The sequence below is a fragment of the Esox lucius genome, chromosome 7 (genome assembly GCF_011004845.1).
Source record: "Esox lucius isolate fEsoLuc1 chromosome 7, fEsoLuc1.pri, whole genome shotgun sequence".
Taxonomy (NCBI): domain Eukaryota; kingdom Metazoa; phylum Chordata; class Actinopteri; order Esociformes; family Esocidae; genus Esox; species Esox lucius.
In genome coordinates, this window is record NC_047575.1 from 44256738 (window position 1) to 44399413 (window position 142676).

The window sequence follows — 142676 nt, forward strand, 5'->3', positions numbered from 1 at the left end:
ATTCCACTTATAGCACAGCTGAGTCACTGCAGCTAGTGATTTAAAACCTAAATACAAAAAAATCAAAGCCCTGTTGACTCCGATTATTATAACAATCAACTAAAAAGTGGTAGTGGACTAATTGAATAAGCTTTTGGAGTTACGGCAGCTGTTAAAAGCCTCCGCAAATATTTAAAGCGCGAGTTACACCCGCGCTGGCTGGGTTAGCATCTGGCTGGGCTTAAAAGGCAGATGAGACGACTGCTTCACTCAGACGAATAAAGGGATCGTTTGGTGTTTCACATTCGCATCGGTCATGATATCGTTATATAATATGCTGTTTGCTGAGAGATGTCTTGAGTGGCGATAATGAGGTATACCATTATAGTAGCCTGTTTCTGTGCATCGACACTACCACCTATTAAAGGAGAGATGTACTGCACTCACACTCAGAATAACCCATTCCACACTGCATCCATTTTACAGCCGCGGTGGAACAGCGAAGTGTGAGAGATCAAATAGAGTTCGTAGTTTGAAATGAAATGACAAAATAATTATATTGAATTGTATTACAGATTGTGCATAATCAACACATAATACATCAGTTGAAGTAACTGATTGCATATCCATTCCCTGAAAGTATTCCAGAATCTTGAATCTGTGTGTCGAAATAACCTATGGTCTCTATTGTCCAAAGTAGAGCATTAAGCCTCTAGCTATTCAAAGCCAACATCCAGACTGAAGTTTATCAGAAATTGACATTCAGCTTAACAAGTGATATATAGTAGGACCATGGCTGTCTATTCAAATGGTATAGGACCATAGCTGTCTATTCAAATGGTATAGGACCATAGCTGTCTATTCAAATGGTATAGGACCATAGCTGTCTATTCAAATGGTATAGGACCATAGCTGTCTGTTAAACTGGTATAGGACAATGACTGTCTGTTAAATTGGTATAGGACAATGACTGTCTGTTAAATTGGTATAGGATCATGGCTGTCTATTCAAATGATATTGGACCACAGCTTTCTGTTAAATTGGTATAGGACCATGGCTGTTGTTCCAACACTCTCTATTAGATATATATAGGACCATGGTTGTCTGTTAAATTGGTATAGGACCATGGTTTTCTGTTAAATTGGTATAGGACCATGGTTGTCTGTTAAATTGGTATAGGACCATGGTTGTCTGTTAAATTGGTATGGGACCATGGCTGTTGTTCCAACACTCTTTATTAGATTGGTATAGGACCATGGTTGTCTGTTAGATTGGTATAAGATCATAGCTGTCTGTGATGGCTAATGGACCATAACCATGTACAGTAGGAATGCCCCTAGAGAGTCAAATGTTTTTCATGACATTTTGGGGGAAAACAAGTTGAGATTTATGAAAAGTTACAGCCTACATTGTCTGGTTTATGTCTACCTCCAGTGGTTGGTTGGAAATAATACATTATTCATTAAAGACCCATTCAGTCTACAAGACAGTAAGTACTAAATCAAAGATGCTTACAATGTGAAAAAAATATTTTTTGGACCCCCCTAAGAAAACGTTTCTGACATGCAAGCTAGATCCTACGGAGGTCTGTTTTATCTTCAGGCCGCTACACGCCCGGTTTTAGGTTTTTCTGTCTTACATTTCATGCTCCGTTCCATATCTGACATGGCAGTGAGCGTTTATGGAGCCACTTTAAGAACAACCAGTCTGCATGTGCAGTAGACTCAACAAGTGAGCAGCTCTTGTCAACTGCTTAGGTGAAAACAGCTCCCAATTTGTCCAAACACACTGGACAGTGTTTTATAGACTGCAAATAGAAAGAAATTGCATATGAAGAATACTCAGGTGACAAGGAGACATCCGCTATTCTAGAAAGTATTACACCCAGTGAAATATTACACACAGTATGACACATCGTAGAAAGTAAAATCTGCCCCAATGCTTGTGTTGTATTATTAGCTAAATGAACGTGGTTTGAAGTCACTCCATGATGACCTACTAATGAGAGACTGTATATATACATGCTAATATGGGGTACATTGTACATAATTCTTGAAAGATTTGTTTTCATCGAGGGATCAAGCTTCTTGCGTAAACAGACATTTTACACTACACTAGCTGACTACAGGTTTAAGGCTGAAACTCCTTCCATTGCAGTTGTTTTAAAAAAAACAATAAGGGGTGTAATGCTAAAGAATGTCAGCTCTAACCAATCACAACATAGGAGACAAATAAACATACAAAATCTTACCAAATCTTGCTTTACCAACGTGGGCTCTGGTTCCTTCCCAACCCACTGACTTCTGGACCAATCAGATGGTTCTGTGTTTTTTTGCAACCAGGGACTCCATTCAGATCCAGACTCCTTGTAGAGAAGAAACTAATGCCTAAGGTGGTAGCATATAGTTTGGATGGGGTTTGGGTGGCCAGGTAAGATATTTTAGTTGGATGGATTCTAAATCGAGCCTGCATCAGAGCTTAGTCTTCTATCAATATCTGTAAACTAAAAAGAACATACTGCAAGTTATGTAATATTGAGACTGTGACAAACGTTAAAAAAATGGATTAGTAAATACCCTGGAGTCCTTCAATCATTGTATTTGACAAGTTTACCAAAAAGCACAATGTCTCCAGTGAGTGAAACAGTTGTGACTGTGAATGAGGCCAGCCTGTCCATCTGGCCCAAGGTTCACTGCAATAATAGATAAACAACAGCTAAATTAATTTAGAGACATTTGGCAGAGAAAGTGGCCAGTTTCAGATTTAAAATTCCCACGAGGTTGGCAGTCAAGCCAAGTACAGTATGTTTCAGAATGTGATACAATATCTTCTGTTCTGTCTGTGGTTGCTGGTACACTGTGTGAACTCAGGCAGATATAAAAATTTTCTTATCACATTCAAAGCTGACCTCAACTTCAGCAGGGCATTCTTTATTAGTGTCTGCAGTATGTTGTGTGAGGGAAAATCCAAAGATTTGACTTAGGGGAGGTAGACCCATTCACTGAATACACTGACTACAATGTATAGCCATGCTCTATTAGGTAAATATGCCTTTTCAATATTTCTGAAACATTGGTCAACAAGCTGAAACCGCTCTAACGTGGGCCTTTTCTGAATTCACAATCCACCATGCTTTCCTTCAATCCTTTTCAAAACCCATTGGATGAGAAAGCCAGAGGTCCCTCCCATCTAACCCCTTTCTTTGAAAGGGTTTTCAGAGAGATGTGTGGAGAAGACAGAGGACTTCATATATATTGTGCCCTAACAATTCTATGAAGAAATCATCAACTAATGTCCACTTCTTTTTCTGACAGGGAGATTTTAATTTGGCAGCTTCAATATTCGGAAATAGATTTGTGCTTATTTTACAAAATCTGTAAGTTAGAAGAGTTATTCTGAGAAGGTGACAGCTACGTTTGTAGGAGATTGGATCCTGGCAAGTACTGATAGCAAACTGTTGCTGTTAACTTCTGTCTTTCTGTCTCCATTTCAGGTTTTAATCAACTGTCATTACTGTAATGTTATGATGTTAGTAAGCCAATCAATACTGTTACTCTGCTACTAAATCAAAAAGCTAGATGTCACTGTCAAAATACCTTAGGCGTTCATTGTACCTGTCTGTTGTCTCCAACCAATTTGGAGTAGGACTGCTGGTGTGTATAGTTAGAACATCCTAACCTAGGTTATTCCCTGTTATTCCTAACATAAACTGTCTATCTGGGTTCTGTGTTTGGCGGCCCTGCCAGTTGTTGGACTTCAATGGTGAAGACATCACTTGGTTCTCTGTATGGACATGACTTAATTGTAACTAGTACGAGAACACATTTTTAAACCTCTAATGCCTAAACCCAGATTAGCTCACTCCCACTCCCACTTCACTCCCACAAATAAAACCCTACTATACCAAAAACATGACCAATACATGTTCAATGCATTTCACTTTTCTAGAACGTTACAATATGATACAGCAGTAACTAGAGCCTTGGAAACTACCAAATACTTTATTTATCCATACATTACCCATATAACCCCATGTTTTTCCCATTCTTAACAACCCATATAAACCCATGTTTTTCCCATTCTTATCAACCCATATAACCCCATGTTTTTCCCATTCTTATCAACCCATATAACCCCATGTTTTTCCCATTCTTATCAACCCATATAACCCCATGTTTTTCCCATTCTTATCAACCCATATAAACCCATGTTTTTCCCATTCTTATCAACCCATATAACCCCATGTTTTTCCCATTCTTAACAACCCATATAACCCCATGTTTTTCCCATTCTTAACAACCCATATAACCCCATGTTTTTCCCCATTCTTAACAACCCATTCAAATCTCCTCTTGAGTGCTAACCTGAGTGATATACTAATAGTTTTGATGAATCTGCTATAAAAATAAATGGTGTCCAAAATATGACACAAGGTCACCAGTTCATCCATAATGTTTGCTGGCCTGTGCCTAGCTTCACTTATTATATTATTTTACAAAATGGCAAAAACCTCTTTGGTGTTGTTGAAAGTGAAGACCTATCAGAAAGGAGGAGAGAAGTTAGCATATGCTAAAGTAAATACAACTCTCTTGCCTTATGGTTGTGCCTTTCAGTTGGATCTCATTAAAACATATCTATAAACTGACATTAAAAAGTAGCTAATGGAAGGTCAAATAGACCCTTTATGTCCAGTCTCTCAGCTTTAGGACACTTTCACAAATGTCGGTGACTTGGGATTCAGTCCTACTGCAGAACGAGTGGGTGAAACAATCACTGCTGAAGTGATTCGACGGCTCTGAATGCCAAAACAATCAAAGCAGCATTGACTAAAAATAACTTATAACAAAATTAGAAATATATATAACTGATAGGCCTATGCTATGAAGCTAAGAAAAAACAATCAACCTCTTTTTTTACCTTGGTGGTAAATTGCTACTGTGGTGCATTATACTCACAGTAGCTTTTAAACAGGGGAGGTTGAATCCTGAATGCTGATTGGTTGATAGCCGTGGCAGATGAGGGGCACTGAGGGGTCACTTTTTTCCGCTGTAAATGTCTAGTTTATAGAGCAGTAATGCATCTTGGGGGTTTGTGCTAGTGGACAGGGGTCAGCAGTGGACAGGGGTCAGCAGTGGACAGGGGTCAGCATGGACAGGGGTCAGCATGGACACCCTGACTGGTCTGTGGCTACGCAGCCCCATACGCAACAAACTGCGATGCATCATGTATTCTGACACCTTTCTATCAGTACCAGCATTCACTTTTTCAGCAATTTGAGCTACAGTAGCTCATCTGTTGGATCCGACCACACGGGCCAGCCTTCGCTCCCCACATGCATCAAAGAGCCTTGGCCTCCCATGACCCTGTAGCCGAATCACAGCTTTTCCTTCCTTCGACCACTTTTGATAGGTACTGACCACTGCAGACCAGGAACACCCCACAAGGGCTTGCCCCTTTTTCCTGCTTCTAACACATCAACTTTGTGGACAGAATGTTCACTTGCTGCCTAATATATCCCACCCACTGACAGGTGCCATGGTAACTATATTATCAGTGTTAATCACTTCACCTGTCAGTGGCCATAATGTTATGGCTGATCTGTGTGTACCATGGTCTACAATGCTTATGCTACAATGCGTAGTATTCTGTAGTCACATTAATATAGCGAGGTTTACATGGGTATTGTTGTACATTTCATAGGCCCACTTTTGGTTGAGGCTCGACCATTTTGTATCACGTATCCCGTATGTTTGACCCACTAACAACTGTTTTTTTTTTTACCGACATGACGAAAAGGTGGGAGGAGTCAGGGGCGTTGAAAACAGTCTTCCATTATAGCTGCTGGGTTAGATTTAGTTTTTCTTTCTTTGTGCTCGCTTTCGTTTTTCTTTAAACTTTTTATGATTTAATTGCCTGTATAAAGCTGCATTAAATTATGTGGCCTTTCCTTTGTTATGTACTACAGTGCGACGAGATATACTGCAATATATTACTCACACTCCCTTTTGTTTGATGAATAATCTTGCTTTGGTAAACATGGAAGATTGAAACCTGAATATAGATGCGCCTGTCGTCGAAAACATTACCTGCAATTCGAAAGGAAGAGGTAAGAGCACTTGAGAAAAATAAGGGAAGAAAGATTACTGCAGCATCTGAGATGCAATAATTGACTTCAGCTGCAGCTGTTCGCTATCCCGCCCAGATTCTTTTTTTTTCTCCAAACAAATGCAGGTTTCAACGGCATATTCATTTATTTATAACTTTAATGTGCGGTAATGTTGCACAGAACGCAAAATCTTTAGAAGCAAAAAATGGCGTTTGTTGTTTACCAAAATGTAACGATGATTTCCTGTACACTAACCATCAATGGAGCGCTTTATGCGCTTGTCCAGTATTCAAAAATACTGAGCATGGACATATATTCTGGCTAGAGAATAGTTGTTTAGAATAGTGCATTCACTCTATCCGTATTAGAAATTTCGAAGTAAGCGCAAATGACTATGGTTAACTATTTGCGAGAAAAAGTGGTTTTGAGGCTATTTTGATTGTACACTTAAGTAATTCTCTGGTTTATAATGTTTTTATTTATTTTTATCAAATTGTGATCAGCTCCTATTAGTCTATTAACTGTAGGGGTTGAAGTTATTTCATACACAATCTGAAGGTCAAAGTTGTGTAGTCATGAACATTCCAAGAACGTGTGATGGATATGATATCAAATGTTTTCAAATAATACTGATTATATATTTGGAAAGTGTTAGCCATGCATTTTTGTATACTGATGGTGGTTGTAGTAGGTTCAAGTCCTTTTAAGAAAAATGTCCCCACATAGAGGCATACATGGCTGTTCATAAGAAGAAAATCACCGAAATTGATTTCTAGCTGATGAACTTTGTGATCCACGGGTTGGTCCCTCAGTTGGTGGAGAAGGCTGGCCAGCACCAACGTCGTCATGAAGAACCCGGGGCCTGCGGAGAACGAACGCTTGGTGGCTTTATTGGAGGATGCACTGGTCCGGGAGCTACGCCTCTGGAAAGTGCCAGTGTTCAAGGATGGACACATACAGGTATATAGCCTCATATTATGACTGGGCCTAATGTTTGGAACAAAGTCGGACACGTCCGCCAGACGCCTCCGCAAAGCTGCTGACATTGTCACCGTTCCGCAGGGTACTGACATTACCCCGTTCCAAGTCCACGATGTGATCCTATGGCTGGGAGACATGGGCAAGCTCTTCAACTTCTGCCAGGAAACATTCGCCCTTGGAGTCTGTGTTTTGAATAGACTGCTAGCAACAGTGAAGGTGTGCTTCTCCTCCCAGTTCTTGCCAAAGAATCACAGTTTCCTTTGTGATTATCAGTGGAAGTGCTAAGTCACATTCTGTTTCAGGCCCAGCCCAAATACCTGAAGTGTATCGCCTTCACCTCTCTGATCCTTTCGGCAAAAATCAACGAGGAGGATGAGGTAAGGAATTGAACTCCCGGAGGTTTATCGTAAACATCCAACATGCCTGAAAGCGGTGAACATAGAACAAGGGTGTATTGTTTCTTATGATCAAAATATAACACAATGTCATTTCAATACAACACGTTTATTGGCTTCTTGCTGATCTCAGGTGATCGGGTCAGTCAAGGACCTCGTCGTACAGAGTGGATGCAACTTTTCCACAGCCGAGATTCTCCGCATGGAGAGGATCATGCTAGATAAGCTGCACTGGGACCTGTACACCGCAACACCAATCGACTTTGTTTACATCGTAAGTAGGCAACCAGTTGACATGTCTTTATAGCTTTGACGTGCTAAAACACTGCAGTTCAAAAGCACCAGGGAACACATGCTTCACCTTGTTCACCGATGGCTGTTGTTAAACCTCTCCCCAGTGCAGTATTGGTCTCAGAAATAGTGCATTGATTTGACTTGTGCTCACCCCTGTAGTATGTCTCTGACCTGACACCATTGGCAAGCTGTCATTTAAAACACAGGGATTAAGTGCCATGTATATAATGGATCAGGCCAAGGCACTTTTCTAACTATAACTGTACCTTCAGCGGTAAAGAAGAATTAAAAACCTGTTAGCAAGGGCAGAGGCATTTCATAGAATTTGTGTAAACCACACCCTTAACAAAAAGGATATCCTAGATGAATTGGAATCTGACCATGCTGCTGTCAGGTATGTACATTTAGTCATATTCCATTCCTTTCTGTTTCATATTATGGCACACTGGAGTTTGATATTGGAATCAATAGTTTGTTCTACACACCACAAAGTAAAAGTTAAATAAGCATTAAATATAAATGGCAATACTTTTGTCCATTGCTCTAGTTGTATTAATTGTAATGTTAAATCATGCTTAATTTGAATAAAAGAAACCACAAACCTTGGATGGTTTACTTTGGAACCGAATTCTGTGTGTGAATTGCAGTGTTTAGCATTATTTAACACCAGGGTGAATTATGGAATTTCCTCACTAAATAAGAACCAGATTGTGCTGAAGAAACCTTTGATCTCTGCATTTACTTTTGTTGATTTATACTGTAGTAATGTAATCCAAAATATCTATTCCATAGCTCACAATAGTTGATTTTTTTTTTTAAATACAAGTAGAATTAGAAAAACTACTTCTAATGAAATAAAAATACATTTCCTCTCAATTTTCAAATAAATACTTTCTGATAATAAGTACATCTCACAATTACATTCCCCTGTAAATGTAACTTGCACTAAACAACTTAGTGTGGTCATATCAAGTCAACAACAGTTACTATCTATAGAAATATTGTCACATGCTTTCCACCCTAACGCATTTGTATGATTTGAGCGGTGGAGTCATCGATTAGCTCTGTCATTTCCTCTAGATAATGTTAAATCGCAACCTGAAATTAACTTTTTTAACGTTTGCTCAGACAACATGGCTTAATAGTTTGCTAAAGAGCAGAGACGTACAAAAGCAGACGTATACACTATATATTTTTTTTGGGCTACTGAAAGACATGAGTAGCCCCTGAAGTAGATTTTACAGTAACAGTCTCAAAACGGGGAGACAGACAAGCACTGCACACAGCAAAGAGGTCATCACACCCCAGGTAAGTGGGGGGCGGGCAGGGGAGGGGTTTACTATGAGAACACTCTTGTGGTAACGTCTGGCAAAGAGAAGTTGTCCGCTGTGAATTGGTGATGAATGACTAAACAGTGGATGTGTATTCATTTTGGTCTCCATGTTCTTGTATCGTCATGGTGATTTGCAGTTTCACGGCCTGTTGATCTCGGGCCATCCCCACCTTCCGTCCTTGGGCGCCCAGACTCAGAAGAGGCCCTGCCTCCAGGTGGCGCTGTGGACCAGGCAGGTGCAGCACTGCATGGCCTGCCACCAGCTGTCACAGTTCAAAGGCTCCACGCTGGCCTTGGCCATCATCACCTTGGAGTTGGAGAGACTCACACCGGACTGGTTCTCCGTCTTCACTGACCTGTTGAAGAGGGCACAGGTAAGACACAGTGCCTCCCGTCGGGGCTGATGCCCCTCCCACTTAAAAAAAAAACAAAAAAAACTAATCAATCAATTAATCACATTTATTTATAAAGCCCTTTTTACAACAACAGTTGTCACAAAAACACCCAGCCTTAAACCCCAAGGAGCAAACAACAGTAGTGTTGGATTTCAGTGGCTAGGAAAAACTCCCTAAGAAGGCCGACGTTTAGGAAGAAACCTAGAGAGGAACCAGGCTCAGAGGGGTGACCAGTCCTCTTCTGGCTGTGCTGGGTGAAATATTAAGAGTCCAATTGGAATATTTAATAAATGCATGTGAACTAAATCCAGAGTCTATTTAAACTTAGACCCGGTCAGAAGCATGACCAGATGGACAAGGACAGGGACAACATGGGGGAGGGAGGAGGTGTCAGCACAGTGGCAGCTGAAATTGTCAGGCATCGTCTTGATCTGCAACACAACCAGGAGGACTTTGGACAGGGACAGCAATGGGCCCCCAAAACCAGGAACTCCACAGGTGTGGACCAGGACCTCATGTCCTCCTAAAGTTTAAAACGGGAGGAGACTGGGAAAATTCAGAAAATGCATTCCTCATATCAACAACGATGTATAGTGGGGAAGGAGAACTGACCCTACTCCCCCAGCACAATAATATAGCAGCGTAACACCTTGGGACTGAGACGGGGGGGGGGGGGTCCGGCGACACTGTGGCCCTACCGGGGGAGGCCCCGGATAGGGCCCAACAGGCAGGAAATCAATCCACCCACATTGCCAAGCATCAACCAAAGGGACACCCACCAACCGCGTGTGTCTACTCTGTGACCGAGCCGGTGCTTTAAGTTGTGTTGTGCTCTGCATGGCACCGCAGTGAAGCCACAGAGATCATTGTGGACCCAAGACACATGGCCTGTTAGCGTCCTAACAGACAGAGAACATGTATCCCAGGTTATCAGGCTAATGGCTTCCTTTCCCAGGCGCTCAGATTATTAAAATGTCGGCTGTACATTGAACACTGGTTGTTTTCCCAGTTACTTGATTTTTGGACTATAATTTGTACTCGTAGACATTCTCATCTTAGTTTTATATGAATTACTTAAATAGGGTGCATTATTTAATGGCCGAGGTGCATGCAATTCACTGCACCCAAATCTGCTGCAATGCATATTTCACCATTAAGTCTTTAAACCTGTAGAGGTTGGTCAGAGGTGCATTATGTGTTTGGTTCCTTGTTGTTAATATACTCAATGTTTAGTTTTTAACATGGAGCCCACAAAATAATTGTTTTATTAAACACGTGAGGAAATCATAGTTTGTTTTTCTGTTCCAGATTCCGAGCACGGAGTTCATCCACTGCAAAGAAGTGGTGGACGAATACCTTTCCAGCCTTGAATTCTCCGTTCCACCCAACGCAGTATACATCTTTGACAGCACCAACATGGGCAAGCTTCAGGAGGAGATGTCCTGGGGCCTCACAGGCAGACTGGGACCCAGGCAGACCAGGAGTGGCAAGGGGAGTCGAGGGGAGGGAGACGCAGACGAGTTCTATGATGGTTTCAGGTGCCTGTACAATGAGGGGTTGGCTCTAGAAGTTAGTGGAGACGGCGATACAGTTTCAGGCTTCCACGAGGCCCACCAGAAGAATGTCTCCCCCTGCCCGCCTCTCCACCCAGCAGTGAGCTAATATCCTGTTGGACTGAACATGTCTGTCTGGGGGGGGGGGGGTTATTTTGTTTAGAGTGAGGACCAAGAATACCTTGTCAGGAACTTGGTGCTGCCTCTTCCATGACCTATACAGCACTTTGAAATTTAGAGGAGCTTTTTATATGCATAATTTTATAATTATATTTTTTTTGGACAAATGTATTTGTTTTTACTTTGTACTAAAATGTGTTTGTTAAAACTAATGTTCTGTTGACTTCCAAACAATTTCACTAGCTATAGCTATTTTTACAAAATGCTTTAATTACAAATGACAGTGCTGCAAAGACATTTTCATTTAAAAGTAGGTGAATGTCATAAGCAATGTGTAGAACAGTTCTAATGTGCCTCTTTACCACTTCCATTGAACTGAAGTGTTATAGTCCTTCACAACTTGTTTTTGGGTTACAGTGAAGTATTGTAATGCTTTCAACTGTGAATTAACTTTTGTTGTGAACCATTTTCTGTTGTTGATGTTACGCTGTTTTCCAAAGTAAAACGTGTAAAGATTTCTCTGGTTGTTTCAGAAAAGGCAGCTGTTACTTTGTTGTACCCAGAATAAAGCTACTGTGTAACAGAAAAACCTTCCATTCTATGACCACTTCCTCTTTGTAACATAAATGTATTTAAAACCTTCAGGATGTTTTCAAACCAGTTCACTTTCCACATTGTGTTGTAGATAAAATTAATATTTTTTGCCAACCTACCCACAATACCCCAAAATGTCAAAGCAAAATTGTTTTTCAATGTGTTCTGAGTAAATACAAAAGTGGAAGTCTCCTCTACATAAGTATTTAGACTCCGATGCATCCTGTTCTTTAATCTCAATTGAACCTTTCCTCTAGAACTTGATTGGAATCCACCTTTGGCAAATTCAATTGATTTAGAAAAGCGTGCACACACAAGGTCCCACACAGTGCATGTCAAAGCAAAGTGTCCAGTGAACTCATACTTCCCAGATGGCAGATATCTTATGTTATGTAATAAAATAAAATACATAGTATTAAAAGTTCAGGAGCACAATGTTCTCCATCATTGTAAAGTTTGCAACCCTCCTAGTCTTCCTGGAGCAGGCCACCTGCCTTAACTAAGTAACCGGTGATACAGGCATTGGTCAGGAAGGTGATGAACCCAGTGGCCACTGATTGTTTCTGCAAAGATGGGGGAAACTGACAGGACAACCAAATATGCGCCAATCCAGGCCTTTATGTAGGAGTTTGAGAGCATGGTGTGACCAAAATCTGACAGACAAGGTACCTCTCGTCACAAGACAAATACCACTCCTATGGTGACGGATGGAGGAGCGTCATGCTGTGGGGAGGCTTTTCAGCCGCAGGGACTTGGGGACTGGTCAGGTTTGGTCTGGCTTTTCAGCCGCAGGGACTTGGGGACTGGTCAGGTTTGGTCAGGCTTTTCAGCCGCAGGGACTTGGGGACTGGTCAGGTTTGGCCAGGCTTTTCAGCCGCAGGGACTTGGGGACTGGTCAGGTTTGGCCAGGCTTTTCAGCCACAGGGACTTGGGGACTGGTCAGGTTTGGTCTGGCTTTTCAGCCACAGGGACTTGGGGACTGGTCAGGTTTGGTCTGGCTTTTCAGCCACGGGGACTTGGGGACTGGTCAGGTTTGGTCTGGCTTTTCAGCCGCAGGGACTTGGGGACTGGTCAGGTTTGGTCAGGCTTTTCAGCCACAGGGACTTGGGGACTGGTCAGGTTTGGTCAGGCTTTTCAGCCGCAGGGACTTGGGGACTGGTCAGGTTTGGCCAGGCTTTTCAGCCGCAGGGACTTGGGGACTGGTCAGGTTTGGTCTGGCTTTTCAGCCGCAGGGACTTGGGGACTGGTCAGGTTTGGTCTGGCTTTTCAGCCGCAGGGACTTGGGGACTGGTCAGGTTTGGTCTGGCTTTTCTGCTGCAGGGACTTGGGGACTGGTCAGGTTTGAGTGAAGGATGAATAGAGCAAAATACAGAGGTCCTTAAAGCAAACCTGATCCATAGCACAAACTGGGGCAAAGTTTCAGCTGTCAGCTCCACGACCCAAAGCACACAAGACGTCACCAGAGTAGCTTCAGGACAAGTATGCAAAGTTCCTTGAGTGGCCCAGCCACATCCCATTAAACATCTGTGGGGAGACCTGAAGATCACAATTCACCGTTGCTCCCCATCCAATCTGAGCTCGGCTTCAGAAACTCTACAAAAAGGAATGTCAGAAACTGACCAAATCCAGGTGAGCAACGCTGGTGGAGGCATACCCAAGAACACTTGAAGCAGTAATAGCTGCCAAGGTTACGTCTTCAACACTTAACAAACGGTGTGAATACTTAAGTACAGTTCATTTTCAACAGACACAAATGACAAAAAGTGTATTTTCATGTTATTAAGGGGTATTGTGTTTAAATGAATGGCAGAAAAATATTATTCTAATTTCTGACTATAAAAATGTGAAATGGTCTAAATACTTTCCAAAGCCACTGTAAATTCAGCCTCTAGGAAATGATTGATGTTAAAATCTTTGAAAACTGCCCTGATCTGTACATTGGAACCTGGCCATTTCAATGGGATGAATTTCCCCATAACGTCACTTCATAGTTAGTAGACTGAAGCCAATTGAATGATGCAGCAAACATAAACACTTCTCTTAGTAAAAGGCCTCATAAATAATCTCTCATAAGGAAGTGATTAAGGGACAGTCTTTTTTGAGGACAGCACTTTCTAATAGCTTTCACCATCTACATTTAAACCAAATTCAGAACTGGGACACCAAGTGAAGGTAAGGAATTAGCAGGTAAAAATACCTTTCTGCCCACTAGTACCGGAGCTGAACTACTGTGTAGAACGGTCCTTGGCAAGAGGACTCTGTTCTTCCGTCCCATACAATTGTAGAACCGCACAACGTCACCAGACTGCTGACTACGATATCACACTGCTGATTTCACAGCAACTTCCTTTTCATTGCTTTATACTTGCAGAGGGCCCATTTCATAACAGGAAACATTCATGTTAGAAACATGGGCCTACTCAAATGTAGGGCTGCCAGGTGCCCTCAGTTAAGCTATAAACTTAAGTTGTTGCAGTGGTTCCCAGTGGGCACCCATAGTATTTCTAGTTTTCTAGTCTGCCTGGTAGTTAATTGCGTTCACCTGCTGTCCCAGGTCTGAATCTGTCCCTATTCAGGGGGCTTGAGTGAAAAGCAGTAGACCTCTAGGTCACAAGCCCTGGGTTCAGAACTAATGAACTGCTGTACACGCTGCCCGACACTGGTGTATCAAGGGAAAGGATCAAAGGGAGCATTGAGGTTTATGCAAAGCAACCAACAGCTACCGTGTGGCTTGTCCACTGACCTACACACTAGAGGTGAATAAATAATGTGATGGGGAGACGTTCAAGGTGAGCTTTTGCATTTATTTCGAAACGAAAGGGAGTACATCTTCTGTCCTGGTTTTTGATGTAAACATTTCTATTGTGAGTCCAGGCCACTTAGTTTCTGCTGTGTATATGGGGCCACGTAAACTTTAACACCACTCACGTCAATGGCTTACGGTACACGGTTAATGGTACATCACAATTTAACAACAAACAGCATTGTGTTCTTTATCATACACTTAAAACTAGTACACTTTGCATATCTGCATTTTTAATAAAGCCAAGGAAGCTCCGAAAATATTCACATACAGGTTTCTGGATTAATATAAAACAGCACCAGAATGCATTGCATATTTGTATGACTTAAGACTAGTTTACTAAATGCCTAGACATACGCGTTGGCAAAAATATAAATATTACAGCTACTGTACTGAAATCAGCTACATTAATACTAAGCATTAATTAAGGTCTGGCCTAGTTTGGCTCAGCATTCAGACCAGTTATGAGGTGTGTGGCCATTGTCTTATTTAATCTGCCCGTTATGTAGAGGGAGTAGCATGGCGTAGGCATGACATCACCTGATGTACGACAATGAACTATGTGGCTGGTGAGTCCAATCCTCCTGCACTACAAGTGAATACTGACCCATTAACATCACATTACCTGACAACATGGGAGAACAAGGTGATATGTTAGTACCAGAAATCATTGATTATCGAAAGTCCACCATTTGCTGTGCCTCCGGTCTTAAAATCAGCAATGGTGTGGAAAACACATCGGTAAGTCTCAAAACTAGAAAAACACAAAACCAAAACAAAATGTATAAAAATGTGTCCCAAATCATAACATGAATGATCCTAGAAGAAGGGAATGGCCACTGTCAGCATGTCAGCCCTCTGACTCTGTCCATCAGTGTCTTTGGTCCGTGTACGCACGTCATGAAGGAATGTCAAAACAGAAACGTTGATGTCGCTATGGAGATGGAAGACAAGTCCACGGTTGGCTTCACAGACTGGCCCCATAAATTAACTGGAAAAAAAAAAAAGACAAACAAAATGACAAAACAGTGACAAAAGAAAATTAATGGAAACACACTGAGGTCTGAAATGATGATATTCATATACATACCATGTTCAGATTCTTTCAGAAAAATGTATGACTTCATGAAGATAAAGTATAATGAAAGTGAAGGAAAAAGACAGACAGAAAAAAATTGAAGAAGATAAAAATGTCAGAGAAAATGTACGGATTGTGCCTCAGACAATCACAAATTCATTACAGCAGAATAAATGAAGGGGTGGTCATTCTCAGAAACATCAGAGGAGGGAGCTGTTCTGTAGATTACTCATAGAAAATGCTACTTTAAATGTAGAGTTGCAACACAAAAATGTGTCACGATTAAAGTGCTCAACTACAAAGTCCCCTGGACTTCACAAATAAGGTAAAACCTCAAGAATTCTCTGGAACAATTGCATTTTTAACAGTAACCAAAACCGCAACTAACATAACTGCCAATGCAAAATGTGTCCACTAGATGGAGTCAGTTGAATTTAAAAAAGGTTATCTGACTGGCTCACAAAGAACTGGCCTGCTAGCCACTATGAGGAATTTTCTATGCGTTTGCTCATATTCATATTCAGAGTCTACATCGGTGTACAATCAACACTCCACCCTGGTATGGAGTTTGTGGGGAGACGTCCATTATAAGTGCATAGACTCATTTCAGCATAGCTTTAAATCACTCCTATTTAGGGACAAAACGACATCAGCGCTAAATCTAGGGTAAGAGAAGCTACGTTTCGGAAAGAACAAAAGAAAAGACGGAGGGCGATATGAAAGGGAAGTGCTTACTTTTTCTTGTCCTTGTCCTTCTTGACTGGCTGGGCTAAGGACAACGTCTCAGCTGCCACCTTCCTGCGGTTGAAAGCATTCATTTCCTCCTCCAAGTCCCGCCTCTTCTCCTCCACCTTCCGCTTCTCTTCCTGGTGCATGTGCTTCAGCTGCTCAAACTTGCTGTGCAGCTGATAGAGGGGGAGGGATGAGACGTTGATAGAGGGGGAGTGATGAGACGACCAGGCCAACAGAGAAAAACGTAAGGATCCACAATCACTTTGCACAGGTATACATGTTGCATTTGACTGTGAGCTGGAGTCGCCGTAAACACTCTCCATACCACGACAACATCAGGCTCAACACGTTCACACGTTCACACGATCAGGTTCTACAGAAGATAAATCACTTCCTGAAACACTTCACACCCCCACCTCTCTCTCCTTCTCCTTCAGCTCTGCCTCAGTCTCCTTCACTTTGTTGACAAACATCTGTCTCATCTCCTCCTCCTTCTTCTGCAAGTCTCCCATGAACTCCTTCCTCTTGGCCTCGTAGGTCTCCTGGAGGCTGTGGACGGAAAGGAGAAGTGAGATACTGCATCACAGACTAGCTAAACCACAGGAATTACCGCATTTAATGGCTTGCAGAAAATGTGTCTTTAAATAATGAACAGGTCTGCTTCCCACTAACACACACTATGGCCGACTGTATCGTACATTTCTGCATTAGTATGTTATGAGCCTCGTGGGCGGACCTGAATGGCTGACAGTCCGGGTCTGTGTCTTTGAAGCCCATCTCCTCCAGTTTGCAGCGTCGGTACAGTTCGTAGTGCCGGCTGTGGGTCTGTTCTCTCAGGTCCTCCATGTTGACCCGGATCAGCATCTCACGCAGCTTCACAAAGTCACAGTGGCTCTCATTCTCCACTGGAGCAAGGGGACAACATGGAGAGGATGCAACATCAGACCGACGTCAATGAGGTCCATGATGACCGACTGGGAGTGACCACATGAAACTGGAACCCTTTTTCTACATTTATTCGTTTACTTCCAAATAAGAATACTTAAACAATGCACCGATATGCTCTCAATGAGAGTCAATTAACGAAATCAAATGTTTTCCGAGTTCATTGGGTCCACATTCTGGAGATCCTACAATCTCTTACAGTTTTTCTGAATTGCTAAAACACTAAACCCCATTATCTGAACCAAATTATCAGTGGCCTAAACACATTTGTCGAATCAGTCACACTTTTGGTAAAAAATTAATTCTGGCAGTTAGACACCATTTGCAAATTGCATTCACTCGGTTTGCAACACTCTAAACAGATTCTTGCTCACTAAATCACATTTCACACTTGTGATGCACTGGTGTCGCAAAATGGTAAACACAGGCATCAAAAGTTAGACAACTACAACGCTGTCATCGTTTACACACAATGGCTCAAAATAGTTCACACTTGTTTCTAAGGATGTGATCAAACCAATTGTTCAGAATATAACTCAGTTCAGAGTACACAGTTGGCACAGGTCTGAGGCAGAGGAGAAGAGTACGTGTCAGAGGTGGTGGACGAGGAGGAAGAGTCCTCTGGCCGGACCCAGCACACAGACATGATGCTGAGGCAGAATTAATCCCTCACTGACTTAGATTTTGCACAACATTTCTGAGTTTATTTTAATGTGCTTTTCATTTAGTTTTCTTTGGTCATTGGGCTTTTGCAGTGGACTACTGTATTTTATGCCACTGCTGAATATACAGACATTCAAAACTGTATTACTTGTATTATTGTGATTATCATACTTTTTATTATTGCAAAATACATTTAATATTAAAATGTTGTATTTTTTGTAGTGTCTAATGAATGCTGTGTAGTGTTCATATATTGACTGGCTGTGTGTTTAATCTGAAAGCATTGTTTGATTTTGAGAACAGATTAAATGGTTTTGAGGCGAGTGTTCGATTTCGACAGAAGAATCAGGGGTTTTGTGAATGTAGATTCACAAGATTTGGTTCTGTTTAAAGTTTTGAGAAAATGGGTGAAGGTTTCAAGAAATATGTCTTAGCAATTGTGAAAAACTGTAATGATGCTGTACTAGTAGCATACATTACATTTCTAATTCCAGGAAGAAGTACATTGGAGGGCAAATGTCCCGATCTTTGACTCTCCTGAGCCTGCAGAGACTTGCTGAAACCAGACAAGGCTCTTGAGTACCATATTTTCATTAGCTTTCACGCTCTACTAAATCCTGAGAGAAAAACAGTTCTCATGCATTGCATCTTGTGGACTGGAGCAGGAAGCATTTCCTGCTTTTCAGACCTGTGTAAGTGGTGAGCACAAAGTTGCTAGAGCGTTGAGCCAGTAACAAATAGGTCACTGGTTCGAATCCACAGGCCAACAAGATAAAAATAAATAGAAAATATATATATATAAGTCAGTATGGATAAAATAATGTGCCAATTGACTAAAATGTAAAAGACGACAAAACGCTTGGCCGCCACTGCTACAGTTTTATACTCTGGGATATAGTGGAATTAAAGATCAACACCAGCTGTGAGCGCTTTTCCTGATGTAAGGACGCTGGTAAAAATAGTGCCAATTAGCACAGCATTTAGCATGAAACAAGGCCGCCTTCCACATCAGTCACTACACAGCGTGAGGTTAAAACATTCGTCAGTGCACAGAGAATGGGAAAATACTAAGAGAAAACACACACACACACAAAAAAAAAAAAGGGTAATGGAGAGGAAAAATGGCTGACGACATCTGGCATCTAGATACCTCTGTGGTGAACTCTCCCCTGAGACCAGGGGCGTGATTACCTGACCCCTGCACAAAGCCCCTGGGAAGCCCAAAGCATCCAGGGGCAGTGAGTCACATGACACACGTTCTGCACAGAAATACTTAGAAGGTAAGAAATACCAGCAGCCTGCTTTCCGTCATAACGGACCACTGTGTTCACCGATAACAGCAGCGAGATCCCAGGACCAGATTAGAAAAAGCCTTCAAATATAATTTAGTTTTAATCACGAGGCTTTTCCGCGCATCAGGGTTTACATTCCACACAGGAAAGCGTTTGTGATTAAGACTGTTGCTACCATGAGGGGTGTGAATCTTAAGATTTAAGACCGTTTTATCTCTAAGCGACAGAGATACGATCAAGTTAACACAATATGATTAACTTTGTTTTCCGCCCAGCCTGGTGTTTATCGCCAGACTGATGGGAATGCTCTCATACGAGGGAGGCTCTACAAATATCCCCTGCCCTGGGAGGTTTGGGGAATGGACACAACGCATGGGGGATAATGGACAGGCCATTCAGCATCAAACTCCCAGCTGGGTTTAACCATTCCCACAGCAGAGCTCTGCGAGATGGTCACGTCACAACGGTTAGCCTCCCTGTCGACTGTGAACACAAAGCAAACCATGTAGCAGAGTCCCGGTGGTAAAACTCCATGGCTCGGTCCACGCCAGGTCTCTGTCCGAGGCGAGAGGTACCCACCTTGCACTACTCCCCAGGGGTACTGCCTGGCCCTCACCGTTTTGTTCCCAACTTTGACCTCCTCGATGCTCCCCACCACAGCAAACGGGAGGTGCGCCTGGAAAAATAGATAGGTCAAAAAGGTCACAGGTTTGACCAGATGCTGCCTTCAAACAATGCCAGTCTGTCACACAGGCTCCACTTCCTTCCTTACAGGATAGCCAACATTTTTACTGAGCAGGTCTAACTACTTAGAGAGACGAAAATGAAAGAGAAAAACACAGACAGGAGAAACGATACTGGAATTTCAAAGGGGCAATCAGCAGTTGCTTCATCCATTTTGGGATGTATGAATTATGTACCAACACCAGTGATTCATTATGAACATATTTAACAAATACCTCATGACCTCCAACTGTTGCACCCCATCACAACCTCAAATAATAATCTCTGACTACAATAAGTGTGAATAGTGTAAATGTAAGGATAGTTCTACCCCTTGTCCTTCACTTTCTTTGAAGAACAATTTGTTAAGGTTTGAACGGCTAATCGGCACATTTAGAATAAAGGTTTGGTTAAACAACACTGTACACAGACCACACAAGAGTAACTCAAGCAGTGCTGACATAGGTTACCTCCGTGTTTAACATCTGGACAGCCATATCGAGCAGGCGTTCTGGCCCTGATTAAACATACGCTCCCTCATTGCTCACAGAATTATCCTAGCCAATGAGATCCTACATCATGATGTAAACATGTTTACCAAAGCAACCTCAAGAATTAAGTGGCAAACCGAAACTGGCAAAGGTCCCAGGGGTGAATGTCATCCTCCCAAAACCCAGAGCTCTAGCTCCCAAATGGTAGTCTGCTCCCGTTTTAGTGCACTTCTTTTAACCAGTATACTATGCGCATCCCAAATGCTGCTTTATTCCTTAATTATCACACTACTTCCATCCACAGACACTAGACAGCAGACGGGCCAGACCAGTGCTCCAGGTCTGACCAACCGATTGGCTCACCTCACCAAGGCAAAAACCAATGCCTAGCGGCCAATTCAGGTACATGATGGGATCTATAACAGTAGTGCCAATGTCTCAGTTCCTCACAGCTGGAGAAATGTTCAGATGGAGGACATTTCAACGGGAGGGAACTATGTGCAACTATTTAAACCCTGCATTCCTACACAGTGAGGGAAACACTCTGCATGTGGACGTGAGTGAGTGCACAGTGAGAGTGAGTGAGTGAGAGAGAGAGACAGAGAAAGAGAGACAGAGAGAGAGACTCACGTTCATGGAGGAGTTGATTTCGGTGACCGCGTCATCATCGGTGGGGAACTGGTAGATCTGCACACCGTTGCTCACCAGCTCGCTCATGATCTTGATCTTGAATTTATGGAGCTCACTCTTGGAGATCGTATCAGCTTTGGCTATGATGGGGATTATATTGACCTGAAGTAGAGAAAGAGCATTGTTCGGACCATTAACCATCTATTAGCTCGGGGTTAGTAGAACTTTAGACCAGCCACTATGGTTGAAACATCTTCACCACTGGTCTCGTAATTTGCAGTTAGTTCAAAAATCAATGTGTGATTAGTGAGCCTACCACATCAGGAAAAATACTGGGAATATTGCAAACAAGGCCTTGTGCAACCACAGAGTCGGGCTCAGTCAGACGCACACAGGAAAAAACAAACAAGAAACAAGACCAACTGAACAGAGACCAATCACATCTCGAAATAGACGGGAAAAATAAACAGAACGCGACAGCACAGCCCTGGCTCTTCAGATGCCTGGGACAATGTCAAGACGTCACACAGATTTAGTAACTGATGTCTCACATCAGCCTCAGGCTCTTTAGGGGGCAGTTTGTTGGGGGGCAGAGGAAGGATTTCTCCATAGAACCAGTCATCAGCAGACGTCAATGGTTGTTGGGCATAGTTGCCTCAGTCCATTGAGGTAAAACAGCTGAAGCGCTTCTTTTCCTGCCTCTAAACCAAACCACTTCACCATACTCTATTTCTGTCTCAGTTCACTCTGTGCTATGAGAATGTCACTGTTGCAGCTCGATGGCCTTTGGGTAAACATTGTAAGTCAAACACTATTGTCTGTCTGTGTAGAGAAATAAGAGGATTTATAGCTGGCTCTGTGTCTCCAGGAAAAAGGCTGATTTCTGACAGCCCAGTGAGAGTGTGGGCCATGCTGAAGGGGAGTTTTGGCTGCTGTACAATACCATCTGCTTGATGTGTCAGAGTCACCGAAAACCAACAAGCCTCTTCACCACTCCTAGAACAGGTTTATAGACTACAGGCTGGATAGAGCATTTCTATATCGTTGTATTGACTAGGCCTGATGTTTGTACTGCGGTGGTAGGTCTGTCTCATACTGAGCTTTTCACACATTTCACGCCCTCCACTTTGGGTCAATACAATTCAACTGCACTAGTAGATAGCTGTGGAATTCACCCTCGCTTCCTCTCATTCAGACTGCAAAGGTGGCAAGATAGCAGCCAATGGAAAGTGAAGCAGTAATCATTCATGTGTTTGTAATAAGCTGCGGCAAAAAATATAAATATATATTCTGCAGATGTTTACTGAACAAAGATCTTCACAGACGTAAGAAGTTACAACAACCAAACATTCACATAGTCTGCCGCATACACCGGGAATATCCTCCTGAAATCCAATTTAATTAAGGCTGATCCGGGAATGTTCCCTTTCAAATGCATTCTGGAGCCCCATCAAAAAAAACAAAGACCAGGCTACTCAACTGTGTGAAATCCACACCAATGTTAATGCTAAAGTGATGGCATTTCAGTAAAGGTCAAACAATGGGATGGTGTCAGTTCTGCGCCCACAAGGCTCTGGTGGTAGTGAACCTTTACCTTGCTGTCTAGTTTCTTCATGGTAACCAAATCCAGGGACTTCAGCGAGTGCCCCGTGGGAGCTATGAAGTACAGGCAGATGTGGATCCTCCCATCGTGATAGTTAAAGAGGGAGCGCTTGATTTTCAGCTCCTCCTGGAGGTAGTTTTCAAATTGCGTGTCAATATAGTCCACTATTGGTTTATAGCTGCAAAAAGAAAAGAAATGCAAATTTACTACGTGTTTGTGGTTTTAATTTAGACAAACTTAATTTGCGTCATCGCGTGTTCGTTACATTTTTGTGGATAAAGTTACCAGGAGGGATATCAAATCTCTGTGTACATGATTCAAGCGCCCAGCACTCACACATGGGATTTTGATAGTGTTATCATAAACACTAAAGTATTCAGAGGGAAATGTTCAATGTCACTGTTCAGTCTAGCATTTTTTCGATGACACAAGGCCATAAATCCCAAAGAAACAGTGAACCCCTGGCTATCTTGTGATGACACAGACCGTATGAGCCATCCTTGTGTCCATCATTCTAACTTGGGAGGGAAAATAAGTGATGCACAGGATTGCCAAGGACTTTTACGATCTTCAACCTTTCCCTCTAACATCTCTGTGCCATTTTCCCAGAATGCATCACTGACATTTAAAAGTCTGCTTGGGAAGCTTTGTTCCAGCAGCCTTTTCCCCCAAACGAGGAGCTATAGCCTGCCCCTCCCACTGAATCATCCAGAGGGCGTATGAGCCCTCACTGTGGAGGTCAGACAAACACTCCCACAGCTGAAGTTCAAACCAAGAATGTCCTCTTCATTATTCCCACCACCCCAACTCTGGGTTGTGGGGGTCCGAATAATGACATTAGTTTGACCTGTCAATGACCTGACCTAGGCAACATAGGCAATATTATTTTTAAAAGGACAACAGAATTCCAAAGTCTCATGTTCTTATAATCAGGCTCTTCATGGTCATGGGTAGCTTGTAGCAGTAGTAAGGACGGAGTAGAGGCAGTGGAAATGCACAGGGGTAGCTTGTAGCAGTAGTAAGGACGGAGTAGAGGCAGTGTAAATGCACAGGGCTCTGGCTGGGCAGGGACACGGAAGCAGATGGTTTCAGAGGACAGAGTGTCAACCACTCGACCAGTCCATATTATTTGGCCTAATCAACCACGTCTCCCCTCCCGAATTTCCTGAACCAATCTGCAATGTCCTCGACGGGACTCGGGGCCCTCCCTGTGGGTGTGCCGCCACCGAGATTCAAACTCCGGGTTTGGTGTCTGACTGGACACCAAAATGAACCCGCTGTGAGAAGCATAACGAGGCACACTGCCAACGCGTCAACTGATGACCACCTGAAGAAAAAAGGGATTTTGTCCGCAGCTTACCTCTCCTCTTTGTTGATCTGATCGCCAAACCCCACCGTGTCAACGATGGTCAGCTTTAGGTGGACACTGCTCTCCTGGAGGTCGTATGTTCTCGGCCGCATGCACACCCCATTCTGGTAGTGGCTGGCCTCTTCGTTCTCAAACATTGTGTTAAAAAGCGTGTTCATTAAGGTTGACTTCCCAATACCCGTTTCCCCTAGGAGACGAGGGAGGGAGAACGCTGTTAGATCTCAGAAACTCTGCACAGCAATCTGTATACGTTCATGTCCAGGTTAAAAAAATAACTGTGTCAGCAACCACATGGTACTGCACCCTACACAGTACACTCCATCTGGTGAAAACAACACTGTATAGGGAGTAAGGGGCCATTTGTAGGGGCCCAAGTAAATCTGTGATGTGGACAGAAACATAAAACCCAGTGGCCATTTTGAGCATGAACACTACAAAAATACCACCACCTGACACGCAGTTGACCATTTACACAAAGGGTTAATGTCATTTATTAAATGTTGTTGACTTGAAAGATCCAATGTTGTATTTCTTGAAAAAAACTCTACAGAAAAACAGGACGACTTGGATAGGGAACTCTACAAAAAGGCAAAACAACAATGAAACCTGGAAAAACTAAAATAATAAAAAACAATTACTTTGGAGGAAAATGCAAATAAGGCAAAAATAAATAAAGAGAATAAATAGAAACAGTAGCACTTTAAGTTGACTAGCATGTGGTTGGATACCCACCTACACAGAGGATGTTGAAGCAGAATCCCTGTGTCACTGATTTACTGACCAGCTGATCGGGAAGGCTGTCAAAACCAACATGACCGCCCAAGCTGAGGTTACGCTTTTCTTCATTCTGTGAGAATAAATGATTAAACAAATCAACTACGATGGCAATCTACATACAGGGAAATGCCCGGAGTGGAAATGTAGTACCACTGTAAATCCAGTTATATGAAATGCTAAGGCAACATTCAGTGTTTTCCCTGTTCATCGACAACGTCCTTATCATTCAGTCTTCTCACATGTAGCTAATCAAAAGCCTTAAATTACTCTGAAAAGGAGCTTTCATGAGCTTAAATTGGTGGACTAATCCTACAAACAGGAGGTGGTATCTCTGCATTGGGAAGGGACTAGATTCAGTAAGTAGACTACAACAAAACGATCATCCATGAAGGAAATTAGCCAATGCACACAACCCCATGTAAACAGCCCTTCTCTAACGATGGGGAGGGGGCGACCAAGATGGACCTCATTTCTTATCTGGCTCATATCCGTTGCACAGGGGCAGCAGAAAGGGGCCTTGAGATCAACGGGCAGCCAATCCATGCCTTGCTGGCTTTAGCCTTTTCCACTAAGGCTGCATATTTGGGGGCTGATGTCACCAGACAGCCTGAGACCTGAGATGAGCGGAACAGTCAAGCGTGGCGGAACCAATGTGCAATGGAGGGCCAAACGGGGAAGGCACGCACCAACCTGACCCAGTGCGTTGTCCCAAGGAAACTCCCACACTGTAGGCATGAGGCTGTGACAGTCGTGGAGTTTTGGATCACGGTTATTGCTCACCCAAATGGCTGTGGGCGCAGTAACCTTTTGACTAACAAAAACTCAGCATACACACACAAAACGTAAATATCGGTAAATATGTGGTCGGAGGTCCTTTCTAATTCCGTATTCTATGGTTTCAGCAATGAGCAACAAAGTTTTCTTAGATTGCAGATTCCAGGTTTCAGTGGAAAACACTTCCCATGCAAATCACTGAATCAAGAGGAAATAGCTGAGCATTTAGCAATGCACAGAAATATGTAGTCCAGTGAAGGTTGCCAAAGACTTCAGTGATCCTTTATGGGAATGTTTCCACAGCGCCTTGCTTCCTCTGTGACAATACATTACAGGAATTATTTTATGAAAAACTCAAACCCAACGAGTGACAAAGGAAACCTTCAGTACAATGAGTTGATTCCCATGCCCAGCTCAGTGAACTAACACAGCCCACTAATGACCCATTCCTTGTATCACAGAGACTCCCTCTCTACAGACACATGTAGATGGTAAAGGCTGTTGTCATCATATCACACCAGGCCTTCGTGGAGAGTAGAAGTCCATCTTTCCTTTTGATCAAACCCATGCATGGAGCTGTCTGTCTGGCAGCTGCTCTCCCTTCTGTCACACGCCTCTCTGCCCACCAGGAAAGACAAAGGCAGGACAGAGGAGACCGGAGGGGAGACAGTAGAGGCCATTTTACCAGATACACAGAAGCCTGCCAATCTGTAGGTCAGAAAATGTTTTGTTCCTGCCAAGTGAGACACAAAGCAGCACAGTTTCATACGGCGGGGCAGTATGAGGATATACGCACTAACTAGAAATCGCTCTGGATGGGAGCATCTGCTCAATGACTTAAATGTATGACACATCAGGTAGGAAGTGACAGGCCCTTAACTTCCTCCAGTGAATGTGAGGCACATACCGGGGGATAACGCTATCAACGTTCAGGGGGGCTTAGAGAAGTATGCCCTGTCCAGCTAGCGTTGTACTCTGTGGTAAATAAGTGTGATAAAGCTGTATGACGCATTCCTCCAGAGACTGGGTTTGAAACATCATGAGTATGCACAGCCAGACACTATTGAAACAATAACAGTATGAGTTTAACAAAGTACAGATTTCTTTATTTCTTAAAATGAATAAACAAAGTCATTATGAAAAATTTAAGACTGACTATAAAAATTAAGTTCCAATTCATTTTGTGGCAATAGAATTCATAAGCTTGGCTTCTGCCTCTGTTTTTATGCATGTTATGTAGTGCCAACGACCTGGCCAGTGTTCTCAGGGGCCAGAAAGCATCAAACCTGCTCCTACAGCTGTGAGGAATTCATTATATAATACAGGCTAAAACAGATCTCTGTATTAGAATACAATCAAATCGATTTACCCCTTGCAACTGCTGTTTCTCTGTTTTGACACATTGATTGTTTCGCATAGCTCTGTACACCACTGTGTGGTCAACCTATCCATGCAATGAGTGATACATCCCCCATATCAATAACAAGTTCAAATGAAAAGAGTGCCCTTTCAATAAATAGTCCCTTGGATTATTTTTAGATATTTTTTAAACATACATAGCTAACTAACTATTTGTGTTGCCATATTGCATCCCTACACTAACTTCTGCACAGATCAAACTCGGCTTGACCATTCTAAAATCGCAGTGGAACATTTCTAGTGTACCGTATCTACATGCAATTTGGGTGTTTTCTCAATAGACTTATCTATCTATAAATGTGAATTACCTTCTGTAGATTAAATGTTGTGACAAGTTGAGAAGGATTGGCTCCTCTGTTAATCTACTTATCCCAACAACTTGGTGCTTACTGTCCAATTCAACAACTCAAGAACAATCAACATGGATTGGACAAAAGTTAATCAAAACTGGGGATCTTTCGTTTTACTTAATGAAAAAAAAGGTTTCAAATCACCTTTGACATTATTTTGTGGCTGTTATATATGCGACCATAAGCTTGGGTTCCGAATGCCTTGTAACAGAAAGAACAGCCAAAAAATGTAAAGTGTTATAGAACAATGAATAACTAAGAAGAGAAATGAAAACAAAAGAAAAGGCATGTTCTGACTGAGTATACGGAATTACAAAACAGTAAAATGACACTTAAACATTATTTATTTTCCTTGAAATTATTACACCCAGACTGCATTGAGTAAATGGATCTTTCACAACGCAAATAAAAGTATGTCGATAAGCATAAGCACAATTTTAGACAACTTAAAGCACATGTCAAAGCTTTCTCAAAGCGCGCACAATATAATATAAAAACAATCAATGTCCAGAAAACACAATGTTGTTATTACATTGTAACAGATGTCGGTAGGCTAAACGTTTGACTTTTGGGAATTAGGAAAACTAAAATGTCCTGTATCAAACGGTAGTGGGCACGAATAAACAGCTGCATGGCGTAATAAGGAATTACACTAATGCACATTGCTATACAACGGCTGTGTAGCATAGTACCGGTACAGAAATAGCAATATGCCTCTACATGTAGTCAGATGCCATTCATTCAGAAATGTGTGAATAATAAATTAGCCATGTCCTGAACAGAACCCCATCAGGACCAACCAACCTAAACCCCTATTGAGAGAAATCACTTCCACCATCTCAGCTCACTACCGTAGTCCACATAACCCGCACGGACAATTGAAAAGTACCTTACATAGCTGCATAATACGTTGGGTTCATAGGCGGAGCATTTTATTGCTGTATACTTACAGAAAATATGTCTACGTCCGTAGCAGCCATGGTTAGGAATGTATGTTTTAATGCCGAGCTGGGCGAAAGGGAACTGCCCTCGTCTCACTCTCTCCGTAAGCTGACAGTGGAACAAGCTTGGTAGTGCTTCCAATATGGCCACTTCCTGGAAACTCCCATTTGGTTAATAGGAATGTCGTTTGAGCTACTCAAGCCAGGATTGCGCGCGGTAAATAATTAACGTTCATGAGGCTGTAATTAAATTATATTTGTCAATAAAAGAATAGTAGTAACATTGAATCATTTACGTTCACGCGTGCATCGACGTGAGAAGCCCATCTATAAGCTATCACTTCACAGGTTGCTGATGGGATTTGTAGTTTGCACTTTGCAGAGCTGTAGCATTTAAAGTCAACGTTTTATTTTGGTTTTGGCAAGAAATAATATATCTTTCATTGCTCAATGTTACTTTTTGATGAATAGTTTATTGGGACAAGAACTTAAAAGATATGGCTGAATGTCTTGTATTCCACTACATTTCAAAGAAAGTTTTGATGTGAGCCGGGTCAGCGTCTGGAGACATTATAGGCCAAATCGGAAACATCCAGTATGTTTTACATTATGTAAGGCGTGGCCTGCATCTGACTATTATGCTACATTTTCGTATAATCTTCCGTGAAATAATGCGAAATTACGGTAGTATTTCTCAGAATGTCCAAATGTTTTAGTAAGTTGTTGTTAAGTATGGCCTACTACAACAGTTGAATAATGTGGGTGTAAGCTGCTGTAAACAGTTGAATATGGTACACCTTCGTGCAGTCAACAGGTAGGCAAGTATCCCCGGACATTTCAGACCTTCCTAACAGAAGCATGCATATATTATTCTAATTATTTCCACGTGTTCATTCTCCCCGGAAACTCCAGGTAGAACGAAGGGAGGTATCGTTACGCCTTGATAGGTTTTTCCACCAACTCCGTCGTTAGTCCTGAATTATTATTAATATATTGTTTGTTAATAGAGCTAAATATGGATCTGACTGAAGAAACGATTATCTCATTGTTAATGGAAAGTGGCGGAAAGATGAGGAATTCCGAGTTGCTGAGTAAATTCAAAGATTTCCTGAACAGCACTGATCCCGCTGAGAAGAAACTAAACAGGGATGTATTCAAAAGGTTTGTGAACAATGTCGCTGTCGTGAAAGAAATTGATGATGTCAAGTGTATTGTACTAAAGAAGAAATATATCCATTTGTTACAAGAAACAAATGATTGTCATGTTGAAAATAATGAAAGCCAAGACGTTTCAGAGCCAGGTAAACCCTCACCTGGATTGTGCTGCGAGCACTCTGCGATTTCTCAAGATGGAGGAAGTTACACTGAAAGTCATGAAAACCTTAAAAAAATTGTTACTCCAAGTATAACAGTATGTCTCCCAGATGATGGTGTACAATCTCCTATAGAGCTGGCATTACAAAGAACTGTGTGTTTCAAACCTAAAAGGTCCTTCAATTTTGACATAAACCATACTTTCTCAGGAGGGGCTGTATATCCAGGGAAGACAGAAAAGAGCCCTAGTGTACAGAAGCCATTTGCGCTGCCTTTACGAATGCCCCCGAGCACGAACAGAGTAGAAATCCACATACCCAAGTCTGAGGATGATGATGATGAACCTCCAAGAAAAGGATCCCACGGCCAAGATGCACGCAGCTCCTCTAAGACCAAGAGAAGGCCTTCAACCGACAGCGTGGGTTTGCGCTCTCCGTCACCCAGGAGGGCCGTCAAGACCATTAAACCCTCCGAGGAGGCGAAGTACACCTCCGCGGTCCCCCTGGAGGAGGCGGAGCACAGGTTGCTGGTGAGGTCTGCAACGGGCCAGTGGACACAAGTGTATGGCCTCCTGCTGGACGACATACAGCTGGCAGAGAAGAGGGACTTCATATCCGGCTTCACTGCCCTCCACTGGGCGGCCAAGTGTGGCAACGTTGACATGGTGAGGAAGATCATGGACACGTCCAGACATGGTGGACTGGACCTGGACGTGAATGCCAGGGCCCACGGAGGCTACACGCCTTTGCACATCGCTGCTTTGCACCGCCAGGAGTTTGCGTTGACTGCGCTGGTGCGTGAATACGGAGCGGACGCAAGCATCCGGGACAATTGTGGGAAGAAGCCATTTCACTACCTGCGCCATGAGGTCTCTGTTGAGGTGAGGGAGTTGTTAGGGCAACCCAAGGCCCAGGCCCAGGACATCATCCTACAGGGGAAGGAGGAGCCGGACATCCTCCCAGGCTTGCATTCGATAAGTCGCCTCTTCCAACCCCATGTGGAGAAAAGGAAAAGGCACAAGCAAAGGCCTGGTTTCCTCTCGCTGAGCGAGGATCCGAGGGAAGAGAGGGATGTGAGTCCAAGCAAGCACAGACCCATCTCCCAACTGTTCCAGTCACATCAGTAAGCTGCAGACCGGAATGACGAACCTTCATTTTGCATGAAATCTTAGAGATAAACAAGGGCGAGTTTTTAAAGGAAAATCTCCAGTATTTTATTCAACACAGTTATTTAAAAAAAAAAAAATGTAATCAACAGATCATCCATTATAAAATGTCAGCATTTGCCTTTTCATCAATCAGACCTGAAGAAAACTCAACTCTAGCACCTATTACCAGGATGGTAGATTCCTTCTGTTCTCATGTTCTCTATTGAAATCATGGTGTATGATGATTTGACATAGATCTATGCATTTTATTCTTTTTGTTTTTAAAGCACTCCGGCATTAATTACCAACATACATTACGTCTAACTAACTGTCAAACACGGTCTCAGGGATGGTTAACTCTAGAGATACCTGCAATATCAACGGAGTTAGGTAGACAAGCTTCTAGTTTTTCTGCACCTCGCATTTGGAATTTGGAAGAATTTGTTTGTATGTTATGAATTGTGTCACATGATCACCCCATTTAAAATGACCAAGATTCTCCAGAAACACTGTTCTTAAGAGATCTCACCATGAAAGTGACCAAACTCTTAAGTGAGGTTCAGGTTTGTTGCATCTCACTCTTTTTTTTTTCCCAAAGCAGTGGATGGTCATGTGACTATTCCCCTTTAACAACAGTATGTGGTCTTACTGTTTAGGATTTCTGTATTGTAAATGTGTTATGATGTGTGTATTGATGCATTCTTTAAGAGTTATGTATAACATGCTCACTGGTTGTTAAATCGCATGCCTTTTGTGTGTACTGCTGATGTTGTACAGTACTTCATTGAAAATATATTGTAAATGTATATTTAATTTACTCTAGATAAAACCATGTTTTAACCCAGGAATCCTAAACATGGGTATGTAGAATGTCTCCCAGCTGGTCGGCCATTTTGTCATTCAGCTGAACGGTTACGTGCTAATGTCAGCTTTGGTGCCTGAGGCTGAAGAGATGACAAGTGAACTAACCCGAGCTGCGTCACTGACCTTCTCGTGAAGTCACGTCTCTCGCAGCGAAATGTCTCTGCGTCGCGGCCGTCCTCGCCCCTGGGCCGGTGCAGACGTTCCAACCGCGGCACGGCCAGGAACAGCAACGGCTAAGTCACGTGCTGGGCTGAGCGCTCAGGACCACTGCCCAGAGTTTCACACTTCTGGGGTGAATGGGGGACGGGTTTCCATGTGGTACTGTATCTCACTGTGTAACACGCCTGCTGTATTGCACAGGTCTTTCCATCCCTCCTTATGTCCCACAATCAGTAGCTTGTGAGTAGCTTGACCTTCTGCGGCGGCCTTGGGAGTCAGACGAATAGGGCTTAGTTGTGGGGAATGGAGTTAGTGCTGTAATCTGGCATCTCTTGCCCTGGGTTTCTGGAGTGACACGACAAAAGAATAGTCCTCCCCCAAGATATCCGGTACTTCATAATAGTTAATAGTTGTTGTTCAGAAACCAAATGGGCAGCATTCCATCAGAGCTGTTAATGAATCCGTGGGAGATGCCACACAACACATAGACCTGATCCCACTGAATTAGAGCAGCACAGCCTCTCCGTATTGAATGGAACATACTAGGGGATGATATATAGTAAAAAAAGAAATCTGAATGTCGGATGTATTTCAGAATATTTTTATTCAGAGATAGCAAACTCCTAGTTTGGTGGGTGGACCAGACAATTTAATTTATTCACAATATATCAAACATCATGGAATTCAAAATTCCAAGCAAGAAATGCAAACTCTCCATAAGATAAACTTAAGATAAAAAAGCTTAGGGTAGTGACTGTCAGCCACGAAGAAGACAGGAAATTAGAGCACAAAGGCCCATGTTGTTTTCCCAAGACTGGGATTGATTGAAAACCAGTGAACAATTCATTGTGATCATCTCCCTCTTCATGTGTCAGTGGTCTCAGTTACACAATCCTAACTCCACTAAAGAGACACAACCTTTTGTCATAACATTGAAATAGCCTTTTTCTGGGACACTGACAGGACACTTTTTGACAAAGTTACAAACAATACATGTTTACATGCATAACAGGAAATGGCATAGGGCTGTTAAAAGCGAGAATGTGTACTTATGTTGGTGATACACTGCCTTTCTGTTCCCTGCTGTTAGTCTTTCACATGCCTCAGGAATTCCTTCAGGCCATATAAACATGAAGGCTCTGAGGCAGTACCACTTGAGTCTGTCCTCTATACTACAGCCAAAACAAACACACGTGTTTACCAAACTAAAATTGGACATTGCTGCAAATCTCCGGATAAATTTATAGGGTGAGAGAGTTGAGCACTGTATATTTGTATATTTTTTTGAACATTCATATTGTTGGTTGGCTCTTCAGTTGTTGGAAATTTCACAAAAGAATAAACACAGTCATGTTTTAACAGCACATTCATTGCATTTTGTTTATTTTTGCTAAATTTCTTTTCCTCAGTTCTGCTCCTATCAATGCATCCATTGAGCCAACCATTAATTACCATTTTGACAGTACATGACCTCATGAACACAGTAGTCATTTTTGTGGTACGCAATCTTATGAATGAGGAGCGCAATAACACAATAGTCATTGTGAATAAATGGGTTTGGGAAAACAAACAGGGACACTAATCAAGAACTTAGTAGTGTTACTCAACAGCATGCATGGCAATCAGAATGATGTAGGTTAACCCTGCTAGATTGTCTCTGAGCAGTCACCACATCTCTGCTTTCACCTTCAAACATGAAATAGCAAAACAGAAATATTGATTGTGGCGGAACAGAAATTATCATCACACAAGACATCCATTATTATGAAAATAATAAGTTTTAAAATGAAGATTTATTGTTGTACAATTCCACATAAGTCAAAACAAATACTAGAGCAAATACACATTCACTTAGAGTGCTGTGAAAAAGCCTAACAAACTGTCTGATGTAAGAAGGTAGAGGACAGCCCAGGAGAGTTAAGAAGGTAGAGGACAGTGCAGGAGAGTTAAGAAGGTAGAGGACAGTCCAGGAGAGTTAAGAAGGTAGAGGACAGCCCAGGAGAGTTAAGAAGGTAGAGGACAGCGCAGGAGAGTTAAGAAGGTAGAGGACAGTCCAGGAGAGTTAAGAAGGTAGAGGACAGCCCAGGAGAGTTAAGAAGGTAGAGGACAGTCCAGGAGAGTTAAGAAGGTAGAGGACAGCCCAGGAGAGTTAAGAAGGTAGAGGACAGCCCAGGAGAGTTAAGAAGGTAGAGGACAGCCCAGGAGAGTTAAGAAGGTAGAGGACAGCCCAGGAGAGTTAAGACACATGCAGTGAAGGTCTTGGACTTTTCTACAACAATTTCAAGTAAGTGTAGTTAGATCCAAAGGACATTTCAAGCAAATTATCTGGTATGGAAATTCCTAATGACATTTTAAGAGGTTTACCTCTTTAGTGGAACTTAGTCAGCGTGAATCCATAATACATTTCACCTGTAGCCTAAATAGCAGTGGTTAACACTGTACATAATCTGCATCATTAAATATGCTTATACACCACATAAAACCTTTTAATTTAGTGTCTATACAAATCAGTTGAGAAAAATAACATTGGATAGAGTAAGGCTAAGAAAATCAAAATGTGCAGTTATGTCAAAGTGCTTATTTTCATTCACCTTTTTGGTTTTGTCAATAGTGCCATCTTTTCAAATGCGAGAAAAAAGTATAACACAAGGAGATTTAATCTACCAGCTATTTTTACTAACATACATAGTATTTAGCACCCTCTTTCAGGTTAGTCTCAAATACCAGTCTTCAGATACAGTCTACATTTTGACTGGTAACCAAGGCTACGTCCAGGCCAGAGTACAATCTTAAAGCTTATCATTTTTTCCAAGTTGCAGGCAAAGGGGAAAAGGGAGGACATGAAATAAAAGTGATAATAGGTGATGTACAGGATAGTTCACAAAGAAATCCCCTCAACAGGTAAAGGGACTGATAGAGTCTGAGGGATTTTGTTTCTGAAGGCATCTGTGTGATTGTTCTGGCTGGACGGTATAAGCAAAGGGGAATTCAGGGCTCCATAAGCCCAGAGAGATGATGGACGGCTAGGGGACACAATGGTAGGTTAGGTGCCTGGTGTTGGTCATCATGAAGGGAGGGTGTTGAGCAGAGATTCCAGCTGCTCTTCCCCGAGCCGCTGCCTCTCGTCCAGGTCCTTCATCCTGATGAGGAGCGAGGCCTTGGTCTGGATGAAACGTCGGTATTCCTGGAGCTGCTCAGCTGTCAGGCAGCGGGAGAGGAAGTTGGACACCATCCGCTCCCGGCGGTCCAGGTTGTCCTTCAGGTCCTTGGCGTCCTCTCTCTGTTTACACAGCAAACTGTGACGGTTGTCCAGAGAATCCTGCCAAGGGATTGTGGAAGGTTAGACGAAATTGAGCACAACAATCCCAAAATCTTTAAGGATCATCCAAGTTGTTTTATTGTAATGTATTTTGCAGTCAGCTGTTAGACAGAAACTATCAGGTAATTAGGCTCATGCTGCATTATCACAGAGGTGCAATACGGATTTAAGTCAGTAGAGGGCGAGGCAGGCAGGAATAAGCACCGAAACTGGTCTGGAGTTTCGGTGAGTCACAGTAAATACCAGCACAGCAGAAAACACCAGCCACATGCTTAACACACAGGACAGCCAATTTGAAATTCAAACCCATGAAAATATCAGACAAAACCCCAGGATTCATAGGAACCATGAAACAGCAGGGGGATCTGTGAGGAAAGCAAGTCCTATTCATGGAAATAAATAAGTAAATGGTATATCCAGCTGAGAAACACCAAAAAAAAATTTACATTTCAGATCCGAATAATGGCAACAAAGAAACAATAACACAGAAACTTAAAATAACATCAACACACTTGCTCAGATAGGGTGCTATCATAACCTTCTGAAACGGCATGTTTGCACGCTGCACGCTTGACCCGGAGTGAACGGCGGGCCTTTAACCTTTAACCTGAACACTAAAGCCTCACACCTTCTCTTCTGCGTCCGTGTGCTGGTCCACGGTGCTCAGGGCGTTCTGCACGCGGGCCAGCCGGGCAGACAGGCACAGCAGCAGGCTGACCACGCGCTCCAGGTCTCCCACGAACAAGCCGTAGCGCTCCAGCTCCGCCGGCGTACAGAGCTCCCTGACCAGGGCCTCCACGGCCTCGCCGCGCTTCCCGTTCTCCTGCAACTCCGTCCGCAGGGCGCCCCGGGGCTCCTCCAGGGCCCGCAGGCGCTCCTCAATGCACGCTACGAGCAGCTTCTGTTGGCAGGAGAGGAGACAGGTGTTTACAGGCAGTAGGCGTGTATCTCCTGAACACCACGGCCAAGAGTTGTTGTTCTTAGGCACGACACATCAACAGAGTATATCACAAACTCCAGACATGCCGTACTGCTCCGGGTAACTACGTGATCAGAGCAGTAGAAAGTGATCCTGTCATACCCGTTTCATATACCATAGCTATCAGCCAATAAGCACACAGGATTCAAACCACCCGGTTTATAAATGCCATGACAGAATGCGACATTAGAGACAGGGAGGAGATCTACGGTCCATCCTGGCCAGCTCGAACAAACAAGTGAAGGTAACAGTCTGACAGTTCGTGTGGTGTGTATCTCAGTGGTCTGGTCAAACATTATTAGATAACGCCTAACCTAATTCTATTACAAAAAAAAGTAATAATTAACCTTCTTCTCTGTGACCTCCATCTTGTTCAGTGGCCCTGGTTGGAGTTGCGCTATTGCATCATCAGGAGATGTGGGAGAAGCTTCAGCGTCTTCGACTGTTTCAGAGCTTCAGGTAAAGACACACACACACACAAACGTGATTAAACTTGGAACATTTTTGCAGGTTACCATGGTTCCACTTTTAGCAGCGGTTACCATGGTACCAGGGTGGATCCAGCTTGTGACAGAACCCAGAACCGGTACAGAACTACAGGTCTCTTACCTGTCGGCGGTGTGTAGCATCCCGCTGCCTCCTCTGGTCTCCTGCTTCTTCTTATAGTGTTCCTCCATCAGCAGAGTGTCCTCTGACAGTAGCTGCTCCATCAGCATCAGCGCTGTCTTTCGATTGGTCAACGGGTACAGCACCCGAGCAAGAGATTGGTCGGCTGTGACCACCTCCATCACAAGATCCTCCCACCCCGGTTCCTTGGCGCCGAGTGTCTTTTCTGCACTCACCTCTTCCGTCTCACCCGCCGGCATCTCTCCCCCCATCTTAGTGTCTTTGTCCTCCCCTGGGGGCCCGCTCTCTTCACTCAGGCGGGCGTCAGTACCAAGGACCGGTGTGGTGCCGGACGTTGGCGGGGGATCCGCCGGAACAGGGTCTGGGGGCGGAGCCTCCCCCTCAGCCAGATCATCCGACAGCGCCGGGCTTTTGGCCCCGTCTTCGCGCCCCGAGACAGTTGGCAGGGCCCACATTGCGGGGTCTGTAGTGACTCCACAGCTCAGGGAGACTTCTTGAGAGGACTCGGCCTGAAGGGACTCACTGGGCTCATCCACGGACTCCTCCCTCTCCATGGGGTGCTGCAAGGGAGGCACGGTCTTCCCTCTGCTGGAACTGGAACGAGGGAGACATTAGAAGGGGTAGCGTGTAGCCCACTTGGAAAGGCCATTACGCTTCCAGGGCCGTGGTTTCGATTCTTACAGGGAGGCCACCATAAAAATGCATGCACTCACTGGCGCAAGTTGTTATGGACAGGACGATCTGCTAAATTACGGGAATGCAGGTTATACAAGCAACACTAATGTAAATAAATAGCAATGTATTGCCATTTCTACAGTAACACTGATTTAACAGTAAGAATGTTATTGTTTTTTATACAGTCACTCACCCCGAGCCAGCACCCCTGAGATGCACGGGTGTAGACGGAGATGTTGAGGAAGACCTAACCTCTCTCTCACTGGACTCCTGAGAGGTAGGGGGCTGTGGCGGTATGACAACACAGGGGAGCGCGTTCACCTCGTCTTTAACAAGAGGGCCAAAGTCATATGATCCAGAGGAGCCAACTGAGAGAGCCCTGCCCCAGGACGAGGTGCTTGTTTCTGGGTGGACTGACGCACCGGACCCGGTGGTGCTTTCAGTCGTCCTCCCACTGTCCTCCCTGCTGCCCAGCTGTGGTGCAGAGTCACGTTTAAGCAGGGGCTTCTTGGAGTTCCTAGAGAGCACAGGGGGCTGGCTGTCCTGGGACACACCCAGCTCCTCCAGGGACTTTCCCCGCTGGGCTGCCACCCGGAGCCCCTGATCCTCAGGCTCTGACACCGCCTGGCCTCCCTGTACCACCACGCTCTCATCAACTGGCCTCGGAGTCTGACAGCTGATAAACAACACAGAAATTGGGATGAAAATGAGTGGCTTTGGAGACCTAAGTATATGCCTGGTTCCTCTCGTCCTTTCCTTAACCACATCTGAGGTATATACACATATATACAACATAGTTGTAGTGTAGGCTTAATGTCTCTGTTGTGTCTACATATGTCCCTAAAATAAACTGTATATCAGAGTCGCTTTCAGTGTCGTGGAAAGTCATTGGTAAATCAGAGCTGATGACCAGGGGTCCAAAACTAAATTATAAAACAAAATATCCATTAAGCAAATTCTTGGTAGAATACCAATTTTTTGTAGAATAACCAAAATACATACAGAACTAGTCAAACTAGTTTAGACACACCTACTCATTAAAGGTTATTTCTTTATTTTTACTATTTTCCACATTGTAGAATAATAGTGATCATATCAAAACTATGAAATAACATGAATAGAAGCATGTAGTAACCAAAAAAGTGTTCAACAGATGAAAATACATTTAATATCGCAGATTCTTCAAAGTAACCACCCTTCGTCTTGATGACAGTTTGCATACTTTTTTCATTCTCTCGACCAGATTCATGAGGTAGTTACCTGTAATTCATTTCAATATGTAATTTGCGTAAATTCTTTAATTCTTACTCCGTTTGAGACAAAAGTTTAGTTGACAATGCAGGGTTGGCATTCAGAAGACCATCTTTATGGTCTGTATTGTAGTAGTCCATATAAATGTATTTTGAATGTATTTATATTTTTTTAATACATTTTTGGTTACTACATGATTACATAAGTGTTATTTCATAGTTTTGATGTCTTCACTATTGTTCTACAAAACAAAATACCCTTGAATGTGTCGGTGTGTCCAAGCCGACTTGTACTGTATATTGCTTGCGTGCTGGTTTTGGCTCTCAGACCACCTCTTGCTGACCTCTGGTTTACAGTAAATCTTAAAGGTGCAGGTACTCCCGCTTTAACAAGGAAAAAATGAGGGCAGCATACCTGGAACTGTCCACAGTATTGACTGGAGACGGATCATTTATGTGGTTATGACCCTGTTGCCAAACAAAAGAATAAACATTCATAGTCTTAGTCTAATTCAATTGAATACATTGTAAAAGTGATAATATAAAGAGTTCTGGCGAAGAGGCTGACCTGAAATGCGTAGGGTGTGGAAGTGGAGCGGTTTCTGAAAAACTCTGTCTGGTCCAGAAGACTCTCTACAGAGGCCGACTTCCCCTGAGAGGGGCTGGGTGAATCCCCGCAAGCAGCCTGTTTTGAATGATCTCCAGCCTGAGTGAAGCTAGAGCTGAACTGAGCGTACCTGATGGAGCTGGAGGTAGAGTCCAGGATGCGGCCAGCAGAATGGGGCCTGTGCAGCTTCTTCTTGGGGCCTTTATTCCTAGACTGAGGCCTGGGACTCGAGTCAGAGGTCCTCACTGATGCTGAGTGCCTCAGGCTGGGAGACTGAGTGGCAGGAGGTGCCGGAGGGGCTTGAGGGACGGGCTGCCAGGGCTCAGCCACCTTGTGGCCCATCTTGCGCTCCATATAGGCCACCAGGGCCTTGTGCTGGAGGTGCTTCAGGGAGGTCTTTGAGAGGCTCGAGGTGGACAGAGCCCTGCCTCTAGTCTCAAACATCTTCCTCCTAGCTGCCACCAGGCCCTGCTCTCCCAAATCCCCCTCCTCACTTGAGAGCTCCAGCCGGCCCTGTTCCCTTTCGGTGTCCAGAGAATGGCAGGCTGCGTGCTTGTAGGGTGTGTCACCCAGCTGGTTCAGCTTCTCTGGTTCTGAGTAGCACAGCTTCTTCTGCTCCGGTGTGAGGCGTCTCCTGGCCCCGACACGAGCCACCTGAGGCTGGGCAACATTCAGTGGCCTCCCGCTCTCCGTCTGACTTTCCCTCACCAGTTCACTCTCAATCTCCATCCCAGTCGCCTCCACCATTTGTGGAACGTTCTCCCTGCGTGTGCCCTCAGAGTGCGTAGGGGATGGGGCGAGTGTGCCTGCTGGGTTCTCCGAGTCTTGTGAAGAGGAGACAGTGTGAAGTACAGTGGGCCTGGGCCCAGGCCTCGGCTTCACTCTGTGGGGCCAGGACAGCTGCAGGTCCTTCCTCTTAAAGGAGGTCTCCCTAAGGACCTTGGATTGGGCGTCCTTTAGTTTCTCCTTGTAGTACTTCTTGAAGGAGTTGTCCAGTGTGTTGCAGGGGTGGGAAACATCCTCTCTCTCCTCCTTTGACGTCCCAGCCAGAGGTGTCTCGCCCCCACAGCTCTCTGAGGTGTCCTTTTGAGCTGCCCTGAAGCCATCTTTACTTATTCCACCGACCTCGTTTTCTTTCCTAGGCTTGTACAAACCTAGCGCTTCTCTGTTAGCTCCAGTGAGGTGGTACAAAAGTGGAGTGGTTTCCTTGTTGATCTTCTCTCTGGCAAGATCTCCAAACAGCGGCTTCCTCCCTCCCTCGGCCGATTCGTCTCTCTGGCAGTGGGCGGCCTGCTCCGGGCTGCCTGGTGGAGAGGCTGGGGGGACAGACTCCGTGCCCAGCTGGGGTGCAGAGTCCTGCTTGAAGAGAGGTTTTCTCTTGGTCTGCCCCTGGGCCTTCTCCATACCCTGGCCCCCGGCGGAGAACGCCACATTCCTCATCTCCTGGTCTGCTCCTGGTCCCGCCTGCCTGTTGCATAGCTGGTCAAGCTGGTCAAAGCTTTTACTGAGGATCGGAAAGTGGCTTACCTGGGACAAATCCTGGTTGTGGGAGTTTGATGATGGTATACAGTTCTCTGGGCCGCAGTAGAAGATGTGGTGGTTGGAGCTGTGTTGCCGGCCGATCTCTCTGCTCTGGACATTGTGACTTTGTTCTAAATCATCGAAACTATGGGGTGCATGGTTTGAAATGTGAGAAGTGGCGTATGAAATCCTACGCTGAGCCGGTTTCTCCTCATCAAGGTTTCTCGACTTTACATCCTGGCTCTTGGTGTAAAACTCCCTGTCGTCGGTTGTCATGGTGTTAGGGGTGTTGTGGTTCCTCTGCTGGGTGTTCCTGAACAGTGTGTCTACAGTGCAGTGGGACCCCTCAACTGGCACGGGGCTCTCTCTGCCCACCTCCGACACGCACACGGAACCATGCTTCGGGACGGACTCGGACGACTTACAAACGCCTGTCACGAAGTAGAACTGACCCTTGTGCTGGATGCTGCTGTTGACCATGTTCTGTGCCACATGCCAAGGGCTGGCGGAGCGCGGCGGTTCCGGCATCAGGGACCGGTGGGCCGAGTGAACTCTCTTGTGCTGGCCCCCCGAGTGGCCGCCCCCAACACTGTGCTGTTTGGGGCGCTGCTCATGATGACCCGTGCGAGGGGTTGACGGGCTTAATAAGTCAGCTGACTGTTGCTGCGCGGTGTTCTCCTCAGGATGAAACGTGTCCCTGCGATAGGGCTGCGAGGCCCTGCGGCCATAGGCCAGGTCAGACCTGAGACACGCAGCACTGGGATTCGCCCGGGGACTGTGCTGCGCCCTGCAGTTCTCCAGGTTCCTGGTGGCTATGAAGCTGTCCATGCGGGCCGGGGGCGGGGGCGGTGGAGGAGGGGGCGGTGGCATCTTTGGATTCTGATTGGGGAACTGCCCAGCGCCCAGCGAGCCTACGCTGTGGCGGTTTTGGCGATACTGGTTTGAGATTGCCTCCACAGAGCGGTAGAGCTGATCCATGCTCTTAGAGTCAGAGTCGAGGGCGCTGGGGTGGTAGATGGCCTTCACATACTTCAGGTCGGCATAGTGCAGGCTGTGGTGCTGGAGGTCATCGGGAAAGAAGGTAGAGGGGTAGTCTGGGGCGCTGGAGCCCCCAGAAAAGGAGCTGTAGGCCGAGTCACCCTTGCCGTGATGGTGGGTGAATTGGTCAATGCTGCTGGTGGACTTGGCTGGAGAGAGCCGACTCACAGGCAGGCTCAGAGGATGCAGGTCCAGGTTGCTCATTCTCTCAAAATGGAAATGGTAGGAATCCATCTGGCTTTGGAAACGATCCCGGTGAAATGGGAATGACACATTCACCTGGAGTCTTTCACTTCTGAGGAATCAGGTCATCTTCTGCCTGATCTTCTTTAGCTTCTTTAGTAGTCTTCTTCTTCAACAGCCCCTGAAAAACAAAACAAAAACAGATTATGGTTTTCTTTTTACTCACAAAAGCACTCCCAACACCCTGTCTTTGCTCAGCCATCTAATATTGCTGTGCAGCGCTAGGTCATTGGCATTTGCCTCAACTTCTTTCAGGAGTTCTCTCAGAATGCGACGTGGATGGGATGAGGATGCTAAGTTTTATCAGTGTACTCATGACCTCTGCGTGGTCGTCTGACCGACCTGACGGATGGATGATGCAGTGGTAAGATGTCAGATCTGGGTCGTCCTCTTTCATCCGTGTCACACCTCCTCTCTCTCCTCCAATCACGGACCGGGGGCCCCATCTGTGGTGATTGACACCACTGATTTCAGATCTATCCCCCTCTTTGTCAACATCTCCTTGGTGGCGAGATATATGTATGTGTTTCAAGTGGTGTTACACCTAACAGGTCCTCATTGAATTCCTGCTTCTCTGAGTGGTAAAACTTAAAACACACCAAAAGCCAGGCCTTATCACTTGCATCTGTTGAAACATCAACAGCTTAGGCGACGTGTGGTCGACTCTGAACAGCTGAAGCAAGCTGTAATTCTACGTCCTGTACTGTTATTTCTGTCCTTCTAGTTGCTGTTATAGCTGACGCTGGGAGTCGCTTCATTTTTTCGCAGAGTTCGTCTTGTGTACCATCCAGTAATGTTTCAGGAAAAGCATTCATGCATTCCGTCACCATCCCCACGTCAGTAAATGGCTTTTTATGTTGACCCAACATCCATGATATCTACAGTGAACACTCGTTTGCACGTTGTTGGTTAGTGCATGACTGGGAAAGGACCCTGACGGACTCTGATGGACCGCCCATACGGAGCACTGACTTTAGGGGCATGTTTGCTAATATGTGAAAAAATAAGACCAGAGCGTGTATTACACCTGTACTTTCCTGTTTGAGAAAAGATTCATTATGAACAGCTCAGAGGTCAAACTATGCAATTAACATTTTTGCGGTGTGTGAAAAATTCCATTTCAAATATACACTCACCTAAAGGATTATTAGGAACACATACTAATACTGTGTTTGACCCCCTTTCGCCTTCAGAACTGCCTTAATTCTACGTGGCATTGATTCAACAAGGTGCTGAAAGCATTCTTTAGAAATGTTGGCCCATATTGATAGGATTGCATCTTGCAGTTGATGGAGATTTGTGGGATGCACATCCAGGGCCCGAAATTCCCGTTCCACCACATCCCAAAGATGCTCTATTGGTTTGAGATCTGGAGACTGTGGGGGCCATTTCAGTACAGTGAACTCATTGTCATGTTCAAGAAACCAATTTGAAATGATTCAAGCTTTGTGACATGGTGCATTATCCTGCTGGAAGTAGCCATCAGAGGATGGGTACATGGTGGTCATAAAGGGATGGACATGGTCAAAAACAATGCTCAGGTAGGCTGTGGCATTTAAACGATGCCCAATTGGCACTAAGGGGCCTAAAGTGTGCCAAGAAAACATCCCCCACACCATTACACCACCACCACCAGCCTGCACAGTGGTAACAAGGCATGATGGATCCATGTTCTCATTCTGTTTATGCCAAATTCTGACTCTACCATCTGAATGTCTCAACAGAAATCGAGACTCATCAGACCAGGCAACATTCTTCCAGTATTCAACTGTCCAATTTTGGTGAGCTCATGCAAATTGTAGCCTCTTTTTCCTCTTTGTAGTGGAGATGAGTGGTACCCGGTGGGGTCTTCTGCTGTTGTAGCCCATCCGCCTCAAGGTTGTGTGTGTTGTGGCTTCACAAATGCTTTGCTGCATACCTCGGTTGTAACGAGTGTCAAAGTTGCTCTTCAGCTTGAATCAGTCGGCCCATTCTCCTCTGACCTTTAGCATCAACAAGGCATTTTCGCCCACAGGACTGCCGCATACTGGATGTTTTTCCCTTTTCACACCATTCTTTGTAAACCCTAGAAATGGTTGTGCGTGAAAATCCCAGTAACTGAGCAGATTGTGAAATACTCAGACCGGCCCGTCTGGCACCAACTACCATGCCACGCTCACAATTGCTTAAATCACCTTTCTTTCCCATTCTGACATTCAGTTTGGAGTTCAGGAGATTGTCTTGACCAGGACCACACCCCTAAATGCATTGAAGCAACTGCCATGTGATTGGTTGATTAGATAATTGCATTAATGAGAAATTGAACAGGTGTTCCTAATAATCCTTTAGGTGAGTGTATAATATTTCCAACTTCACATGAACAGTCACATGTGGCCTTTCCAGAAGACTATTCTGTACTTAGAACATGTTATTCACCTTGCTTACCAATCAAGGCCTTATTACCATCCTTCAAGGAAACTAGGTAGGGGTTCAACACAACTGTGAAATATCTCATGTTCCCCAAGAAGACGTTTGAAAACCAATGCTACTACCAGGGGTTATTTTAAACATGCAGTACATACTTGATTGTATCAATCATTTAGAGTATTGGCATGTGGATGTTAGGATTAGGGCATGGGGAATTGGGTTTAGGTGTGTGGGTTACAGGACAGACGTTTATAGATATTGGAGCTGAGCAATATGGGTTAATATCTGTTCATTGTTTTCTATGCAGAGCACACTCCCTTATTGTTCACTTTACTGTGTTTCTGTACATTATTTGTTTATAAAAGTTTCTTAATGAACTCCCTGTTCAAATACAAATTTCCAAATAGGTTCAATAACATCTCCCTGTGATTCGATATATTATAATCTAAATCTACGTATACAGCATTTATTTATCTACTGATCATATTTAATTATCAGGTAGCTCTATGCTCAACACCTAAATGTATATGATGTATGTAAACTTGTATAAACCCTCTGTATTTTGTCTCTAAATGTTGATTAACACTAGCTAGGTTGAATTCTAATTATGTGTAAATGTACAAAGCAATTACAGATGATTCTGGTTATAAAGTGTTGATCTTAAAATGATCTTCAGTAAGGACTCTCAAAGTAAAAACCAGTCAAAAGACCAGACAACTAATACTTTGTAAAGGATTTTCAACATGGCTTGTGGATTTTCAACAAGGCTTGTAGATTTTCAACATGGCTTGTGGATTTTCAACCTGGCTTGTGGATTTTCAACCTGGCTTGTGGATTTTCAACATGTTCTGCCTTGTGGAAATATTGAATAGCTTTGCAAAAACGCATAATAATCATCTCTAATAATTAACCCAGTCTCATTTTATCATTCCCTCAACTGATCTGGAATTTCTCAGTGAGAAAGTCTTGTGCCCACGGTTCTTCTGTCAGGATGACTTAAATTATTAAGTTCTCTAATGGCACTGAGGCCTGAGTTAGGAGGATCAGCCTGAGAAGGGAGAATAGGTCTTTTCTTGGCTAATCACGGAAATGGAGAGCCAACAATTCTAAAAGTCAGCAGTTAGGCACAAAGGGCTCAAATGAACACGTGTAATACTTTTCTCTTGCAATGCAAAGAAACTGACTGCATGTTTTACATGGAAATGTCACAGACAAAATTCTGCACAAACATAACAGGAAATAAATATGTTGGAAAAGTACCAAAAACACAATTTGGCACAACGTGTGAGAGTGAAATAGAACGTTTCTGTAGCCTCCCTAGAACACTCGTTTAGTTGTGCCTGTGGAAGCAGATCCTAATTAGACCATTGAGGGGAACACTGCAATGCTCAGTAAATGCTTGGAATTCCATAGCAACTTGACAGACATTTTTTAGGCTTAGTCATGTGATAACTAACACCAGTGGGGCACTGCATGTGGCACTCTGTTTTGGCTTAACTCCTCAGGAAACCAACCAAGCACACGCACTGTGCTCAAGGAATGTGTTTGAATGACTCGACAGATAGCCTACACGGAATTATAGCGAATTAAACAAACAAAGGTTTACGTGAGTCTCTTCCTGACAAGGTCTGTGTTTATAACAGAGTTATCACCCAACATAAAACGGTCTACACAACAAGTCCGTCAACAAGAAGTCTTAAAGGTGGATGATGGTAGACTGCAGATTACAGGGCATTGTCCCGGTCAATGACAAATGTACCAAGTAATCAAGCAAATACTTAAAGCGACTCACAACAGTGAATGCATACATGAAATAATTTCCTTACTAGTGAGAGTTGAACCCACAGCCCTGGCATTAGAAGTGAGCTACACGGGATCTTTAACTATTGCTATGGTACAGGGGTACGGGAGCCTAAACTGCTAAACCACACTCCAGAATCCATGAAACATGTATTTGAACAATTACTTGTTAGTCCTGCATTAAAGCACAAAATGCCTCTACAAACACATTAAGCATTACGATTTGGCCCCGACTATAAAAAGACAAGTCTATTTTGAGTGACCGTTGTGGCACTGGTTTAAGTGATGAGGCATTGTCCATCATGGAGAGGCAGTGCTTTGCCTGTCAGATTGAATGGTCACAAGACAGTGAGGGAATATTTATATATATACACAAAGAGCTCCAAAGAACAACCATGCTGCTGTGATTGTCTGTGTTCCCTTCAAGCTTGATCTGAGTGATCTTAATTATCTTCTGTTATGTTCACAAGCCTGCCTGATTTAAAAGCATTTGCTGAAACCTAAAATATTTTGAGAAAATATCTATGGATGCTTTATAAACAAAGCCTCTGAAAAGTATTCAAACCTCAGACCAATTCTCAAATTTTACCAAATGAGAAATAGTACATTTACATTTTGTTCTGACTGAAATTGTATTTTAAAACTCTGAAAATCAAAACAATTTATTACATTGGCTTCCAATTGTGAATCACAAGTTGCTGTCACATTTTCTGGATAAAAAACACTGTTGAAGCATCATTGATCAGGCTATAAATCTGAAAGAATGGTAAACCATATCAAGTGCTCTGCATAAAACTGGCCTGTACTTGAATGTGGCAAGAAAGAAAAAACTATCAGAAAGCATTGGCATGACCCAATTGTGACATGGGAACGGTTCTGTGGTTATAGGAGTCTTATATAAGGCTTCTTGGCCTTAGTATTGTCCAACAAACCTGAACAACCTAAAGGAAATTTGAATGAGCCAAAAACAAGCCAACTGTTTGCACATCTGGACCATACATACCAAAAGACTTTGGGGCCCCCCACCTCTCCACAGCTAGAATCTTACTCATGCTGCCTGATTTCCCAACTAAAGGATAAAGTTAATGTTTAATACAGTTCCCACAAAAAAGATTTACGTTTCATGTACCAAAATGTACCAGCAGTTACAAAACTTTGCTGCTAGCTGCTGTTGGACCTGGTTCATAACTGTCTTCCTAACTTCGCTTGAAGCTGTGATGCTGCTCTGGTCATTATAATGTCAAATCTATCCATCTTCTCATGCTTCTGCTGCTCCACAACTTTACTAAAGAAATTTCTCAAGGGTTTATATCATTATATACATTTTTTATAGTGTATTGCATTTTTTTCTTCTGAGTGGCAGACATATCTACGTTCCATCTACGTTATTTAAGCCAGCTATCTTCCACAGTTCAAATCCTTACCAAATGAGCCGATAAGAACCAACGTCACACCCAGGGTTGCCATATTTCACTGACAATATACTGGACAATCAACCTGCTGCCTCCACATAAAAACCACACACACAATTTCTTCTATACTATCCTATCTGGAAACCTCCACATCTGGCAACACTGGTCACAGCCCCACGGTCACATATTCGTTGATCATACAAATGTATTATGGAGTAACAAAACAAATACAGATGTTAATCATTATCAAGTCTAGTAGTCATGTTGCGCCAAAATATTGAAAGTGGAGGCTTCAACATGAAGTCTTTTTTTGACAAAAATGTAAAATATGTCACTTCGATGTGGTTGTAGTATTGACAGTTAGGCAGTGTCTTAAATTAAGTTTGTGCACTAAGAATTTGAGAAAACTCCTATCTACTTGTTAAACCACAAATCCACATCTGGTCTGTTGAGTCTGCTTGATGTTCCCAATCATGAGATTTCGCACCTCTGGTTTTGAAACCAATTTAGTGCAATGGACAAACAAGAAAACCAACCAGGAAAGCCTAGTTCGGCCGACCCCCGATTAGAAGGGATGAATGTTGTTAACCTCAACTGGATTCAAACCTGGGTCTCCCATGCGATAGTCGTCAACTACTATGCCACGAAGCTATACGAATGCTGCATGTCGGTCAAGTTTGACTATTTCGCTACACACCATTGTGATAAACTGAATAACGTTTCTTATTAAGTTTACTTCCTCCACAAATAGCATCTTTGAACTGTATGGCTTTTGCCACTGGACGTTTTAACAGCTTATTAGCCAGTAATAGGCTTACTAGTTTCTACTAACTACTTGGAATAGTCATAAGAACTAAGCAATTGTTTGCGAGACTGAAGATGAACTTTACACTGCCAAAACTGTTTAATTTCATGGCACAACAGCGTTAGTTTTTCCTTTCATTCATGAATGACATTGATACAATAACTATCAATGTAGGTGACGATAACTGATTTATTCATCAAGTGAAAAGATGAGAATGAAGGAAACCCCTCTTCTTACTGAGCAAGGGATTGTGAGCTACTGTATATTAGGCTACCCCAAAAAGCATGCATGGACGCATACTTCAGAAATCCCCCAGAAATAGTCTGAATATAACAGTACACAATTTTTGTTTTGGCTTAATATAACATAGCTTCAAAAGGCTGTGGCCAGTTTTTGTTTATCCTGAACAAATCCTAGTGCATATTTTGCTTTAACTGCGAAGAGGCTCGGACACTGGTCCTCTGCGTGAGAGTCTGTGTCTCTAACCACTACGCTATTTAACAAGGGGTAGTCAGTCACTCACTCACTCACTCAGTAAGAGACATTCGCTCTTCTTGGCCGGCTCCCCTTACGTGGTCCGGCAAAAACTCAAATCAAAAGGCTAGTTTTTTTGTAGAGATTAACCATGACCTTCACCTACAGTAGGTCCCCTTAGGTGGTGCATATCTGTCATAAATACAAACACATCCATGTAGCCAACACAAAGAAAAGCCAATGAGCTCCACAGTCCTCCGTGGACATCAGGGACCACTCCCTCATGAGCCAACACACGTACACATTGCTCAAATAACCAGCACTTATTTCTGTTCTAAATCACATTGTACTTGAACTAGGTGGTTCTTGTAGTAGTGGCATTTGGACATTTGGGAGAAAACTAAACACATGTTCTCTCTGTTCTATAAAGAAAAGTATACTTGGGTACATTGACCAATTCTAAGTAACAACAATAATACATGATGTTTTTCTAAAATGGAGGCCACAAATGCTAAAGTCCTTCAAAACTCATTGTTGCCAAAGATGAGGGACTGTGGATGGAGCTCCCTCTGACTGTTCTTATATGCGTGGGGTAGGCTGTGTTAGTAGGCACCCATGTTTGTACGTCCCGTTCATTATCTCAGACGGTGACAAAACCTTGGTGAATTAGAAGTTTTGGCATAGATATTCCGCATTCACAAAAATTTAAATGATTGCCCCAGAAAAATCTCTTGAAGTGATTTACACATAATATGGCACTACCCCGATCACTGGCTCGATTTTTATTTTCATTGTGTTAAGTGTTTTGGCATTTACAAAAGTATAATGACTGACCCAAAGGGGTGGGTTTTAATAATCAACCTTAATTATTTAGTTACATGAGGCCTCTCTCACACTTGTTGCTCCGTTTTGAAAAACCTTTGGTATTCATGCATCCTGCCCTATAGGTTTACAGAATTCCACTTCTCTTGGCCCTGATTAAGCACAGTTGTTACATTTTCTACTTGATTAACCTTAATAATATCAACTAACACCAACTGACACAATGAATTTAAAAGCATAAAATTATCAATGTCATCCTCAAATGTCTCACATAAAAAACTTTATTAGAAGATAACTTCTTAAAAATAAACACTGGTGATACCAGTTTGTTACAGGTGAGTGAGCTGAGGGTCCTTGAATACATTTGTAATCAGTCGTTGTCAATGTGGTACTGCCAATGAACAAAAACTATAGGACACGGTTTTATTTTAATTGTAATAGCTTTTTAAAAATAATCTAGATTATTTTTTTTTTTTTTATAACAGATGAATAAAAATCAGAACATGTATTTTATTTCATTTCAAAAACCTTTTTTACTAGTGCTCTACAGTACAGGTCCTATTAGTTCCTTGGATTGCGTCTAATGAAAATAATACTTTTAAATGTGGTGGATTAATGTGTTATTTGTTGTTTTTATTCAATTTGGTAATGGTAGGGCTGCAAGATGAATTGCATTTCTTGGCCACTGTGCATCAACTCTGTTGCTTGCTTTTGGGGGTTTCAGGCTGGGTATCTGTAGATGCACTTAGTGACAACGGTGGATGTTGAAAGGACATTATGAAACACACTTGATTGATTGATTCTACTAAATATCCTGTTAAGTCATGTTAAAAATAAACCACAGAGAGAAAGAGATCAGCACACAGATAGCAGAAACATAGGCTGTGCAAAACGCATATTAGGCTTTGAGATTATTTGATTGACAGTTGCCACAGATGCAGCATTTCTTAACAGACTATGGAAATGCCAGTACGTTGGTGGTTGACGAGAAGGCATCGTGTCAGCATTTGAAAAGCCATAATGTGCCCTTTCAGATATACAACTTCATGCCATAAATGAAGCGCTCCCAAGGCATCACAGTCTGTCTGTAAAGGGTATAAGAAAGAAGTGCAAGAAACCCTCCAACCGTGACATGCATTAACATGCATACTGACTGTCAGGAGCAGTGATTGTTGTCCTGAACTGTTAGCCAGAAAATACTAACGGGCACTAACAGGAGACTGACCATGTGGAATTGATGGAGGACGGCAAGTGACCAAATGGAGAACACAGGGTGAACGTCCCAGGCGCATCGCATTACATGCACAAACACATGCACACACACCCACACACACACACACACCTATGCATAGCACAAATACCACACATGCACACCAGCAAGCTATACCAGAAAACGGACCTAGTTTGCTAGGTAAACCATTACAGAGGGACTTAATTCCCCTTTGAACCAAATGGAAACAACTTACCAAATCCACTGACAAAGTTGGTGCTCAAGCTTTTGATTCCACATGAGAGAAAACACACAGCACATCTACACACTTGAGTGAAGAAGGACCAAGACCAAACTGGTTTCCAGGAGGAATGAAGTAGAGTCCCTCTCACCCCTGTACCCAACAGAGAAGCAGCAACGGCACGCCAGTGACGTGTGCGTCTGCCCTGCTGGTTCACAATGACTGCAGTGGCCGAGGGAATATTTCACTGCAGATAGCTAGTGCCGTCTGAACAAAAAAAAAAGGGCCTCGCATTCCAGGCTGGCTTCAAAGAAAGACAGGGCCCGGGCGCCATTCATTCCCAGGGTCCTCCACTCATGGAGGAAAGCCAAGCAGCAGGGGTGGGTGCTGTTCTCACCCAAATACTCACAAAGAAGGACAGCCGGGAACCCCGCCCCTCCCCTCTACTACAGTCCTCAAGCACCAAAACATTAGTCTTCATTTCCAAACCTTGAGCCTAGAACTTGTTTGTGGCTAATGAAACGTTGTTGCATCATGGAGATGTTATGACATTTCACAACAGAAAGCTTTGTCGGCGGCTGAAGACAAGACATTTCCTGAATTATTGCTACCCTTAGATTAAAAGAGACAAGAATTTTAAATGGGGCTGCAGGGTAGCCTAGCGGTCAAGACTGTTGGACCAGTTAACAAAAGGTCACTTGGTCTAATCCCTGACCTGACAAAGTGAGAAATCCTGTGGTTCTGTCACTGAGCAAGACAGTAAAAAAAACTTTTCACAGGTGAACTTTCCTGTTTTTATCTAAAAGTGTAGGCATGTTTCACCTGTTTGCATCACAGTCAACCAACTACAAACTTTTGGTTAGCCTATAGATAGGAGCTTTTTTGTTGTTGCTTTTTACCCCATTTTTCTCTCCTCCCTAATTATATGATCCAATTGTATATGAAATTAAAGCAACTTCAAATGGGCTCCGGAGGGTTAAAGATTGTGGCATGCCTTCTTTCTATATATTCGCCACCTAGCCATTTTGGTTTTCCCCCCACTGCAATTTGAAATAGGGTGTCATTCAGATCATCTCATGCCAGAACACAATCATTCAACTGATGACATCAGTTAGCTTTGAAATGAGGTAGTAGCTGAAGTACAATGAGAGAACAAACAACCGCCTTGGCAAAGTCGCGTCCGCCCAGCCCTGACTACGCCTAGCCAGCATGAACAGCCCCATGGAACTGCCAGCGACATGTCAGTCACAGGCACAGTTGGAACTCAAACCTTGACTGTGGTAAACAGTTTGACATCTCAGTAGAGCATGCTTCTTTATGTGAGATATTGTGCTATATTTCCCTCATGCTCACTCGGTCAAGGTGCTTGATGTTTTGTTTCATAGTACGGTCACAGAAGAATCTGGTCTAAAGAGGTGCTGTTTTGGTGATCTGTTGTTATTTCCAAATCTTTCTGCCATTCCCACCTGTCAACTCACTGAATAAGTGATGAAGGCTTTGGAAGAGGCGCTGAAGTCCTGTTCGTAACACCCAGTGCACTGACCCACCAATTAAAACCACAGGGCTGACTCCAATGTGTTCACATTACTATTGAATTGTTTTGACAGTTGACAGCCAAGCAAAATGTCATGGATATCTGAGCACTGAAGGGCAAGTTCCAGTGAAGCTGAAATACTGACTGATACTGTATGATACTGACTGATACTGTATGATACTGTAGGTCAGCTATGCTGTATGTGGCACTATGTAGTTAAAACTTAGTGTATTAAAATGCTTAGCATCAGGGTTTCAGATCTCAGTAAGAAGATTTGATTGCTACGCCAGGCAAGGCAGGTTTCTGTAAGTGCATTTCAGACTTTCATAGGTAATTATTTTTCCAATCTGACCTCTGTTTCAGTGCCATGAGACCAGACCACTTGGGAACCTGCATGCACTCTACCAGGCTGATGTCATTGCAGCCAGCTAACATGAGTGATGTAGAGCTGGAGAACTGCTGGACAGGTATGACATCACATCACTTTTTACTGCCCTGATTGCATTGGCAACTGGTTTACAATAGGAATTAGGCATTTTTAGGGTTTGTGGTTTATTGCCAATATACCACGGCTAAGTGCTGTGTCCAGGTGCTCCGCAATGCATCGTGCCTAAGAAACCTGTGGTATATTGGTATATTACCTGTGGTATATTGGTCTATTACCTGTGGTATATTGGTATATTACCTGTGGTATATTGGCCATACACCACACCTCTTGCTCCTTATTGCTTGAACATAAGAAGGTCCTTGGGAGTTTGAGGGACCTAGAGGATATCCAAGAATTGATATGGAATGCAAGCTGCACTAGTCTGAAGACGGAACACTGAGACTGGAATGTTTATAGGCTCTACATTTGCTCATACCCTCTCCAACCCAGGAGCATTGGAATATATAATTAATAGTTAAATAATGACAGTGGAAACCTTCGCGATTTACCAGTAAACTACCAGAATTTGGTATTTTATGGATTCTATCAAGGATATCATTTTTGGAATCTAATCCCAAAACATAGAGGCTACTTCAGTTTATCTGTCTGTGGTTCTCTCTGGCCCTCTTTGTGGCCTTATCACTTACATAATTCAGCTATAACATTATGACCACCTCCCTAATATTGTGTAGGTCACCTGCTGTGGTATCTGGAACCAAGACGTTAGCAGCAGATCCTTTAAGTCCTTTAAATTATGAGGTGGGGCCTCCATAGATCGGACCTGTTTGTCCAGCACATCCCACAGATGCTCAACTGGATTGAGATCTGGGGAATTTGGAGGCCAAGTCAACACCTTGAACTCATTGTTGTTTTCCACAAACCATTCCTTAACCATTTTTGGTTCTACTGAAAGAGGCCAATTCCATCAGGGAATACTGTTGCCATGAAAGGGTGCACATGGTCTGCAACAATGCTCAGGTAGGTGGTACGTGTCAAAGTAACATCCACATGAATGGCAGGACCCAAGGTTTCCCAGCAGAACATTGCCCAAGGCATCACACTGCCTCCACTGGCTTGCCTTCTTCCCATAACGCATCCTGGTGCCATGTGTTCTCCAGGTAAGCAACGCACACACACCTGGCCATCCACGTGATGTTTAAGGAAACGTGATTCATCAGACCAGGCCACCTTCTTCCATTGCTCTGTGATCCAATTCTGATGCCCATTGTAGGCACATTTCGGCAGTGGACAGGGGTCAGCATGGTCACCCTGACTGGTCTGCGGCTACGCAGTCCCATACACAACAAACTGTGATGCACTGTGTGTACTGACACCTTTTTTCAGTACCAGAATTTACTTTTTCAGCAATTTCTTTTGGATCGGACCACACAGGCCAGCCTTCGCTCCCCATGAGCATCAAGGAGCCTTGGCCACCCATGACCCTGTCGCCAGTTCACTGCTTTTCCTTCCTTGGACCACTATCGATAGGTACTGACCACTGCAGACCGAGAACACCCTACAAGGGCTGCAGTTTTGGAGATGCTCTGACCCAGTCGTCTAGCCATTACAATTATCCTGCTTCTAACACATACATTTTGAGGACAGAATGTTCATTTGCGGCCTAATATATCCCACCCACTGACAGGTGCCATGATAACGACATTATCAGTGTTATTAACTTCACCTGTCATTGATCATAATGTTAGGGCTGATCGGTGTATATTAGATAAATCAAATATACAACGAGTGTCTGTAGCACCTCTTGATGGGAGCTTGTATAAGTTGTATAAGTATTATGCATTTTAAATTAAATGTACGTTTTTGGCATATTACTAAAAGTCTGTGATTTTTAAGCACAATATGAACTGCCATTTCAAAGAAAATTCATAATTCTATTTGAAGATTTTTTTCACTTTGTCAATAAGCTATATTTTTCATATATTTATTATTTCAGATGCATTCAGAATGAGAAAAATAAATGTAGCAAATTAAAGCCATATTGTGGTTCTCTGTTGATAACACTGATATTTAGGAAATGTCTACAAAGTTTATGTAGAAAAATTTAAAATAAAATCTATAATCATTTTTTTCTTAGGTTTCCGTTTCATGTATGGTGGGGAAAACCTATATTTATTGAAATTGAAGTATTTGAAAATGTATAATATAAATTTCTGTATGCAATACTACCACACAAGGTTTTAAAGAGGGACTCTGGGTTAAACAAAAAAGTGGATCTAATCATCCATTTGATACAAATGATCATGTTTGTACCAATCCCAGATTGCCCTTTGAAAACTGTTGAAGTCATTGGTAGTCAGATCTTTGGCTGGTACTTGCTATGAATTATTAGTAAAGTGAGATTTCTATAGATTTTTGTATGTTAAATGGACTTTAGTTTACCTCATATGAAGACCAATTTGAAATTAGCCTTGAGATATATTTGATTTAAAAATCTTCATTTAATGCAGGTAAATGAATAATCATATTACCCTTCACTATTTATTAACACAACATGTAAGAGCTTGGAGTGTCAACAAACAGTTACTGCCGTTACTGTCCAGAGATAAAAGCTATCGCATGCATTTTTACATTTGTCTGTAGGACCAAGAAAATAAGAGATAGGAGTCCTTTATTTTCACCCATGACGACAGCTAGAAAGAATACCATTTAGAAACCATCTAGAAAAGATTAGATAAGCAAGCAGTTAAGCCTGTAATCTATTTCTAATGATCTAGTTAGGCTATAGCAAATATGCTTAATAGTACTAATCTAGCTACTTAAAGGCATGTATTTTTATTCACATTGCCTTGTATTGCCAATCATCCCAGCAATCAAAATGTATAATTTGTACATTACATTTTTATAAATTGCCTCCCAGAAAGTCTGTCACTGTAAGTGTCTGTTTACCAGAGCATGCACACCTGTCTAGTAATCTGATTCCCAGACTATTTCACCCAAATGTACTGAAGACCTGATGGAACAGCTTGTTAAACTTGGCCTTCATTAGCCGATAAGACATACCTGACAAGTTCCTGACATGATAGACACAGGCCAATCATCTTCAACATCTTCCCTCACGTCTTGTGTAACTAAGCATCAATCGACAGCTGAGCTACAGCGTAATCTGATACGGACTCTCGGCAGAGCAAGGCAGGCACTACCTAATTAAAACTCATTAACTGTGATAAAATAGTTGCTACAGTAGCTAAACAGGAAATTAAAGGATCATTATGGATTTATTATGAATCACACCAATTCACTTCAATGCTGTTGTTCAACATCAACCTCTAAAGTTTTTTTTTTTAAAGGACTAAATGACATTTTCACTTTTTGACAAAACTCAAAGAATGGATGATTCTTCATGATCGTTAGGTTGTTCCAAACATGGGAGAACATATAGAAACATGCAGGAAGAAGATTTACCCGTGTACCTAAATGTAACACCATAACCTTTGCTAGTCGAATGCATTACATTTATTTCTACTGCAATTCTATTCTGAAGATACATACATTCCGGAAGCAGCGATAAGACATTTAATAATTATAGATAATAATTAATAAAAATAAGACCTGTTTAATAATAATTAGTAACCTAAATAACTAATGGGGGGGGGGGGGGGGGGACAAACAGATTTGTTCTCCTAATCGGCCATTAGAAAGGGAGATGAGCAAATATCCCTAGGCGATTGATCCGTGCTTCGCTATCAGCTTTGACATAGCAAGGAAGAGGGCGACATTATCTTATGACCTTCTTTGCACATTGTGGCACCTGGCGAACAAGTAAGACACGACATACATTTCTTCGGTATGTAATATAACTAAAGGAAAAGTATCATTTGAGGCATGGCCAGAAGTGCTTCGGCTATTATACCTATATGGTCCAACTACTAGAAACCCAGGGACAATATGGACACAGTACCAAAGTGAATGTCTTTCAAATTACAGTAGAAAATACATTTCCAGTGCCTTTAAATCACTGGTAGCTTTACCATACTAGATACAGCTGGGTTTGTTACTTTCTACATACATTTTGGAGTTATAAATCAATTATATATACTTGATTCTTGAAGAATATAACTCACTGCATAAATTCTTCATGAACCTATTTCAACAGTCGTACTCCATCAGATCCCGAAGAATCAGCTTGTTTTACTTCCTCCTCTGTAAACGATGCCTGCAAACAAACCCCTCCCGTCTCAAAACCTGGTTAATGCTATCACGTTTACATAGCTCTATCTATGAATACAAAAGGAGATCACGTTTTTCCAGACTCAGCATTAACAAAGAAAGAAAAAGATAGAAAACTACACAGTGTAATGTATATTTGTTTGTTCTGAGTTCCAAGACTTTTGTTTCCATCCCAAGGTAAGAGAGAATGCCACCATTCAAAAAAGGTTGAGAGGAAGAGCTTTGTGAAAAGGCAGCGAGGTTGAATTATTGAAGGGCAGTCAGTGTGAAATGTTACTAGGCAGTCTACTAACGTCACCAGGCCCTGAGCAACAGTGACAGGCTAACAGGCACTAGTAAGCACCACATTCTCACAGATTAATATTGGAATGTGTCCACCAAGCATGAAGTGGACATCAGCTTGACACTGTTAGACAGATTCTGCCCGATAGCCTGTACCAGTTGATATTTAACCTTTTCAGCAGACAGGGAGCAAGTTGGAACATTCTGCACTATAAAAATACCACAGTTAAGCATTCTGAATTCTCCCAAAGCTGAACCTGATTAAACATTAACCTGTAAAGCATCATCTACCAGAGTGTATGGCTGACAAAAGAGCAGGGTTATTACATGTAACACCTTATTACTTTAAAGTGGGCACTGAAAAATACAATTACTTCTGTTTTAAGAGCCACCTGAGGCCGAAAGCTAGTAATATTAAACAATTAGGGGGACAATCTATGTACAGTACACTCAATGTCTACAATCAAGTACAATCAACATAAAACATAATTGAAGGCCATGTTCAGTGTGTTTAACAGCTATCCTTCAGCCAACCCCATATGCCTTTTGTCAGAGAGCCACAACAAATTAGGCCATCTTGGGTTAAACAACACAGAAAGGACAACGACGTCTTGACTTACTTTGGTGAAACTTGAAAAACACGCAACCCTGGGCTACAATATAATCATTCTGTGTTACGTACTGAATAAAAAAAAAACATACAACATAACTTACAGGTGATACAACAGCAGTGAAATAAACAGGCTACTGAATGTGTGAAAGGACAGAAAATTAGTCAGGATGTGGAATACAAACTGCAAACAATTGACACACTTCCCGAAAGGAGGCTGACGTAGGTCTACGAATGTTCCTCAGGTGGCTTGTTTTCTTAATACCTCACAGTAGTCCACAGTAGTAACCAAACACTTCTGGTGATAATATTAGTTGTGCTTCATGCTTTATGAATGGCATGAAGCATCTACAAATTTCAGAACAGACAACCACCCCAATTAGGAGCTATAGCTGTCAATGCATGCGCATCACAGGATTAAATGGCCGTATGTTACAATATTGGTTTAAGCTGGTTGTATATTGTTCTTGATACCTGATCTTGTTTTTAGGCGTTTTAACTTGAAGCATATCTTTTATTATATGGCAAAAAAAAAGCTAAATAAATGATTCTTTAAAATCAGCAAACAATTGCTGATTTTCTGTTTAATGTTTTCAATAAATATTTGGAGACAAAATGTACTTCACATGTTGTCAGTTGTCCCATGTAATTTTGATGTACTATCCCTTTAAGTACAATTATGAAAAGGACTTCAACTGGAAATGACTCTTAGAGGTTGCCCTTTCCAAGAAAATGCACACACAAATGATTCTACGCCTACCCTGTGTGTTTTGCCCTTAAGATATGCATAAATTGATTTTGTTGCAAAACAACACACCTGTCTATGAGTCTTTCTGAGCGGTTACATAAGTCACTTCTGGCCACAACTGTCCCAGACCACTTTTCCCAGAACTTTTTGCCTGTTGCAGTTACAGGATCTTTCTAGGTAGTACCAATAGCATACATTTTTATATTGGACCCCATTTTTTTTAGAAATCTCTGCTGACACATTCGGTTTTACAATACTGGGCTGTAGTCTGTTTCGGCTTTCATGTTTTCCTTAGTCATCAGATGTGGGTGCCCTTATTACCAGGCATTTCTTGCCTACACCGAGTTCTTGGGGGATCAAGGTCAGATATCTTCCACCCTCCAGCAACCTGTATTCAGACCGTCATTTTACCACAAACATATGTGCCTATTCAAACGACAATCTCTCCTTAAATCTCAGTGGGAGTTAGTAGAGATAAATGAAACAATAATTTTGAATGGTGAAATAACACAACAGCCATAGTGAGTAGAACACCGAGCTACGGACGCTGTATGTTATATTGTGAGGAGCAACACGCCCTGACAGGGGTCATCAATAGAGATTAGAGGATATCCTCATTAGTCACTGGATCCCAGAGTTCAGTGGAAATCTAAAGAAAAGAGGCGACATGTTTCCGTAGGGTGGCTGTCAGGCATGGTGTAATTTGTTAGCGTGGCAGTGAGATTGACTTGCTGCATTACTGGACAGATTCCAGCATAGCACTCCTACCCATGCCCTATCGTGGACATCAGTCAGGAGCACTGATAATGACTGTTTCTTTACACAAGGGAAGGAATGTGCTTGATAAGGCTGAAGCAGGCAAACCAAATAGGTTCTTCTGTCAAAGGTAGTATTAAGTCATATGTCCATATCTAGACTGGGAGATGGGAAGAAAAATACTGACGTGGCTTCCACACATTCATCTCTCAAACTTATAGACAGGAGGATCTGTTCTCCACATCAAGACTGGGGCTGGATTGACAATAAGCACAGCAGCTTTCTGTTACTATCAAAGTCTTATTTCAAAACTATGCATAAGAAGAAGGGGCAAATTGTTAAAGGGACAATACTTCAAATCATATTTGAGTGAAATTCCCATTACCTGGTGTTGCGTCTGAGGGGGGGGATGGGGGGGGGCGCTCGAAAACAAACTTTCAATCATTTGACAACATCACAGTCAAAGACTACATCGGTCACGGAATATGATTTCCCTGCTTTGGGTCAGAAAATACATGCAGATTGATAAGGTTTGTGGGAAAAAACATATCGGTAAATATAGACGGTATAAGGGTAGTTGAAAATAATACGTGTATTTTAAAAATGACCAACTTTGTTTCAGGGATGACAATATCGACAGGCTCCTTCAGGCAAATGATGGCAAGATTCTTATTTTGAAGTACTTTTGAATCAGTTCCCATGTGAAATGCAGCTTAAGAATGAATTTGGACAAAGCTAATGATTCTAACTCAAGGCTGGGCAAAAAAAAAAGGCAAATCATGAAATATGACACCTTGGGCCTTCAGACACAACCCCAGGTAAGGGGAATTTCACCCAACTATGTTAGTTCAAACTATCCCTTTAAATGCCAAAGACAACATTCTGACATTATTATTTGGAATTATCTCTAAATCTGAGCTATTATCTGTCTAATGTAAAACCCAATAAGGCAAAATCTCAGAGGGTCACATGACATGAATGTGTCCAATCAATCAGGTTACCAAATGGTTGGTATCAATTCAGGTGATATCCCAGCTATCATTCACACAATCCCTCTCCAAACATCTTTCTCCCTCAACCATCCCATTGAATTCACCTCAAGTCTCCCTAACCAAGTGAGTTAATCTCTGTGTCATTCAGATATCCTTAACGGGGCCTCCATCTCAATCGATCAGAATACCTCCGACACATGACTCTTCTAACCTAACCTTTCGTGAGAAATCACTGTGGAACTGCACCAAACGTGAGCAAGTACAATGCGGCATACTTTCTTACAGTCCAAAGTTCTTCTGAAGGCTGTGAATCATATTTGCTCTGTTATCATAGTCGTCTGCTGACATACAGACCTTGTACCCAACAACTAAGGACAGAAAACATTTCAAATAGATTTCAAAGTGAAAGACGAGTCTCAGGATGACTCTGTTCCTGTGGAATTCCCAGTATGACCTCATGTACTCAAGTATCTAGGGGTGAATGCTGAGGTATCATGTTTACTTGGGATGAACCAATATATCGGCCAATTGCTTTAGCGTGTCAGACAATGTTTTCAACTGATTGTGCTTTGGTCTGAACAGGCATCCAATCAAAATAATTTTCATTACAATAACATTTTTGCTTTATTTTGTTATACAGGCAATGTATAACGCACAATTACATAAAGAGAATGTGTATTTATTTTCTATCATACCGTATTATTTATAAATGTAATATTCATTGTGCCTATTTTTTGATAGTCTTTTGTTAAAATATATATAGAATTATATCTATATGATTTAATTTGCATTAAAACCCACAACCCTGGAGTAGCTATCTGTGAAACGAGCTATATGTTCAAAGCCAATGACCCGCCTTCGGGGAGAAAACAGGATGCATATTATACATCATGTCTGGTCAAAGCAGGACAAGGACATTCCGATTACCAGAGTTGCTTCCCAATATCCGAAGATTCCATTACATTGAATATCAGTCTGCTTTCCTAAACTCTCCTTCAATGTAAGAATAATGTTTTGGAACATAAATGCATAACAACAAAGTTTTTACATTACAATCTTATTTAGATGAACAAGACTACCAGATTTGAATCAGAGACTTCCAAGTCAAGGGGTAGGCCGAAGCACTGCCTTATGGCGTACCTCAGGCACAGTGAGTTTTTAATTGTTAGTGTGAATATATCATATCATGTAAATGCTAATTAAATGTCATTGTTGCCAAAACTGTAATTGTAGTCAAAATACTGTGAACAGGCCAGTGTCAGGCCTGTTCACAGCTACAGGGCAGCATGATTTGCCTAATGTTGCATCAGGTTTGAATAGCAAAACATAAAAGGAACCATGCGGACCCTTCAAAAGAAAATCAAGTCAAACATGCCTGAAATTGACCTCTCAACATTTAACTAATGGATGGAACAGGTTGGACTAAATATTCGCAAAACAATTTTTACATTGTTAGTCTGCTTCCTGGTGACAAGCAGAATTCCCGCAAATGTTGGCACCCTCATTATAAGGCAGTGACCAGGCCTTTGAACAGGGATTCCGGTGCTCACAGACAGCCATTTATTCAATAGTAAGTATACCTTAGTGATAAGGCAGTGCCTAGTAACACCCTTTAATTACAGTTCCACCTCCACAGTCCTGAATCGACCATAATCCTGATTCAATTCATTTCCATTCTACTCTGCCAACTCCTTGTATCCCAGCCGAAGGGGACCGTTTGCAGTTCTGTTTGTCTTTAAACACTGTCTTTGTGGATGCGCTTGTAAGCATTTAGTCGTTACCTCTGTGTGAGGATTGCTGTAGCTGGTATTTACTACTGTACGTTCCTGTAAGGAAAGATCCTGTACTTGAACTCCAGTCCTGCCTGCCTTTCCCACACTATATAACATGTGACACTCTTCAAAATCGTTATATAATGAAATTACAATAAAAAAAAATGAATGCTAATAACTACCATTCTGAGTAGTCAAGTGATTTGTAATCTCCATTGGGTGCAGTCAGAAACGTGACTAATTTTGGCTGACCACAAAGGCCACCTATAAGAGAAGGTGCCTTCATACTGAGCACAGGCTATGAGAAGGAGGAGGCTGTGAAACAAAACACATAAGTTAAACTTCACCCGGCAGCACTGCCACAGCGCAACACAGCTTGAACTTTGTAACATGTGCGTACGGGTGTTTGAGATGAGGTTACGGGGGGAATGGGAAATGTACAGGAAAGGTAACAAAAGTAACTAAAGCCTGGGTCCTCTCTAGGTTTCTTCCAATGTTTTGGCATTCTTAGGGAGTGTTTCCTAGCCACTGAAATTCAACACTACTGTTATTTTCTCCTTGGGGTTTAAGGCCGGGTGTTTCTGTAAAAGCACTTTGTGACATCTGCTGACGTAAAAAGGGCTTTATAAATACATTTGATTTATTGTCATGAATACAATTTGATATAAATAAAATGTCCATAATATGCAAATAACAGTTTCTATTTATACTTGCAAAGAGAAAGTGTTGTGCTCACAAAACTCGAAAGTGGGCTGAAAACATGCCTTGCCTTGCCTTGTCTCGCTTTGCTATACCACGGGCAACAGCACAAGGTCTTGGAAAAATGCTAGCTTTTCTCGTACATTCGCAATGGAGAAAAACATGTTCCGGGAGAACCCAACTCTCACAACAAATCCCAAGTTTGTGTAGGCAGGGCTGAAACTGGGCAGGAATTGTGCTCATGTAAAGTCAATAGATTTCTTAAGCACGAGCGGAAAAGGCAACAACATCACAGCTTTTGGGTTTAAACCAAATGAGGCATCATTTTACCCTGAACTTCACCCCCAACGTGTCTCAAATCCAGATTGGCGCTATATTTGTGTATTTACACTTCAGAATGCAGTCCCTGCGTGTGCAGAAGGTGCTCCCAGTCTCCTCTGTGGGTGACTATTGACCGTTTTCACCCTTTTACACTACATGAAAATGTCTTTTTTCTATCAAAATAAAATGATCATAGCGTAAAAAGGAGAGTGGCGGGCCACAGTGCTGCCAATACAAACTTAACTGGTGGAAGAGATGCAAAGTCACTCCTCAGCAAAAGGCACTTGAGAGCCCCCTTGGAGTTTGCCAAAAGGTACCTATCATGTGCTTTTTACTGAGGGGTGGCTTCCGTCTGACCACCCTACCATCAAGGCCTGATTGGTGTGGTCCAGCAAAGACGACTGTCCTCCTGGAAGGTTCTCCCATCACCACACAGGAACTCTGGAGCTCTGTCACCTCCCTGGCCCACGCCATTCTCCCCCAATGCCTCGGTTTAGCAGGGCAGCCAGCTCTAGGAAGTGCTGCTGATTCCAAACTTCTTCCATTTAAGAATTATAGAGGCAACTGTGTTCTTGGGGACCTTCAACGCAGCAGATTTCTTTTTGGTATGCCTCCCCGTATCTGTGACTCAACATAATCCAGTCTTGGAGTTCTGAGAATTCCTTCAACCTCATGGCTTGGTTTTTGCTCTAACATGCTGTAGGACCTTATATACACAGGCGTTTTCCTTTTCAAATCATGTCCAGTGAAATGGATTTTCCACAGGTGGACTGGATTTACCACAGGTGGAATCAAGTTGTAAAAACAGCTCAGTGATGATCAATGGAACGTGGATGCATCTGAGCACAATATCCTTTTTTATAGCATAGAGTCTGAATACTTATGTAAATGTAATATTTCGGTTTACATTTTTTTATTAATTTGCAAACATATATATAAAAAAGTTTTTGCTTTGTCATTATTGTGAGTAGATTAATGAGGGAAAATGTCGTTTCAAATCAATTTAATCCATTTCAGAATAACAGGCTGTAACATAACAAAATGTGGAGAAAGTGAAGGGGTCTGAATTCTTTCCAAATGCATTGTACAACCCTCCTCATCTCTGCATACTGTAAATGCCTCTTTTATGAGGTAATATAACAAGCATATTGCTTCAGCCTCAGTTATCTTAAGTCTTGGTGACAGCCTCCACAGACCCCTTTTCATCACAGCCCATGAAACCCTACCGCTCCCCCTGGCAGCCCCACTGCCAGCGTGTAGGGAAGTACAGTGGCTCACACCCCACAGCCTCTTCAATGCATGAAACATAAGCTTTACCATCAAACAATCCGGGGAAAACGCACCAGGTTTTGTCCCTTTCCCACTGATCTACCTACTGGGGCGGTTTAAAGGCCGTTGGCAATGTCTTTAGAGGGCTGCGTAGCAGTGAGAATGAGGGCGTAGAACGGACGACTCTTGACCCTGCAGATCACAGCCAGGGTCCTCTGGGTACAGGGCTAAGTGGGCCCACTGCCGTCATCCCATGTCTCATACTAATGACCGATGACCTCTCTGGAAGGATCTCTTCTCAATTCACATTGTTTCCACGGGACCTCAGAACCCTTTTTAATTCATCCAGAAGAGAGATTCAACAAGTCTCTCTGGCAGGGACTGACTGCCAACTCTAGATACAATGGCCGTTCTTCCAGCTATTGTATCTAGGGCTTTAGCTCTACTGAAAGTGGAACAAAGATTAAAGGAGGGGAGGGGAAATGGTAAGGTGGGGGGGGGGCCTTCTTCAATGAGACACTGACCGTTCAGAGCTGCACCATGCTTCCTGCGATATATCCAGGTGGTGGGGGACTTTCTGCTACCTCCCAGGGGTCGGCACATTGCCAAGCATGTATGGAATGTCAGACATCTTGGTTTCCTCCAGTAGCCCAGCGGACCAACGTTAGCACAAATCTCTCTTAGGGAGATGCACTCAATACTCCGCTATGGAGGAGTCCACTCATAACCCACAGAGCCAGGCATCGACGACAAGCTTCGGGATCTGTCATATTCCTGCAATGCTGGGCCATGGGAGTCATTGCTATATCAGGCCACAAGATTATGTTGGACAGTTAACAGTTAAATATTGCCCCCTGCCATTTTAAGAGTTTATCACTAATTAGCACAAGGCATACGACTTCAGATCAATTCTGCCAATCACCTATTGAAAGAACATCCTGGTGTTACCTCACTGGGTGATGTGTAAACACACAAATGTCGTGTCTATAATGTAGCACTTTGGTCTATTGTTGACAGTGTAACTTGTCCTGAGAAATGTAGAAAATGTGTTTCCATGCATCCATTAATGGTTTCACTGGGGGTGGGGGGAGGGTACAGTATTAAACAGAGTAGTGCTCTGGGCAGTGAAAGTAAACTGATGCCGGATGATGAAATATGAACTGTCGCCCCACTGACATGAGCAGGCCTCCACTGTGACCCACAGATTAAAAGCGGGTGTGAGGTGTGTGGATGTGGGATCTGCATTATTTGAAATGAAGGCAGGTCCCTGTTCAACAGTGGAGAGGTTCTCCAGGTGACTCTCCAGTGTTTGTGCATGTAATTGTGTTGGTTTAGTGACTTTCACTGTGGTCTTTACCATGACTTACTGGTTTGGCTGAAAATTATGTATTGGATTCGGGAGCATGAGCGTGGTTTAAGAAAGCAGCCACGCTCATTAGGCATCACACGTGCTACAGCTAGAGCTTTTGTGTTGGTTGTTTACCGAAACCCAATGCAAAACGTAGGATCTCATAAAGGAATCCGGGATGAAGTCCACTTCTGTATAAATGAAATAAACCATAAGTGAATCTGTCAAAACACGTATGGCCCCTTCAAATGGAGGTGATTGGAGTCATTCAGTGAATTCCTTTCCAAATGCAACACATATTTGTATGAAAACACCATTAACTAAAAGGTGCCACTTGGCGTGGTCAAAAGATTCTGATCTGAAATCCAAAATCCTAGGTGGGCCCAAGATAAGGTCACCCTTTGGGAAAGGGAGAAGCGGAGTGTGCTTGAGAGATGTTGTGGGGGACCAAGTATGCTGCATGTGTTCCGCCTACACAGGTGTGTGCATACATTTGTGTGTTTGTGCTGCATATAAGAGTGTATGCAAAGCTGCAAACACGCATTCCCTGGCAGCCCTGTGTGGGTGCAGAGTTATGTCCTGACCACCACTAGGTCTGCCTGTCCAACAGGACACAAAGAGCCAGTGTTGACCATGCATGGGTGATTCAGTTTCAGCAACAGGACAAAACCCCAGTGTCCGGTTTCCCCCAAAACAACACAGAACAATGGGTGTCAGTTTTTTTCCCATTTTAAATTAAACATACAAAAAGTAATTAGCCTGAAAGGCCCTCCCTGCATTATTCAACAAGCTCTAAGGTGACATAATTCCTTCAAATTAGGACTAGACGCTGTAAGTTGAAAAAACTGTCCCACGTACTATGACAAACTAGCTCGCATTAGTTATGTGAATGACTGCCTAATTAAAATAAAATAAACTTGTAATAAAGTAATATTACGGAGAGTTAAATAAATAATAGAGTTCATAATTTTACAATGGAATATTAACAAAAGCCCCTCTTCAGAAATTAATTTTGGCAATCAAATCCTTAGCGCTCACCGTTCGTCTACTCTAGTCTCATCAGCAGACAGAAAATATTTTGTCATCTACTTAGATGTTAAACTAAAACTATTACTGAAAAAAATTACAATATTTTTTCTGTAACTTCACTATTTCATTAATCTTACAACCCGGTCATCAAAAGTCTAAAGACTGCTGAAATGTATTATAATTCCTCAGATTTGCACTTTTACTGTATCATTGGACGTTTTGAAAACGCGTTATTTGCTGAAATGTTTCCCAAACTTGATCTACATTTGTACAATGCAGAACGGTTAATGAACAAAAACTTGAATTATGTAGATAGGGAAATATTTCAGTAAATAAAACAAAACAACTATAAAACAACACATTTAAAGAGTAATGTGTGTAATTACAATCCAATTACACTTTTGTTGTCAGTTGGACTACAATGAACGTGCTGCCTTTTTAACGATCGAAACTGTATCCAGTGAGGAGTACAGCCATACAGATACACCTGCTAAACTAGATAATAACAACAACATACCTGGGTGCTCGATGTTGAAGGTATTGGCGAATTTCTCCGTCAATCAGGCAAGATTAAGAGTCTTACTTTCGGCTAAAACTAAATGAAAAAAGGAATTAAAAATGTGAAACAAACGGTCTAATAATGTCATACAGCTAATACAGTTCCCGTATTGCTACCTTGGCCACACAGGAAAGGAAAGTCTGAATAGGTAATACAATTTCTGCCCAACCAATAAGCAGACGAGTGGGCGGTGCTTTCTGGATATTAGCCTTTTAGTTATATTATACCCGTAGAAACGTATTGACATGAATTTAAACCTGTCTTATTTCAAATGGTTTATACAAAAGTGAACGAGTGGCTGAATGTTCTTAATATCTAAGTAAAAAAAACAGCTCTTAAAAGAAAAATGTCACCGGAAGAAATGTCTATGCCTTTGTATAATGACCAACAATTCCTTACACAAACAGAAATAAGTGAGCGCAGAATCTATGCTCAGCATATATTCCCGTGGTACAATAGGGTTAATGTTCTCCAAGCAGAACAATGTGGATTGGATGTACCTAATTAATTTTAAGAGCCTTTGCATACTGGAGCTATACAAACCACTGTGAATACTTTGTTTCGGTAATGCACGGCCTCGCATGATTAAGCACACTTTGTAATGCTGAGGCCACATTGTTAAACCACTTACAGAGTCGGAGAAAGTAAACATGCACAGGTCACGCTTTATCTACGGATCTCTTTTTGGTATCCTTTTCAGACGACTTCGAAAAGCCCACCTGACACGCTCGTGTTTCCAAGAGCTGTCCCGAGGTTGACAGTCATTGTACTGACATTACAAATTATGTCCACATGGCGGCAATTCAGGCGTTGGAACAAATGAACAAGGGCCAGAAGGATTACAGACTAGCCTTTGCAATGATGGGGTTCCCGGAAAATTCCTAAGTGGCCAGTAACTATAAAGGCCTCTATCGTAACTTGGTGTCTTCGTAGTTACTTTAATATGATTACGTTTCTATAATCAAAATCAGATTCAGAAATGAAAAGCTTTCAGTGAGTATTCACCCCCACTGGACTTTCACCCATGTAGTTGCATTACAAAATGTAATTGAAATTGATTTTGTCCTGTTTCCGTTTAGACGGCCCGCACAAAATACTCCGTAATTTCAAGTAAAATTATAAACATTGAAAAAAATATATATAGTTAGGTTATTATTCACATTGTTATGTTAAGCCTAAATGAGTCGAGGAGTGAAATGTGTCTTAATGAATTAAGTGTCATGGATTCCAAAATACTATGGACATAAATATACCCAAATACCAATGCTATCCATTAATCTTTACCCTATACCAAGGTCCCTCAATAACGATTAGAATTTAGAACAGATTTAACTAGCAAGACCAGTGAGCTTCAAAAGCGCAAAACATGGAGTAATGGACAGATGGGCAACAATAAATAAAACCTTGTATCTCTCTAAGCATTGTCAATAAATAGCTACTTGATGGATTATGCAATAAACCCTACAGACAAATCAGAAGATGGAGTTGTAGAACAGACCTGAACTTCAGCACGGGAAAGAAAATGCTCAAGGATGAAGCCATTGGACATGTTAAAACAGCTAGCGTTCAGCCGGGCATTTATCAACAAGAAAAAGAAAAGAAATGTAACCATATATATTTTATTCTCAATACAGCAAAATACAAAGAATATTCAGGACAGACTCAGAAATCCCATTAGTAACAAGTAATACTCACTTCACGATCATCTTTAAATTACATGTTATTCCAAGTTTGAATAACAAACTCATAAGAGTACCTTTACTTAATATTGCATCCATAATATATATCTCTGTTCTCAATATTTTAAAACTAACCCAAATTAGACTACTGTACTTCGTATGCTGACGTCTCCATTGAGACAGTTAAAAAAAGTACAACATACTGTATAAACTTCTACAACTGCTTAACATACAGAAATACCTCTGATTCAAAAGACATCTCAGATCAGTTTGAAAAGGGAGAGAGCTTTCTCATATTAAGTATTAATTGAGATGTTGTTTCTCAACTGTATATCTCAATCCAAAATCCATTCCATTTGATCAGCAATATACATTGCATGGAAATACATCTCCATAACAAATACCGAATAGACAATATTAACACTTGATCTAAAGACATCCATGATGATGCAGACAGTACAGTAACAAAATTATTGATAAACATTGATATACAGTGTTCAGAGACAAATGTCATCTCTAACATTTTGAAAGAAAAAAAGCTCACAGAAAATGTGCATATAATCTCTCACATTGTATTTACAACCTAATTCCAATAGAAATGTTAAACTGTAGTAGAAATTCACCCTAAAAGAAATGTTTTATATACACTTTGTACACATTTGTATTTAAATAGAAACATGCAAGTGTTACGGTTTCCTAATGAAATTTTACCCTGGATTTATTTAAGTTAAAACTATAATTACATTGAAATATGGTATCAAAGAACCCCTCCAACATCATCTTCCAAAAACCAGAAAATTATAAATCAGGAAAAAGGCAAAACACTGAAAAACTGCGAACACGCTAAAGGGGCAGAAAAACAAATAAATATGTGTGAAAGTCATAGGAGGATTGTTAAAAATATCCAAGTCCTCTTTTGTACATACTGATTATATGGAACACAATCCTGGAACCTCTACTCACTAGTGTATGCAGACTTTGAGTGACTACACAAGCTTCAGCAGTAAAACAAATAGCTTTGCGAAAAAGTGGCCTCAAGCCTAAGGTATAAAATGTCCTCATTAAGTCATGAATGTATGATTCTAAAACCAGAGCCGTATTGAAGCAGAAAGGCATGAGGGGGTGTGGTAAATGGCCAATATACCACAGCTAGGGGCTGTTCTTATGCACGATGCAACACAGAGTTCCTGGATTCAGCCCTTAGCTGTGGTATATTGTCAACATTCTACAAACCCCTGAAGTACCTTATTGCTATTACAAAATGGCTACCAATGCGATATGATCAGCGAATCGCCCGGTTTGTAAATATACACTGTACCGGAAAACCAGCAGACAAGCATGACGCACAAGCTAAAAGCTCCGGACATTTGCTTCAAACAAAACAGGTTTTGACTGACAGTAACAAGCATGGAAATTCCTGATTTCAAACTAAAAGCCCCAAGAAGTATTTTCAAAGATTTGAGTTAAAGATCCTGCATAGATAAAAAAAAAACAAAAAAAACATTATTTTACTCTGAGTGCAAGAAGAAATAACAGTTTTCCCCCAAACCAAAGACCGGGGAGCCAATGAGGAAAAAAGGTAATAGTGTTTCCAGCATGTGTCCACTGTAGGTAAATAATAAAATCCTTCATCATACAATACCACTTGCATAAAGTCCACTTTTCTGTTCCAAATTACGCATGTCCACATTTGCCTTGCTGCAAAACTAGTGATAATACAAAATAACCTAAGAACACATTAATATTAGGGCAGTTTATCACTACAGTAGCTCAATTTGTTATATTATATTATTTAACCTGTACCATAAATATAGACAATAGATGACATTACTTTTGAAGCGTTGTAATACACAAATTACTATTGTGCTATGCAGAGAACCCAGGAACCATTTTTAAACATTTTAAATATGACATTTTCATATACAATATAAATCTTTCAACCCTGTTTTAAATCCTATCAATCTGAAAGTTAAGAACTTTGAACAGAACTGCTTGGTACATAAATAAAATCTATATTGGCCATGTACTTTGTGACTGGATTATAACTCATGTGCTTACAATGCAATCTAGGTATGGCTAGTTAGCATCACCAAAGTGTATGCTACATAACTTATAAGAAGAACTGTAGAATTAAAATGCAAGTGCATTTATGTCCTTCCTTGCAGAAGTTCTCTGCTTTTGCCGGGCATTTTTTTTTAAAACTTCTTATTAAAAACTATACAAATAATGATGTGTTTTAAGGACAACAATTTCAATACCAACTACACCCAGCCGTACCTTACCAGTACCTTACCAGTACACCAACTGCAACCCTTCACGGCAGACGCCTTTAAGAAATCAATGGGATAATTACACCTTGTTAAGATAGGAATCTGTCAGGGCAATTCATAAAAAATAAATAAAATAAAAAACAAAGATCAAATTCGATTTCATTGTTCGAACTCACTGACATACAAATTAATGGCGCTTCAGAAGAAACTGACAAAATCTTCTAACACCAATATGGTCCGCCACACGTTACCTCCCCTTCGATGGCAGCTGTTAGAGTAATGTGTTTTTATTGTAGGGGAATCCGTCAAGCAAACAAAGCTCTCTGGTAATTCATACACCATCCAGACGGCTCTCAAACCACTGATCAGAAACAGAACCAAGTAATACTCCAAAGAAACGCTCGGAAGCAAGGACTATTGATCCTACACACCATTTAAAATCCTCACCGACCTTGCAGGATCTGCATTTCCAAGTATGGTATATTCTAGTTTCCTGTAGATCAGATACAAGGCACAAAAAAGATAAGAGACAGACCTTAGTTTTAAAGCACCTTTGGTTCACGGGAGGTACTGGCGTTTAAAATTTAAATAAAAAAAAAACTAACATTAAAAGCTGAATGTGAATGTGCTTATTAAATTAAAAAAAAGAAAGTTTAGTGTATTTCATCTCAAATCATTCTGCACAAGGCATTGTGCCAAATTGAAAAATTGCTTTTGTTTGCACAACCCAAAAACATGACAGGAGAATGCAGATAGTGAGTTTAGTTAGTATGTACAGACAACTTCTGTGCAGTTGAAATCCTCCTCCCATATGGGGACAGTCAAAGGTGTAATTTGCTCCATGTAGCTCAATGTTTTTGGCAAGCTGGTGTAGAAAATGGACACAGTGTTATAGATATGTCTGAGGCAGATAAGTTCATGTGTGCATGGAGGGGGCAGCAGTGCATTGTGGTGGACAGCGCGTGTGTGTGTGTGTGTGTGGGGGGCGTCCTTCAGGGGATGAGCTTAGCGTCCAATCGCAGCCAGTGTAGGCCCTGCCGTGTGAAGCGCACCAGTTCAGTCATACTGCTGGTGTTGAAGATCAGAGGGCTCATCACCTTGTCCAGCTCTGTGAAGAACTCTGCAAAATGGACAGGAGATGACAATCAGGGTGAGACAGACAGACATTTAACAGAGACCTCTGGCCTGCCAGCGGTCGGCGACCACTCCGGAGATAATTTCCCTGCTGACAGTATTCATCCTAAAGCCTAATGTAACATACTTTAAGTAGAGGGGTTCAAAACCTGATTAAGCCAATTAGAAACGGTTGAAAATAAGTGATCCCGCCTTATACGTAACCATGACGTAAGATTCTTTATTTTTTAAATGGGAAGCCCAGAACTTTCCAGGACGAGGCATCGATTCGAAGAGAAATGAGGAGATACGAGCCAACGGTAGAGTGAAGAACAAGGGCAGCATATCAAACTAAGAAATGTAAGTAGAACTCGACACAGCAGGAATAGAGAATAATTCAGTGATAAAGGACATTGGAAAATTTTTACATTTAGGATGTTAGAACATGACGCTAACGCCTAAGTAAGCTAACCGCTAGTTCATTTGAAATGAATAAATTGTTCAGAATTTACAGAATGCAATTGTTAATATTAGCGCATTATACAACTTTTGGAATGATAGATGGAACTTTTATTTTGTACTTACATGGTAACACCACGTTGTGTTCCAGTGCTAAATTCTACAGTGTGTGACATCCGTACAAGAGTGCGCACGTGATACTTCAAGTTCGTTGGTGAGATATACATATTTTATTTGAACACTGTACAATTGTTTCATATGTGACAATATTGTTAGCGATGTTAAGTACTGTGATATGACTGAGGAGTATTGTTACTGATGGTGTGTAATTGTTCTTGTCAATGTGAACAGGTCAGGTTTTTTTCTTAGAGACATAATTACGTTTACATTGTACATGGACTTCAGCTGGTACCTGACCGTTGACAGCAAGCCACCAATTTGAAGAAAGGGAACACTAGGATTTGCATGCGGAGATATTTTTTCCCTTTGGAAGGATCTTGAACAATATGTATGCCAGTCTGACGGCCTACGTGGTGGAAGGACTGAATATGGGTGCACACAGTACATATTAACATTGTGGTGCAGGGGAAATGTACACTCAATTGTTATCTATAACACTGAGGGTTGATTGAAGTGTTAATGGAGTGTTAACTACATTCTTGATTGTTTAAGATGTGATCAAAGGAGTGATACTACAGTGAGGTACAAATTCTTCTAGTATTCTGGGGTATTAGAACCAGGTTCACCCAGGTATCATTAGTATTTTTTTGTTGATATTATAGATACTATTTATTATCCGCAATTTTTAACAGTCTCATGTCAAGTTTTTTTGAATTTCTAAAATTACATATATATATATAAATATATATTTGTAACTTTGAATTTGTGTATGGTCATCGATTACTCCAGAGCTCTCCCACAGTTGAACGTAGCCTGGTCCAGTTTGAAGGTGGCATATGGTAATTTCACATGCGCTAAATCAATATACTACCACGTAAATGCTACACTAACGAAACGTCTTGAGCAAAAGATAGCTATCCTGTCTGGGGGTCGGGGGTACCTTTCTGCTCTTTGGCCAGCTGCTCCGCTTGGTCCCACACCTCGGTGGCGTAGAGGAAGTTGGAGGTGACCTGGACGTAGCTGGCAGCCATCTGGTGGATGCGCTGGGGGATGGTGACGGAAGAGCTGCCGCTGGCGCTGGATGTGCCCGAGGAGTAGCTGCCAGCGCTACCTGGGGACAGCTTTGGGGAGACCGGAGACGGCATGCCCGCCGCTTTACTGGGAGTCACAGGGAAATACAGACAGTTGGTGAGATGAGAAACACCAGCATTCCACAACAATGCCCAGAACATTAATCGATGGAGTCTGTCACAAGAACAATGTAAGAAGAGAGCTGGTGTAAACAAAGCAAACGGCAAAGAAAATGTCTTACTTTCCCATTCCAGGAGAGGGAGCTTGGGTGTTACTCAAAGAATTCTGAAAGGAAAATATTTTGAATAAATATTTGCAGTGCCATTTACATAAAAAGGTGTAAGAGTGATGTACAGATATGAGGAATGTTAGCAGCCTCTGTGTTTATACTGGCAACATACCACAAACCCAGAGGTGCTTTACTGCCATTATAAAACTGGTAGCCAACATACTTTTCTGTCATACACTTGATATATGGCATCATATACCAGGTTCTTTAAGCCAAATCAGCATTCAGTGTTCTAACCACCCAGTTAATGAAAATAAAAAGAACACAAGCAATGCAACTTGACTGTCATTGTACAGATGAACGCAGTAGAAAAAGGAACATGCATAGAAAACAACGGTATCACAATAGACCTTAAAATCCTGGTAAACATTAACTTAATGCAAATTTACCTTCAGGTGCTCCGTGAGCGTTTTAGAGTATTTCAGTGCACTCTCTTTCCTCAGCTTGAACAGTCGCAGGTAGAGTAGGGACTGGCATCGCAGGCTAGAGAGAGGGAGAGATGGAGGAACACGTTCAATCTGACTCAAGCACCAGACGCTTGACCCTCAAGTACAAACAGTAAATAGAATCCATCCAGTGATGAGCAAGGACACCTACCACAACACTGCCAGTCGTTTGTCTGCTGACGTAGCGTCTGGGGCCATGTAGCTCTTCAACTTCATAGTGTACCTGAAAAACAGAGAGGGCGATGGGAGATTAATGTTGATCTGTGGCCAACATGGCACAAGCACACCCGAGACAGAGGTATATTATGACCTCGGCGGTTTGCATGTGACGTACACCTGTCCATTCACGGGAATTGACTGGCTTCTACATGACCTCTGATGCCAGAAGCACCAGTTCCAGTAGTTCAGAAACAGCCGGGGGCGTGCCTTTAAGGCGACGGTTCACTTTCCGTCACATGGACACGTCCAGCCGGCTAACAAAGCGACATCCCAAATCACGCAGGGTGTCCGAGCGGTCTCAGGGGCATGACAGTGAGTCCAGTCTACAACCCGACTGAGGACATTTAGGATGAGATGAACGGGTTGTTCTCAGCATGCATATGACACGGCCCAACCTGCTGCCATGTTACGCAATCACCTCAGCAGGGGCCAACATCCCTGCACAACATGTCCCAGCGGAATCCTTCCACTGAAGTATTTATGCTGTTCTGGAGGAAAAGGTAATATCTGGTACTAGACTGTTGCATATAACAGAATGGCTATATTTTTACAATTTTGTCATTTAACATCCTCTGGTCCACAGCGTCATGCAAGAGTAATCACAGCCAGCGATTGCCTGAGAACAGAATGACTGCAAAATAACTTAACGTACTACCATTTCAGTTCCTGGTCAAATTGGCTCACCACTGGGCCTGCCTGAGGTGAAGAACGGTGTTAATAAACTGGTTTTGCCTGTTTGTACAGTGCTTGGTCTATGGTGGCTCTGTAATAAGGTAATGGCTAATACGAAGACGTTCTCCATGGGATTCGTTGCGATACATGTTTAAGCGCGGCAGGGCAGCAGGACTTACTTGATGAGCTCCACGGTCTCGGCATACATAGGGAATGGGGACTTGGCTTCCTGGGCACTCTTCTCCAGGGCGTTTCCACACTCGATGAAGGACACTACAGCGTCCAGGTAGTACACAGCCTTTTCAAACCGATCCATCTGCACACAGGAACAACACACAATCAGGAAAACTGTCTCTGGGGCACCTGCTTCCCTTCCACCTACAGAGTGGACTGTCAGCAGCAAGAATAATGCTTCACCATCAGGGTTTCAAGTAATGTTTTAATAACCATGGCAGGCAAGTCATTAGCATTAAATGTATTTCTAATGAAATGTTTTAAGACTCCCTGGACACTGTGGAAGAGGGCGAGACAAGTTTCCATCTCCTAATAATTGAGATACTCTGAGGTGTGATCATGATCCCCAGGCGAGTCATTTATATTGCTTCTACAGCTGCTCTACCTTCAGTGGCCAGGGGACCAAATGTAATGATGCAAAAGCCCTGTGAGAGCTGCTAGTAAAACCAATGAAAACTCCTTCATAACAGTGTCAAAAAGACTTGGCATGCAAAACAGTCCTTTCAGTCTTGGTTTCACATGAGAACTAGCACATGTTGATGTACGCAACCGTGTCTTACCAGGGCATCTGCATTGTGTTTCAGTTTCTTGGCCTCTTGTAAGTAGTGATCAGCAGAATGAACCCTGAAACACAACAGGTTCACTAGTCGGTTACTGCGTTCATTTTTAAATAGGACACTAGGATGGTTAAGAGAGAAACTATCAAAACAACTCCACTCTACTTCTCAAACAGGAAATGTAATATGGGGTTTAGGCCGACACATCTGCTATTCCCCCATGTCCCAGAGGGCTTTCCCTCAAAAGCCACCCTGTCCCTATAGCTCCGCGTGCTGCCTGGCCCAGGGATACCCACGGCGGATGACAGGAGGCTGCTCTTACCGGTCCTCAAACTGCAGTTTTGACCTCGTGGACTTGGAGCCATCCGAGGAGAGCAGTGGTGCGGCAAGCTGGTTTTCGGAGCCCTTCGAGGTTTTCTCCTGCAGAGACACAACACCATTTACAATCCTTCCTCCCACTCATGAGACCGAGGAAAAGTGGTGAGCTACAAATGCGAGTCCTTCCAGGGCGTACGGCTGGGCATGGCAGCATGGACGAACACAGACTGGTGGACACACACACCTTGCCCTCCCGGGTGCTCCTGCTCTGCTTGTCCTCGCCTTTCCGGTACTTGGATTCGGATCTGCTCTTGTTGCCGTGGCTCCCCTCCCTCCCACTGCTGGCTCCGCTGGACAGGGAGGTGGACGACTGGCTGGCCGTTCGCTTGCGGCTGACGTGCTCCGCCTTAGGCGTCCTCTGCAGCCCTCCCGACCCCGATATGGAGGGAGATGGCACTGGCTCCTCCTTCACCCTGACCTCCACGGCCCTCTTAGACCTGGGTGTGGGCGGTACGACCAATGTCGATCAATTACACGTATGGCGTTTGTCACAAAATGCTTGTACAGACACACCACACACAACAAGAACGGATGCACAGTGGCTAGAAAAGAAACCCCCCATTAGGGTCGGGAAGAAACCAAGAGAGGAACCAAACTCTGAGGGGTGGCCGGTCCTCGTCTGGCTGTGTTGGGTGAATTTACTTTTGTGCAACAACAATTGTTTTTGACAGTTTAGATGGCAAACAGATCAGTGGCAGCGTTCAGTCGACAACACAGCTGAGGGGTTTCAAGGGGCTGGGTTTCATTCAGGGCTGAATACTCACTCTTTGCTGCTGGTCTTGTGGTGAGATGAGGATTTTTCTTCAAGTCTGGACTTCTTGCTATCTGGTTTGGCGCTCTCATCATCATTCTAAATTGAATGACAGGGGAAAAGGTGATGCATTGTGGGTGCACTTAAAAGACCCAGGATCACTGGTATTTTACTGGGTACGAGCTGAAACATATCACGTTTGCAGCACGTAAACCTCAGGTAGGTGGACATAAAAATGATATCCATGCTTAACAGACCTCGTCTTAGCAACCTCTTTCACCAACTGGCACAGAAAACCAAAGTCAATCAATCACATTTATTTTATAAAGCCCTTTTTTGCATAAGCAGTTGCCACAAAGGGCTATTACAGACACCAAGCCTGGAATCCCAGAGAGCAAGCAACAACAGGGTTGAGGCACAGTGTCTAGGAAAAACTCCCTAATAGGGTCAAAACTTAGGAAGAAACCTAGAGAGTAACCAGGCTCTGAGGGGCGGCCTGTCCTCAAAGTTAAGCGCTAACATGCCATGAATAGCACTGCTGTACCATGACATACCTTGTGTTTCCTTTTGCTCTTACTGGAGCTTTTCTCCGAGGGCTGCTTCTGGAAGTTACCGTCTCTGTCCAGGGAGCAGTCCCTCTCCACTTTGGGCTCCAGCAGGTCTTTGAAGGGGCGTCCGGGGACACGGGTCAGCAGGCTCAGGTCAATCTTCACCATGAGCTCCTGCTGCTGCCTGACAGGGAAGCGTTCTTCTGGGTCGCTGAGGGGCGAGAGCAGCTCCTTCTCTTCCATAGGAGAGAAAACGCACACAGGAGTCCGGATGCTCTCTGTGTACTTGGGGGTCTGGGATGACGACGGAATGCTGTCGTTCTCCTCTGATTCCGAGGAGGAGGAATCCGTGTCCACAAACTCCCGGGACTTCTGGGACGTCTTGGTGGGCGCCTTGCTCTTGCGCTTGTCTACCGCAGGTCTGGGCGAGGACTTGGGCTCCTTCTTGATGTTGGGTTTGCGGGAGCCCTTGGTGGCAGCCTTGGGCCGATGGGGGGGGATTTCTGGGGCCGGTTCACTCTCCACCCGCAGCCCCCCCTTGGGCTCCTCCACCACCGGGAGCTTCTCAGACTTTTTGGGCTGTTTTTTACCCACAGTCCTGCGCTGGCCGGCTGCTCCCTCGCTCTGAGCTGGTGATTTTTGCCGGCCGCGGCCACTCTCGGAGCCCTTCTGCGCAGCCCTCAGGTCCCTGCTAGGCGTGGGCGCCCCAGAATCCTTGGAACCCCCCTGCCCGCCGTAGCCCCGGCCCGAGCTCTGGTCCCGGCCATCCTTCTTGTACTTGGTGGGTACATTATTGTCCACTGGGGAGGCCGGGGAGAACTGCTTGGCTTTCTTGAACCAATTGTCCAACTGCCACTTATTGGCTGTGGCTGGTTCCGGCTGTGGGAAAACATGCAGACGTTAGACGGGACCTACACCACACGATGCATTCAGCACTTCACCGGCCCGGTTCAATCTAGTGACACCCTGACAGAGTGACGGCCGCCGGTTAAAACACAGCGCTGCCGTCATCGATCCGGGGGGGGGGGGGGGCGAGAGAAAAAAATAAGTCACGCGTGTCACTACCTCTGGCGATGCAGGACGAGGGGGCTCGTTGGCCTCGCTGTCCGTGGAGCTGCTCTCGCTCTCGCTGTCCGACCCCGAGCTGCTCTCCGAGCCACTGTGACTGCTGGAGTCGTCCCGTGAGTGCTCCGCCCCCTCGCTGTTGTTACTGTTGTTGCTGTGGGACAGAGACACACCGCTGGTTAGTGGACAGCTGGCTGGGGCCGTCACGGTCATGCTGTTGTCCGCCGGGCAGGTACTCTGCAATAGCTGGCTATTCTTAATAGGGTCTCCTATTTCTAGGGAGGGGGGGGGGGGTCACCGAAAGATATTAGCTCCACTGAAACTCTGAGAGACCAGCAGGGCAACTACCTTGCTGATGCGTTTCTGGAGGCGTTTTTGGCCGAGTCCTGTTCACCGTCACTGTCCTCATCACTGCTGAGCTTCAGGTCATCCTCCAGCAGAACAGTACTGGAACAGGACAAGGCCAGGGTCGTTACACATTAGCACCGGACACGGCTCAGTCGTCACACAGCCACGGGCCAGAACAATACAGCCTCTTTTCTGTCTCCCTCAACGTTTCGCATTTTGTCGTTGTTAACTAGCTGCGAAAAAGGCCGAGCGCTCCGGACGGGCTGTGTCACTTGTCCGTCCGGGTCACTAGGAAGCTGAACGGGCAGAACACTCACTTGGCCTGATCCCCGTCCGACGGCGCTGCCTTGGACTGGTGACTGCTCGACGTCTTCGTGGACTTCTCTGGCGGCGTGGAAGGGACAGAGGAGAACTTGTGAGAATTACGATAATCGTTCCAGTAAGACTAGTGTTGTAATGTCAAGCGTGAGTAAATACTTACTGTTTGCTCCAGGAAAACCTGCATGCTGTGTGTCCTAAAAGTGAGAAGCACACTGCTTGTTACATTACAAAACATATGCTTATTAATGACACTGTAGTGTGAACTACACAACACGTTAATGTATTTCGATATATAACAATGCGTTATTGTACTCCTTGCAAATCATGTAGGCCTAACAAATAAAACATTTAAAGATACATTTTATTGTACCAATAGCTAGTGGAAAAAGTGTCAGCTAAATTCAGGATTTGGCAAGAGACGGAAATGCTCATATTTCACTACGCTGTCTCTGTGTGTGTCATCAAGGCCTGCTCTGCTGTCTGACCTTGGAGGGAAATGGAAACTTCGAAGGCTCAGTCTTGCAGGGGGTATGGATGGCTGTTAATGGAGGGGGCCAGGACTGAGTCATTTCCTGGAGGGAAAGAATAAAAAAAAAAAGGTTAAGATCTTAATATTAAAGTCAGAATGTTATCATTGACGTCTTAGAAATGTACTTACCTTTAAAATCTCATCAACACAATTTGCGTCCCCAGTCATGGAACTCTACAACAAAATATCAAAGATTGAAGCATTGTTAGTTTGAAAATGTCTGGTAAACAACAAATCTGTGTCATTTATCATTTTAACTAAGTGACTATGTTGCATTGCTGGCAATTTGGGTTTAGTATGGACATCAGTACAAGCAATCTGTGAAAAGTGCAGATATAAATAGGGCACTATAAAATACAGCTCTTATTGATTTAAATTTGAGTGAACGCCATTCTAACAGTTACATTGCCATGGTTTTTGTACATAACCTCTAGAATGGAGATTCAGTTTAACTAATTGTGGCTACTAATTCTACTTTGCTACCTCAACATGTGTTAATTGCATCAACAAAAATACTAACCAACATATTTGTTAAATACCTATTTTTAACTAAATAAATCATTATTCAAATGATAGGTGACTATAACTGAAATAATATATCAGTCAAAATGACATCTAGGCTGTCACCTCAACTGGCCCAATCTAGGCTGTCACCTCAACTGGCCCAATCTAGGCTGTCACCTCAACTGGCCCAATCTAGGCTGTCACCTCAACTGGCCCAATCTAGGCTGTCACCTCAACTGGCCCAATCTAGGCTGTCACCTCAACTGGCCCCATCTACAGTGTTACCGGCGCTATGGTGTCACCTCAACAGGCTGCGAGGGGATCTTCAGCTTGGAGAGCGAGGCCTTGCCGTTGGCCTTCATCTCGCCCATGGTGCTGCTCTGGGACTGGCCACTGTACATCTCTGAAGAGGTCTTGGGCTCCACCGTCTCCTGCCCGTCCATGGGGCGCACGTAGGCTGTAGGTTTCTGCTGCATGGAGCCGGGCTTGGACATGAGGGAAGGGGGAAAGGCTTGGCTGGAGTGCGGGCCGCTGGGAAAGGACGTGTGCACCCGTGATGGTGAGTCCCAGTTGGCCTCGCGATCACGCGGGGACTTGGAGCGGTAGCGCTCCTTGCCGTGCTGCTCAGCGCCCAGCGACCGGGAGTGACCAGAGCTCAGGGACACCTTGGCTGGACTGGACGTGTGCGACTTGGAGTGTTCTGAGCCATGCTTGTTAGACTTCTTGTAGTCGCGCTCATGTCTTTGGCTACTGCTGCTGCTACCGCTACTCCTGCTACTGTTGTGGCTGCCCTGGAGGCTGGATCTCTTGGAGGACTGGGAGGAAGAGGTGCTTGCCGCCGGGCCCACTGGAGTCCATTTACTGCTCTGGCTACTGCCACCTCCACGCTGCTCCCCGAAAAGGGACTGGCCAGACTTTTCCTCAGAGGAGGAGGAGCCTGATGGTTTGCCACTGAGTTTTGGAATTGTGTCTCCGATAGGTTCCTTCATCTCGTCGTAGTTTCCCAGCATACTCTGGATACGACTGGACAGTTTATCTTCTTTGCTGGACTGCACAGACAAAGAAAAAAAACAGGGAGAGGGAGAGAAAAAGACAAACAGACAGTCAACCTTCAGGACAAGAGTCAAGCACTTTAATGGTTTTGCCCTAATAAATGAATGAAACACCCAAACAACTTATTCTGGGTATAAAACTTGGAACTGGAAAAAATGATGAATCAATGCATCTTACAACATTAACAAAACGTATACTTAATATATAACATATCTATATATATTTATATGTTGAAAAAATACTGGAGAGGAGAGGGTCCATTCAAACTAACTACACAAAGATGATTGGCTTATTCAAACTCCCCTCCCGACCAGTAGGGCCATCTGCATGGGGAGATAAGGCCATCCATGGCTCCACTAAAAAGGTCAATTAATCACTCTGAGGGTCTGCTGCAACCACAGACAAGAGGTCAACCACAAAGTGTGGAGCCTATCCAACTTCACAGTGGCACCCCAAAACGATTTTTCTGAGAGATACCCATGTGGGAGGAGCAAACACAAGCCGTTATCCATAGCAGGAAATGTAGAATATATCCAAGACAAAGATTTGCCGGCCTTAACGGACAGATGAGGAAATGAGAAAAAGATCTAACAAAGCCCACTGACACAGTGTAGACGAGTTTGCCTTCAAATACGGTGAACCTGAACAACGTTCTCATGTGCCACCATGCAAAGCCTACACTTAGGCAAAAGGGACCGAATTTTGGCAGCAAACAGAGCAACAACAAAATAAATCTAACCCTATAATTAACATTCCATGCCACATTTTTATATGTAATTTGCGAAATAATATAAAATCACAGTAATGTGGGGAGCAATGCTAAAATAAGATCAGGTGCAAAAAAAAAAACATTAAGGGGTGCATTTCTCTGACTGTGGAAAGCTGAACTGTGGAAAAGTGTAAGACTGTGGAAAGTGTAAGACTTGACCATACTGGGTTTGTAAAACTTCTATGGCAGCATTGTTTACTGGATCTTTATGTATTAGCCATTGAGTTCTCAGGAGGACATAAACACATTTTACTGGACCCTGAAAACTATCAGTCAGGACTGATGTTACACAACCCTAGAAAAGATTACAAAGAGGCATTCTGTTGCCAAGACAAAAAAGATAGAATTTCTGTCAGCCGATTGATCTTCCTCACTTCTACATTACATGCCCCATTTAATAAATACGTGGGTAAACAAGAAGATTAAGCTTAAACACAAATAGGCAAACTGAGGGTTTTGCTGAACACAACACAACTGGCCAAGGCAGGCTAACAGATGTCTGTTGAAGGACAACTCTCCTTGGTCCTGTTCTCCATCAAAGCCACTTGCTTACCTTTCACAGTGTGGTGGCAAAAAATAACAACTTGTTTTTCCTGTTAGCACTCACCTTTCCATTCACTACCTGTCAGGAGGCATTCCAAGCCATCCTTGATGGGTCCTCTAGCTAAGAGAGTAGCCACTTACCTCCTGTTAAAACTGTTCAGTGGCAAAGTTTAGCGCAAACCGGGGGCTAAATCCTCTTTTTTTAATGACCTGGCAGGGTGGAATCTCTGACTTACACAAGTGCTCATAGCAAACACACACCTGAACCAATGGTTTACTGTCGTTGATTTGACTGTAGGGACCTGGTAAGCATTAGCATCAGCGTGTTGGGTTAGATATTCCACTCAAATCGCTGCATGATTGGGGATAATAGCGCTCAAGCGCCCTACAGAAACCAGAACGCAGGTCCCCTTTGTTAGTGGGATGGTTACAGCCCACAGCGATCAACCAATTCCATGGGACAATGAGAAGGACGGGGGGAGGCTAGGGCTAATGCACTTACCTCAGGCTCAATATGAGGAGTTACAAAACAAGCTAAAGGGGAAGAGGATGAGACCAGGTCTGTAGTGTGGGCAGCCAGGACAAAAAGACCTGGGCCTTACATTCCTCCTGAGCAGCCGGAAAAAAGACCTGGGCCTAACATTCCGCCTGAGCAGCCGGAAAAAAGACCTGGGCCTTACATTCCTCCTGAGCAGCCGGAAAAAAGACCTGGGCCTAACATTCCGCCTGAGCAGCCGGAAGAAAGACCTGGGCCTTACATTCCTCCTGAGCAGCCGGAAAAAAGACCTGGGCCTTACATTCCTCCTGAGCAGCCGGAAAAAAGACCTGGGCCTAACATTCCGCCTGAGCAGCCGGAAAAAAGACCTGGGCCTTACATTCCTCCTGAGCAGCCGGAAAAAAGACCTGGGCCTTACATTCCTCCTGAGCAGCCGGAAAAAAGACCTGGGCCTTACATTCCTCCTGAGCAGCCGGAAAAAAGACCTGGGCCTAACATTCCGCCTGAGCAGCCGAAAAAAAGACCTGGGCCTTACATTCCTCCTGAGCAGCCGGAAAAAAGACCTGGGCCTTACATTCCTCCTGAGCAGCCGGAAAAAAGACCTGGGCCTTACATTCCTCCTGAGCAGCCGGAAGAAAGACCTGGGCCTTACATTCCTCCTGAGCAGCCGGAAAAAAAACATGGGCCTTACACGTCTGACACAGTTTCCGCAAACGGCGCACTTACCTCAAACTCTCCCTGTCACTGTTCAGATATAAAAACATGGAAGCAGTTCTCTGGTCTGAAAGAGTTATTAATCAATCCTGCACATCAATCATAGAATCATGGGAATACTTAGGCTATAGGGGGAGACAAAAGACTACACTCCAAGATGTAACTAAATGACAGAAGTGAAACAAAATGAATAACAAAATAAACTTACAACTTTATAAGGTTCAGGAAAGAGAGGGGAGTTAGCTGGAAAGGCCTCTCCTCCCTGCTGGATTTCTTGATTTCGCCTTTCTCTTTCTTTCATACGAAGCACATTCCGGTCTTCACGGTTCATGTTGCTAACAACAGAGACACAGTCACTAAGCGTTGGAGGAGAGAAAATAGCAGCTTCCAAATACTTCTGTCTACATGAAAAAACACCAAGCGTTACTGCAGAGTACACAAAAAAAAGATGACACAACAACTTAGTGTGGGGGGGGGGAGAGGGGCACTTTTCAATGGCTTGAATGGAAGGAACAAGAACATCTACACACCCACACGTCTGTAACGGTCATTACAATGATTCCTGATGATCATAAAGCTACTGGTAAATTGGGGGGACTGTGGGACAGTGCGGACACAGTTAAGTAAATGGATTTGATGAAATTGTTATTCGAAAAGCTAGGCGTTTTAGTTACCAGGTCAAGCTGGGATGATAAAACAAAATTATCTAGTCCAACCAAATGGACCACTCAACGCAGGCGTTCTACTGATATCGTTCATTATGATAAGTAGCCCGTACTAGAGAAAGGTTGTGAAGTCGCAAATTGAATACGTTTGCTACCATGGGTGATTGTTAATAGGACAATTGATGGCTAATCTCAAGCTAGAATGTTCTTAATTGAAGCAAAAAGGTGAAGCACATTAATGTGATAAATGTATTGTTCAATCGTTGCCACATCTATATTGCCCAGCTCTAAGGCATCCTGTTTCCAACTGCTTTTTCTACAATACATATTCTACTGTCAAATACACAAAAACAACTGACCACAAATCGTAATTTGTTCACATAAATACAGCTGGTAATTTATAATCATATAGTAGCTAATATTCCTTATGACATATGAAAACAAGCTTTAGGCACTGCGGGCCGCAGGCATGCTGCCAACAGGACCATCAACATAATTTCTACGAACAGCCTGGTGAATCATAAATGTAGGCATCTGCTGTAATCCCAGGGAGGGGACAAAAGTGTACATGTCACTGTAATCAGGAGTTCCATTACTGTAAAAACAGACCCACTGCCTTTTTCTCTCCAGTAATGAGCTTTACAATACTTTAAAGGTCTGACTACTCTACTTTTCACAGTGAATTGCCAACAAAACCACCCCAAAAAAAATAATACATACAGAAAGGGAAATGTGCTGTTTGTCATAAAAAGGGTCAGGCATCACCTGAAAGTGGGTTCTATTAATAGAGATCTCCCTGAAGCAAAATGTTGGTAGTTTGTTGTTTCTCAAAAACGCCTGCAGTTAGTAATACGCAGGCCCACTGTGGCCAGTCGCAAAGAAAACTAAGGATTTTCCAAAGGGTGTTCACATAGTAAGATTACTATGTTACACCCCCCCCCCCAGTCAGAGCCCTGCACATTGTTTCCTCATTAGACTAGGCTACCTATGGCCACTCCCTCAATACACTATAAGACACTGTGCTGAGTCATCAGTCAAAGGATTCTTTAACTTCCAAGAAATCGTACAAGTCAAAAACAGAAAGTGACAAAATGACTGGTATGAAAAGCATTAAACTAATATATTTGTGTGAGTGTGTGTATGCATGTATGTATTTTTTTAACACACACACACACGCGCGCACACACACGTTAAATAAACAGCGGAGCAAAGTTCCAACTGTTTTCTGTGGATTCTCAGAGGGCGGAGCAGGCCTAGACAAACAAGGTAAGTAATGATTGTCATTATCAGATGCTAGCGACTACGTTAGAGATGGGCCTTTGGTGAATGAGTGAATTGCCTTTTGTTTTATTGGGACAGAAGTGAATGATCCAGGGTGTTAGGTCCTGTGTAAAAGCCTGCCCACCACTGATCCCAATCTAATTACCTGCTGTGCAACAGGTGAGGAACCATCAACGACAATCCCATTATCAGTTTCAACGGCCCCTGATCTACCTAAGCCAAGACCCACCTGATTGTGAGTTACCTTGAAAAGGTTTATTTTACACATACGCACCCGTAATGGACTACAGATATACTACCATTAGCAGAAAAATAATAGGTTGACAGACACACACTTCAGGGTGTCAGCACCCCAATTTTACATACAACTCTTGGGTTTCAACAACGTAAAATACACTTTTCCCAAGAGACATGGCCAAGTACACTGAAAATATATGGACAATTACTGAACCATATGTCCCACTTGTAAATTTGAGGCCAAGCAATGTGCTTTCATACCAACCTCAGAAACAAGCTGTACACCTTACTGGAGTGTGCAAAGTGTGAGCAGAAATTTAGGGGGGGGGGGGGGGGTATGAAACCTGACAGTACTGGTAAGGCCACAAACACACTTCTATGACAAATGGATCCTCTAGCAAACAAATTCAATAAAGACAGGTGGCTCTCTGGGCACAGTGAGTGTTGAGCCCTGATACTTCGTGAAACTGACAGTTCCATAACACCAACTGACACAATGTTTGAATAAAGTTCAGTGTCAGGCTAACTAGCAACGAACGTTAGGCTAACCCTCTTCACAGGAAATGGAGCAGGAACCCCAACAAGAGAACCCAACTGGCTGTGTTGCTTACCCTGACAGAGAGGCCATGGCCCACAGCACTGAAACATTGGAAGGGGGATTCAGTGAAAGTCCAGGGGATTCAGTAGTGTCGTCATGCTGTCACCTCGCTCTCCAGCACTAGGACTCATTTAATGATGGCAGACTGTTCCAAAACGACAGCGTCTAGTCGGATCAACATTACGATAGTAATTCCTTGGAGTGGAGATAATTCTGACTTAGGGAGGGGAGTTTTCAGCACGCTCACGGGAGATACCACCCTACAGAAGAGCGGGGGGGGGGGGCGGAACTAAACGGAGCAAGACCGTAGATGAAGTTGAGGGAAAGCTGTAAGTGTCTGTGATGGGCGACTGCATGTATGAGCGCAGTTTTGGAAGTGTCTGAGAGAGAAAGAGAGAGAGAGAGAGAGAAGGTAAGGGGTCTTTACAAAAGCGGTAATGATGGTAACCTTTTCCAAAGAGAACACTTAATGGGATGAAATGGAATGTCTACTATTACTGTGTTAGGACACGATCATGAAGTATCCCTTTACATAACAAATCCAGTGGCAGAACATGAACACAGTCCTTGTCTGGACAAATTCATCAAATCCATTCAGACTGAATAAAGTAAAACAACGGTCGAGAAACCGGCGGAATAAAATAAATCTTAGCCTACACTTTTGGGAGGAAAGATAGAATGCATCAACAGTTAGAAATTAAATAAATAATAATAATATGAAGAAAAGAGAAGCCAACCTCTTCCGGAAAGTGGAACAATCCACGTATTTCCATAAAAGGAGATGTTATTTTATGCCATTGAGCCTCCTTTTGATGTCACCAGTCTGAGGATGCAGGAGCCAACCAGAGCTCGTCTTCCCCTGAACACCTCCCTCCCCCACCATGCCCAAGCTCTGGCAGCAGTTTCTTTAAAGGAACAGTGTCCATTTGCTACTAGTAAATGAAGAACAGGGGAAGCCATACTCAAAATACACTACAGGCATTTCCCAAATTTCATCAGCAACATGATGACACAGGCTTATTGCCCAGAAGTTCGATAACTAGACTTCATTACACTTGAAAGTAAAGGGAATCAAAACAGCCAGATTCAAAGCCAATGATTCCTAAGCTTACTAAAACAGATTTTCACAGAATCGTCAGTTAGCAGAAGGGTTAATAATGAAAAGAGGTATGGCCTTTAACCCATGTAGTTACATAGAGTTATAGCCTATGTAGCCTAATCAACAATTTCACTTCTGTGAAATTCATTGTTCATTGTCAAGCAAATACACAGTGAAAATAAAATTCCTGGAAAATAACTGTATAGAGCAGGGGCTGCCAACTCCGGAGCCGGCTGGTTTTCTGTTCTACCTCACCATTAATTGTCGTCACCTGGTGTTCCAGGGCTAAATAAGTCCCAGATAAGGCCCCCTAGAGAATTGCAATGACGAAACAGAGTGGAACCGGCTTTGAGGTCCAGAGTCGAGTTTGAGGGGTATAGAGTTACATTACATTATAGCCATAAGCTTGAACTTCAGGTTGTTAAGCCTCAATCACGCAAATGTGATATCCAATCAAGTTTTATAAGCAAACTATTGTGAAATTTGTGGGTCCTTTTTAACACAAATATACTTATTACTGATTAAATAGTACTGAAATACTATAGCCTAAGAGATGTATTTGAACACACTTCAGGTATACCACTTTTTTGTCATGGTTTGGTGTTTGTAGCCTTTTTTTAGGACGTGTTCTTTTTTAATTTACTTGACGCCACTGGAGCTAATGTACCAGGGCAAAACAGTTAAAGATTGTAGGTAAGCAAGCTCCCAAACTAAATTATGTGTAGTAACTGTACGTGAAACATTTATGAAGAATGTCTTCTAGTTACATCACCATAGTTGCTTTTGATATCTAAGTATGTTTCCCAGCCAATTTTGCTTGGCTACCTGAATAACCCAGCCAACACAGTGGCGGGTTGACAAAAATACCATTTAGTAAAAACATAAATCCTAAAACAGGATAGTGTTGTTGGCGTAGTTTACAAAAACGTGTGCAATAGTACTAACACTACCCTCTCTGTTTGGACATTCAACAAAGAATCTCAACCTGAGTTACAAGCCTTGTCATCTGGTCTACACAAACAGACCGGAGTGCTAGTATGGACTCCACCCCACACTCAAATCTGTCACCACCAAACTGTTTTGCTAAGGTAAATTTAACAAGCAGCTAGTAGCTAGCTTTAGCCAAAAACTTAAATGTGGCATTGCATTGTTGGTGTCAAAAGGCCAGCAGTAACATGGTATGAAAATGAATGAGCAATACAGAAAAGTAATTTGCCCGTAAATGGGGGTTTGGGGTTTTTTTACTCAAAAGATCAGATTATGCTCTATTCGCAATTCCGTCTCTTCAGAAATCTGTCAGACAAATTCCTTCATGTTTGGTTTTGAAAATCTTACATTTTATAAAAAAAAACACAAATGATCAAAGTGAAACCTGAAATGCACTGCCACAGAACTGGCGAAGAAAGGTCCATTCAAAGAGCAAGTAGTGAAGAAGACAATTTATTCAATGTTTCTGGCCAGCTGGTGAGTTATGTTAAGAACATTTGGAAATTCACTGATTACATTTGAATATGCACGGAAGTAATTATTGGGGACAAATTTCATCCGGCAAACAGTATTGGCCAATTATTAAGGACCGATAGTGTTTTTACAGGTGTCAAATCTGCATCAATCTTTTTAAAGAGTTTTGCCCAAGTTTTTACTGTTTGATTATTCTATGTTACAGTTCTGTTGAAGTCTAATAACTTTTTACTGTTTGATTATTCTATGTTACAGTTCTGTTGAAGTCTAATAACTTAAATACAAGGTACTATACAATGTAAAATTACATTGTATAGTGTAAAATTACATTATCTGTATCGACCAAACACTTTCTTAGTAAAGAACCATTTTAATTCTGTTAAAACCTGGAAAAATGAAATCATATAGATTTGACTTATGAGTAACAGGCTTAGTCTAGTGTAACTAAACCTTTGTAAGCAGATCAGTTAAGCTGTGAAGTCTGAAGATGATTCTGATGAGGAGAAATAGCCAAAATCAAATGACACTTTTGCAGAAAAACATTGGGCAAATAATTTGTTTTAGGGGCTTGTCAAATTTGGACACTGTGGCTGGATGAACAAAAGGAACATGTCCAACCCTGACATTTATGAGGCCAAAAGCATGTGAACTGCAGCAGCCCCTGAAACAATTTGCTTGCATGTATAAGTGTTGAGCACAGCTTTGAATATTAAAATTTGGTTCTACAAAGCTTTGTCCAACTGTAGCAATAAATTCTTTATTTCTCTGGGCAAACATGAGACAGTTGGTGGTTGGAATAAAGCAGTTTTGTTACAGGAGGTTAGGACTTCCTTACACAAAAAAATGTGTCAGGAAAAACAAATCCCGCAAACTGCACATCCCTAGGCCTAATATGTCTAAACAGGAATCAGCATGCTTTTGTTGTAGTCAAATACCAGATAAAAAAAAGAAAAGCACATTTAAATGCAGAAGTCTGGCATAACGCCTCCCCTCTGGCTCTGGGATTCTAATGCTAGACAAATGCTCCAACCCTCGAGTACCGGTCATGGATAGACACATTTACGGGTCACGCAACCAATATACACGGATAACCAACAGACTTCATAGGCCTAGTCCAAACAGGGGGTTTTCTATGCGTTTTGGCCTTTCGTCCACACACAAACTGCGTTTGAGGTCACTGAAAATTGACCATTTGAGAAACTCCTTCCTGGGTGAAGATATTCAGAAACTCTGTTCTCGGTGTTGACATTTAGACAGGGAAAACTGGGATTTTGGCTTAACGTCAGTGTGGGCGGTGTTATCTCCTTCGTATTTGAGCCAATTTTGCGCAATGGCGGACGTAGCCAAAACAGTGTTGGGGAGTCAGAGGAGTCGGAAGGCGCTACGGAGGTCACTGCTACATCCTCGCGCCATTGTTGTTAGCTTACCGGGAGCCGGTAAAAACTTTTTTCAGGCTTCCGATTGGCCAGCATGGCTTTAAGATTAGAGCTATATGGCCACCTGTGGGTTTGGCAGGCTCTTGACAGTGCTCTACATCGTGTTTTTGCGTTTTCATGTGGACGGAGACATTTTTAAACCAGTGCTTGTATGGACAGGATTTTTCTTATGAATGAAGGAGAAAAAAAACAGCTGTTTTAAAAAAATATCCCCCTTGTACGTGTTGAATAGGCTTTAGATGTCCTTTACAATCCCTAACAAACTGACGCCTCTACTTGTAGTCCTCGATCATTTGAAAAGGCAGACCAACACAGAAGGGTGAATGTACACCTGGAACGCCAACATACACAGATGTTACTAGCCCAGTCGTGCCAGAGACTCACTGAGACCCAGTGGCCCGTTGTGTTTTCACTGGACTCAGGCCAGGGGGCCATTTTTAATACAGGACCCTGCAGGCTGTTTCCCATCCCAACAGAACAACTACTTACTCACCAGACAGTCCAAGAGTTTATATTTGGGAGACTAGCGTATCTGTTCAACATGAACTACAAACACAACTAAGGATACCCCCGGATAGTAAAATACCCTAGATGTCAGAAATGCTCATTCACGTGTCTGGTAATAGCCTACAAAACATTATCTAGCGCAACAACAAAAACAACAGAAGAGAATAGAAGCACCAGTATATCCAGACAGGACTGGTCCATACATACATGAAACAGAAACTGAGGTGCCTTGCTGTTGCTAGCACATTTGATATTTCTTATCACGTACTGGATATTTTGAAAATGTTGGAGTCATACAAATTCATGCGTTTCTCTATGCGTGGATTAGGCTAATAATTGGCAAAAAACAGGGAAACAAATAGCATTTATAGTAAAGATCTGAAGAATACATCCTCGTTCATCTCTCTGTCTGCCTGTTACACCAAATAAAATTGAGTATGTGTAAATTGACAAAGGCGGTTTTCAGTCTGATTCCCGAGGGTTCAAATTTAGCTCAATGCTATTCAAGCATACCCTATTCTCACTGTCCTAACCAATAAATGAAATACTGTATGTGGACAAGAGAGTATAACTATGGAGTGGGACAGCCCTGCTCGTAAAAGAAAAATCCTTTAAGTTACATTTTTCCAGTGGAGAGAGAGACACACACACACACACACACACACACACACACACTCACACACACAAAACTGCTAATTTGTTAGCAAGAGGCTACATGTGTATAAGTACTTAAAAGGCAGCAAAGATGTGGTAAACCCACTGCGAGTTTTATAAAATTGCACACACAAAAACCAGCTTTACATTTTCTCTCAGCAACATCCCCACTGACCTTTTAAGGTATTCCTTATAATACAGGGATACCATCACGACTGTGTGGCTTCATCAACACAGTGAGCCGATCAGCCATCTACAGTATTTATAAATCTCTGCATTTAACCTATAGCAAAACATTTCTATCCTGATGTGGTCCCTTCCAGGATAACCATGTCTGAGCCTGACTGAAAATACATTACAAAAGCGGTCATTTTTCTAACAGTGGGTAGGCTCAATCTAGATCAATCCATGATTGCAATACCTTTTGTCCAAACTGAAACCCTTTTAGTCATACAGCTGTGTTAAAACAATAGGCTAAACATGGTGCTTTTGCTATCTTGGACACACCAATTGCCTTGTGCATTTTACAAGATTTAAATAAATAAATGTAGGCATCTAATTATCACTTCAGTAAAATATATATATATATATATAAAATACCCTAAACATTTCTGTCAGCTATGAACATTTAAGCAGCTCGCACATTGCCTCAGCGGAATTAGTTAGACTCGTCAGACTTCAATGACCAAACCGAAACAGGAAGCTGAGATCGTCACACAGAAGTACAACTATAGAACTAATCAGGTAACAGACAACTTAGTACCTAAACAACCTAATCCTTTCTTTCAAGTTTATCTATGCCTATATTTCTCAGAAAATATTCACTATTTTTACATGATCATTGGGGCCTTTTTAGATGGAAACAGCCTCACACCTCATCCACAATCTAACATTATCACTGACAATCCCCACAGTGTTATACTACTTGAAATAACGTTTTCAAAACTATTAAACTTCTTTCCCTTATTGATTTGAGAACATAAAAACAGTTAAAACGTTACTGTCTGACTACTCATTTATTATTTTGCTTGGCAGCAGAGGTCATGCCTTGGTGAAATTGGTCATTATGTAGCAACATAACACACAAGACTTATGTGAGTTACCCCTCCCCCACTGTAACACTTAAAATGGCTTCCCAGACCCAGCAAATCAACCGGTGTTGGGAGAGAAAAGAATATTAGGCTCTAGTTTGTATTTAATGTTTAAATAGCACAAAACCAACAATGTGTTAACTTTTCCCACTAAACTTCTAAGTAAACATTATTGTTACTGCAATACTCTTGTGAAAGGACACCAACTCAATGTTGTTAAAATATCAGTTATTTGGGCTACCTATAAAATAAACTAAACCACTAAGGGATGCAGGTAATCCTGGTTCTGGCTTTAAAAAAAAAAGACTAAATAAATTCATCCAAAACTTGATTGGCTTGTATATCGACACCCAAAGCATTTAAGCGGAGTGTGTTCTAAACCTATAACATTTCTAAATTAACGCTACGTTTCCATCTGGTAGTTGTTCCGGTTTTTACAGGCCAAGAAGTTGGCTAATAAGTGCCTCGTAGGTAGTAAGGTTTTTTTGTGGCTAGTTTGCGATGACAGATAAAACACTGACGTCATTCGATGTAAACATCCCCAAAAAGACGTGCAGCTAGCCTTGGCACGGTCCTAAGTAGACATGCATTTCAGAAACGGACACATTATTGCCCTAACTTGTTTGTTGTAATAAGTAACGGTGACTGAAATCACATGTTCAACCACTTACAAAAAAAATCAACAGTGGTAGTGTGGTCACGGCTATCAATTGTGAGCTAAATGCCGGACTTGCTGTTTCAGGTAGTTGACAAAACACTCCAAATGAAACGATTAACGTTAGCCAGCTACGATAGCTAACTAGCTAGCCACCCAAGCGCCTATACAAATAGTTATCTAGTTATCAGTAATGTAAATTACCGGCTTCGTCTGAATGTCAACAAATTACTATTCAGTTGGTCAACTAACGTTTGCATTTGGACAAAAAAATTATCGTGGCTACGGAAACTTTTAAAGTGGATGCACCTTGGATAGCTAGCTAGTTAGGTTGTTAGCCTTGGCTAACGTACAACGTAAACTAGCAACATATCCCGTTGCTAGCTACAGTACCACTTGCTCGATTATTACTGGCAATGTCTCATGCATTTGCTCACATCAATAGCTACATTGCAATGCAAATCCATGTTATAAAATAGCTAAGTACCTACTAAATAGCAGTAAACATGTTAGCTAACTTTAGTTTTTTAATACCCTTACCTCTTGTCTTCTTTTTAGGCCCAAACCATTCTAGCTAGCTATTGGAAAGCCCTTTCTCTTTGTCTTTTCCACTTTCCAGTTAACGAAATGGACCCAACAAAACCGTAACAATAATACTTAAAATACTTTAAAACATATGAACATTCTACATCCTCTCTATAAATTATAGCTGCGATGCCAGCAGAAAATTAGTTGTCATTATTTTCTCTATCCATTATTACAACTATTACAAGCTTAGCTAGCAAGGTGGTTAGCTAGCTAGGCAGAAATGAGTGGAAGAGCTGTGGTAATCGGTTCCCTAAAATTGATCACGTGACAACAGCGTATTCTCGGGACTGGGATCATGATTCCTATCTTTAGGAACCTAGGTTGTTATTGTTTATTTAATACATGCATTATTGAATGAGACATTTAGCAGTATAATTGTTTAAAGGAAGTTATTGCGAATGCATTACAAGGATTTCAACCATTTTAACCCAAGTTATATGCTTTGTTTATAATGTATTTTTTCCAAACCTTTGGCCCCTGGTGTGCCATCCCACAAATCTAAAGGGTGGCCTCTTCAGGACTTAACTCAGATCACAGACAAAGTATGTTGGAAAGCATGGACAGTGTCTTTGAGGCCATAACATTTTTAATTAGTACATATGGGCCTGGGGCCCGATTCTGGTCTGCTTAATGCCCAAACATTTTGGCAGTGAAATGTTTTGCTCAGGTGCGACGAATAAACAACAAACAAAAGGGTAGAATATATATATATTTAATATTCAAGTGCAATGTGTTGGTTCCTTTACAGACTCTTACTAGGCTCCAGGGTAGTAGTAGTGTGCATGTGTTATCTGATCAAAAAGTTATCTAGAAGGTTGTCTTACACCACAGATTGGTAAATGCAATCAGCATGAGTAGATTCATAGGTGCCTGAGCAGTAGAGCCACTGAAGCAGAAACTCCTCTACTTTCAAAATACAGATATAAACTAATGTCAGTCAAGAACATTGTTTTGTTGTGATGTTGATACATTAATAATAACTAATTGAACGTTTATACTGCCTTGACTGAGTCCTCCCTTTGCACAGCTCCCTTTTCCTCCTAAGCCTCCCGACAACTCCTCAAATAATGTTCTCAATAAATCAGGGATAGGCAGTAAAAGAAAAGACCAACACACTCAACTATGCTCAAGCAATGGTGGTGTTAAAAAGCTGACAAGTGGCCAGTAAGGCCTGTGGGGAATGTAAATGAGCCAGCATTGCTTGTGTAGGCACCATCAGCAGGGATTTCCTTTCCCATTGCGCTTCAAATGGGGTGCCTGGAAAAACTAAGGTAATAGTTGGTTGTCCTTTCCGGTTTAAGCTGAGAATGTGCATACTGCCATCTAAAGTGTGCGGTTTGAAAAGGTAAAGTCTGCGATTTACCGCCACCTACTGTAATGTTCACAAGTATAATTGGTTTATCTTTCCCGATGACCTGGGCAGAATCAGGTGATCCTTCCATCACTCATTATGAAGCTCAACCCAGTTAAAGACATTAAAAGGCCTGTGAAAAAAACAGGTTATATCCATCGACTCCAGATGTATTCAACCTCTCTCCTCAGGAGACGCACCCCCCCCCCCCCCCCTCCCAAATTAGTGTTTAATCAAGCACTAATTTGCTGACAAGACACATCAGGTGTGTTTGCTCTGGACTATATGAAATACATGCAACAGCTGGGGGTCCCTGGGGTGAGAGCTGAATACCTCTGATCTAGTTTAACTCTACAGCAGTAAAATTCCACTTAGTAACCAACAGAGGAAAGTTTGTTGACAACCCTCTGAGCGAGTCACTGGAAGGAGTGGTTTGGGATTAACTGACATTTCCATTTACCAGGAGGTTTTGCAAAGTTTTTGTACTGAACCCAGGCCGCTGAAATTAATGTACTACAGATTTTAAGGTACGTAAAATCCCCAAACATCCAAAAGTGAAGACACTAGCAACTGCATTTTTGTATGTGAATGTGGCACTAGGTGGGGGGTGTCCAACAGAAACTGTGCAACATTTTAAAATGTCAGGTAATCAACAAATATTTTTCCATTTATGGTCACCATGGGGGGAAAAAACATTTAATATCAAAAGAATCAATAGCAATTTTCACACTACAAATAGAGCCAAGCTTTACAAAAATTGGTTAGGATTCCAGAATTGTACCTGTAAAAATACATTAAACCTTTGTGGTACAGTTAGAGCCCGCACGTGAAAAGGGTAAATGTGTGTACAGCTGCAAGTCTCGATATTCTGAATTACATCTCAGTAGCAAATGTCTTATACTGTGTCCCCATAGCTGTACATTATTGATCACAAAAAAAGATTAGAGTGAGGAAATACAATAAGTATTTAAAAATCACACTCAAATCTAGAAGAATTTATTAACTTGGATATGAAGCAAAGTTTGGAGTACACCACATTTTTTTACTGACTGTACAAGGGGGAAATGCAGGACAGGAAAAAAAAAAAAACATTCTGTTAAGTACAAAATGTGTTACAGCTTGTTAATTACAATTTACACTCTATACTTCGTCATCTCCTAAACATCTACATGGTCAGTTTGAGTCAGGTTAATGCCTCGATAAATCTCCTTCATTTCTTCTTCTTTTTCTTCTTGGGAGGACCTTGATCGGAGTCACTGCCTTTTGACGAATCAGAATCAGAGCCTGAGCTACTTAAGCTGCTAGAGCTAGAACTGTCGTCACTGTCACTACTGCTGTCACTGTCATCCGACGAAGAGCTGGACGAGTCACTACTGTCGGATGATGAGTCACTCGAGGAGCTGTCAGAATCACTGCTGCTACTATCACTAACATCCTTTGACCTGAAACCAAAAAGCACAACACACAAAACCATTAATACATGAAGAAAAGGAAAAAAAAAAAAGAGAGGAAATTGCAGTGAGGTGTCCCATGAGGTGTGAATTAGAAAAAAGATTACTTGAGCAATCTAAAATGGTCATGACAAATGTATTTTACTTAAAACAAGAAACATTTAATAACCGGATTTCCCATCCTCTGAATAACAGTTGAAATATGTTGAAGACTTCAAACCTGAACAAACATGAATGTAAAACACGCACGGTTTCGCAACGGTGTTCGGTTGAAAACTAATGTCGTAGAACCCCCTATTATCGGCATATCCAACAGTCATTTTCAAAAATATCTTCTTGTACGGAGTAATCATTCGATCAAGTCATCAATATTTATGATGATTATTAGTGATATAAAAATGTTAGCTGGCATGTCATTAATGATCATTTTTTTACATTTCACCGGAAATATCAATATTATCAGGTAGTTGGTTGGTGAAGTAGCTAAGAACTACAACCTGGCTAGTTTAATATGCTATGAAACAGTAAAGAAACTAAACTGGGGGGGGGGGGGCTAATTCATCCTAAAATAGGCCTAGGAATGTCCCTGCATAGAAGCAAGTTCGGATGACATTTTACAATCTAAAGTCATTGTTCAACAGCCATATTATACAGTACCTATTTAGCTGAGGTCTTTAACTAAAACTGGCAAACTTCAGTCATTTTTATTTATTTATTTCTGAGCAGAAGCTTTCAGCAAGCACCATCAGTCTGTAGCTGACCCATTCATTTCAACACTGGTTATGGCAAGAGACCACAAGTTTAGGATCTTAAAACTGAACACATCAATTATACCTGCAACCATAGATGCTGGATACATTTGATAGTGTTTTATAGTTAGAGGGACTTCGAAAAGTTACCTTTTCTTCTTTGTTTTTCTCTCACTGGAGCCTTCCTTTCCCAATCTGAATAGGGAATACAGATGATGGGTTAGTAATAATATGCCATGGCTAAGAGGAAGAAAAATCCAAAGATTATTCTCAGCTAGCCAGGGGAAAACCACACATGAATAGAAACACACAAAGCAACAGAGAGGAAATGCCCTCCTATTGACCAGTTGTCTTGTAGAAGCTGTAGATAGCAGTACTAGATAATTGAGGTTGGCTTACAGATGCCTGTCAACTACAGCTGAATTTTTTTCACTGTGCTATGATCCCTACATACTTCATTGCGGAGAGGAATGGTTTGGGGGGTGTGGCTGGGTGTTTGGCTGGAAAAATGTGGTTGGTAGGCCAGGCAAGCGTTATAATACATACATCAACAAAATGCAGTTTAAGTCTAACAATCATGTGACTTCAAAAACAGCAAAAACACACTTCAGGAGAATTTGCTAAATAATAGGACTATATGGGACGAATTAAAGCCTCTCCCTAAAAACGAAACTCAAAAGAAGGTTCTGGAGAATCAAAGTTCACCAAGACGTGCTTCTTTTCATTCGGCTCGCTCAGCCAGGACGTTTTCGCTGGCAGACACACACCGGTGTAGGTGAACTCATTCCCTGACCATGAATAAACAGACAGGCACACCCGGCTTATCCTAAAGAGTCCCTAGAACCCCAGGGAACAAGGCATTCCTGGCTGATGTCCACCTGTCCAGCCCGAACAAGGCCAATTAGCTGCATTCTCTACCAGACCTCCAGGCACCACTGGCGTGCCGTAATCTGGATTAAAACATCTGGCAATGACAACTATTCCACGAGACAGTGGCTAGGACCACAACTTCTCGTGAGTTTGTGAAAAGGTCATTAGTGTCACGTGTACACATTGTACCTAACACACAGACTGATGTGTGGGATCTTTTGTCCACAAGGGGGCTATAGAGGACAGGGTTTGACTGATGCTTATGGAATTTAGGCCTGCACTAAAGGTCACTGAATCAACAATTTTTATTTTATTCAAATGTACTATTGCCATTTGATATGGAAAAGCAAAATAAACGTTCCTAAATCTGTAATAACCAAAAATGAACTGGGAATATCAGTCCCTGACATGAAACTTCTAATCACAGAACATTCAGGGTTTATCTGTCCCCAATGGCCACAAAGTTGTTTTTGTGTTCATGAATTTACAATTTATAAACCCAACTAATGCTCACCCAATAATTGCAACAGGGCTGGACAATATTGCCTGGCACGTTTCAACAAGACCATAAGGCAAACTTTTGGTTTTGAATCTGGGAATTAGCATGTTTTGTTCTCTTCCTGAATGAGTGTGAAGCTGGAATAACTTTGGGAATGGATGTTTGCATGTAGCCACTCATGCCAGGGTTGGGCCAATCATATGCATCATGACTGTGTTTGCCTGTCATTTAACACAGGGGTTCCCAAACCTCTCCTGGGGCCCCTCCAGCCATTCCATCTATTAGGTGTAGCTCAGAGCTAGCACACCTGATTCAACAGGTAAGGGTACGTTAATTAGCTAATAAGTAGATTCAGGTGTGCTAGCTCAGCGATACATCTAATAGATGGAATGGCTGGGGGGTCCCCATGAGAGGTTTGGGAACCATTGATGTAACAGATGCCTTCATCCAGCGAAACTTACAAAATTGATGTAAATTAAATGTACAAAATAGTAATTCTTCCACTTTAGCCCATATTTGTTAGAGACATTTTTGGCAGCAACTTTCAGACAGGAGTCAATTTGGATGAAATAAGTACATTTCTATGTCTTCTATCTGGACACTAAGCACACGATCTGTCAAGTTGGATTCTGTTATTCCTACTACTTTCTCAAATTCTTAACTGGGTCCGGGTTTTGACTGGGCCACCCCAGGTCATTGCCGTTTTGTTTTTAAGCCATTCCAGTGGGGCTTTGGCTTTAGGTTTGGGGTCATCGTCTTCCTGGAACATGAATCCTCTCCCAGTTGCCTTGCAGACTTGTGATTTGCTTCCCGGATTTTTTGGGTAATTTGCTGGATCCAATTTGCCCTCTATCTTCACAAGACTTTCCAGGCTCTGATGCAGGAAAGCATCCCCAAAGAATGATGCTGCCACCGTCACCATGCTTCACAATAGCGTGAAGGGACGGTGTTCTCAGGATGATGTGAAGTGTTAGGCTTGCACCAAACAGCGCTTAGAACCAAGAAGCACCCAGGCTACTGTTGCAGTAGGCACATTGTCGCCTAGCTCAGCCCTGGAGGACTGTAACTCCTTTAGAGTTGTCACAGGCCTCACTGACTAATGCCCTTCGACCAGACAACGTTTTTAGGGAAGGCCTGTTCTAGACATAGTCATTGTGCCATATTCTCTACATTTCTTAACAATGGACTTTCCTGTGCTCCAGGAGGCATTCAAAGCCATGGAAATGTTCTTCTATACTACCCTTGAATGGCACTTTAGAAGAACCTTATTCTTTCTTTGAACATTCCTTCATCTTCATTAAGTAGTGTTTTTTTAGGAGTACTGGCCAACTGTGGGACAATTTTCTGTTATTTTTTTATTTGTAAATAATTTAGAACAATTTGCAGATATAATGTATTCAGACGTTATGGACTTAGTGTTGACCAGATACAAAAACATTGAATAAATCAATTTTGATTTCATATTTTAATGTAACACAACACGGGAATATGTCTAGGGAGATTCTTTTGAGAACCACGGCCGCTACGGGGCACATCAACATATCACCATAATATCAAGCACATTTCCACTTAGCGTTTTGGCAGGGAAATGCCAGGATGTTCACAGTACTGTATTATCACAAAGTACATATTGTATATATATGTATTTGGATTCAATACATTTATTCTGAGTTTCCAGTGTCTCCAGTTTCCACACATTAAGACAAAACCCATGTCATCCACAGGCAAATGGATTTGCGCTATATGGTTAGCCGACTTACCCTGTGGTGTGGACCTGTTTATTCTCATTTTCTTTGAGCCTCTTTTTCATTTCGGTTGTCCTTGACGGCCTGTGAAGGTATTTTCGTTTGCCAGTGCACTCATATGTCCAGTGTCCAAACTCCAGACACTTCTGACAACGAACATGCTGTTTATTTGCCTCCCTGAATAAAACAAAGACGTTTACATTAGAAAGAGTTAGGCCTACCACTAAACATTAGCAACAGCAACAGTCGTCGTCCCCAACTTATTTCAAAACCCAAAACAATTCAATGAGTAGCATGACATATTTTTCCTGAAAAAGATAGGTTTCAAAATTATTGTCAACGTTATAATACCGTTGTGCTCATACTTTTGCAAACACTAGGCAGAAATTGTGAAATTTCGGCACTGATTTAGAAAATATGACTGATCATACAAAACAAATATTTTATTTAAGGATGGTGATCATATGAAGCCATTTATCATCACATAGTTGTTTGGCTTCTTTTTAAATCATAACAGAAATCACCCAAATGGCCCTGATCAAAAGTTTACATACCCTTGAATGTTTGGCCTTGATACAGACACACAAGGTGACACACACAGGTGAAAATGGCAATTAAAGGTGGATTGCCCACACCAGTGGCTCTTTGTAATCAGTGTCCGTGTGTATAAATAGTCAATGAGTTTGTTAGCTCTCACGTGGATGCACTGAGCAGGCTAGACACTGAGCCATGGGGAGCAGAAAAGAACTGTCAAAAGACCTACATAACAAGGTAATGGAACTTTATAAAGATGGAAAAGATATAAAAAGATATCCAAAGCCTTGCAAATGGCACTAAGTACTGTTCAATCACTTATTAAGAAGTGGAAAATTCTGGGATCTTTTCATACCAAGCCAATGTCAGGTAGACCAAGAAAGATTTCAAACAAAACGGTCAGAAGAATTGTTCGAGATACAAAGAAAAACACAAAGGTAACCTCATGAGCAATACAGGCTGCTCTGGGAAAAGACGGTGTGGTTGTTTCAAGGAGCACAATACGATGATACTTGTACAAAAATGAGCTGCATGGTCAAGTTGCCAGAAAAGCCTTTACTGCACCAATGCATAAGCACTATGTTTGGAGAGGGGTCAACAAGGCCTATAGTAAACAGAATACCATCTGCACTATGAAGCATGGTGGTGGCTCACTGTTGCTCTCGGACTTTCCAGCATGACAATGTCCCTAAGCACAAGTTGACCCTCCAGTGGTCACACACCTCTGGAGTGGCCATCACAGTCTCCTGACCTAAAAATCATCTATCCACTCTGGGGAGATCTCAAACATGCGCTTTATGGAAGACGACCAAAGACTTTGCATGACCTGGAGGCATTTTGCCAAGACAAATGAGCAGCTATACCACCTGCAAGAATTTGGGGGCTCAGCCAACTATTACAAAAGACTGCACACTGCCATTGATGCTAAAGGGGGCAATACACAGTATTAAGAACTAAGGGTATGCAGACTTTTGAACAGGGGTCAGTTCATTTTTTGCTTTGCTGCCATGTTTTGTTTTATGATTGTGCCATTCTGTTATGACCTACAGTTGAATGTGAATCCCATAAGAAATAAAAGACATGTGTTTTGCCTGCGCACACATGGTTTCTTTACAAATGGTACATATCTTACCAATTGTTCAAGGGTCTGCAAACTTTGAGCACAGCCGTAACTATTGTGTGAAGTCTCCCCTGTAGCGGATAATAGCACCGAGCATCTTCCTGTAGTGTCTAACAAGTCTGCCAAACACTTTGAGGGACCTTGGATCACTCCTCCATGAAGCACATCGCAAGATTCACGATAGTCTGAAGGTTTGTGGTTGTAAACCTGCTTCTTTAGTGCAATCTTTCCAAAGAGCTTTCTGAAATGGATCTGACGTCTAACAGTTGATTTGGAGACTCCAAGGTTCCACTAGACTGTGCAGTTCTGAACGTGTGATCCCAGGACTCTCCTTGGCCCTCCTCACCTGGCAGTACCTGCCAGGTGCATCCTCTTCTTGGCACAGTGCAGCCATTACTTTGCTAGTGGCATTTTCAACTGTTAATGCATTTATGTCCTTTACCTGATCTATGTAGGTAAACTAACTAGGGATGCACCATACAATTTTGTCATTGTCAATACCAATTCTGAGTACAAAACTGAGTATCTGCTGATACCAAGTTCCGGTCCAATACTGCCATTTCCATTTTGTGGAGATGTAAGATTGCCATCATTCTCATACAGAGACTGAATTGTATGTCATACAAAATTTTATTAGCAACTATCTCAATATTAACTTAACATTTAAAATAGAACAATTTTAACAACATTCAAATTTGTGCAAATTCCATTGCAATGTAGAATGGGAACATGGATGCATATTGGTCAAATAGTTACTGCAGTGAAAACAAGGGATGTAACAAACAATTTTCTATAATTTATACAGCCATTTTTTGTTTTTTTTAATCAAAATTACATGTGAATTGTCATGTTTAGATTGTTGAAGTGAAGTTGCGACGTGATCGAAGCAGCACTAAATTAACTTTAATGTTGCAACAATAAATGAACAAGGTTGACTTACTCGACCAGTAAAATCCGGCAGCTTCTATTTCGGTCAATGATTAGTTGCTTATTTTGCCCCTATTACCTTGTTTGGCAACTCTAAGCGGAATGACCTCAAGTGCATCACCGGAAACATTGCTGAATCTGCAGCCATCAGTGAGTCTACACCGAGACTCAATGTGTGGGCAAAAGAATAGGCTGTAAAGCGCAAGATATTTCTAAGAGAAAAATAATGAGCATATGCCACAATATAAGCTAAATTTCATTGTGGAAAACTAGAGCACATTGTCAGGACAATCCGTTTCATGTTTACATAGACTAGCTGTGACCTCGTATTTTTGGCAAGTATAAAACAATTTCCTATGCCGGTATCGGATTGGGGCATCATAATCAATAACCATCTGTCTCCTTTCAACGGAGAAAGCTCTTAGGTTTAACCCATGATGATGGACATCATAGGCCTTTTACAAAGCATGACATCTCATTTATATCCCAGGAAAACATGAACAGTTGAAAGGCTTCAACTAAAAAGCAACGAATTTCATAACAGAACCCTATTTGTTTGGATACATTTTAAATACTCTTAAGAAGTGCAATACAGGCAGAAAATATTGTACTACTCAAAATATTTTATCCGGTATAGGTTTACCAGATAATGACATTACTATTTAGTATATCACTCACAAGCTCTGGAAAGTAGCTATAATGCTGTTATTATAGTATGAAATCGGGTTTTTCAGCATTTCTTTCATTGGGAAAATATTGCTTCCTTTTCCTACTCTTGTCTGTTAATCTAGTTTGAAATTCCCAAATTAATTTTGGCCTCAACCTCAAAATGTATCAAGGTTATATTGAACGACTAATATTTACTTATTTTAAGCTAGTACAGTCCCAGGAAGACCAGGAAATAAAGTGTAAAATGTAGGTATAAAATAACGTTATCATAAATAACGTTCTTTCTCCCTAGGTCTGACTGCATAATCCTGTCCTCAGTTGGGGTATCGAAAGGAAAAAGAAACACTTTCCTGAGAATTCTCTCAATATCGGGATATTTCCTGTCTTCCACTGAATTATTGAGAGCGACCCTGTGTATAGTTACCTAATATTTATTAAATGTAACCATTTTGATAAATAACTTAGTAAACCCCTTTATAACATCGTCTCAAATACGTTACAGTAGCACAAGACAGAAGGCCAGCAGTGTATACCTAGCTAAGTGGCTAATTACTACCGTAAACGTTAGCTACAGTAGCTTGTTAGTTAACTCTTTGTTTTTATAATTTTTTGGTTGGCACGTTGTTAATTGTTCACGAAATAAGCTGAATCAAGTTTGTTCACAAAAAACAAGCATTTTAATAAAAACCAAACTTACGCTTGCCGACGTGCAATAATTCTGTGCATGGGGGTCGCCATGTTGCAGTCTTGACTTCTTGTTTCAGCACATGAAACGCGGGACACTACTGTCCTCGAACTATCAACACTCTAAATAAGTTTATAATACCGCTCGATATTAAAGTAATCTTAATTAGCAAATATTAAACCAAACTGGCCGTAGTTATATTAGTCTTCATTGTAAAATCGTATTTCCTAAAAATGTATTGTTACTTTCTGCTTAAATATGAGGCACTTCCGGGATAGCATACATCATACGCTACCAACCAATCAAAACACAAGATTGAGCAACCCTCTGCTTGCCTGACGACGTTGTCTTCTGCACTATCGTTTGCAACAAATTTCAGTCTGAGACCAAAGATAGAATTTGGGCAAGCACAATATAAATCTGACTAGCTTTAATACAGATTAGCCATAAAACATATTGCCATAAGATTAAAGGGAAACAAGAGTTAAAAATATACCGCTAGCTAACTACACTCCTTGCTCGAAATGTTAAATTGGTACAAATTTGAATAGCTCAAGCTGTTGGAATGTTGTCAAAAAGGGTGGTCACGTGTGTTTTAAAGCAGAAGACCTGGATTTGAGCCCAGTGTGGGGTGACACAAACTGTAAGGGAGGAAGCTATACTGTTAGGAACATCATTTTGAAGGAACAATTATGACCTGTTTTAGATTAATTCCAAATAGTCAATGATTTAATGTAATAAATTAATTTAATATATAAAGAGAGTATTACAATTACATTGTTACATACTCTAAATATCATATTCATCAGTCACATTATTAGTCAATAAAACCTGGAGATTAGTAGAGCAAGCGGGAAAATGTGTTAGTGGAAAATGGTGCTGCCATTGAGTTAGGCCAATTCCAAACTTGACAAGAGCAGAGGTTGACGTCATGTTTTGTAACTAACATCTAAAGATGGCGAAACTTCAATTTTTACTTCCAACGTTTATTTTTCCCAGAAAATAAAATGTAGAAGATAGCTAATTCCTGAAGTTATTCAGGCTATATTACTTTCATTCTAGATGAAACCAAATTGGATTAATATTAGAATAACATTTCAATATTCACGAATTGTAATAAGATGTCATCAAATACCAGGAAACAAGCGATTGGTGATATTTGAAGGATTTTTATTTAACATTAGTATACTTGATATGGTTAACCTTTTTCTGTTACAGAGTTAGGGCTCAGACTTCCAATATCTATTAACTGTATTATGACTTTTACATAATTTAGCATTTCTACCATGCCCATTGTAAATTCCCATCATTTATCTTAGTTTAAACACAATTACTTATTCATGCCTAATCAGATCCTTAATCTATGTATCAATTAAACAATCACTTTAACAGATTAGCTGTCCAGTTGTCTGTCCATGTCAAACTCTGGAATAAAATTGAAAAACCAACATAGCTAAATGTCACATTTAATCACAATTAAATATACATTTATTGGGGGGGACATATTTGAATATTGGGGGGGATGAGCCGACCAAGAAGAGCGAATGTCTCTGGCTGGCTGGCTGGCTGGCTGGCTGACTATACCTTGTTAAATTGCATAGTGGTTATAGAAGCGGACCTGGGAACTATAGGTCCTGAGTTCATGTCTCCTGGCAGTTTACGGTTATATTACGACCGTTTCTGGTGGATTTTCGAAGTACGCGTCGGTGCATGTGTTCTGGGTCAGGATAGACAAGCATATTTGCTGCGTACAACATACAGTAGTTACGTTAGCTTTAACTGAAACTGTATACGGTTATATTGCGACAGTTTCTGGCATGGAAAAGTTCATCTTCAGTCTCGCTAGAAATTGCTCAATTATTATGATTATTCCTAGGAAGTTAGTAGATACTAATAAGTCTATTACTGGCTAATAAGCTGTTCAAACGGCCAGTGGCAAAAGCAATACAGTTCATAGATGCTATGTTGAAGGTGAATGTAATAAGAAACGTTAGTCAGTTTAACAAAATCCTCAAAGGACTCTAGCGACTGCTGAAACGTGTAATGCTGTGGCGTAGTGGTTAAAGAAAGTGCCTCTCATGTGGAAGACACAAGTTTGAATCTATTGAGGGCAACGTCATTTATTTATTATTTCTGGTAGATTCCACGATTCTCTCGTCTTTTCACTAGATTAAGTTATTTATTGTCACCTTTATTGACGGTTATTGTATTAATGTCATTCACAAAAGAAAGAAAAAAGTAAGTTGTTATGCCATGAAAGATTATTTTTTTTCTTATGCCATGAACTGAAATGGCTTTGGCAGACTCGCTAACAACTGCTCAATTCTTATGACTATTCCAGTCAGTAAGTAGATACCAGTAAAGCCTATTATTGGCTAATACACTGTTAAAACGGCGGAGGTTAACTTAGTAAGAAACGTTAGTCAGTTTAACTGTATTAATGTCATTCACAAATGGCCAATTAACTGTTAAAACGGCCTGTGGCAAAAGAGGATTTGTTCAAGATAAACACAAGAGGCAATACTGACAGCTGCCAAATGTATATCTCTGTGGTGTAGTGGTTATCCACACTGTCTTTCGAATCTCGAGAGGGTAACACTTTTTATTGCGGGCCGACTGAACTAGGCTTGCCTGGTTTCTTGTTTTAGAATACAAGTTGTAATTATTAATAAATGCATGTGGGCTGAGTCCGGAGTCTAATTCAGGTCAGAAGCATGACCAGATGGACAAGGACAGGGACAAATTCTACCGAACAACAACATTAACTACCTTAGCTATGCAGATGACACTCAGATATACACTGAACAAAATTATAAACGCAACACTTTTGATTTTGCCCCCATTTATCATGAGCTGAACTCAAAGATCTAAGACTTTCTCTATGTACACAAAAGGCCTATTTCTCTCAAATATTGTTCACCAATTTGTCTAAATCTGTGTTAGTGAGCACTTCTCCTTTGCCGAGATAATCCATCCACCTCATAGGTGTGGCATATCAAGATGCTGATTAGACAGCATGATTATTGCACAGGTGTGCCTTAGGCTGGACACAATAAAAAGCCACTCTAAAATGTGCAGTTTCACTGTATTGGGGGGTTCCGGGGGGTTCCCGAAAACCAGTCAGTATCTGGTGTAACCACCATTTGCCTCACGGTTTCTATTTTTATATTCTATGTTTGATTATTATGTTGTTTTGATGTTTTCATTTTAGTGTTTGTTTTCTTTGTCTTTTTTCGTTTCATTTTCTTTGTAAAGCACATTGAATTCCTTGTATGAATTTTGCTATACAAATAAACTTGCTTGCTTGCAGTGACATTGTTTGGGGATGCTTTCCATTATTAGGGTATGGATAAATTACTGTCATTTAAGGAACCATGAATGACAGGCCATCCATCTGTGTCCTAAAGCTGAAGTCCAGCTGGATCATGCAGCAAAATACTGATCTGAAACATAACCATAAGAATTGTTGAATAAAAAAATATTAAGTGTTGGAATGCCCTGTAAAAGCTTGGGAGTAGATGGTTCTATCTCCAAAAAGATGGTTCAAAATTAACTAGCTTTAAAACCTTTATGGTGTCAGCTATTTCTTTATTATATTATTTTAAAGGTTTGCAAAAGAAACTACAACATTTTATTTTATGTGCATTTTCATTTTTAACCATGATAGATATACAGATATAACATATAAGAAAAAATAAACAGGTTACTAAAAATAGAACACAAATAAAGTATTTGCAAGTAATCAAAGTATATAGCCTAAATACATAATTATTCACATTTGGTGTGCGTGTTTGTCGGGTGAGTGCGCACGTTGATGCGTGTGCGTACTACTCAACAGTCTGATGGCTTGCAGACAGAAACTGTGTCCGAGCCTCTTAACAGCATGAATTAAACTTAACAACGTGAATGTGAACTTGTACCAACCCGTAGAGATAGAAACTTAACAGATCTAGGCAACGACAATCCGGACATCTGTCCAAAATGTAAGATAGAACATTCTAGTCCCAAGATCTCGAAATACCAGACCATCGAAAGGTCCAGAGACATCTAGAATTGTTCAATTCTCGCGATATTTAATTGAGATTCAGCGTGAACTGGCAAAATCACCTTGCATCTACCGGTGTGCACCACCGTCCACTACCAGAGTAACTTAGCAAGCCTATTTGTCTAAACAGTGCTGTGGATTATGCATTGAATACTCATTTCTGATTAGCCATTATCCACAATCGTCAAAGAATTTAAACACGTTTCTATTTTCTTAAAGAGTTATCTACGTCAACATTTAATACTTGTAGAATACCGGCACGGTAGCGTGGAAGATGTCAGTGGTGGGAATTGATGTGGGCTTTCAAAGCTGCTATGTTGCTGTAGCTCGAGCAGGAGGAATTGAGACCGTAGCCAACGAATATAGCGACCGAAGTACACCGTAAGTAAACCCGTTGGCAACGGATAATTATCTTATATTGATTAACCACCCAGTTTAACACATTAATGGATTGTAAGAGTTGCCAGTTTGTTTTTGCGGCCTTGAGAACCCAATAGTAGCTTATTAGCTTAACTAGCTAGCTAACAGTTGTGTGCATATTTCTGATATGATACTGTACTGCACGTGAATTCAACAACATAATGTAAGTTTGCTATAGTTGACGTACAGTCACTAATATATCCATCCTGTGATCATTTATCACATTGACTTATTTCACTTGTGTGGCGACCTAGTTAATAGTTGCTGACTAATAGTTCCTTATCAAATTCTGAAGATTTTGTATACTACTAGTGTCACGAAAGCTACCCAGTTCGCTGGCTAGTTAGCTCACTGCTGTATTGGCTCAATTGCGAACATGACTACATCCGTCCGTCACCCGCAAGAATATTCTAGCACTTTTGCAGTGCGTAGAACTGTGTCGTATACCATCCAATCAGAATCAATGATGTCATGTGACGTTTTCAGTGTTTATACTACACATTTTTGTATCCAAGACGATAACGTTACATATCGTTTTTATACGAGATGCGTATAATTAAAATGCAATACAAGACTCATTCAGCTGTTTTTCTTAAGTACAGTACTATTCGAAATATAAAACTTTAATGTACATTTCTAAAACATGATTGGAAGATTGATGTTGCTGCTTCGTGTGTAGGCCAGACATTTTAATGAATAGCCCAATGTCTTTTTTTTTTTTTAACGTGGGCAAATCAATATCCAGTATGCAGAAACAAGTTGTGATGTGGTATTAACATAAACACCATGTACTGCATACACGTGCAACAATAGTAATATTTGTTTTTTTATAACGAGGACCTCATCAAATGCACACCAACAATAACTAATGTTTACAATTCTGGTCAAAATACAATCTGAAGAAGGCAACTATATGTTCATTTTATGAACATATAGCAGCTCGAGTCATTCATACAGATGATAGCCTAAAAAAAAACATTAGAGCATAAGGGGAGATGTTGTATCCTAATGAAACTGGGAATAATGCAGACATTACAAATTGGGGGACACTTTCAATAAAACGCATTACCAACGCGGTGGAGTAAAGCAGATCACACTATACTTATATTATTTATTTTGTTTTAGAACGAAAGTCATTAAATTATTTCTGTATATAATTACACCTGAAATTGTGAAATATAGTTTAATTGAAATGCTATAATATTCACATTGTTTGGTTAGTGAGTGCCTTTGTCAAATTAGTCACATGTATGGTCTATAGTTTTAAGTGGATCGTTCGCAGATAAGTAATTAGTGGAATTACACATGAAACATGATCTTATCTAAACTATATTGTTTGACAGACTAGTCATTCACGCCTATGAATCACATTGTAGCATGAGCGTGAGCATGCGCGTTTCCGTTAAACACCTTGTATGCTGCTACAGCGCCAATAGGTTTTGATTTAACAAAAGTAAGTTTTTCCCCTACCGAATGAATTATATTGAGTGTTGGATTAATCTTAAGTATGCATTACATTGAGCGTGTAAATGACTTGATGGAAATGTTAGCCATTTATGGTTGACAGAACGTTGAATTGAGGTTGCATCCATACCCAGGCGATTAATGCATACAGTTATGTGCACGGATGTTGTACATGTGATCCAGGACTTAATACATGGTTGCAAGGTAAAAACGGCCATCCCATGGGTATGCAAGTATCTGTTTTGTACCAAAACACTATGACCTGCAGGTTTAGTTTGATATGTTAGGCCTAAACCACAGTTGATCGACTCACTGTGATCAGTGTGAGCAAAAGGGTAACATCTAAAAAAAAAAAAAGTGTGGTTCATGTCAAGTGGAGTAGTTTTACTCTAACAGTTTATTTTCCTCGACAGGGAGGCTGCAATCAAAGAGCTAGGAACAAACAACTTTTTCCTGTATTTGAATGAATAACAATGCACAATATGACATCAGTAGCAACAATGATTTACTGTTATTTAACTTGGGGACGTATCGGCTTGTATTTGCCTGTCAGTAGTCTATCGGGACACCTAATTGAAATGTTGCCCCCCCTTTAGGTTGATTATGTCAATCAGGTTCGTAAGTGGGAGGGCAACATTTGAAACAGGTGTGCGAGTGCCAGGGCAAAAACCAAAACATGCACCCCTTTGCGTCCCGAGGACCTGGATTAAGAAACAGAGGCCACATTTCTACCCATGTATCATGTGCAACACGACCCGCTGTTTAAATAGCCTAATGGTTAAAGACACAAGCCTGACACACAGAAATCTGTGTATCCAATCCAGCCTGGGCAACAACATTCATCCCTTCTAATCGCAGGCCGGCAGAACTGGGCTTGCCCGGTTCCTTTTCTGGTTTTTGTACAAAAACCTTTCCCTGACATCTCCATCGATTATACACTATTTCAAGGGTTTTTGGATGACTTGGTTTACTGTTTTCTTTGTTGTTCTTGTTTTTTTAATGTTTTATTTTAATTTTTTTTTATCTACGAAGGATGATTCACTGTGATCATTTAAAGTAAATGGTTTGCTTTTCCCCCCCAGATCATTTGTTTCCTTTGGACCACGGAATCGTGCAATAGGAGCTGCAGCCAAAGGCCAGGTAAAGCCCTCTTTAAACCATACAGATAGTACAAGTACTTTGTTCAATCAACGACCATGTTATTTGACTAGTATTTGTATTGAATCTGTTTTCTCTAAAGGTGGTAACAAATTGTAAGAACACTGTTCAAGGGTTCAAGAGATTCCATGGCAGGGCTTTTTCAGACCCGTATGTCCAGTCGGCAAAATCCAACTTGGTTTATGACCTGGCCCCCGTGCCTTCTGGGACGACTGGCATCAAGGTAAATGACCGGAAGTGAAGATCGATCAGATGCTAAAAAATATCATGGTGCTAGAAGCGTGGTCAAAATATCAGAGTGGGCTGAGATACTAAGCATGCAAGCACTTCACTTTACATTTTGCTAGGTGATGTACATGGAGGAGGAGAGGATTTTTAGCATTGAACAGGTCACTGCCATGCTGCTGACAAAACTGAAGGAGACTGCTGAGACGGCGATGAAGAAACCTGTGGCAGACTGTGTCATCTCTGTAAGCAGTTTTCCGTTTACTCGAGCAAGGCCCTGATATATTGCAATCATAGGATTCGCTGTAGACATGCTCTGTGCCTTAACAGGGATGTCAGTGTTTTGTTATCACACAGCTTAGGCAGTCAGGAACTGAGCTTTTCTGTCAACGGTTGTTGTTGTTTTTGTCAAATGCTCTTTAGGTTCCCTGCTTCTACACTGACGTAGAGAGGAGGTCAGTCATGGATGCTGCTCAGATTGCAGGACTCAACTGCTTACGTCTCATGAATGAGACCACTGCAGGTACATACCGACGCTGAAATCTTCTGTCTCCTTTAGACTGGGTCTGAACCCATCTCTCTGTCTCATTTAGACTTGGTCTGAACCCATCTCTCTGTCTCCTTTAGACTGGGTCTGAACCCATCTCTCTGTCTCATTTAGACTTGGTCTGAACCATCTCTCTGTCTCATTTAGACTTGGTCTGAACCATCTCTCTGTCTCATTTAGACTTGGTCTGAACCATCTCTCTGTCTCATTTAGACTGGGTCTGAACCCATCTCTCTGTCTCATTTAGACTGGGTCTGAACCCATCTCTCTGTCTCCTTTAGACTGGGTCTGAACCCATCTCTCTGTCTCCTTTAGACTTGGTCTGAACCATCTCTCTGTCTCATTTAGACTGGGTCTGAACCCATCTCTCTGTCTCCTTTAGACTTGGTCTGAACCCATCTCTCTGTCTCCTTTAGACTTGGTCTGAACCCATTTCTCTGTCTCCTTTAGACTTGGTCTGAACCCATCTCTCTGTCTCCTTTAGACTTGGTCTGAACCCATCTCTCTGTCTCCTTTAGACTTGGTCTGAACCCATCTCTCTGTCTCCTTTAGACTTGGTCTGAACCCATCGCTCTGTCTCTTTCAGTCACACTTGCATATGGGATCTATAAACAGGATCTCCCTGCCCCTGAAGAAAAGCCAAGAAATGTGGTGTTCGTAGATTTGGGCCAATCTGCCTATCAGGTCTCAGTGTGTGCATTCAACAAAGGAAAGCTCAAGGTACATTTTTGATACCTTAAGAAACAAAGTCAGTAATTTTCTTTTTAAATGCATTAAGGCATTTTAATTTATGTGTGTACTTTGTCTTTCAGATGCTAGCTTCTGCATTTGACACAGAATTAGGTGGCAAAGACTTTGATGAGGTGTTGGTGAACCATTTCTGTGACGAGTTTGGCCAGAAATACAAGTTGGATGTGAAGTCAAAGCCCAGAGCCCTGGTTCGTCTCTACCAGGAGTGTGAGAAGCTGAAGAAGCTGATGAGTGCCAATTCCTCCGATCTGCCCCTTAACATTGAGTGCTTCATGAATGACATTGATGTGTCTGGAAAACTCAACAGGTTAGCGAAAAAGACCTCTCACTCATCTCATTGCCTTTCAATTACGAATGGCCATCTGCAGTTGAAAGAACACATGCCAGCCAGTGTTTTAATTTGCTGCGTGTGTTACCATGATGCCAGCAGCTGCATTTGTACACAGTATCTATTAATATCCAATGATCACTTTGGTTTCAGAGGCCAGTTTGAGGATATGTGTGCCGCGCTTCTGGCCAAAGTGGAGGCTCCCCTGCGCAGCATAATGGAACAAGCCAGTGAGTAGTACAAAATAAGAGAAGTACACCTTAATCACGTGCGCGCTCAGCCGTTTCATGCTCTTGCTGAGACCAGGGTGGGCTGTTAGATCTGACCGCCTGTGTGTTCCATCCACGGTCCAGAGCTAAAGAAGGAAGACATCTACGCTGTAGAAATCGTCGGTGGTGCCTCCAGGATCCCAGCTGTCAAGGATAGAGTCAGCAAATTCTTTGGAAAAGATCTGAGCACAACATTAAATGCAGACGAGGCTGTTGCACGAGGATGTGCACTGCAGGTATCATGTCATGAACCACTGTCCCCCGTGAACTCTTCAGCAAGTGGCCATGTTATTTTTAGTCACGCATGGAACCGGTCAATATCACTGTAGTTAACCTGATGTTTACTGGCATGGCACAGTTCTTTGGACTAAATAACCACACACCGTTGACATTCAGCTCAGGAACTTGTTTGCTTCATCCCCTTAGTGTGCGATCCTGTCCCCTGCCTTCAAAGTCAGGGAGTTCTCCATCACAGACGTTGTCCCGTATTCCATCTCTTTGAAGTGGAACTCCGCTGCAGAGGACGGATTAAGGTATGGTCTCTGTTCACGTTGCTCATAGTCCTGTTTGACTGCGTTTGCCGTGGAGCCCAATGAGCTGCGAGTGACCTGTGTCGTCTTCCGATCTCCCCCGCTCCAGTGATTGTGAGGTATTCCCAAGGAACCATGCGGCGCCCTTTTCAAAGGTGTTGACGTTTTACCGGAAAGAACCTTTCTACCTGGAGGCCTACTACAATAATCCCAAAGAGCTGCCCTACCCTGACCCCAAAATAGGTAACACAACCTCTTTTGTAGCGCGTTCAGTTAGTGATTTACTTTTTAATAGTTATTTTTGAGGCTGTGTTACTGATTGTCTTCTAATGCTGGTCTCTTCAGGTCAGTTCATGGTCCAGAAAGTGGTTCCCCAGGCAAATGGTGAGAGTTCAAAGGTCAAGGTGAAGGTCAGGGTGAATGTCCATGGGATCTTCAGCGTGTCCAGTGCCTCACTAGTAGAGGTTTTAAAACCTACTGAGGGAGAGGAGCCCATGGAGACGGACCCTGCCAGCAAGGAAGAGGAGGTCTGTCACTGTTTCTGCGTGGTGTTTACTGTTTATGTAGCCAACTGTAGTGTCTATGATCTGCTAATATCCAATTTTATGGATGATGAAACAACTTACATTTATTCCATAAAAATTGTCATGTCATGTCTCAAGCAAAATCTGCTTCATTCAGGAAATCTATTTATTTTACCTTGTTGTTTCTTTATTTTTTTGTGATCTGACTATCTGTGCTCTAATGTCAAGCCAACATTTGTTATTAACTCCATGTGAATTGAGAGCTAATGGAATGTGTTTGTTTCATCAGAGTAAAATGCAGACTGACCAAGATGACCAGAAAGCCCAAGGTGATGAACAGAAAGATAATGCAGAAAAGAAGTCTGAGTCTGAGGAAATGGAGGTAACTGTTTGTTTTGTACTGGTATGTGTCCATTGCAAAAGAGTTGGGACCAGTGCAAAATATCAAAGTATTTATTTTTCTTTTAAATTCAGACATTAGACGATGTAAAACAAGAGAAGAATCAGGCTCCATCGGCAAAGAAACCCAAAGTGAAAACGAAGATTGTGGAGCTCCCAATCGAAAACAGCCTGAACTGGCAACTAACCAATGACACAGTCAATCTGTTCATGGAGAATGAGGTAATGTTGTTGAACGCGGTGAAACTTGAGTTTCATGCAGCATTAATTGATAGGCTTATCAAAAATCTCTGTGATGCTATTATTGTGACTGCAGTACAATATTGGAACCTGCCCTATATCGATAGTTGGCTGTAGTTGTTTTCGTTATTTAAAGGTGCACTGTGTAGAATCCAGCCTGTAGTTTTCCCTTACCAAATTAGTCCAGAATCGTTTTAGCTAGTCCATGGTGGTTTGAAGTGGTGAGGATGTCTAAAGTGAATATGGGGACACTAAAAGTCGATGCAAATTGATAGACGGACCTGCAAAAAAGTTTAAATGGGAATATCACAGGCACTCTGAACAATTTTGTGAAACAAAAATGTGAAACATTACCTGCTTGTTTTCAGTATACTTGTTTCTATGCTAATAGTACATACAAATCTTACCGATTGACCGTTTAAGTTACAACCCTGTTTCCAGAAAAGTTGTGATGCTCTGTAGAATGTAAAGAAAAACGGAATCCAATGATTTAACCCACATGCCTAAAAAAACACACAACATAGCTAACTCTGTTAACTTGCATATTATATTTATGCATATTTATTTTCCATGCAACACCGTTTTCATAATTGAACTTAATTAACTTTAACAATGTTTTTTTTTATTATTTTCTGTTAACAACTGTTATTATGGCAGACAAAGGCCTAAAAAAAAATCCCTTTTTAGAGTTATTAACAGAAAAGTTGCAACACATATTTGTCTTAAAACTTAACTTTCAACTCAACAGAGTAAGCTACATTACATAAGGTATAGTGTATAACAGCTATATAGGTATAATAGTAATTAGGGCAGACATAAGTCTATGAAATCACTTCTGAAGATTTACACTCAAAGCAAATGTTGTTATAGACCCAAGAAATCAACTTTTAGGGTTACTCACTCAATATGAACAGGAGAGCCTTGTATGGGCGTTGACAAGTGAGGTGAAGTCAGGAGTAATTTCTGTTGAAGCAGTGTGCGGTACTGTTGAAGCAGTGTGCGGTACTGTTGAAGCAGTGTGCGGTACTGCTGCAAGATGTTCATCAGTGAAGCTGCATCTGCACTTGGACTTGTTGAATTGTAGCATCGGGTGACAGTTTTTGTATTTCGCTGCATGCTTGCTCTGGAAGTGCCTCTGCAAATTGCACTCTTTAAAAACTGTGACGTTAGCTTAACATGTTAAGCAAGTTTTTATTTTGTATTATTTTAAAAGTTTTGGATGTATCGCGGGCCGGACAGAATGACTCAATGGGCTGGATCCGGACCTGGGGCCTTATCTTGCCCAGGTCTGCTCTAGACGGTGGATTGTTTTGATGTGTAAACTTGCAGATATCAATCGTTGCAGACACCACCTTCCTAGTTAACGTGCGCCACATTTTCTATAGAAACCCTCGGAAGTGTAGAGACAATTGTCAGAACTATATCAGGCTTCTGTGCCGTGCACACACACACACACACACACACACACACACACACCGCTTGATTTTACCACAGCTGAAGCCCACAATCCAGCGTGATACGCCTCAAACAAGCAGGTGTAAATTCAAACGCTATGGAAATGCAAACTAGGAAAAAGTCTAGATTTTATTCTCTCTCTCAATGTTAACAGGCCTTATGTTCCTTGAGTATCTTAATCTTCAAGGCAAATCTAATGTGAGCTGTGTTGAATAAGAACGGGTAGAACTGTTTTTGTATTTCCTGTGTCCACCTCAGGGTAAGATGATTATGCAGGACAAGCTGGAGAAGGAGCGGAATGATGCCAAGAACAATGTGGAGGAGTATGTCTATGAGATGAGGGACAAACTGCACGGAGTCTATGAGAAATTTGTTAATGATTCTGTGAGTATATTCCCTTTGGCTGGCAGAACAAAGAAGCAGTAGCTAACAGTATAACGATGTCCAAAAAAAGGTTCAAATCAAAGTGATTTCTATTAAAGTTTGTTTTTACCAAACTCAGGACAGAGACACCTTTTCGTTAAGACTTGAGGACACAGAGAACTGGTTGTATGAAGATGGGGAGGACCAACAGAAACAAGTTTACATTGACAAACTGGTCGAATTGAAGGTATCATTTTCAATAATTTATCATTTCCAATCCTTACCTATGTCCTATTGTATGGGGTGAGTGGTGACTGAACTTCCTGTTCCGTCCACAGAAACTCGGGCAGCCCATCCAGGACAGATACAATGAGGCGGAGGAGAGACCAAAAGCATTTGATGAACTCGGGAAGCATATCCAACAGTACATGAAGATTGTAGAAGCTTACAAAGCAAAGGTGACCTCTACGACATTGTTACGATATCGTTTGATTAATCAATGTTGATGTAGCCCGGGACTGAAACTGAATGTCGTGTTGATGCCCAGGAGGAGCAGTACGAGCATCTGGATGAGCTGGAGATGTTAAAGGTGGATAAGCAGGTGAACGACGCCATGATTTGGATGAACAGCAAAATGAACGCACAGAGCAAACAGGACCTCACCAAGGAGCCCGCCGTCAAAGTCAGAGAGATTCAGGCAAAAACTAAGGTTAGTGCTGATGATCGGCCCGGGTCAGAAATGTACGCACTCGCTACTTTCTGTAAGTCGTCGGCGAAATGACTAATATGCAGATGTTTACGTAATCTGTCAGTGACTGTTTGTCGGGTCAGAATCGTCTACAGTCGCGAAGGACACATTACACCCACCTAGAACTGACCTTGTAACGGTGTTCCTGGTGGTCGATTACTGTAATACGCCCAGGATGTAAACAAACCAGACAGAATACACATCTTCAGGCGGGGGGAGATTGCTGCACCTAAAATGCCACATGTTAATCTGAAGATCAGTGTGTCCCTGATGTCTCTCTTAAACCCCCTCTTTCCATGTGCGTAGGAGCTTAACGCAGCCTGCAACCCAACTGTTTCGAAACCCAAGCCCAAAGTCGAGGCCCCTAAGGAGGAGAAGTTGGAGCAGAACGGGCCAGTGAACGGGCAGGAGGGCACAGATGAGCAGCCAGTCAGCAGTCCTGAGAAGGGTGAGGAGAGCAGCACCGAGCCTCCTGACACTGCCGCGGGCAAACGGCTGCCGGAGATGGACATTGACTAGCCTCTACGGCTGCCCCCCCGTTCCCGCCTCCCCCGCTTGTGTCTCGCCCCCTCCCTGCCCATGTCTCGCCCCCTCGGCCCCCTCTGAGATCTTACTGATTATAGCCTCTGTTTTGATGACACAGTCCTACAACTATTCCTATAGATACTCTCGATCAGCCTTCTTGGCATGTTCCATTATTTTTTGCTGTTGAAATACAATGAACACATGTTGATGTTGTGTGCGCCGAAGGACGGAAACTTGCTTTCTCTGTATTGCTTCAATGGCCATTTTTGTAAGGAATGTACACGTCATCATCTCTTCAGCCCATGTCTACTGAGATTGTCATATTAAGATGTGATGAGCAAGACAGCCAGTAACCAAGTGTTCGACAGAAGTGCTAAACAGGTAACTATTATGTTTGAATAGGGAAGAGGTTACAAGCTTGACCTTTAGGATTATTCGCCATTGGATGTAACTTGTGCTTTTTTCTTTTTCACTTTAACGTTGCAACTGTTGGATATATTTTGTAGGACACCCTGATGGGATGGAATGGTTAGTATATTCAAATATATTATAGAGGCACTGATTATCTGTCCACTGTATGTTGATTTACATTTGAGTTAATGTCATGCAATATTTCAGTGTAAGGCTGTCTCATTTAAAAGCATTGGTCTGTGAGTTGTTCTCTGGTATAGCCTTGTTTTGTTTTTCTACTCTACAACAGTGTGAATGAATGGTGAAGTCTGATTTGGTGCTGTTCCCACTCACCAGAAGCAAAATAAAGACATATTTGTCTAGGAGAATTACTTGAAAATTGCAATTACGTTTCACATGCTTTGAGGAACTTGATTCTGATAAAATACTCGGTACAACACACTGAACATAGTTGGTTTGCATTTACAGATCTGCCAACCTGGTAAGCGCTTGTTGTTTCTTTCCATGCTAGATCAATGACAGGGAGTACACAATTATTATTTAATTTCATTGACTGGTTGCATTAAATGTTTTCAAAGTCATTATGTTTTAACACATGCAAATATGCAAAAAATAAAATCACGATGAGCAACCTCAGAAAACTACAGGAGGCCCCCTAAATCAAACAAAGGAAAATGCCTCCGCACTCAACCCATATCCAAAAGAAAGGAATGAAGCCAACTGAATACTGCCCGTTCTGCAACACCATTCAGCAACATATAAAGTAGAGCACCAACTTACAGCTACTCCATGACATGAAAATGGCAGTTGCTATGACTACTGCCATCTCAAAAGCTATAGAGTAACACGTTTCAATAAGAACAAAAATAAGTATTTGAATTGCAAACAAAATGATCGATATTGAAAGCAAAACACGAGAAAGTATTGTAATAAAAATAGATGGCAAATAAAATATTTTGAAATACCGAAACAAATAAATTGAAAATGATTGCAAGCAATTATTTGAGAAGGATTGTCATTTATAACAATATTGTGATTAAACAATACCGTCTTTGGCTGCAGTTTTTTTCCTATCGCTGGTTACGATTGTGGAGCATTTAACATATAGAAACCAAAATAAAGTTTCATACACGGTAGCCTAGCCACCCAGGATGTAAACAAACTGTAACTTTGTTTCAGACCGGTTGACCAATGGAGATGCACCATTTCTCCCTCTTTCTTAGCCCCGCCCACACAGAAATCTTACAAATGCAAAAAATAAATCGAGAGCCAAGAACAGGGTAACGTTGTTGGGAAAATAGTGAATGGCAAATAGGTACTCCTTTAAGTCGGTCGCTTGTAATCTTTTTCATTTCTTGTGGACAGCAAGCCCGCTGCCCTCTTAAGTTTTGCTCTTGACAGAGCATCAGCGAAAACAAAGTTTTTTTTTCTCCAAGCGTTTATGATAGCACATCGCTGGACCTTTTCAAATGCATCAGCCTGCGATAGAAGCTTTGCATTATGTCATTCAGGCCTCATTCAGACTGATGGTTATCAGAGGCTTGTGGTCATGCTCTATTTTGGTTTGTGCCACGAGCACTCTTTTCTATTTTTGCATATCCTTGTATCATTGTCCACATATCATCAACTACTTATTTACAGCAATGACCTGGGGGGAATGTTATGGGGGGAGGAAGAGTAATTAGGATTAACAGTCTTGCTCAGGCACAGAACTACACAGCTTTCAACTTTACGGCTAGGAAATTAACACCAGAGACCTTTTGGATGCCGGTCAGATGCCCTAGCCACAAGGCCACCCCAACAACCTCCTGGTTACTTCCATAGATTTGTAGTTAATGGTGGCTGAAGTTAGATTAAGTTTGTAACGCCTGATTAAAAATTAACATGGATAACAATTTGTCTTGGTCCATAGACCAAGGCACCATCTTAAAAGTATAGTTTACTACATAAGTGTCTTTTAAAGCCATGCATACGCACAGAAAATACATGTAGCCAGCTTTACAAGTGGCAAGTGACAACAAGTGATGTTAGTAGCTAGTGGAATTAGTGACAAATTATTGCCAAGCTTTTTATTACACTGCTTTGCCCACTGGGAAGCGCTTGTCAGCACCTATTACGCTTGGAGAACACATTCACAGGAAAACAACTGTGTTTGAGCTTGCAAGAGCCTGACCTACCACAAGGAGTCACTAGAGCATGATGAAGCAAGGATACCCAGTCTGAAATCAACTTCACAATCCCTGGGTAGTACTAAGACAATTTGCACCACCCCATCCAATGTTCGCTTCAACCAGGATTAGATTTCTGAAGTTACAAAGCTGTACTGTGAGTCAGTGGCTTTACCATTATGCCATTCAGGTGCAACTCTGAATGGTAATTTTTAACTACATCTCCTCTTCAATCACAGAAACTGGGATCTGTACTTATTTTTTATTTCTTATGTTTTGATAAAAACAGATGCATTTCACAAAATAAAAATAAATTGTATAATTATCATTTACTTTTATTCTAGATGATCATGGGTGAATTAACTCCACATTTCACTCCAACTTAAAAATGTTAATGTCAGAAAATGTATTCCTATTAACACTATATATAGTTTAATTAAAACATAAAATACTTAATTGTTATGATTTATGGACAAACTATAGTGACATACTTTATATTATGTTTTAATTGTACTTATTTTACCAGAAATGACAGATTGACATCTCATTTAGAGCAAAGACCAATTAGGACAACATAATTTTCACCAGGCCGCTCAGTACAATTTATTTTAAATGACACTCCCCAGATTCCTAACTAGTTATTTGCGATATGGAAAAATAGCTATCTTTTTAGACAATATTTCTGGCAATGCTTTTTCTGGAAAATTTTAATAAAAGCGATATGACTGCTTATTATTGTTCTTACCCTGGTGGCAGGTTTGGTTGACTTGGTTACCGGAGGCACTAGTAGTAGCAGCAGGAAGTCGTCATCATCCAGAAGTTGTCGACGTTACTGGGGCTAGAGTATAAGGTAAATGACACATTATTACCTGTCTAAAAGGGTTTTAATTTACATCTCCCATCAAGTGACTTCTTACTCATAATTGCCGGCATAGCTAACAGTAGAAGCGATCTGACGTTAGGCCATCATCGGTTCTAGCCCAACTAATTATTGGTGTGCGTTTTTGTAGCTAACAGTACTGCACTGTACAGGATCAGGGGCTACTGCTGTTATCTACAGTGCTGTCAAAGCCTTTGCTAGCTTAACTTGGTTAGCTAACCACTGATATCCGGCTAGGGCCTATCGTTGTAGCTTTGCTGAAGTGCTTTAGACCGGCCCACTACTGTAATTGAAACTGCAGCGGGATCATCAATTGTTAGTTACATACAATAGAGTAGCTAGGCAGCTAGACAATCAGCTATCTGATTCTCAATGAGGTTAACTTACTGTACAGTGCTGACAGTCAATTTGATAGCTAGCTAACGTAAAGTAAACGAGGTTAGCCATAAACCATGCTTGTAATTTGTCATGTGTTTTACACTATCCTTAAAACGTCTAGCGTGGACGCATATTTCTCACCTCCTATTTTACCTTATGAAAACGTGTCTCGCTGGTATATATAATAAGGAACCACGTGAGCTCTAGTGATTGTAATTCTATTGTCAGTGTTGCACCAAAATGTAATGCATGGTTTTTCGTGCCTGACAGGAATGTAAATGTCGGAGGACCAGGAAGCACAGGAGGATGAGTTGCTTGCTCTAGCGAGTATTTACGATGAAGAGGAGTTTCACAGAGCAGAATCAGCACAGGGTGGAGAAATACAACTATGTCTTGAACTTCCTACTGGTTTCAAGTTGTTAGTCCAAGGTAAGGCTTTTGTCTTTATGAATACGTCCTATGTTTAGCTATTATTGATCAACATTAAAACCTAAAAAATTCCAATGTGTTGGTTTCTGGTAGGGGATAAGAAGACAGAATATGACGTATCTTTCCTACCTCCTCTGGTACTTAACTTTGAACTTCCTGGCGACTACCCTTCTTCTTCTTCTCCGGTCTATACACTGAGTTCCAAATGGCTGTCAAGGGACCAGGTGAGAAAGATGCAGCAACATAACAAGAAATGTTATAACACGTTTTCATACCGTCACATCTCCCTCCCCCCACCTCCCTGATCAACCCTGATTTCCCCCCCCACCCAGATGACCTCTCTCTGCAAGCGCCTCGACGAGTTGTGGGAGGAGAACCAGGGATGCGTTGTCCTCTTCACATGGATCCAGTTTCTTAAGGAGGAGGCCTTGGCCTTCCTGGATGTCAAGTCTCCGCTAGAAGTTGTGAAGGTGGCCAAGGCTCCGGTTGAGCGGAAGAGGATCGAGGCCGGGATGAGACGTGCGGCGTGTCTAACGGTGGAGACTGACAATCTGGATCCTCAGCTAGAGCTGGATGCCCGGGCTGTGCTGGTGGTGGACCCCCGCACTGATATCCTACCTCAACTCCTGGACTTTGACGAAGCTCAGAGGCAGAAGGTGTTTGACTCCAAGTCATTTTGCTGTGGTATCTGCTTTATGGAGAAACTGGGCTTGGCCTGCCTGTGCTTCAAGGAATGCCAGCACGTGTACTGCAAGGCATGCATGACCGAATACTTCCAGATTCAGATCCGCGACGGCAACGTTCAGTGCCTTAACTGCCCCCAGCCCAAGTGCAGCTCCTTGGCTACGCCCTCACAGGTAACTTTTGAAGGAACGGAAACATTTCAGTTCTGTGGTTAGTTACGTATTTAATGATTCTTCATGATTTAGTGTAGCCATTTATACATTTGTACTGAATTTTGATCCTAGCTTGTATGTCTGGTCGTGTGCTTTCATTGGAATGTTTGTGTGTCACAAATGTTTGCCTTGTGTCTGACTACAGAACCTAAGATCTTGCCTTAATTACACTATCTTGACCTATGAGTTGATAACTGTCTTATTATATGGTGCCAGGAAACATAGGTTAAGACAGGCTATTTTTTCTGGCTAGTCTTGGGATTCTTGGGTTAGCCATCCATCCCCCAGTGCTGGTTGTGGGAAGGGATTCTTGCATTTTCCTCATCTCTGCATTTATCTTCGCTCTTGCAAAATCTTGCTCAAATCTCTGGAGAACTTCTATCTTCAATACTTGTTCTGTAATTTTGACCAATTAATTTAGTCGTTTCCCCATTAATTTCTTTCATCAGTCCGATGACTATTTGGAAGTAATCTAAAACGGGGTCAAAATCCTGTTCCATCACTTTGAATCTATCCTCATGAGCTATACTCCAATGAGCCCGTGTGAACACACATTGATGCACTCCCCATTTTACAGGTCAAGCTCCTTGTCGGGGAGGAGTTATTCGCTCGCTATGACCGCCTCTTGCTCCAGTCCAGCCTGGACCTGATGGCTGACGTCGTGTACTGCCCTCGCCAGTCGTGCTGTCAGGCCGTAATGGTGGAGCCAGACACCACCATGGGCATCTGCCCTGCCTGCCAGTATGCCTTCTGTACCCTCTGCAAACGAGGATACCATGGTCTGTCCCACTGCAAGGTCACAGCAGGTATGGGAAAGGATTGGAGATATTACAGCCATTGTGTTGCCCTGTCCATACCTTAGGATTTAATAAATAAGTATTAAATTGATGAGGCTTGAAGTACTCTGCTTGTGAATGGGTTTAGCCTGAGGTCTTCTGAACTGTGAAACCTTTAAACCCATGTAGGCCACATTACGGCCCCATTCACTCTTGGCCAACAACATTGCTGCAGCCTTCATCTGTATATGTGTCTTGATGTTATGGGTGTATTTTCGTGATTATTACGTGTGTATACATTTTATAATATTTATGTTGTTCTGTGTATTGTCCTGTCCGCTTGTAACTGTATGCCTTTGGCCGAGTCGTCATTGAAAATGAGAATTGGTTCTCAACTTACCTGGTTTAATGTATTTTACATGAAGTCTTAAATTCATCCTCTGTGCTAGGCCGGTGAAATTGCTTGTTTGAGCTGTGTAACATCAACAAGTTACAGATAATTTTAAATGGCTCTGGCTCATGATTATTTTGTTGATAATCTCAAGTATTGTTTTTTAGATTTTATGTGACAAGAAAGTGTTGTAGAATGCTAAACGGGGATTCTGTGCCCAGGCCACAGCTGAATGTAATTCTATTAAGTTAGTGAAATGTTTACTGATGATCATTGTCTAGAGACTCAAACCCCTTTACGTAGTTTGGGCATAAGACGAATGTTTTCATCTTTGACATTTAGTTGCAGTCAACACCAAAATTACATTGACTTTCTGTCTGTGATTATGCAATTGTTTACTGTCCTGTAATGTACTTGAACATTTCCAAATAGTTGGATGTCTCACTACGTAAGGCAGTGGTTGCATTCATCAGACCTTGCGGTATTGATGCAGGTTCGGTAATGAGTGTGATCTCCTGCTTTGCAGATGAACTGCGTGGCCTGAGGGATGAATACATCTCTGCCAGTGCCGAGGGGAAGAAGTTCATGGAGAAGCGTTTTGGGAAGCGGGTCATCCAGCGGGCCGTGGAGGAGTCCTTCAGCAGGGACTGGCTCAGCGAGAACTGTAAAGGCTGTCCGCGCTGTGGCACTAACATACAGGTAGGAGGTTGCTCGCTGCACCACAGGGCTTTACTTTACATGCCCTGGTGCGCATGTGTTTTTGGCTGCTCTGACTGTACCTGATGGCGACGTCGGCACAGTTTGATTTAGCCATGTCTCTGTCTCGCTCGCTGTGTAGAAGGTGGACGGCTGCAACAAGATGACGTGTACCTCGTGCAAGCAGTACTTCTGCTGGCTGTGTCTGGGCCAGCTCACGCGTGTCAATCCATACAGCCACTTCAACAACCCCTCCTCGCCCTGCTACAACCAGTGAGTGCATCTGTTCGAGTCCCCCTTTCGTGTGTTAGGATGGGTCTTTGATAGTTCTCCCAGTGTCCCCCTTTCGTGTGTTAGGATGGGTCTTTGATAGTTCTCCCAGTGTCCTCCTTTCGTGTGTTAGGATGGGTCTTTGATAGTTCTCCCAGTGTCTTCCTTTCGTGTGTTAGGATGGGTCTTTGATAGTTCTCCCAGTGTTTTCCTTTCGTGTGTTAGGATGGGTCTTTGATAGGTCTCCCAGTGTCCCCCTTTCGTGTGTTAGGGTGGGTCTTTGATAGTTCTCCCAGTGTCCCCCTTTTGTGTGTTAGGGTGGGTCTTTGATAGGTCTCCCAGTGTCCCCCTTTCGTGTGTTAGGATGGGTCTTTGATAGGTCTCCCAGTGTCCCCCTTTCGTGTGTTAGGATGGTTCTTTGATAGGTCTCCCAGTGTCCCCCTTTTGTGTGTTAGGGTGGGTCTTTGATAGTTCTCCCAGTGTCCCCCTTTTGTGTGTTAGGGTGGGTCTTTGATAGTTCTCCCAGAGTCCCCCTTTCGTTTTGTTCATCAAAACGTTTATTGATTTCATAACCATCAAACTTGCTAATGCGTTTGTTTGGTGTTTGCTAGGCTGTTCCAGGGTGTGGATATTGAAGAAGAAGATGCCTTCTGGAGTGATGAAGAGGACTGAAATGTGCAATACCTCCCTGTGTGCTTCATTTGTATGCACTTTATATTAGCCTCACTACATTTACCATGTATGGATTTCCCCTGTACCATTTCTCAACATCATTGATCAGACAGTTACTACCGCTAAATATGTCATTTCTAATGGGTGAACAGAGAGCAATTCCAGTTATATAACGGCATATTAATCCAACTCAAGCAGCCAAATACTCAGGGCCAATAATTTCTGATACCAGGCTTATGTAGAGATGGTAAGCTTGCATACAAAAAATGCAAAAAAAAATTGGGGTTAGTTTCCCACAGAAATGTCAACATATTATTCTCAATGTTAAAATAAATTCAGTTGATCCAGAGATGAGTCTTAAAATCATGAACAGCAGACATTTTCGGATTATGTTTTTACCATTTGCTTCCTTTAGAACCACTTTAATCATCTGTTGTTTTTTTCTTTTCAATAATGTTCACCAGGTTACCATCCAAAGTAGTTATGTATGATTTAATCCATGAGGTACAAGCTTAGTGTGAAAAGGCTAAATAAACCTATGTGAAATGTCAAATGCATCCAATGGCCCAAAGAATATTATCTAATTTTACATATTACACAACGCAGTTGTCCTTTATTGCATGCTTTTCTTAAGGTTTTCACCCAGAGGTACACTTTCATTATGCATCAATGTATTTTAATAGGACATTGTGGTTTAGGTCAAATATCAGTAACATTTTATGTAACCACCCTGATATTTTGTTTACAACCTCTCATTATGACTTTGAATTGCTGAAAGTGCAGCTGATTAAAACTGGTCATGGAATTTGCATTCTGTTATTTGATTGCAGTAGTAAATTAAAAAATAATTTGTGTTTAACTATATGCAAACAATTCTGGTTTTATGTTTGGAGTTCAAGGACGTCTACCAATGTTCATTCTCTCAATACATGTTTTATCAGACTACTCAGCAATGGAGTCCTTTTGTGTCTTCATTCACTTTATTAAGAAGCCTGTGATTATAGCAAATCCACATTCTGTTAATGTCCAGTCCTATACCTGCAAATGTGCTTGGGCCTACATACAGCTCTGTTCCTTCCATTTTGTCCCAGTTTCACCAGTGCTGGTGTAAATTATTCTGCATTGTTTAAAACAAAGTACTCTTTAGTTCTATTACCTCTAAACTAAATGTTGAATTAATTGAAAAGCTAAAAGGTCTGAACTAATGACTAAAGGTAAAGTCAACTTTTGAAATACTTACTCCTCTATACCCACAAGCACATACAATGCCTTTTTATTCCACAAGAGTGTGCAAGGGCTGTGCTGTCATTGTCTTTAACACAGAAAGCATTGCTGAGTCATGCAGGTGGCAGAGAGAACCAAGAATGAGTAAAAACACAGCGTTGTTGAACCCAAAGTAATGAACTAATATGAAGAGCTTTTAGATGTTGCCGTTTATCTTTCTATTCCAGGTTCCGACTGATTCAGTCCTGATCACTAATATCTGAGTCTGAACCTTCCATTTTAGAATGTAAATATATATTGTTTCTATAATTTCCTTTCACGCATGTTATCTTAAAACATTTAAATGATAAGGATTCCACTGATCTACAAAATGTCAGAGAAATTAAAACATTATCTTAATGTGTCATACTACAAACAGCACAATTGAACTTGTTTTGGATTCCACTGACCCCTATAATCTGTCCCGATCACAACACACAGATTCCCTGGTCACCACGTGTACCAAAATGCCTGGTTTATTAAACAACCATGTACCTTATTTATCCACCCAGTTTTCTGTGTGTTCCCACCTAGGAATGGTAGAGGGTGATGGAGAGGCAGACAGGAGGAGAACAATGCAGTACTAAAGAAACAAAGAGTCCACGTTGGAGCAAGTGATTCAACGGGCAGTCAGTCAGTACAACACAGTTTAATCCCTTTGGCTAGAGTTGCTGACAGAGGATAACCCATTAAAATGGCCCGTCCTGCCTCACAGAGTAGGAGTGCCCCCCTGTCTTTATACATACAGCATGTTAGTAAAGATACCTTTCAACAGGCCAGTTCCACACATACAAATCTGACCAGGACACTGAATGCCCTATCCTGCCATAAACACAGACCTCTTCTCTTCATATGCCAGCAAGAAAGCCAAAGCTGAACAAGGTCAGTAACATTTCACAGGCGGATGAGTAGCCAGCATCGAAGGCGAGATACTTGCAGTGTGATAAGTGTCAATCAAAACCTGAATGTTGATGCACTCAAACGGTAATTATATACATATCTTTGGTGTGGTGTGAAGGCTGGTCATTGTTAAAGATGACGACAATATTATGTCTGGAGTAAAAGTAATTCAGTTGTATTCATTAGTTACATTTTAGTTGTTATGCACTTTAAATGTGTTCACCTTTTTACAAATTCTTTTAACATTCTGTGTTCAAAACATAAAAAAATATTTTCACAATTTACAGTGATTATCAAGTATGAAAGCATTTAGATATATAGCAATGTAAGCATAGGATCCACTGTGACTGTACCTCACAAGATATTTCTTCACACCAGAGGATCCTGACCAAGCCAACCGAAGCCTGCAGAGTACATAGGGATCAACTAGTCACGTCATGATTGAAGCTGACAAAGAGCTATCAGCCATGGTGCAGGAAATTTGGGATAAAGATGTCAACAGATTGAAACCAGGAACAGACTACCGAATCTCTCTGCAGGTAGCAACATTGCCATTTAAAATTGTTCACTCTATGATAAAAGGAGCACATTTTTGACCAAGTTAGCTCAATGTACCTTTAAACAATTAACATACAGTGGGGAGAGCAAGTATTTGATACAAAGCATGTAGAATTTTTATCATAGGTACTCTTCATCTGTGAGTGACGGAATATAAAACAGAAATTCAGAAAATAACATTGTATGATTTTTAAAGTAATTAATTTGCATTTTATTGCATGACATTAGTACTTGATACATCAGAAAAGCAGAACTTAATATTTGGTACAGAAACCTTTGTTTGCAATTACAGAGATCATACGTTTCCTGTAGTTCTTGACCAGGTTTGCACACACTGCAGCAGGGATTTTGGCCCACTCCTCCATACAAACCTTCTCCAGATTCTTCAGGTTTCGGGGCTGTCGCAGGGCAATACGGACTTTCAGCTCCCTCCAAAGATTTTCTGTTGGGTTCAGGTCTGGAGACTGGCTGGGCCACTCCAGGACCTTGAGATACTTCTTACGGAGCCACTCCTTAGTTGCCCTGGCTGTGTGTTTGGGTCGTTGTCATGCTGGAGGACCCAGCCACGACCCATCTTCAATGCTCTCACTGAGGGAAGGAGGTTGTTGGCCAAGATCTCGCGATACATGGCCCCATCCATCCTCCCCTCAATACGGTGCAGTCGTCCTGTCCCCTTTGCAGAAAAGCATCCCCAAAGAATGATGTTTCCACCTCCATGCTTCACAGCCAGGATGGTGTTCTTGGGGTTGTAATCATCCTCCTTCTTCTTCCAAACACGGTGAGTGGAGTTTAGACCAACAAGCTCTATTTTTGTCTCATCAGACCACATGACCTTCTCCCATTCCTCCTCTGGATCATCCAGATGGTCATTGGCAAACTTCAGACGGGCCTGGACATGTGCTGGCTAGAGCAGGGAGACCGTGCGTGCGCTGCAGGATTTTAATCCATGACGGCATAGTGTTACCAATGGTTTTCTTTGAGACTGTGGTCCCAGCTCTCTTCAGGTCATTGACCAGGTCTGATCCCTCACCTTCCTCATGATTATTGATGTCCCATGAGGTGAGATCTTGCATGGAGCCCCAGACCGAGGGAGATTGACCGTCAACTTGAACTTCTTCCATTTTCTAATAATTGCTCCAACAGTTGTTGCCTTCTCACAAAGCTGCTGGCCTATTGTCCTGTAGCCCATCCCAGCCTTGTGCAGGTCTACAATTTTATCCCTGATGTCCTTACACAGCTCTCTGGTCTTGGCCATTGTGGAGAGGTTGGAGTCTGTTTGATTGAGTGTGTGGACAGGTGTCTATTATACAGGTAACGAGTTCAAACAGGTGCAGTTAATACAGGTAATGAGTGGAGAACAGGAGGGCTTTTTAAAGAAAAACTAACAGGTCTGTGAGAGCCCGAATTCTTACTGGTTGGTAGGTGATCAAATACTTATGTCATGCAATAAAATGCTAATTAATTATAGAAAAATCATACAATGAGATTTTGTGGATTTTTGTTTTAGATTCTGTCTCACACAGTTGAAGTGTACCTATGATAAAAAATTACAGACCTCTACATGCTTTGTAAGTAGGAAAACCTGCAAAATCAGCAGTGTATCAAATACTTGTTCTCCCCACTGTATCTGGCCATCAGATCTGGCCCCTTAGGACCATGGCAGACATCTTACATAATCTTCACTAGAATTAACAATTCAGTATGGCTCTTTGGATTTTACGAAGGCGAATTTGATACAGAGATTTGTAGCTAGAAAATATTTTTATAAAGAACCATGGCCACCAACGTTAATATTGAGGTAGATTTAGGTACCCTGAAAATTCTGATATCTACCACTATCACAGATTTGGCCACTGTGACCGGCAAAAGCCAAAACAGCAACAGACTGTAACTTTTACTTTATAATAAAAAAATGACCATTTTGAGAACATTGCCAAGTGGTCCACAGAGACACCAATGTGTTGACTGAAATCATTTAGAGACCAGCACAGAAATCGACCTTGGGTTTGTGACAACAATCTTGTAAAATGACCCCCAAAAGTAAGACTATTGTACGAAAATGTAAGATAGTTGATTTTTTTCAAAGTATTACATTTGATAATAGACTTCCTGAGCCTATTGCTATGGGAATAAGTTTTGGAAGCAAGAACAATTGTTGATTAATAGATTACTGTTTTTAATGACATTTTGAAATCCAGAAAAGGGGTCTTAAGGATATTTAGGAACATTCCCATTAGACTCCTTACATAATGTGGGACAAGATGTTATCCACAGAGGACATTTCATGATGGTCAAGTCAATGTTCTATGATTGAAGCAAAATAACATTCTGTGATGGACCTTTGTACGGTTCTCTGGGTCAGAATGTTCTTTATCGTTTGACTTGCTGGTCACTTTATTAGTTTTTTGCCAGAACTTTGAGTCATTCCCTGTATGTTCAGAGGTTTCCGGCCTTTTTTTACAATGTTCTCAGGACTTTCATTTTACTAGTCTCCAGGATGTTGCATTATGATCCAAAGCAAACATACTCTTGGGTCCTTTGTGTAGTTCCCTGTAAACATTCAGTTTCCCATGGTGTCACAAACATGTCAGGTCTCTTTTTTGATCTTTTTAGAACTTTTGTTGCTACTCTGAAGAAAAGAAACTGTTTGGATTTTCCCAGGATGTTACAAAATGGATAATATTAGGACGTTCTTGGGATGTTGTGTCATGGTCCACTTTTTTGTTTGGTTTCTGGTTGATCCCTGCCATGTCTTAGAGGTATTTTTTGGAAATTTCTGGGTTGTTGTGTCATTGGTTTAACCCTAACAACAGAGACTCAATATAAAAAATATATCTTCTTGGTGCATAAAAGTGCAAAGTTAGTACAGTTACTGTATCTCAAATATTTGGGGGCTCTATTTAAATATCTTCAAGCACAGAAATCTACATTTGAATCAAATATGGTACTGTTAACTGTCCTTCTGGTCTCCCAGGTGGTGCAGTGATCTAAGGTGCTCGTTTGTAACCCCACGTTGACCACCACTGTCTAGGTTTGTGCCTTGACTGTACTGATGGCTGATGAGTGGCTGGGAAGCCCCATGGCAAGCATTGGGAGGCATCGTCAGATGGGATCCCTGGTCTCATCAAGCTGTAGCAACTCCCTCAGGCTGCTTGCGCACTTGCAAAGCTAACTGAGGTTGTCAGGTGAGTGAGCGTGCCCTCACACGCGTTGACCCACATGACTTCCTGGTTGGAAGAGCAGTGTGGAAAAAGCATGGCTTGGTGCAGAAACCAATGAATCCATTGGGAGTATCTCCTAAGAGACATGGCCGTAGATGCAATTGGATATGATGTAATTGGGGAAAGAAAAAAGGTAGAAAAAAACAATGCTACCGTTGGTAGCCATTTTGGATTATGGCTGACACAGCCCCTAGGGCCAAATCTATGGTGGCTACGTTTGAAGAAGTACTGTATATAAGTTAACCCATTTGCTGTATTTTTTGCTTCATGCTTGTGAGGAATTCATTCCCCTTTTATTGCTATTTTATTTTTAAATGTCTGATCCCTGGGAACCACATAACCAATATGTATTAAATTTGGTTTGCACCATCAAGGGAAGTTTTCTTTGCAAAATAAATATTTAATGATTGTTGAGCAAACTGAATGGCACCTATTAGTGATCTGCCGATGGACATTTTGTAAGAAGGTTGTGATGCCTTCTGGGGTTAAACCAATGATTGTCCAACATCTAAATCTTTTATCGATACATAAATCTACCTCTGTGCCAAATGTGGTGCTTTTTCACAGAGTGAACATTGCACTTGCTTAGCAACCCCACTAAAATACGAATTCATATATGAATAAAAAAATATGAATATTAAAGAAAACTATACAGACATTGTAGCTATGACCAATTGAGCAGAATCATTTTATTTTAAATGATCAAATAAATGTTTTGTACATCCTTAAACAATACAACTTCATATTCAAATTCAATTAAAAAGAACGCCAAAAGCAATTGGGGGCCTTTGTAATCAATGGACATCGTAGCATATTAACTGTTTTCCACAGACAGAGAGCGACATAGAGTGTAATTCGATGGAAAACAGGCTTTTATATTAATCTCTTGGCTGTAACAAAACCGTGGAGTCGCAGCTACAAAGGGCCCTGGTTCATGTTTCATTAAGTGGATACAGTGTTTCCAAAAAGGGAAACATGGTTGGGATCATGGTTGGGATCTATCAAATCAATCACATTTATTTATAAAGCCCTTTTTACATCAGCAGTTGTCACAAAGTGCTTTTACGAAACACCCAGCTTGAAACCCCAAGGAGCAAGCAACAACAATGTTGAAACACAGTAGCTAGGAAAAACTCCCTAAGAAGGGCCGAAATTTAGGAAGAAACCTAGAGAGGAACCAGGCTTGGAGGTGTGACCAGTACTAAGTTGGGAATGCTTAGAAATTTGGAATTTGTTACTGATTTGCTCTTTCTCCTCTGCTGTGCTTTATGCAGGGAAAAGCCGGGCCTGTCAGTGCAGACATGAATGATGACTTGAATGATGACAATGATGGAGCTGGATATCCTCTATTCTCGTTTGTTGATGAAAGCATTTTCAAAAAGGAGTCTTTTTTAGGTAAGGCTTTAAGTGTGCTAGTCAGAGCTTTCATCCTCACAAATGTTTGTCTTCAACCAGGTAGTCTCATTTTGTATTATCATGGCTGTTTATTTGGACATTTTTGATATCTGTGTGCCAATATTTCCATGCGTCACACACAGTAAGCGTTCAGTGTCAGATTTTTTATTTTTTATTGAACATGATGCAAACAAGATGTGTACTGAGAAGATCAGAAGGAGTAAATACTGGAGCTAAACTGGTTTTCTTCTTCCAGCCTTCATCTCCCTCCTGGATAACTATGAGAGTGATACCGGTGAGCCTGAAATTGTAACCCCAGAGGAGGAAGCAGAAAACCACAAGTTCCTGGATTGCATGCTTCGAACAACCACCATGAAGGTACCTGTAAGAACGTATGGTGGAGAGGTCAATAAATAAGTACACTGTGACTTTATTTCAGGTGAATTGGAACATACCACAAATTACAGATGCAGTGTAATCAGAGTTTAGGCACTTTATACAGTAAACTGAGAGAACCATGATCAGGTTGCAAACTTAAACACTTAAAATGTGAGTCAATCAACCCTCCAATTGTTTACATTTTGTCTCTCATTTTTAGACTGCACATAAGTATCTAGTAGAGAAACAGCTCTCCCCAGAGGATTTACCGGAATTCAAGAAGCAGCTCTACCGCATCTGGTTTGAGCTGTATGCCAGACGAGGAGCTAGCAAGTGAGTAAAACCTTTGTCTTTTGTAACTGTTACTTTTCAAAATAAGTGACCACTAGGCTGTCAAATATTTTCTCTTCCATGGTTAGGGTACAATATTAAATCTACTCACAATTCTGTTGCATGTAACCTCTGTGTCTTCCTAGTAAAGGAGTCTATTATTTTCAGTAGTTCATACAGTTGTGATCATAAATTTGCATACCTTGGCAGAAATTGAAACTATGACTGATCATGCAAAAAAACCTGTCTTCTATTTAAGGATAGTGACCATATGAAGCCATTTATTATCACATAGTTGTTTGGCTCCTTTTTAAATCATAAAGATAACAGAAATCACCCAAATGGCCCTGAGCAAAAGTTGACATACCCTTGAATGTTTGGCCTTGTTACAGACACACAAGGTGACACACACAGGTAAAAATGGCAATTAAATGTGAATTGGCCATCTATGCAGGGGCTAAATTCTGTCCCTAACTATAAAACAGAAATTTTATGAAAACATTAGAAATGTCCATCAAAATCACTTAGGAAATTGAAGTGGATTTCAGAATTTTATTAATGCAAATTAATTAAGTAAAAATCAATCATACCCTTACTGTAATGTCATATGCATCACAACAAGTTATGAATGAACTTCTATTACTGTTCAATATCCTTCCTTCAACAAGTGGGTGTAAAATAACTGGTGTTATGAGATCCAGAGTCATAATATTCTTTCATGTTTCTCCAGGCCAGACTCCTCAGGGTTTGAACATGTTTTTGTCGGAGAGACCAGAGGGGGCCGGACAGTCATTGGCTTTCACAACTGGATCCAGTTGTATTTGCAAGAAAAGCTGGGACACATTGATTACAAAGGCTACAGTGTGAATGCAAATTCCCCCCAGGTTAGATCATAGTTACTGAAAATACAGGTTTGATTATTATTTAGATTGAGACGTGTCATAGGATAACAACAATATATTGCCAGAGCATTCTTTATGAATGACGTGATGTCAAACCTATGCAAATATATCTTCTCTTTCTCTTTTATGTGAAAACCAGCCTGATGAGAATAAACACATTCTGGCGCTACAGTTCAGTTGGAAGAATGGAATCAAACCGAAAGGAAGCATCTTCATTGGCGTCAGTCCTGAATTTGAGTTTGCTCTTTATACCCTGTGTTTTCTGGTCTCACCCAATGAACGTGTTAAAGTGTTCTTCAGTATCTATGAGGTGGACATTGTCTGCCACCACTACAACCAGAAGCATATTGGCACAACCTATCCTGTTCTTGTGAAATACCAAAATGAACCCAAAAACCCAAAACAGTAATTAGACTGGACTTCTCAAATACACTCTCACCAAAGTGCCATGAGTATTGTCTATGTCTTATTTTCAATAAATGATACAATAAATATATTACAGGAGTAATGTGTGCTGTTGCTGTATTCATACTGCTGCATTATGACACAGAAATCTAATTTATGTCAACACGACAATAACAAGAACTATCAGCATTTTCAAGGTTAGCACAATATTTGTGTAATTTCACATTTCAGGTTTCTGAATTGTGAAATACACATAGTATTGCAATGCTATATATTTAATTAAGGTCCCGCTTCATCGCAACATCTCCCAGCAGAGGCAGGATATTCGGTAGGATGAGATACAGTTAGGTCCGGAAATATATAGACACTGAAAAAATTATCGTAATTTCGTCTCTGTGCACCACCACAACGGATTTGAAATGAAATAAACAAGATGCAATTGAAGTGCAAACTTACAGATTTAATTCAAAGGGTGGAACAAAAATGTTGAATGGAACATTTAGGAATTGCAACCATTTTTATACACAGTCCCCTTATTTGAAGGACTCAAATGTAATTGGACAAATTAACACAATCATAAATAAAATTTTCATTTTTAATACTTGGTTGAGAATCCTTTACAGGCAATGACTGCTTGAAGTTTGGAACACATGGACATCACCAAACACTGGGTTTCCTCCTTTGTGATGCTTTACCAGGCCTTAACTGCAACTGTCTTCAGTTGTTGTTTGATTGTGGGACTTTCTGTTTTAAGTTTTGTCGTCAGTAAGTTTAATGCATGCTCAATCGGTTGAGATCATGTGATTGACTCGGCCATATTCCACTTCTTTGCCTTAAAAAATAACTTCTGGGTTGCTTTCATAGTATGTTTTGGGTCATTGTCCATCTGAAAAGTGAAGCGCCGTCCAATCACCTTAACTGAATTTGGTTGAATCTGAGCAGACAATATACACTCACCTAAAGGATTATTAGGAACACCATACTAATACTGTGTTTGACCCACTTTCGCCTTCAGAACTGCCTTATTTCTACGTGGCATTGATTCAACAATGTGCTGAAAGCATTCTTTAGAAATGTTGGCCCATATTGATAGGATAGCATCTTGCATTGATGGAGATTTGTGGGATGCACATCCAGGGCACGAAGCTCCCGTTCCACCACATCCCAAAGATGCTCTATTGGGTTGAGATCTGGTTACTGTGGGGGCCATTTCAGTACAGTGAACTCATTGTCATGTTCAAGAAACCAATTTGAAATTATTTGAGCTTTGTGACATGGTAGGCCGTGGCATTTAAACGAAGCCCAATTGGCACTAAGGGGTCTAAAGTGTGCCAAGAAAACATCCCCCACACCATTACACCAACACCACCAGCCTGCAGAGTGGTAACAAGGCATGATGGATCCATGTTCTCATTCTGTTTACGGCAAATTCTGACTCTACCATCTAAATGTCTCAACAGAAATGGAGACTCATCAGACCAGGCAACATTCTTCCAGTCTTCAACTGTCCAATTTTGGTGAGCTTGTGCAAATTGTAGCCTCTTTTTCCTATTTGTATTGGAGATGAGTGGTACCCGGTGAGGTCTTTTGCTGTTGTAGCCAATCCGCCTCAAGGTTGCGCATGTTGTGGCTTCACAAATGCTTTGCTGCATAACTCGGTTGTAACAAGTGGTTATTTCAGTCAAAGTTGCTCTTCTATCAGCTTGAATCAGTCGGCCCATTCTCCTCTGACCTCTCGCATCAACAAGACTGCCGCATACTGGATGTTTTTCCCTTTTCACACCATTCTTTGTAAACCCTAGAAATGGTTGTGCGTGAAAATCCCAGTAACTGAGCAGATTGTGAAATACTCAGACCGGCCTGTCTGGCACCAACAACCATGCCATGGTCAAAATTGCTTAAATCACCTTTCTTTCCCATTCTGACATTCAGTTTGGAGTTCAGGAGATTGTCTTGACCAGGACCACACCCCTAAATGCATTGAAGCAACTGCCATGTGATTGGTTGATTAGATAATTGCATTAATGAGAAATTGAACAGGTGTTCCTAATAATCCTTTAGGTAAGTGTACAGTGGGTATAGAAAAGAATCACCCCCCTTTAAAATAATCAAATTTTGTTGCTTTGCAGCCTGAAATGAAGACAGACACAGCTTTTGTTTCATTCAGTTTTGCAACTTATAACATCCAAGTGAAAAATATAACACCAACATAAAAGAAAATAAAAAAATAATCACTGAGTTGAACCACCTTTTACTTTAATTACAGCCTTTAGTCTGTTGGGATATGTCTCTACTAACTTTGCACATCTAGACGTTGCAACATATGACCACTCTTCTTTGCAGAACTGCTCAAATTCAGTTAAATTTGATGGGGACCGTGTGTGGACTGCTTTCAAGTCATTCCACAGAATTTCAATGGAGTTTAATTCCGGGCTCTGACTAGGCCATGCAAAGAAATCCACCTTTTTTTCCTTCAACCACTGTGTGGTCAGTTTTGCTGTGTGCTTTGGGTCATTGTCATGTTGGAATGTAAATCTTCTTCCCATTGACAACTTTCTGGCAGAGAACAGCAGATTTTCCTCAAGAATTTAACAGTATTTTGCCCCATCCATTTTTCCTTCTATCCTGAAGTGCTCCAGTCCCTGCTGCTGAGAAACAACCCCATAACATGATATTACCACCTCCATGCTTTACTGAATGGTGTTATTTGGATGGTGAGCTGTATTGGATTTTCGCCAGACATATCGTTTTAGTCTCATCTGACCATAACACCTTTTTCCATGTGGCCTTAGAATCTTCAAAGTCGTGACTGCATGTGGCCTTTCTTGAGGAGTGGTTTTTTCTTGCAACCCTCCCATACAAGCCACATTTGGGGAGAATTTGTGATATTGTTGTCACATGCACACAATGACCACCCTTTGTCATGAATTCTTGCAACTTCTTCAGAGTTTCTGTAGGCCTCTTGGTAGCCTCCCTGACCAGTTTCCTCCTGGCTCTTTCATCCAGTTTGGAGCGACGTCCTGACCCAGGGAGGGTCTGTGTTGTACCAAATACCTTCCACTTCTTAATAATAGACTTCACTGTGCTTCTAGGCACTGATAAAGCCTTTTAATTTTTTTTTTATCTATCTCCTGACTTTGTCCACAACTTTATCCCGGTAAGTAGGTAGTAAGTAGACTACCTATTGGCCTATATTTGGTTGTTCAAAGTAAAATATTTATTATAAAAATGTTTGATGTTAGCATTGATTTCTAGGTAGATGTGCAGAAACATTTGTATTGGGATAAAATTATTTGACAACGATAAAGGTTAATAATCAATAGTTAATTTAAGTGTGGTTTCTTTTTATTTGGAAAATTCTATAGCCTGAGTTGAAATAATCCTTTTTTCATATTTTAACAATAAGACATTCAGTACAAGCACATTATTCAATTTTATTAGACATTTAATACAAGCAAATTATGTAATTCATTCTTTTTTAGAAGTATATAGTTTACCATATTGTGTGATCACGACCACATAGATGAACTGATGCGGTGGCTGGCAGGAGATGCTGTGGAGGAGAATGTAGATAATAACAGTGACCAATCGTATGCTAACCATGCCACAGCGTTGGCTCTGGAGGATACTGGGGGTCTGAAAGGCACGGAACAGATCTGCAAATACAACAATTCCATTTTAATCTCTCTTTCCATTTGGTGGAGGACAATAAATAGCCTACATTTTAAAAGGGTTCATAGAAAGACTGCGTGGTCCTACTCTGAAAGGAAGGAAATTACGTCATGTGGTATCTGAAAATACGTGATACAAGTTGATTTCGCTCTGACCGTGGAAAGTTTAATCCGGATGTCTAGAATTTACATTTGTACGTACAGAAATAAGATCCACAAATGTTTCTCACGTAGCCTATATGTAAATCTGCTATTTGAGGTATTTGAGTGTGTATTTTTTGTGTTCACAGAACTAACACACACATCTAACATTCCAATCTTAGTTCCAATAACACTTGGTAAAGTTCAGGCGCTGGAATTTCTGTGTTGGATTCGAATTTGTTTCTCTTATTTCATTGTTTTGTGTTCTTTTTAAGCATTTCAAAAGAAGAGTCATTGCAGATTAAAATGTCCAGAAGACCAAAAGTCCTGTGAAGCCCATCATATAAACCTGTATACATGTATACAGTGGTGTCGGACCGGTGGAAAAGGGGTACTAAGTATATAGGTCCCTAACGTGTAGAGGCCCTCGAAATATTTGAATCTTGAATAAAGACGGGAGGGGCCCTTAGACACCGCCTATGTACAGGACCCAGAATGTGGTACTACACCCCTGCTGTTTACTCGCATAAGTTCAGGTTCTGTGAAGGAATCTAATTAATTCAGTTACCGTTTCATTAAAAATATTTTCATCAACACGGACCGACGTCCATGTGGTCTTGGTTTGAGAAATGCTGCGTTAAATTATTAAAATGTATATATATTTTATCCACGTTGTAATGTTTTACATTAAAATTATTAAAATTTGGGCTTTTATTTTGAACGTTTTCTCCTTACCATCCAAATGTTGACGTCGTCCTACAGGCAGAATAGTCAATGTCCGGAGGAGGAGAGTTTACGTCGTGTGTTTAGCTGTAATTTCTCTATGACTACATTGACAATTTAATTGTATATACATATTTATTTAAAAAAGGGCAGTTAGTTGCCTCTGTTCATACCACGATGACTGAGCCAACTGGTAGATATCAGCAGGTTAGTAAATGATTTGTCGTATATTTTCAGGTAGCCAGCATTGGCTAACAACAATTAGCTAACTGTCTTTGCTAGCTCACACATGTACGTCTGTGTAGAATCACTGGGGTGTAGCTATACACCCAGCTGGTGATGATGCTTGGTTGGACCTAGGCCTTGTTTGTTGTTTTTAATGGCAGCATAACTGAAAAACGAATGTTTACAGAATAATATCCTATATTATGTAATGTACATAACTACATATAGATTATGCGTAATATCATAAACTACCTATTAGCTAGATGCAGAAAGTAAACAAATGGTACAGACATTATGTGGTTGATTTCTGCAACATATGAAACGCAATGACACTGGTAATGTCAGCTCCTCCGCTGTTTTTATGAGCAATTTACCAAGCCTTGTCAAAAACCAGGCTTACCTAAACGTTAACTTGAGTCTAGCAATGGTAGATATACAGTACGCGTTCTGGTTGCCGCACCCGCACCGGCCATAATAATACGAGACCTACCGGCCTGCCGAAATCTCGCAGTCCAGACTTTCTCAGCACATGACTCAACCTCCACAGTATTGGTCTGAGAGCCGACCGCACTATTAAACTAATATTTTTATGAAAACCAGACCATAACATAAATATGCAGTTTAGGACTTTAGAGATTGACAAAATATTGTTTTAAAAGCTCCCATGTTGACCTGGACTTGTAATATGTTTTTTATGTACGTAATTTATACCCGCTGTCATACTTCTGTTAGTCATGAAATTCCGTGTGTGAAAGTGAGTGGTTTTGATAATTTTTTCCCCCTAACCACTTTGACAACCA

At 41.8% G+C, this 142676-nt stretch overlaps 10 protein-coding genes across 22 annotated transcripts in view; 6 read left to right on the top strand and 4 right to left on the bottom strand.

The window, feature by feature from the left end:
- Nucleotides 1–5766: 5766 nt before the first annotated feature.
- ccni2 (cyclin I family, member 2) lies at nucleotides 5767–8383 on the top strand. The gene is made up of 5 exons (XM_034293230.1): nucleotides 5767–6085; nucleotides 6898–7045; nucleotides 7148–7282; nucleotides 7369–7443; nucleotides 7595–8383. The coding sequence occupies exons 2-5, from the start codon at nucleotides 6932–6934 to the stop codon at nucleotides 7766–7768; spliced, it is 498 nt and encodes a 165-aa protein (XP_034149121.1). The 5' UTR covers nucleotides 5767–6085; nucleotides 6898–6931; the 3' UTR covers nucleotides 7769–8383.
- Nucleotides 8384–8991: 608 nt separating this feature from the next.
- Nucleotides 8992–28668, bottom strand: sept8a (septin 8a). Of its 3 annotated transcripts, XM_010871131.3 has the most exons (11): nucleotides 28350–28667; nucleotides 24812–24926; nucleotides 24071–24266; nucleotides 22702–22888; nucleotides 21108–21269; nucleotides 19843–19939; nucleotides 17100–17268; nucleotides 16780–16912; nucleotides 16367–16536; nucleotides 15644–15674; nucleotides 14534–15544 (listed from the first exon to the last, which is right to left on the bottom strand). In XM_010871131.3, the coding sequence occupies exons 1-10, from the start codon at nucleotides 28377–28379 to the stop codon at nucleotides 15659–15661; spliced, it is 1275 nt and encodes a 424-aa protein (XP_010869433.1). In that variant the 5' UTR covers nucleotides 28380–28667; the 3' UTR covers nucleotides 14534–15544; nucleotides 15644–15658. The 3 variants fall into 3 exon arrangements, with proteins under 3 accessions (XP_012990174.1, XP_010869433.1, XP_010869434.1); XM_013134720.4 differs by lacking the exons at nucleotides 14534–15544; nucleotides 15644–15674 and adding an exon at nucleotides 8992–9444 and having other exon boundaries at nucleotides 28350–28668; XM_010871132.4 differs by lacking the exon at nucleotides 15644–15674 and having other exon boundaries at nucleotides 28350–28665.
- A 256-nt stretch (nucleotides 28669–28924) lies between these two features.
- Nucleotides 28925–32580, top strand: sowahab (sosondowah ankyrin repeat domain family member Ab). The gene has a single exon (XM_020048033.3). The coding sequence runs from the start codon at nucleotides 29356–29358 to the stop codon at nucleotides 30778–30780; it is 1425 nt and encodes a 474-aa protein (XP_019903592.2). The 5' UTR covers nucleotides 28925–29355; the 3' UTR covers nucleotides 30781–32580.
- Nucleotides 32581–34386: 1806 nt separating this feature from the next.
- shroom1 (shroom family member 1) lies at nucleotides 34387–67915 on the bottom strand. 4 transcript variants are annotated; one of them, XM_010871127.5, is made up of 8 exons: nucleotides 67746–67915; nucleotides 39243–42204; nucleotides 39090–39142; nucleotides 37618–38100; nucleotides 36732–37343; nucleotides 36470–36575; nucleotides 35772–36044; nucleotides 34387–35143 (listed from the first exon to the last, which is right to left on the bottom strand). In XM_010871127.5, the coding sequence occupies exons 2-8, from the start codon at nucleotides 42072–42074 to the stop codon at nucleotides 34889–34891; spliced, it is 4614 nt and encodes a 1537-aa protein (XP_010869429.4). In that variant the 5' UTR covers nucleotides 42075–42204; nucleotides 67746–67915; the 3' UTR covers nucleotides 34387–34888. The 4 variants fall into 4 exon arrangements, with proteins under 4 accessions (XP_010869429.4, XP_010869430.4, XP_019903586.3 ...); XM_010871128.5 differs by lacking the exon at nucleotides 67746–67915 and adding an exon at nucleotides 57297–57383; XM_020048027.3 differs by lacking the exon at nucleotides 67746–67915 and adding an exon at nucleotides 51269–51502.
- A 1475-nt stretch (nucleotides 67916–69390) lies between these two features.
- aff4 (AF4/FMR2 family, member 4) lies at nucleotides 69391–95444 on the bottom strand. Of its 5 annotated transcripts, none has more exons than XM_010871122.5 (20): nucleotides 95160–95444; nucleotides 85144–85270; nucleotides 81663–82409; nucleotides 80986–81030; nucleotides 80813–80899; nucleotides 80488–80521; nucleotides 80324–80390; nucleotides 80007–80105; nucleotides 79659–79812; nucleotides 78600–79472; nucleotides 78059–78144; nucleotides 77479–77731; nucleotides 77239–77336; nucleotides 76920–76983; nucleotides 76305–76441; nucleotides 75386–75457; nucleotides 75178–75271; nucleotides 74741–74784; nucleotides 74369–74586; nucleotides 69391–72856 (listed from the first exon to the last, which is right to left on the bottom strand). In XM_010871122.5, exons 2-20 carry the CDS (start codon nucleotides 85264–85266, stop codon nucleotides 72729–72731), a joined length of 3423 nt encoding a protein of 1140 aa, XP_010869424.2. In that variant the 5' UTR covers nucleotides 85267–85270; nucleotides 95160–95444; the 3' UTR covers nucleotides 69391–72728. The 5 variants fall into 5 exon arrangements, with proteins under 5 accessions (XP_010869424.2, XP_010869423.2, XP_010869427.2 ...); XM_010871121.5 differs by lacking the exon at nucleotides 95160–95444 and adding an exon at nucleotides 87730–87956; XM_010871125.5 differs by lacking the exon at nucleotides 85144–85270.
- A 1798-nt stretch (nucleotides 95445–97242) lies between these two features.
- Nucleotides 97243–106083, bottom strand: zcchc10 (zinc finger, CCHC domain containing 10). Its single transcript, NM_001303755.1, is given in 4 exon segments — nucleotides 97243–98000; nucleotides 98909–98953; nucleotides 101888–102049; nucleotides 105820–106083. Coding segments are annotated over 4 exon segments (480 nt in total). The 5' UTR covers nucleotides 105861–106083; the 3' UTR covers nucleotides 97243–97768.
- Nucleotides 106084–109900: 3817 nt separating this feature from the next.
- On the top strand, nucleotides 109901–120590 carry hspa4a (heat shock protein 4a). The gene is made up of 19 exons (XM_010871119.5): nucleotides 109901–110233; nucleotides 112819–112876; nucleotides 112977–113117; nucleotides 113242–113364; nucleotides 113543–113642; nucleotides 114253–114386; nucleotides 114479–114723; nucleotides 114898–114974; nucleotides 115098–115249; nucleotides 115440–115546; nucleotides 115653–115786; nucleotides 115889–116070; nucleotides 116357–116449; nucleotides 116542–116688; nucleotides 118420–118545; nucleotides 118664–118771; nucleotides 118863–118982; nucleotides 119072–119233; nucleotides 119579–120590. Exons 1-19 carry the CDS (start codon nucleotides 110127–110129, stop codon nucleotides 119789–119791), a joined length of 2529 nt encoding a protein of 842 aa, XP_010869421.1. The 5' UTR covers nucleotides 109901–110126; the 3' UTR covers nucleotides 119792–120590.
- Nucleotides 120591–123132: 2542 nt separating this feature from the next.
- rnf14 (ring finger protein 14) lies at nucleotides 123133–128628 on the top strand. 2 transcript variants are annotated; one of them, XM_029120941.2, is made up of 8 exons: nucleotides 123133–123226; nucleotides 123905–124063; nucleotides 124157–124287; nucleotides 124396–124920; nucleotides 125537–125765; nucleotides 126653–126825; nucleotides 126965–127095; nucleotides 127704–128628. In XM_029120941.2, exons 2-8 carry the CDS (start codon nucleotides 123913–123915, stop codon nucleotides 127762–127764), a joined length of 1401 nt encoding a protein of 466 aa, XP_028976774.2. In that variant the 5' UTR covers nucleotides 123133–123226; nucleotides 123905–123912; the 3' UTR covers nucleotides 127765–128628. The 2 variants fall into 2 exon arrangements, with proteins under 2 accessions (XP_028976774.2, XP_034149119.1); XM_034293228.1 differs by lacking the exons at nucleotides 123133–123226; nucleotides 124157–124287 and having other exon boundaries at nucleotides 123958–124063.
- A 1121-nt stretch (nucleotides 128629–129749) lies between these two features.
- endou2 (endonuclease, polyU-specific 2) lies at nucleotides 129750–137209 on the top strand. 2 transcript variants are annotated; one of them, XM_010871117.3, is made up of 7 exons: nucleotides 129750–129909; nucleotides 130306–130466; nucleotides 134981–135101; nucleotides 135358–135479; nucleotides 135700–135812; nucleotides 136540–136693; nucleotides 136851–137209. In XM_010871117.3, exons 2-7 carry the CDS (start codon nucleotides 130365–130367, stop codon nucleotides 137118–137120), a joined length of 882 nt encoding a protein of 293 aa, XP_010869419.1. In that variant the 5' UTR covers nucleotides 129750–129909; nucleotides 130306–130364; the 3' UTR covers nucleotides 137121–137209. The 2 variants fall into 2 exon arrangements, with proteins under 2 accessions (XP_010869419.1, XP_019903593.1); XM_020048034.2 differs by lacking the exon at nucleotides 129750–129909 and adding an exon at nucleotides 129936–130011.
- A 4466-nt stretch (nucleotides 137210–141675) lies between these two features.
- LOC105011242 (NEDD4 family-interacting protein 1-like) overlaps nucleotides 141676–142676 on the top strand; it is a 10275-nt gene continuing 9274 nt past the window's right edge. For both annotated transcript variants that reach the window (XM_010871114.4, XM_010871116.4), the window contains exon 1: nucleotides 141676–141858. In XM_010871114.4, the coding sequence (XP_010869416.1) occupies nucleotides 141829–141858 (30 nt within the window). In that variant the 5' untranslated portion in view covers nucleotides 141676–141828. The remainder of the gene's footprint in view (nucleotides 141859–142676) is intronic.

What these genes read in the sequence shown, in the direction of transcription:
- ccni2 (XM_034293230.1), top strand. Translation starts at nt 6,932, where the DNA reads ATGAAGAACCCGGGGCCTGCGGAGAACGAACGCTTGGTGGCTTTATTG. An exon ending in GACTGCTAGCAACAGTGAAG is followed by an intron (nt 7,283 to 7,368) that starts GTGTGCTTCTCC and finishes ATTCTGTTTCAG; the next exon opens with GCCCAGCCCAAATACCTGAA. An exon ending in AAATCAACGAGGAGGATGAG is followed by an intron (nt 7,444 to 7,594) that starts GTAAGGAATTGA and finishes TGCTGATCTCAG; the next exon opens with GTGATCGGGTCAGTCAAGGA.
- sept8a (XM_013134720.4), bottom strand. Translation starts at nt 28,379, where the DNA reads ATGGCTGCTACGGACGTAGACATATTTTCT. An exon ending in TGAAGAAACTAGACAGCAAG is followed by an intron (nt 21,270 to 22,701) that starts GTAAAGGTTCAC and finishes TCTCTACTTCAG; the next exon opens with GTCAATATAATCCCCATCAT. An exon ending in AAATCAACTCCTCCATGAAC is followed by an intron (nt 19,940 to 21,107) that starts GTGAGTCTCTCT and finishes CTATTTTTCCAG; the next exon opens with GCGCACCTCCCGTTTGCTGT.
- sowahab (XM_020048033.3), top strand. Translation starts at nt 29,356, where the DNA reads ATGGATCTGACTGAAGAAACGATTATCTCATTGTTAATGGAAAGTGGC.
- shroom1 (XM_010871127.5), bottom strand. Translation starts at nt 42,074, where the DNA reads ATGGATTCCTACCATTTCCATTTTGAGAGAATGAGCAACCTGGACCTG. An exon ending in CCACACCCTACGCATTTCAG is followed by an intron (nt 39,143 to 39,242) that starts GTCAGCCTCTTC and finishes GTTTGGCAACAG; the next exon opens with GGTCATAACCACATAAATGA. An exon ending in ACACGGACGCAGAAGAGAAG is followed by an intron (nt 35,144 to 35,771) that starts GTGTGAGGCTTT and finishes ATCCCTTGGCAG; the next exon opens with GATTCTCTGGACAACCGTCA.
- aff4 (XM_010871121.5), bottom strand. An exon ending in GGAGCACCCGGGAGGGCAAG is followed by an intron (nt 77,337 to 77,478) that starts GTGTGTGTGTCC and finishes GTGTCTCTGCAG; the next exon opens with GAGAAAACCTCGAAGGGCTC. An exon ending in CCCTCTCCTGGAATGGGAAA is followed by an intron (nt 74,587 to 74,740) that starts GTAAGACATTTT and finishes TGTGACTCCCAG; the next exon opens with TAAAGCGGCGGGCATGCCGT.
- hspa4a (XM_010871119.5), top strand. Translation starts at nt 110,127, where the DNA reads ATGTCAGTGGTGGGAATTGATGTGGGCTTTCAAAGCTGCTATGTTGCT. An exon ending in CTGCCAGCAAGGAAGAGGAG is followed by an intron (nt 116,071 to 116,356) that starts GTCTGTCACTGT and finishes TTGTTTCATCAG; the next exon opens with AGTAAAATGCAGACTGACCA. An exon ending in AGATTCAGGCAAAAACTAAG is followed by an intron (nt 119,234 to 119,578) that starts GTTAGTGCTGAT and finishes CCATGTGCGTAG; the next exon opens with GAGCTTAACGCAGCCTGCAA.
- rnf14 (XM_029120941.2), top strand. Translation starts at nt 123,913, where the DNA reads ATGTCGGAGGACCAGGAAGCACAGGAGGATGAGTTGCTTGCTCTAGCG. An exon ending in CCTTGGCTACGCCCTCACAG is followed by an intron (nt 124,921 to 125,536) that starts GTAACTTTTGAA and finishes CCCATTTTACAG; the next exon opens with GTCAAGCTCCTTGTCGGGGA. An exon ending in CCACTGCAAGGTCACAGCAG is followed by an intron (nt 125,766 to 126,652) that starts GTATGGGAAAGG and finishes CCTGCTTTGCAG; the next exon opens with ATGAACTGCGTGGCCTGAGG.
- endou2 (XM_010871117.3), top strand. Translation starts at nt 130,365, where the DNA reads ATGATTGAAGCTGACAAAGAGCTATCAGCCATGGTGCAGGAAATTTGG. An exon ending in GCCAGACGAGGAGCTAGCAA is followed by an intron (nt 135,813 to 136,539) that starts GTGAGTAAAACC and finishes ATGTTTCTCCAG; the next exon opens with GCCAGACTCCTCAGGGTTTG. An exon ending in TGAATGCAAATTCCCCCCAG is followed by an intron (nt 136,694 to 136,850) that starts GTTAGATCATAG and finishes TGTGAAAACCAG; the next exon opens with CCTGATGAGAATAAACACAT.